The 125165-nt window shown below is 29.2% G+C and overlaps 1 protein-coding gene across 3 annotated transcripts; it reads right to left on the bottom strand.

Moving 5' to 3' along the window:
* Positions 1 to 3886: 3886 nt before the first annotated feature.
* LOC142329871 (angiotensin-converting enzyme-like) lies at positions 3887 to 115189 on the bottom strand. 3 transcript variants are annotated; one of them, XM_075374752.1, is made up of 15 exons: positions 115067 to 115189; positions 74011 to 74148; positions 65360 to 65518; positions 61740 to 61839; positions 55852 to 55995; positions 53616 to 53807; positions 52585 to 52699; positions 51017 to 51169; positions 49352 to 49476; positions 45677 to 45775; positions 41846 to 41922; positions 40410 to 40570; positions 37170 to 37292; positions 31082 to 31266; positions 3888 to 4178 (listed from the first exon to the last, which is right to left on the bottom strand). In XM_075374752.1, exons 1-15 carry the CDS (start codon positions 115157 to 115159, stop codon positions 4045 to 4047), a joined length of 1998 nt encoding a protein of 665 aa, XP_075230867.1. In that variant the 5' UTR covers positions 115160 to 115189; the 3' UTR covers positions 3888 to 4044. The 3 variants fall into 3 exon arrangements, with proteins under 3 accessions (XP_075230869.1, XP_075230867.1, XP_075230868.1); XM_075374753.1 differs by lacking the exon at positions 3888 to 4178 and adding an exon at positions 26545 to 26747; XM_075374754.1 differs by lacking the exon at positions 45677 to 45775 and having other exon boundaries at positions 3887 to 4178.
* Between the last annotated feature and the right edge of the window lie 9976 nt (positions 115190 to 125165).

Genomic DNA, 125165 nt, shown 5'->3' with positions numbered 1-125165 from the left:
TCGCCCAGTTGACAATGTACCTGGTACATTAAGCCTCACAGCCATACCAGTCTGCCGACCATACAAGCAAAATTTGTTCTATGTAAATTGTGAAATTACATTAGTTTAGTTAGTGACCGACCTTTGCTGCTAGTACCGCCACACCTGCACAAATTAAATATAGTATGCACATGCACTTTAGATAGAATCATTGAATTAGATAAACGAAAAAAAATTATATTTAAATATATTTATAAATATTTTTAATTAATTTAGGAGTGAAAGCCGTGCAACAGAAACAACTCACAGTTTCAGTTTTTTTTTGTGTAAAGTGCCTCATTGGTATATGTTATAGCATGGATTCGGTATTGGGAAAAAAATTTGATTTGAAATAAATAAGTGTAAAAAAAAAAAATGTTGTCAGAAAGGAGAATAATGAAGGAGATTTCAGAAGGCCAGAGAAGTTTGCTTTATTGGAAGTAAAATAAGATTAAAAGGATGGTTGAAATAAAGGAGAAATCAAATAAAACTAGCATATTTATTGAGAGTTTGTAGTCAGAAAAGGAATCTACAAGTATTTATAAGATTTTCTTAAAAATGTTTGTGTGGATTATAACACTGCATTATAATAAAATGTGAATTGCAAGAAAAGAGAAAAGGCCTTTGAAATAAGTATCATATACTTATAGATTTAGTTGATGTAAACAAAGATTTAAAACTGACAATATATTCTTTTAGTACATTTTAACTAAAATTTACTATTGTGGTAATTAGTTATTAATACCAACAGCATACAGTAATTATACCCAACATCATTTAACTTCAGAAATCTTTGGAAACCAGTCTATGAATGTGGCATCTATCTTTCACACTTTTGCCCTTATCTCCACCCTCCTCATTTTTTAGGTAAGTGAAATTTATTTATTTCCATTTGTTGCAAAACCATAAGATTGTGGTGCAGTTTACTTGATTTTTAACTAAAAGCTATGATGATAATTATTTTTAATTTTTAATCCCAAAAAAATATCCTATACAAGGATAAAATCAACAAAAATGTTATTGAAGTTACATTATCAAAGTAATTGGTGTGGTAAACTTTAAGATAGAATACCATAAAATTAAAAAGAAAAAAATTCTGGGTAAAAGTTGAAATTAACTGAAAATTCTTAACATGATTATTGAATAAATTAATAAATTTTTATCAATAAAATGTGTAAAGTTGTATGACTTGGAAGGGGAGATTCTATAGAGCAAAAATATGCATAAATTTAGATTCTGTAGGCACATTACATATTTCAAATTGGCATACATAAAATGTCACTCAAAACGATTAGATAATGATTTTGAACCTTTTTATGTTTAATTTAAAACTTTCCGGTTTTAAAAACTTTTTTCGAAACAATATTTATCTGTATTTAACCTTTTTAAAAGGTAGGAAGTTCTCAATGCAACATATATATTTTTATGTATATGAGATCTGTATATAAAGTAATGAGACTAGTTTTTTTGGCAGCCAAAGTGGCAACACTGTAAAGTTACTAGTAAACATATGGTTATATGAACAGCTGATTTGTATTAGGTGTTAATATTTTTAGTCTATTGTTGCCATATGAGATGTAAACACTTTTCGTGAAACTAATTTTTGTTGTGCATTACAAAAATGAGTGATACTGATTATGAGCAATGTTGTGCAATCAAGTTTTGTGTTAAAACTCAGTGAGAATGATACTGAAACTTTTTCAAAATTGAAAAAGATGTATGGAGATGATGCTCTGTCATGAGCCCAAGTTTTTTGGTGGTTTAAAGCATTTTCAGATGGCTGGGAATCATTTGCGAACGATCCACACTCCAGAAGACCGTTAACATCAAAAAGTGACAATAATGTTGAGAGAATCGGAGACTTTTGGAGTTTTTGTCTATAGGACAGACTGTAAATCAATATGTTTACCAAGAAATTCTTGAAAGACAATGGAAAAGAGTTGCCTGCGTGAGACCAGCCATCAAAGACAACTGGATACTGCATCATGACAATGCACTTTGTCACACTGCACTCTCAGTTAATGAGTTTTTGGCAAACAAAAACATTCCTGTAGTTCCTCAACCACCTTATTCACCTGACTTGAGAGTGCTTGCAACTTTTTCCTGTTCCTGACTTTAAAAACACCTCAAAGGACACCATTTTGGAACAGTAGAAAACATTAAAAAAAAATTTAACCTGACCATTTGAAGGATATTCCGATTTCTGTGTTCCAACACTGCTATGAAGAGTGGGAAAACCATTTGCCAAAGGAATTATTTTGAAGGTGATAGAGTCCATGTATAATTGAATTGTAAATAAAAGGTTTTTCTGAATCAGTCTCATTACTTTATTTACAGACCTCATGTATTATGTTGAAAATAAGTACAACAATTTTTTTTTATTGAATTCACCATAAAAACTCCCAACTAAATGTTTGGGAACATGCTGTTGGCAATATTTTAATATATAAAATATGTTAAGCCAGATTAGGATTCAATCCAGGACATTTTAGATGAATAGTTGTGACACTGTCACTCCATTAATTATTATTATTTTTTTTTATGGAAGAATTTTCTCTGGTATTCCTAAAATAAGTTTATTCAAGATAAGTAAAATGGAAGATATTTTTTGTTTTGTCATTATACCTTCGTTCTGGATTGTTACCTCTTAATGATTTCCATCCGATATGATTCTTATATTCATAGTATTTTCTTATAAAATATCAGAAAAATTGTTTAAAAACTTTTTGTTTACATGTCCTAAATATGTAATTTTAAAAACTAATATAAATAAACCTCTTTAAGTTTCTTTGAATGAAAATGAATAAAGTCAAGATACAGTTCTCAACATTTTAGAGCCTGAGCTTAACTGTAGTTTACTATTCTCATAATTTCTTTAAATTCCTTTTATTAAATTTGGAGGTTCATATTTTGAGTTGATTGTAAATTACCTTCTTTTTGTATGGGTTAATTTTTTGTATGCTTATCCATATTTTATGATTAAATAACAATAAATCTAAAAAGTATTTAAATATGATCAAATTTTTAAAAAAACTTAATGAACTGAACTTCAAAAAACTTCTCTTAGAGATTAAAAAATATTGCTTTTTTCATTCTTTAAATCTGATGTTTTGAAGCCGACTTTAAACTGAAATTTTCTGTAGTTACTTTTGCGTTTAGTGTGCCAAGTGCAAAGTGTTGATGTTTAAAATAGAATGGATAATAATTATTTTTTGCTTTTAAAGTAAGATTTTTTAAGTTTTTTTTTTAATTTAAAGATTAATTAAAGAATTACTTCAGAATGACTGAAAGTATTTTATATTTTAGTTTTAAAAACATTCAAATCTTTATTCAGAGTAGTTAATTTGAATACAAAACCCAACAATATACTATATTTTTTTTTTAATTTCCAACAGATTTACCCAATGTTCTACTTGACGAGTTTTGAAAAAATGTAATCTTTGGTTTTGAAAAAAAATGGCATCATTTGACCAAGATTAATTGTTTTATATCTATTTAATGAAAATTTGTGCAATTGTTCTGGAATTGTAGGGTCATAAACTTACCATCAACAACTAATATAGTTAATATTAATATAGTTAATATTTTACTGTTTATTACAATTTTGTTTTTTTAATTTTTTTTCTGGAAATTGGGATTTATAATAAAAATATTTTATGAAGTCATTATTATAACAATAATAATAATAATAGTGTATTAAATTATAAATTGATACAAAATTAAACTTGATATTGTTTTTCTTTAATTTATTCAAAAAGATTTTTTTTAAGCTTGTATGGAAATTAAACAGAAAAAGGTTGCAAAATTATGTAGTTAGATATTCTTTTGTTATATGATTTATATATGGGATACATGAAAATGTTTCACATTAGGAAATAAGACATTTTTGATTGCATCCATAATTCTGTAGTTTTAATCGTATATTTATATTGAATTAAAATAAAGTGATAAAAATAATAATAAAAGTTAACTTAAAATAAGCTGCTGAGCTAGGCATTAAATTATTATCATAAATGCTTTAAAATATTATTTAGTATTTCCGTGCGGATCGAGAAGATGTCGTAAATAATTAAAAGGGTATTGTTTTTTCGATTTTAAAACTAAAGGTGTCCAGTGGCTTCCTGCTTCATTTATCCACATCTGTGTTTCATGCTTTGTTCCTTTATAAAACAAAACAAAAAAAAAAAAATATATTTTATAAATTGCATTATTATATTGGGTAATATAACTACAAATAATAATAATGGAAACATGCAGAAAGGTATGAAAGTTAAATGGATACATAAAATACCAGATCAAGAATTTACAAAGGATGATGAATGATGAAAGACAGATTACTGACACAAATTCTGATTATCATTAAAAGAAAGAAAAATTGGATCAGTCATGCAATTAGTAGTCAAGGTTGTCTGTCCTTAGTTCAAGAAAAGGGAAATGTAAAGCACCAAATCTAGTTCATACTCAAGATTAAGGAGGAGTTAAAAGGAAGAGCACTGAATGGAGAATACCTATTCATAGTGAGTAGTCAAGAGTACGGAATGGATATGCTACAGACCTGAGCAAAACAATACTTTATGGATGAATAGTGTTCAGTATTATAATCATATTGTAGAATATGTTTTATGAGAATGCTGTTTAAAAAAAAAATGGATTCAGATAACCCAGATCAACCCTCTCTGCGGGTTGTCAATTTTTCTTTTTTTCCCTTTGCATATGTTTCTTTCCTTCTCCTACAAATGGATGCCATGGGAAAAGGAACTGCTGCCTGGTTGTATATCTTGCTCCAACACATAGCAGCCAACAAGATAGATAATTTTTTATTACATATTAGCCCAATTCTTTTGTGTATGTTTATTGTTTTGTTAAGTTATTTAAAATCAAAATCCAATGGTAAACAACTTTTATGTTATTGGTGTGAACAAGTTTTATATTAACAGAGCTTATGTAGAGCCAGGCTTAGCTCCAAATCAATTTAATATTTTCATTTTGTTGTGTGCAGTCAAGAAACTGGTATACCATGCCAGCCAATGTACGAGCTTGTGATGTCATGAGCAGACTGTGTATTACTACTCAGCCTGAAAACATTAATTCTGCTTATTAAATCGAAGTATTACTTATTATCATATTGTTCACGGTAATAACTATCATATTTACTAATTACAAACAATACGTAATTAATTCTATTTTAACTTACTTATTTTAAGAGCTTACTTGAATTTTCTTCATGCATCTAATTCAAACTTTTAGCAAGTTTACCATCCTCGCTAAATGAATACTATCATTATCAGAGTCTGCAAGTATAATATAATGTTCTGTCATTTCATTATCAGTGGTTCCATGGAATTAATTTTCTCCCTTGTTAATTTTTCTACATTTGTGAAAGAAAATGTGTTGTGACTCGTCACCTAACCATACCATCTCTATCAGATTCAAATCAGGATGGTAAGGTGGGAGTCTAAGAACACAAAGCTCATGTTTTTACAAAGGTTCATCCACCTATTTTTGTAAAACTGTAAGTCTCTTTTTGAAAAGATATTTGGAAAATGTATTAATGAGAAAAGATAGAAATTAAAAGAATAAAATAACATTCTGCTAATTTTTGAGTATGAATTTTGGTAAAAATGGTATTCTAAATTCAAAAATATGAGATATTTTCATCTCCACTGTTTTATTGCCCTCACCCTATAACTATAACTTTTTCATTTTATTGTTCTTTCTTGCACAGGCAGACACCACAATTTACGATCAGCCACCTTATCCGTCCTACTTATTTAATCATACTGAGATCGTTTTTTATTCAGTTGAGCAACTCTTCTGTCTGTGGGCTTATCTGTTAACACCACACAAAAATTGTGCAAAACCTAATTGGTTAGTGAATTGCCTATTGAGGTAACCTCCTACTTCTCAGACAATAAATTAGTCAGTGGAATTTTTGTTACTGCTATGTTCTTATATTACACCTGATATAAGTTGACGTCTGATAACCAAACCAGCCACTCAGCTAATTACTGAAATAATAGTGGTTATTTACAGAAAAATAGAAATATTTGGTTTCACGTACTATTTTGGTTAAAACACATATTTTTAACCAAATAATTTTTTTAATCATCTTTTTTTGGATGTTCAGGTGGCTGTTAAATAACCATTTCCATGATAAACATAAAATGTGAGATTTACTAGGGGTTAATTGAGATTGAAGTGATTTATTATTAGTTTTTTCAATTGAATATAATACTTTATTTGCATATGCTTGTATGCTAGGTCCTATAACTAAAAAGAGTAGAACAAGTGAAAAGAAATACAAATCATTCCTTCAACAGTGATAGCCTTCTCAAGAAAACAAATATTACATGCCTGTCACAGCCATTAGAAAGAGAGGCAGCTAGTGTAAAACAGCAAATTAATTAGATATTAATACACCTTTTCTGATGAGAAACAATCATTATGAAGATTGTCTGTAATCAGTCAGGTATATCAATAGCGGGTTTGTACCAGTTAATCATGTTTTATATATAATCTAATTTTAAATAATTTTATGTGTAATAGGTTATAGTGGGCAAAATATTTTTGCTATATCTATGTACGAGGGTAACTCAATTATTATCTGCAATGTAGTTATCAATTTTATTGCAATTCAAATAGGAAACTTACATGTACATCATTTTTCAACATAGACCCCTTGCATTTCAACACATTTCATCCATCATTGCACAAGCTTCCTGATACCCTCATAAAGAAGTTTTTCGGTTGAGCTGTGAGCCAGGAATGCACCGCTTCTTTCACTGTTTCGTCCGAGGTAAATCGACGGTCCCTTAATGCCTCAAACAAGTAGTAATCAGAAGGGGCAAGATCAGGACTATACGGAGGATGAGTCAGTACTTCAAAGTTGAGTCTGGAGCGTTTCAACCGTGTGGGCAGCAGTATGTGGACGAGCATTGTCGTGCAACAACACAACACCTTTCGATAGCAGTTCTCGTCGTTTGCTTCGAATTTCAGGCTTCAGCTTGGCAGTAAGCATCTCACTGTAACGCGCACTGTTTGTTGTTGTGCCCCTTTTCTCATAATGTTGCAGTACTGGGCCTTGTGAATCCCAAAAATACCGTAAGCATCAAATTTCCTGCGTTTAGTTGGGTCTTGAATTTTTTTTGCGGGGCGAATTTGGATGTTTCCCAGACATACTCTGCCGTTTACTCTCCGGCTCATAATGATGGATCCGTGTTTCGTCACCAGTGATGATTCTGTCTAAGAAGTTGTCTCGTTCGTTATCATAGCGATCCAAATGTTTTTGGCAGATGTCCAAGCGCGTTTGTTTATGCGACTGTGTGAGTTGTTTTGGGACCCATCTTGCACAGACTTTATGAAATCAAAGTCTGTTGTGGATGATTTCGTAGGCAGAACCGTGACTAATTTGCAGACGATGTGCTACTTCAATATTTACTCGTCTGTCTAAGAAAACCACGTCACGTGCACGCTCAAAGTATTTCTCATTTGTGGCGGTAAACGGTCGTCCGGCTCTTTCGTCGTGCGTAACACTTGTGCGACCATTTTTTAATTTTTCAATCCATTCGTAGATACTCCGATGCGGCAACACACTGTTGCCGAAAGTCTTCTGAATTTCGGCCCCTGATACATCTTCCGACCACAAAAAACGGATCGCTGAACGTTGCTCTTCTTTGATGCAAACAAAAAGCGGAGCCATGTTTAACGGCAGGGCAGCGATAATGGAACTACCCTAGCAGCATCAAACTTAAACAGACATAACAACAATTAAACCACGCATGCGTTATCTACCCAAAACGACAGTACTACCAAAATAAACAAAAATATAACTAAATTGCGGATAATAATTGACTTGACACACATTAATTTCATATTTATTTACGAGGGTAAGTCTATTATATTTGTTTTCAGATTTTGTTGGAAGATTTTACAAATTAACAAAAAAAATACCATTCATGCTGTTCTAATGGCTAATTATTATTCATTATTTTCGGAAATATATATATTATAATGTCTAGTATGTAAATTCATCTTCCAAATTTACTGAGTATTGTTTGTGAATAAGGTTAGTTATTGCTTTGTGTGCGCGAGCGAGCGAGCGCAAGCAACACACACTAAATTAATTGTTATTAACTTGGTACTCGGTAGTTTTTGGCCCTCCTATTTCTTTTTCTTATCAGAATGTATTTTTAGATTAATTAAATTACTGTTAATCAATGATTCTCATATTGTTTGTAAGGCTCTTTCTGGGTATATTTGTGAACCTTTGTATAAAGTAGATAAATATACTACCATATAAAAAAAACCATTGAATTTGAATATTATTGAGATCTCTGATTTTAGATAAATTTTTAGGGATTTATCAGATGGTGAATTAGATGAAAAAAAATTTATTTTTCAAACCTTGTTATGAGATAATTAAATGAAAACTTTTTATCCAACTATGGCAAAGCCATAAGGAGATTAATGTTTTTTTTGCGTGTCTTTATTGGTATTGATTAGTCCCATTCTAGAGTCCAAACAGTTATATTGATTTGACAAATGAGTTATTGCTGGATTCATCTTGATACAAAGTGATATAGGATAGGTGAAATCACAAAATTAGCAATGTGATGAAAACTACCTTCCATAATGTTGAAAGTAAAAAAGTTGTTTTTCAAACCCCAGCAGTAAGGAATCAAATGGAAGTTTCTTTAAAAAAGGTTCCAAAAATATAATATAAAAGTTTATAGCAGTAGTAAATTTCTCTTTATATATTAAGAATTTCCATATGGTGAATTTTAACTGTCACAATGTTGTTAAGTACAACAAATGAAACTCTTCCAGTTGGTTTCAAAAATGACAAAATATAAATTAAAAATGATAATTAAGTAAATAATAATAGGATAACTATTAAATTAATTAAATAGCGACATATCTCTACTTGTTTATTTTTTGACATACTGAAACAGTTCTTTTACACAAATACTTATAAAAAATTATCGGGTAAAATGTTTTTTTAGAACTTTTTTGGTTTTATTAATTTTCTTTCTTTGCATTGGCTAAACTTAAGATTGATTCTTAAACTTGTTGATTCATTAAAACTTTCTTATTTGTTTATTAGTTAAGTAGGTTAAGCTTAGTAAAGTTGAGGTTGTAGGATTTGTCTAAATGCATAATAACTTTGATTCCTATTACACTTGCATTTCATAATTTATCCTGCTTTAGATATTCAATTCGCTTAATTTGAAATTTACTTTGTATAAATAAAAATGTTCCTTCTTTAATATTAAATATTTTAGTTGCTTGTTGACTATTCAGAATAAAAAAAAGAAATTAATGGTAAATTTGAATAGTTAGTATAGTTGTTTATTATAGTGTGACTGTGCAATCAAACTGCATTAAATTTCTTAGTTTAACTGTTAATTATAAGTTGTTAAGGAAGCAACATGTGACTTTTAATAGATCAGTCTTTGATTCCTTTTTTCTTATTTTTATGTTGCTTCAAAAATGTTTGGTTTACTGCACAAATATTGATGAGCTTACGTTGCATTTAGGACAAGTTCATAAACCTGAGGACTGGCCCTTTTCATAGATTCGTTCAAGTATAGTTTAAAAGTGGTTCTACTACACAACGGTAACAAATATCCTTCAATACCAATCGCTTATGGTATTAATTTGAAAGAGACAAAATGTGATGAAAAACATTCTTGAAAAATAAATTATAAAAAACATAGCTGGAACATATGTAGTGATTTGAAAGTTATAGCTATTTTGTTAAGCATGCAGAGTTAGGTTATACTAAATACATGTGTTTTCTTTACGAATGGGACAGCCAACCTAACGATAAACGTTTTGTTACCAGAGTGGAAAAAACAAGACAACTTAACTCCAAACGGGAAAAAATATTATTCATGAGCCATTAGTTGAACCAAAAAAAATATTTTTACCCCCTCTCCATATTAAGCTAGGACTGATGAAAAATGTTGTAAAAGCAATGAAGAAGGATAGTCCCGGATTTTTGCATATCAGGGAGAGATTTCAAAAAGAAAGTGAAGGAAAAATTAAAGAAGGAATATTTGTTGGTCCTCAAATAAGAGAGTTGGTCAAAGATGATGTATTTAACTCGATGTTAAATAATGCAGAAAGTGTAGCTTCGGCTTCATTTTAAAATGTTTGCAAAATCTTTCTCGGCAAACAAAAATCTGACAATTACTACGATATTGTTAATCAACTTCTTACTTCATATAGAGCTACGGGATGTAATATGTCTTTGGAAATACATTTCAGCCACTCACATCTGGATTTTTTCTAGACAACCTCGGAGACATAAGTGATGAACACGGTGAATGTTTCCATCAAGACATTTTGGTGATGGAAAGCCGCTATAAAGGAAAATGTAATACTAACATGCTAGCCGATTACTGTTGGACAGTAATTCAGGATGTGCCTGAGGCTATTTACAAAAGAAAAGCATCAGTGAAATCATTCTAACATGGGTATGGCCATGCAAAATTATAAATTTTAACTATATTTTCCCTTAATATTTTTTTAAGCATATTTATTTAAAACTAAGGTTGATAGAGAAATTGTATTTACAGACCTGTAATGTACGCATAAAAGCAATTCAAGAAATGGTACCATACATAGAGAAACATTTTTTTTTTTTAGCTATCAGTGTAATCATTCAGTTTCTTTAAGTATATTTAATTGGTGTTTTTTTTTTTTTATTTATCATTATGTAAATATTTATTATTCAAAAGTATCAATTTTATTACTAATTAGATTATTAGATTAATTATTAAGAGATATAATTATTAAGAAATAATTATTATCTCTAAGAGATATAATCAAAACGTTTTGTTTAAAAACTAATGACTAACTAGAAAAATAATGATAAATTATTATTACTAGTCAACAATTTTTTTTCAAGTATCATACTGATAGGAAACAAAAAAATTCCACCTCATTTCTTAATTACAGCTGTTATCTGTCTATTTATATTTTATAAATATTATATAGTTAAATTCTATTAAACAACAGCTGGTTTGATTATCATCAATATTTCATTTTCATTTGTTAAATGAAGTTAGAATGGGATAGTTTGTTGGGATAAACTAAGCTATGATGACTTATCAGTAATTGACTGTAGTTACTTCCTCTTCAGAATTAAATATTTACTTGTTTACATTGTTAGTGTTTGATATGTTAACTAAATAAACTGAACATAGCATAATTATTTCTCTTTTATTGTTACCTTTGACATTTATTTTTATATGCATTTTAATGAGGTGGAGTAGTAGTTGTAAAGATTTTAACCCTCGATTGGAATTATTCCAATGAATTACCAGTAATGATTAGCATTTTTATCAGTCACCCAGCAGTAAAGTGGCAGCATATTTTTTATACTGAGAACTTACAGTTATGTTAATTTCTACAGATGCAGAGTGTGTTTTTCTTTTCAAAATAAACTATGATACCATTGTTAGATTTTCAAGATTATATATTTTTTTTTAAAATCTAATTTGTATTAATTTATTGATGCGGTCTGGTATACCTTGAATAAAATCTATTTGATAAATTAGTTTATTAATTTCAAGTTAAAGTTCATTACTTAAATATTTGGCAACGGAGATGGAAATTAGTTTTTAAAAAAACATGGTAGGGATGACACTAACAAGTCAAGTAAAAAATTCTTCATAACAAAAAGAAATATTTAATTTTAATTACATTATGAAGAGTTACAAAAACCAAGAAAAAATGGATTAATAATGTTTGGAAGATTTGAAATAGGACAGAGATTGAGGAAAGTTTTAGAGAAATAATTGTGTATAGATTAAATTAAACAGATTAGACGTAAAAATGATTACATAAAAGGAAAGGATTTATGACTTTAAATTTAAATTGTAGTCATTAGTTCTATTAAACAGTAAATATTAGTTTTTAGCAGTAATAAACATTTGATTTTGCAATTGTCTTCAACCCTTTGAAAATTAGACAAACTCACTGAAATTATACTCCCAGATGAAAATTTCATGGACATTCGTTTTGTAAACAGGTTGAAGTTTTTTCTTTTAAATAAAAATTTTATCTATAGCATGTTATACAGTTTAAAATTAAGTTGTACAATTTTAATTTACGTTTTGTACTGAAAGTAATTTTGAAAGCAAAAAAATGTGCTAAAAGTTTTAGTGTTTAAAATATATTACTCTTAAGATTTTTCTCTGTGCAGTAGAAGAAATATAACATGTAACCTCTTGGTGCAAAAAGAAACTAACTTATTTGATAAAAATTTTCTTCAATTTTGTCTGGATTTTTGTATATATGTCACACTACTATCTGAGAAACTCCCTACCACTTAAGCTGAAATTTTAACTATAGGTTCTATTACCCATAGTGGTGTTAAATAGTTAGATCACAAATTTGGGTTTAGGTTTAGATCTAACGTATGAAATTTTTGTAATGGCCTACACTGTAGCTTTACTACCTTTCTCATCAAAAATCTTAATCAAAGATAAATGAATATAAATTTTCAGAATGTATGTTCGATTATTCGACTTAAAATACATGACGCTCTGACTATTTTTGACATAAGGGATAAATATTATATTGGCATGTTAAGAAAGCAGATTTATTCACTCTGGTAAATCAACATCTAGTCGAATCTAAAAAAACAGTGCCACAAATGCTAGGCACTTAGAAACAAGGGTGAATGAACAAAATTTCTTTTATTGATGAACTCTTCATCTGCAGAGGCACAGAAGATCAGAGTTTATGGATTATATAGAGTCTGATTTTTTCTTGTATTAACTGGTTTCATTTGGCTTGCTCATAGCCATTCGGTGTTTACAAGTGAATTAAATGTAAATAAGAATAAGTTTCAAAAAATCAGTAAACAAAAAAATTAATATAGAGCAACAAAAATGTTTGCTTAAAAAGTTTTATTGTAATCTAAAAATAATATAAATAAATAAAGAGCAGAAAAACTGCTCAAAAAAATTTTTATTGTGATCTAAAAAATATAAAAATCACAAAAACAGTATTTCACATGGTATACCAAAATTCTATTTTCTGAATAGAAAAGTGTTAAGAAATTTGAAAATGTTGATAATCCAGCAAAACATGTTTTTCCATGATATCTAAATTTTCCAGTTTCTTTACATTTGTACTTATTCTGCTTAGACATACATTTATTTTATTTTATCAATTTTTTAAAATTTATATCATACATTTATTTTCAGTATTCCATGTCTGAAATATTCATTAATTTTCCAATTTCTCACCACATATTAAAATCCTTTGTATTTCAGTATCACTAGAGTTAGTAATTTTTATTTTTATATTTTTTAGAGTAGAAGGAAATTTTTTTGCTGTTTATATTTTGAAACTATGCCAAATCTCTTGTGATAATTGGTTTTGTGTAAACCGGTTATGTGAGCAGAGAAACAAATATCAGTGAATGATTTTTGATACTGGAAAATTTTAATTTATCAGAATTATCAAGAACAATGTCTAGGTTTACCTTATTTGTATTTCTTTATTTAGTGTATAAACTTTAAGATTGCAGGCAGTAGTCAAAGACACTGACCAGATAAGAAGTGGCCAGTAACATTTTGCAACTTCTGCATAGAATGTAATATCAATTCTGCCAATATCAAAATGTTTATTTTTAAATAAAAAAACAGTATATGAAACTGTGTTGTATCATTTTTTTTTATGAATGTAACAAATTTAAAGAAAAGACTGTATAAAAACTATATTAGGATGCAAAAAATGAAGTTATACCAGTATCTGATCATTGACTGAATGAATAATAAATCAGTTCATATTATTTAATTACAAAAATAAACTTGAATATAAAATTTAAGAGTATTTGTCTGATATTTATGTTAAAGTGACTTTTTTTATTTTCTTTTTTTTTGTAAATTATTGTTGACATGATCAGGTAAAACCAGGCTATCTACCAATCCACTCTGAGTTCTGAGAGGTTGAAAGGCATAAGGGAATTATTAAGCACAGCATTAACTCACCTTGAAGAATTACATGTAGAAATTTTTTATCCAAAAACTAAGTAAGTAAGAATAGTTGAAGAATAATGTACAGAATGAAGTTTGAAATTGATATGTGATTTCGAATAATTATGGAAAAGTAGAAATGTGTGAAATTTAACAGGAATGAAAGGAAATTGAAAATGAGGGTAGATAGAAAGGACTTTAATCAGAGTGTAAGGATTACTGTAGAGTGAAAAGGTTACTAATGAGGGTGAAGTGATCATGCGTAAAAAAACCCTTGTCACAATTTTTTTTTAATTTTTGAAACACAATCATGTATGAAAACAAGAAAGAGAAAAGAAAACTGAAGTTTCTGGAGCAGAAGTGAAGAGTGTTGAGAAGAGAAGAATGAAGATTAAACTGTTTTGGTTATGTAAATGGTATGCTAAAGAAGTTAATGACAAGAAGAATGTTGGTATTGAAAGTAGTAGGAAACGATGATTGATAAAGTGAGAAAAGATATAAGCAGAAGGTGTTAATATGAAGACAATGATAGAAAAGGAATGTTTAGAGGATAAAATGGCAAGCTGTGATTTTTCACTTGAATTTTGGATATGAATAAAAGGTCATAGAGAAAGAACTTGTAGTAATTAACCTAAACACTTCATATTCTACTGCAGGTTTTAGCTTGATCTTAAAATAAAATATAATCCTGTGTCTTTCCTTATTTATAAAATCTAAATTTAGATATATGTATCAAGAACCCTGCCTAAGAGCTATTGAAACAAAATATATTCACCCAGAAAAAACTGAAACCTCATTCACATTGCTTACCATTACATATTTAGATTATGACTAATTGATAATGAGAGTGGCCATATAAATTTAAATTTTCAGTGAGATAACTGTGAACAGTATTTGAGCGTTATTGTTTTCTAGTTTAGATACAGCAAATTAAAATTTATTTTCTTTATTTTATCTTATATTGTATCTTATCTTATTTATTTTATTTGCATTACAATTTTTTAACTGTCTAAAACTTTCTTCAGTTATTGCTATCATTTACCCTTTTATTATTTCTAAATTGTTTTTCTTATTCCATACAATTAGCATTTAATTAATTCAAGTAGTCTTCCCTATTCAAAATTTTTTTCTTCTGTTTTCATTTTATATATATATACATATATGTGTAGTCCATGACATTCATGGTAACGTAATGATTCTAATGTGATTCATATATCTAAATCGGTTCAGCTGTTGTGCTGCCTAAATACATTACACTCCTTTTTGACCAGTCTTGTAAAAAAGACATTCAGTAGTATATATTTTTGAAATAAGAAATATAGTAAAATATTAATTTATTATAGAACATGTGTAGTTCATTACATTTTTTAGTTGTTTCACTTTCTTTATTGCTACATTAAAAATGATCTTAAAACTCATCAGATGAGTTTTATGTTATACTTCAGGAACTAGATTCAGATCTAGTTAAATGTATAATCAAGCATTTGCGTACACCAGGTTGTGCAAAACCATTCCTCAAAATTGATTGCAATAACAAGTTAATGACCAATTTTTGATAATTTATTGTCCTTATAATCATGAGTTTAAAAGTTACAGTAATATATGATTATAATTTAAAAATAATATCTTAATTTTTTGGGACAGTATAAATGATTTAAAAAAAACTAAGTGCTGAAAATTTGTGTTTTATTAGTAGTTCTTTATATATAATATGTTATAAAAATTGTATGTTGCTAATTTTTTATCTTTTTAAATACAAAAAAAAAAAGATGTAAAACAGTTTTTTGATTTATTCTTTAGGAATATTTTTACATGAATGCAACATTTTATAAGGAACTTTTGTTTCAATTTTTTTTTAATTGTACTTTTGCTATTTGAAAAATAATTGTGTTTGATGGTTAAGTTATTAATGTATGAAATCATATATGTGACCGAGTACTTCACAAAAGTATGCTTTCCACCTAAAAATGGAGCATGTAACACAGACAAATCCCTGTCACTGGTAGTTAGAAGATTCAACTGGGTTTGAATATATGTCGTTTAAGTTCTGTTAAATTTCAGCAACATCAGCTTGAGATTGGAAACTAATCTTTTGTAACACTATAATTTTTGGTAAGAATTATATCATTTTTGATAACAATCAAGAACATTTTTCAAAAAGTTTATAGCCATTATTAATTCTATGTAACTATTTTGCAATAAGTGCCATATATTTAATTTTGAAATGTTTTTTTAAAGAAAATGTTCATTGAAAAAAGTAGTTAGTGTGCAATAATTTAATACTCACTGAAATAAGTATTTGTATAAATGACCATGACATCTCATTTATGTGTTTTTATAGTCTCAAGCAGAAATGGTTTCATAAACAAAATTAAGTGATAATTTTAATAATTAAGTTGCCAATGACTCGTTTCTTACCTTCTGTTCAAATGATATGGCATTGAGTGTATGACAATAATAATAGCTATTTATGTAAATCTTATGATGGATGCAACCAATTACCAACATACATAAATTAGTTATTAACACTAAAAAAAAGTCCTATCATTTCCAATATATGATAATTCAGTTGTGATATACTGATTTGTTATTAGTATGAAATGAATATCTGTAGTCATCGTTTCATTTTCTTTGTTTCTCTTCTTTTACAATAACATGGAGCATTGGAGTATTGTCAAAAAAAACTCTTGAAAATACTTTCAAGAGACAACAGACATACAGTCAAGAGACAACTTTTATACATTATTGCGCATGTAAAATTAAGTTATTTAGCAGCTGCAAAAATATTCAGTTCCCGTAAAAAAAGTTCATAAGACATTCTAAGAAAATAAAAAAAAAAAGATTAGTATTTCTCATTTTAAAAGACACATCTTTCTATATTAAAAGAAATTTATAAAACTTTATAATCTAACATAAATGCTGAAATTTGCAAATAATGTAACTAAATAAATTCATAGATAAAGGTTTTAGAACTTCAGTAGAAAAAAGTCTAGGAAGTTGAGATTGATTACAATTTACCATAAACTTTAAAATATATTACCACATAAATCCTGATATGTTTACTGATACTGCGCCATTATGTCATTAAGAAAGAAAACTGAGAATTATGAACTTATAAAAATAGTTAACATGGGTCAAACTTGTATATCATTTAAGTACTTTTTCTATTTATGTAAATAAAAATGTAAATGTTTGTTTGTTCAAGATCTTAAATCTCTGAAAGTTCTTCATCGATTGCTTTGAAAATTTGACACAACGTTTTATTGAAATATACGTGTGTTTTTACATACCTACTATTTATATACCTAAGATGTCACAACTGTAAGAGGTAAAAACATAATTTTTTTGAAAAACAGCACTATCTGTTGGATGTAAAATTAACACACGCTATACTAAATATTTTACGATTCAATTTCAGTGTTTCCAATATGTGTGTCCACTGTAGATTAAAAAACTACTGGGTCAATTTACGCGCAGGAAAAAAGGGAGAAAGGGAAAAATTGAAAAGGGGAAAGATGGAAAAAGTTAAAAGGGAAGAAGGAGAAAATGGAAAAAATAAAAAAGGGGAAAACTGGGAAAAGGAAAAACAGGAAAAGGAAATAGAAACAGGAATGGAGAAAAAAGAAAAGTGGAAATGGAGAAAATGGGGAAAGGGAATACAGTAAAAATGAACATGGAAAAAAGAAAGGAAAAGGGGGAAAAGGAAAAGGGAAATGAAAAGAGGAGAAGAGAGAAAGGGTAAAAGGAAAAAAGGGAAAGATTAAAATTTGTGAAGTCCATAATGCTCATTTTGTTAATCTTTTATCAAACTTTCAGTTGTGTATTTAAGCTATATATATACTCAAATCTAACAATAGTGAAGCATTGCTGGGTCTGCTAGTAATTAATAAAAAAGAAAAGTTGGTTGCAGTTAGGTTAGGACAAAATGAAAACCCTTTGTGACTAGATGTATTTTACTGACCCAATTGTAATTTTCTAATGAAAAAATCTTCCTGAAGTTGACGAGAAAGGTTTAACTGTTAGAGTAGAAAAGGGTAAGGTAAAATTCAGCTTAGTTGAGAATGATGTGAATAAATTATATTAATTACTCATCAGTAAGTACTCCTCAGTTAAGAAAAGTAAATAAGAAATATCTACTGTCACTTATAATAAATTACTGACAGTCACAAAGATTTGTATGTATTGTACTTACAATACAACAATTTATTTTACTTAATTTTAAGTAATTACTGACTGTGTGTGCATTAATTCAATGAAAAGGAATGCTCTGCTGATATAAGAGCCCTACATGTTTAAAAATACTACTACATGTAAATCATCATTTTATCCCTATCATTAAAATATTTTTTCACGACTGTCAACATGTAAGTGAAGATTTTTTTAATTTATCGTATCGAGTAAGTTTGGTAAAAACCATGATTGTCCTAAATAAATTATGGTCAGCTAAATTTCTTGTAATTAATAAAAAGCTTAGCTAAGTATTTTAAAAGAATCTCAACAGTTCACTGGTTTAGTATTGTATAATATTAAGGTTTAGTATTGTAGCATGAAATTAAAAAAAGGACAAGAAAAAACAGAGAATAAGATCCTTATCTGTTGTGTTCCCTTAGATTTTTGTATTTTGAATGTTTATAAATGGAGCAATAACATGAAAACTAAAATGAAATACAAGTGTATTATTACAGTGAAAAGTAAAAGAGAATTTTTTAAAGTTGGTGTGAGGCTATCTTTAAAATGGACCAGTTTTATCTTATAAGTAAATATTGTCTTTTATTCAAACTATTTTAAGAAATAATGTTATAGATTAATACTTATGTGTATTTAAGTAAATACTGAGAAGTAAAAGAAATGCTGATTATGTTAAAAGTTACCAATTACTTATATTTTATTTACCTCATTACAAGAATTACTAAGCAACTAAATGTAATTACTTATTTTTATTCACATCAATCACCCATGGATTGCCACAAAGTGAGTTGATTGCACAGCCGAGTTGAATTATGAAGAAAAGTGTTATTTTCTTTACACAGTTTCTAAGGAAGAAAGAGAATGAAATTCTTTGAAGATAGTAATTTCTCTATAGAAATAGTACACTTCTTGAATGATGTCTACTCTTCTGCTGGATATTTGTTTAATCAGGCCTTTAAATGAATTTGAGAGAGATGTCTGGTAATTGGATGATAAATAACGAGAATGATTTAACACAAACTGGTAAAATTAAAAACTTTGTTTCATTTAAATTTATAACAGGATAAACATTCTCATAATATAGAATAAAATATTTGCAGTCAATCAATCATTAGAAATTTAAGAAGTGCAACTTATCAAATAATTTACATGGCACCAGAGAAGCCTGTTTGGAATTACTCTAAGGAAAATTAAGATTCAGATAACAGCGACTAAATCCAGTGAGATTAAACATTAGTGTATAAAAATTGCAAAACAGAAGACCTAATAGATTATTAAATATTAACTAACTTAAAAATTTGTTCAGATAAAAGTACCACGTTTACTATAAATTACACAAATAAATGTAGTAAAATTAAAAATTTAATTTAATTTAATTTTTTAGATATCTATAATAATTGTTAACTCAACCAAGAAAATAAAGTTGAAATATAAAGTGATAGAAATATATAATAGTTCTTTGAACATTTTATGAACGCAATTATTTTTCTTTGAAGTTCAAGAAAAATATAATTTTTAATTGTGCATAAAATTAAAGAAAACTGTGATACATTGATCATTAATTAATATTATATTGTTTTAAAAGGTTTAACTTAAGGAAAAGAGTATATTAATATTTTTCAGTTATATATTTTTTATTAAGTTTTAAAATAAAACAATTAAGTATTAACTATATATAAAATTATTGACTATATATAAGTAAAAGAAAAAGAAGATTCTTTAATCAGGTAACTCATTAAATTATACATTTAATTAAATGATTAACCAAAATTACAATTTTAGTTCAATTAATTACAAATTAAGATAGTAGTAAATTGGTTAATGTTTCTGCTGTTTAAAAAAATTATTTTTAAGACAATTTTTTTCAAATAATATTAGTGATATAACTAATATAATACTTTTAATTTTTAAATATTTTGAATTATGTCACCAACACAATTACTTTAACAGAGAATTATATTAAAAAAAAATTTATTTAAGATAGTACATCATACATGCATTATAATCTTACCATTTTAGTTTGTGAATTATTAATGGGCATAATTCATATCTATCAGCACAAAAGAAAGATATGACTAAGTGTTTTTGTTCTGACTCTGACATATCTGTAAGATATCTTAAATAATTAGAATTAAATTTAATTCTAAACCCATAACTTCAATTTATTAATTTCAGGGAAATTTTTTAATGGAGGTTAACAAGAGTTCTCTTTTGGGAAGGCTATCATAAGCTTTCTTAATATTTAACATATTCCCACAGTTTAACATCTTTCCCACAGTTCCAAAGCTTTTTAATCACCTTTTATTTGTTGGTATTTAAATTCAATGAAGATATTCCCTCTCCAGAATTTGTACTGTTCTTGCTTCAACTGATGTTCTACTTTCATATTTTTTTCTAATATCCTTTCAGAGGTTTACAATACTCAGATTATAATTGTTTTGAAGTATTCATAAGCTCTTATGTTATACTTTTTTTCTAGAAAATGAAATTGAATTCTGAAATCAAGTTTCTTTTCCTTTGTATAACTTTTTGAGTTATTTCAGTTAATTATTTATTAAAGGATTTTATTTTTCTTTTGGCTTTATTTAGAAAGGATTGTAATTTTTTTGTAAAAATAAATGAGAAAATTTATGGGTAATATTTAGAAAATCAAACATTCTTTGAAGCCTCTTTTTGTGGATTCTTGTTTCCTTTTTTTCATGAATCAGCCTTCTAAAGACCTTGACAATATGTCAATTTCCCTTTCTTCCTTCCATATTTCCTTCATTATTATACTATGATTTTTCTCTTCTCTCTTTGGACAACCAGTGTGTACTATCTTTAAATTTATTTTTATTAAGGGAGTCTTTTTCTGATATGTTATATTTTTTCAATTTTTTTAATAAATCTACTAAAACATAATATTATATCCTATGATCCTTTATAAAAATAATGATTATATATATATATATATATATATATATAGAGAGAGAGAGAGAGTTATCATTCCTTCAGCAGCTCTTAACTATGAAACAGGATGAGTGAAAGCAGGGATATTAGCAGAAGTAGAGAATATCATCGATGTTTAGAAAAATGTAATTACTTGGCACTAATATTTTTTAATCTTTACTTCATTATGTTATTGGTTTTTTTAATCGCTAATCAAACTATAAAAAAATATAAAATTAAGCTATTTATATTGGTTTCTTATTTTAAAAAAGGCAAAAATTCACCCATGTGATTACTTGGTCTAATCAGTCTGATGTTTTTTGATTTTTTTTAAAGTTGATCAGTAAAATAATTTTTAATATTATTATTTAGACATTTAATTTTTTATTATACTTTTTTGTAATAGTCAAATTCTAATTTAGAATCCTTCCATTACTTCTTTTTTGAGTATTGCATTTTACTTTTTCAGAAAAGTAATTTCTAATCTGCTTGAAATTTGAAGGATGTTTTATTACTTAAATCATTATTACAAGATTAAAATTTAATTTTTTTTTAAACAACACATATAGGTTCCAAATGTAAGTTAGGCTACATGTTTAATTGCAGACTTTACATCTCTTATGGTTTTTCATTAGTGCAGAAAATATGATTTTTCATTAGTGCAAAATATTGGAACATTATCTTAGTTTCAACAGCCTTATCTATTTATCAACAATTTTAATACCTAAGAAAAAACATGTGCAGTAAATAACTTTGTCTATAATTAAAAAAAGTGCTTTTATTTATTTATTATTAGTTTTTAATAATAATTTTAAAAACAAACTATACATGTCTAAAAAAAATTATAAATATAAAATTATAGATGTAATGAAATGAAATTAAAATCAACTCCTTCCATTATCAAATGATATCTTTATATATGACTGAAGATGACATTACAACCTCTCTGTTCATGCTTATAGATACTTCCACATGAAGCCTATCTCTATGTTGGAGGGGTAGTATCTCAGCCTTTCATTCAAAGGCCCTGGGTTCGAATACTGATCAGGCATGCCATTTTTCATACACTACAAAAAATTCCATTTCCTTATCCCACGCACAAGCTTCAACTTATCATTCTAATACTATATGTTTATAGTTTTTTAAAAAAGTAATACTCTTACTCAATCATCAAAATGTATTTTTTAGAAGACCTATTTGAATTTATTATGCAACTTCTTCATTTGTGATGTTGCATTTGGTGTTTCTGTTTATGGTACCTGTGTTAAAATACTTAGAAACTTCTTTAGTAAGCAGTTGAATAGCTCAAAAAACACATTTTAAGTTTATTTTAAATATACCACACATTTATTTTTGGGATAAGATAGCATATATGTACAACATATTTATTTATGACAACTATCAGTGTGCAGCAGTATTGCAGTCATTAGATTCTCTGAAGAAATCTCTTTTAATAGTGCAAAATTGTCTTATCAACTCTGAAGTTTGGGTTGCAATCTGACAATTCTGGAAAATTACCAAAAGATTTGCAAAATTTATGAGCTAAATATTGTAATTGGCCGTAAATTAATATAGTGGTGTCAATAGTTTTAAGAAGAATTAATCAGTATATATGATGAAGTAAGTTCATTGCAATTAGTCCTTAGTAATTAATATTAGATGTTTTGGTGGGAAAAAAAAATTGAAAATTATTGTTTTACAATTACAGAATTTTCTTTTGAATCTAAAAATATTTCATAGTAAGAGTTTATTGTTAAAACTCAACTGAAAAGCTGGATTACAAAAACTTCATGAAGATGAATGTAGAAAATGTTAATCAATTCACCTAAGCAGAAGGTTAACACCAAGTAAAACATTCTAACCACTATAAAAAAATTATATGGATTTTTTTCACTGTACTTTTATTATAGATGGATTAAAAATATTTTTTTAAACATTGAAACAAACTAGCAGTCAAAATATTGGCAGTTCTCAATAATACTGTGACCAAAGAAATTTGAAAAAAAAGAAACATTTCGTCAGAAAATGTATGACCTCTATATTTTAGATCTCAAAATGTTCTTATTGAACATTTTTTGAATGCCCAGTCATTGTCAATATAAATATAAATTTAATCAACATAATCAGACTATTCTGAACAAAGGATGGAGATTGTGCACTTTCACAATAGCTTTTAATGTCAGTTCATAAATGTAACAGTTTCAGAGTATCATTAATTTCATTTGGTTACCTTTTATTATTTTGCCTATATCTCTTAAGTTCCATTAGTTGACTATTAATGCCATTTTGTCTACATTTTCAAACAGTCATTTGTAACAGTACTTTGAAAATAAACTGAAACTAGCATTAATGAATTTTTGAAAACAATCCATTAATGCTAGAGAATTTTGTGAAGTCAGATTAAAAAAGTCACTGAAATGATGAAAAATGTGTTTAAATCACTGGTGATTATTTGAAACTTTTTTAGTTAAACATTTTTTAATTACTTTTGTAACCTGAAGATATTTGTCATAATTTTATTTTAAAATGCATTTCAGAAGGTATACATAAAAATTTACAGGTTTTGAAATAAGAATTATGAGAAAAATGTACCAAGCTAAGAATTTTGAGAAATATGTACCAAGCTGTTTATGTAAGTTTTATTTTTGATTCAGGACTGACATTAATTAAAAAAAAAAATTCTTTTATTTTTTTATCTATGTTGTGTTCATAAAATTCATATTATTTGATTGTGTGAAGTTTGTGACTTCACAAACTACTACTGTTTTTAACATTTGCGTATTATATTTGTACATGTTTACATTTTTATGAATATTTTTAAAAGTTCATTGTGTAAAATGTAATGTTTGTTTATGTTATTTGCATAGATGAATGACCATCCACTCAGTCCAATCCAATTGACATATTTAGTATAGTTATTAGTTTTCTTCTTGGTTATTGTAATCAAAATGCTTTATTAATATGTCATATTACATTTTGCAATCTTTGACTTTAAAAATAACATATTAACTTGTTTTGTTGAAGGTGTTGGCAACTTTGACAAAAAAATACAACACAACAAATACTCTGTTTGATTACACATTAAGAAAATTAATTAACTACTTCAAGTCGGACAAGACTAATAAATTAATGCTATCTGCATCACCGCTAGTGAAGGGAATGAATTGTAGCTTCAAAAAATTTTTTGGAAGCATTGATGTTTTCCAAAATTTTCATTCATATTTGTATCTTTTTTCATGTATATCTTTAATAATAATTAGTATAATAAAGTTTTTATAACACAAATTGCACAAAAAACTATGACTTAAACAACCATTATGATAGGTTAATTACAATTATATTGGGGTTGGGAAAAAATATTTCTTCATATTCTCCTAGTAATATGGCTTTATAATCACATAACTCTGATAATATTAATCAAATCCGTCAGTACTTGTGTGGCTCTGAAGATTTATATATCACTGAGTATTTTAGAAAGATTATGATTATATTAGTTTATTTATTTAAACATTATTGTGTTCAGAAAATGAAGAAGAAATTCAATAATTTTGAAATTTTATTATAAAAAAAGAAAGAATGCAACTCAGGCTGGTAAAAAAAATTGTGATGTTAATAGTTGTGATGCACTATCAGTATATGTGTGGCACAAAGCTGGTTCAACCGTTTTCAATTTTGATATCAATGATCCATCTGACTCTGATCAGCTAGCGATTGAAGAAGTTTATGAAATCATGGGAAAAAATAGAGCAAGACTATTTTTAATATTATTTTAATTTCTATTTTTATTAATTTAATATTATATTTGAATATTAACAGTCATGACATCAGTAATGAGCTAAATATCAACCACTAAACAGTTTTAAACTGTTTGAAGAAGGCTTGATAAAAAAAACCTTACTTTTGGATCTACATGATTTAACAATGAAAAATTTAATGTACTGGATTTCCTTCTGCAAATTTTTGCTAAAATGGAATGAAATTGAACATTTTTGAAACAATTCAATATGGGCGATGACAAATCAATCATGCACAACAATAATGTATGTAAAAGATTGTGTCAATGCAACGTGAACCTCCACAAACAGTGGAAAAACAAGGATTAAGCCCAGAAAAATGATGTTCTGTGTGTGGTGAGATTGGAAAGGAATTATTGACTATGAGCTGCTACCACCCAATCAAATAATTGATTCTAACCTCTGCTGTCAACAACTGGAAAGATTATTCTGACAGTCGAGATAACTGACCAGAATTGTTTGATAGGAAAGTTCTTAACCACACATTTTTGATGACCGATCAAAAATTTAAAGAGCTTGGCTGGAAAGTTTTTATGTATCCTCCATATTGTTCTGACCTTGCACCAGCAGACAACAATTTTTTTTCAGTCTCTACAGAACTCTCTTAACAATATATAGTTGCCTTCAAAAGAGGTCTTTGAAAATCACCTATCACAGTTTTTTCCCAAAAAACAAAGTAGTTCTGCAGTGTCATGATTATGATTTTACATTAAAAATGGCCAAAGGTAGTCAGTCAAAATGGTACATTTTTTTAATAAGCATCATTTGAATTAAAACAAGCATTGTTTTAATTTTTCATTAAAAAACATAAAAAAATTTTCCCAAACCCTTCATATATGCATACATGCTTTGTTCTTAAGTTTTGCTTTTAGATATCACAGTTCTCTATAATTTGTTACTAGATCACATGAAATCAACACGTTAATGAATGCCACACAGAATAGAAATTATTATTTTTTTGTTTTTATTGCTAACTGATTTTTAGTAAAATTTTTATAGATATTTTAATTCAAATAGGCTTTGTTTTAATGTTATATTGCTTTAGAAGTAATGTGACAAAATAAATATCCACTAGGTCCAAGATGTTGGTTATTTTTAAAAAACTATTTTTTATTATTACACTTATGGGCATCATTTTTTAAATTGTATATATCGTATTGAGGGGTTTATTTCATTGATGTATTGTGAATCTTAGGTTCATTTTCAGTCAGTCATTTGAGGTTAGCTTGTCATTCTTTTTCTTTATATCTTGAATTTTGATTTAAAAGTATATACAACTTAAAAGTATATCATTTCCAGTTTGTGCTCTCCTTGTAACTATTGTTTACATGAACAATCAAAATTGCACTTTTACATTTAAGAAAATGAATTTTCATTAAAATATTATTAAGTTAACTTTAAATATTATCTAGATTTATTATCTAGATTTATTTTTCATTTTCCATAGATGGATGTAAGAAAATGAGAAGTTAAATTAATTGTTTTTCTTTTCATGGCAATATGAATCAACTTTTTCTGTTGGTAGACAGAAAAAACTATATATTGTTTACTCTCATATAGAGTAAACAATTAATTAATTTATCTATTTATAAAATTAAAGTATTATTTTTATTTATGCCTAATTTAATTTATTACATTATTTTTGTTAAGATCACATAGTTCGTTGTTACTGAATTTTTTATTGTTAATAGCAGAATAATTTTTTATAGCACGTATGATTTGAAATAATGATGTATTATGCTATAAGCTATGTGAACCAGTATCACCATGATGCAGTCCGGCTTGATTTGTTGTGAATTGCTGTGAAACCAGTGTTGAAATAGTGCTGTCAAAACAAAAACAAAACTTGTGTAAAAAAATTGTGCATCATTGATTTTTGCAAGATTTTATTTAGTTAGCATAATATTTATTCAACTTCTTTTTTTATAAAGAATATATCGTAAATTAACCTATATATTTTAGGAATACTTTTACAATATGTGGCCTGAAAATTTGCCCCTCGCCAACTGCTATGTCTAGTGTACTACTGGTCATTGTTTTGTACTAGTTTGTTGTGTTTGCATTTGATATACAAATGTGTTATGTTATTAGTAATCAGATGATGTCATCTGGTTTAAAACAAACCCCACGTACCCATTCCGCCTAAGCTAGCTGACAATTTGGTTGACAAAGACAGGGGCAAACCTTCAGTTCACTTAATGTAATTATTGAAAATGAAGAAAAATCCATGAATATAAATGCAGAAATACTTTGTTTTTTGTTATATTCTAGAAGATTCAGTTCAAATTTTTGATGTAAAAATTTACTAATTTTTCCGATTTTACAATAGTAGACTCAAAAGTCTGGAGATAAATTTTAAAACCATAATTTGACTGTGTTATACATAAATAAATATAAAAAGGTTGATTCATGTATAAGTTTCTTAATAGGTAATATGGATTATGAATACCCCATTATAAAAATAATAATTCATTACAAAGAACTACAAAAGGGTTCTTACTTGCTACCTAAAAATGGCTTGTGTATGAATAAATTCTAAAAAGTTATGTACACCTGAAATTAAAATTTTATAAATATATATAAAATAATTTTGATGATAGATCTAGACTCTGTCAATATACCTTGATGGCTAATAAATTCACATGTAAATACCAATGAAGTTTTACATAGTTCTTCTTCATGATACTGTGATAACTTGTCAGATTGAATCAAAAGGTAAAACTACCTTACAATTTTTAATTACTTTAATCAATTAGAATTTGATGTTGTTTTTGTCAGTAAGGTACCATTAATTTTTTATGTAAAATTTGTTAATATTTGGAAAAATATTTCAAAAAATATAGCATTTCCAGATCTATATTTATTTCCTTTGACCTTACTTCTCTTTATTTTTACTTACGAATTTGTAAATCAAAATAAAGGTTTCAGAATTGTAGTTATATTCCTAAAATATTACCATTACTTGTGATACAGACAAGTAAAATTTATAATTGTTATTTATATACATTTTTTGTAAATCTGTACCTATAAAGGAACTTGCCTAAACTGACTGACTGATTCTTCAATAACCAAAAAAAATTGCTGATGATAAATGATGAAACTTTTATACATGTTCTTCATTTTTATACATTGTTCTACTCATGCTGTTATGGTTTAAATGCAAATTAAGATTATAATTATTTGAAATACCCAGTTTAAGGGGTTAAAATGGAGTAACAATGAAATTTATAATTTATTTTAATTTCTCACTAACAAATGAATATATCAACTGGATTTTTGGTGTATGTAATCTTCATCTGAATATCAAAAGATTAATTTTATATTTATTGAAGTTCCGAATTTAAAGTATTAAAATAAATTTTGAATTTTTTTTTAAATCCGGCTATTTTTTTTTTAATTTGTGTATGTGCTAATAGTCTATATATATATATATATATATATATTTTATTTTTCCCTTATAAAATATGCTGTGACTGATTCATAATTGACATCCAGCAAAAACTACTCAAGATAAATTTATAAAAATTTATATTCATGTTCTTCTTACGGTGTAAGTGTCCACTAAGAAAGGATTTTTTTTAAATCTTGAAAGGGATTTTTGAATTTCTATACAGAGTAATCAATTTAAAAGTACACCGCTACTTTCTTTGTGAATGTTTACATCAGAATTTGTTGTAGTAGTAATAATTCATTTGAACAAGGGAAACATAGCGTATTACAGTTGGTATGTGAGGGAAAGACCATTATTCTGGATCGTAACTGACTCAGTAGCTGGTTACATATATCGGTATATGATTAGTTGTTTGACCAGTATTGTGTCAATATACGTTTATCAACAGAAGAGTGTTCATTGTCGAACGGTATTTCGTCACATGTTCTTATTTTCAATGCGTGAATGAATTTACTAAAAAATTCAACAAGGTGGCGCCAATAAACAAAGCTATTGAGAAATTGATAAAAAAATTACATACGGATTCTGTTTGTGAAAAAACACGAATCAGGAAGAGGACAGTTTTAACAGAAGAGGTGATGAATACAATTTAAAAAAAATGGTTGCATCCCCACACAAATCTCTTAGGAAGTTAAGATAAGAAGTGAATATTTCATACAGTTTGGCTCATACAGCGGTCAGCAAAAGTTTAAGGTTTTACCCATATTGTTTTCCATGAACTCCATGAAGCTGATTACCAAAAAAGGACTACTGATTACCAAAAAACTTTATCTATGGTAACGTATCAATTTTGGATACATTTTTCTTTTCTGATGAGGCATGGTTTTACCTTTATGGATACATAAACAGCCAAAGCTATCATGTATGGCGTGCAGATAATCCACATGTTTTTTTTAGTTACTTCTTCATGTGCAAAAATTATGTGGGTGTGCTGTGTCAAGAAAGAGAGTAGTTAGACCAATATTTTTTTATCAAATTATACATTCGGAACACTACCAACAGATTGTTATGCAGTTTATCGCACTGTTAGAAGAGAAGGAGAGGTACTGTTGGTTACAACAGAATAATGCGACTAGCCATACTGCTCACTCTACAACAGAGTTTCTTCATGAGTTTTTCAAGGATAGACTGATTTCTAGAGGTCTGCGGCCACCACAATCTCCAGACACCTCTAGTTTGGATTTCTTTCTATGGGAGTTTTTTAAAGGAAAAGGTTATCAGAACAATCCTCATACTCTAGAAGAACTTAAGATGAAAATTACTGCTACAATACAAACAATTACACCTGGGATGTTAAGAAACGTATCTAGGTCAATGATTAAGCGTGTGGATAAGTGTCTGAAATAAAATGGTAACTACTTTCAGCATTTACTGTAGATGAGTTGGTATAAAGTCAGCCTGAATGTAACAAATATGAATAAAATTGATTCTGTTAAATAATGGTGCACTTTTAAACTGATTGTCTGTATTTTAAGAGGAAAAAAAAATTTTTACATTATTGCTATTTCATTCTACCCCTATTGAATCAATCGTTATGAGATTTGATAATAATGTGATGTAATTTATGTTTGTAATTCTGATTATGTATTTTGGGAGTGAAGCCGTGACAGGAAATCTATAAGTGGTTAAACTTGTCATTGCAAAATCAGCTAATTTTCAGTCAAGAGTTCTAAGTTGCAAGTCCTTGCAAAGGCAGTTGCTTTTATATGGATTTGAATACTAGACTGTGGATACCAGTGTTCTTTGGTGGTTGAGTTTCAATTAACCACATTAGGAAGGCAAAATGACAAACTATCCATAAAACCTGCCAGGAAAATTCCAAAGACAAAAATATTAATGCCTATGTAATTGCCAAGGGTTGAACACGACTGAATGGAAAAATTTGATTTGATACTGACCAAACTGTTGTTCTGAAGAAATTAGAATCTACTCCTAGTTTTTATAAATTGGACAGGTTTGAATTTTTATCTATCATAATTATTTTCACAAGCATGAGTTAATGAACACAGAGAGGTCCAGGGGGCAGAGTCCCCTAACTGTGACAGAAAACACAAGAAACCATATATTATGGGCAAAGCCGCGATGTGGATTCTAGTATATATATATATATATATTAAAAAAAATAAAAGCTGGTCTTCAACTGCAGAGCTAGGAAGTAGAAAATGAATTACATGGCTTAAGGAAGCCTATTTACAGTTTTTAAATACGCAGTAGGTTGGATAACAGATACATTATGAGCAGTGAGCTGCAGTAGATATTTAAACTGTTCAGTTAATTACAGTATAATTTTATACAGATAATAACAATTTGTTGCATCATTATCTCCAACTTACTCATATTGAAGGTGCAACCTTGAAGAAAGATAAAGAAAGTGCAGCTATCTGCTAATAGACCTGTTGCTGTACATGAATCTGAACATTTTAAATCTATTTAGATAGAAGTTTATTAAATAACTGTTTAAAATTTTGCAGCCCCATTTAATAATGGGAATCCTAATAACAAACTGAATGATTCTCAATGAAATTTATCATCAGTAATCTTTTAATTTACAAATACATTAAACTGTAAAAAAATGCATTTCATATTTGAAGCAAAAACTTGTTACTGAAGATAGATTAAGAGAAATAACCATCACCCGAATAAATAACATCCACAAACAAAAAACACTTAATGATGAAATAGAAACTATTTAGAACTTAATGTCATACCTTTATCCTCTTGTGAACTAGACCATCCAACAATTTGTTCATCTCTATTCTGTACACGAAGCCATAATAATAATGGTCCAAAATATTCTAACATTGGTCTAGCATCCAGTCGACTAGCTCGACCTCTAGTTATTATTTTCACTACTTCTGTCCATTTCCGTGATGAGCCCAATGCCATTGCTTCACTGTAAAATCAAATAAAATAAAAAAAAATTGCTTGTAAATATTCAGTAGAAACAAGATTATCTGGAGGTAATTCCACTTGGTTTAATCCCAAAAATTCTTCATCGACTAGAAGCTATTTTTATTATGCTAGTCTCTAAATATAGATACATTATCCAAATTTTACTCATTGTTTCTTTATTTAAATTTTTATAATTCAGTTTAAAATTTACTTGGTTTATTCCAACCCTCAATAATCTAATTCTATATAATTTGGTGAGTCGGTTGGTATAGTGCTTAGCATTCTGGTTTCTATATTAACTGATTTTGGATTTGATTCCTGACAAGGATATGACAACTTTCCGTATGTCATTTACTTCATCAGTTTCATTAAAATAACATCAAAGTATATCTAAGATTGTAATAAAAAAAATAAAATTTTAAACTGATGCAAATTGTTTGCATCAGTTTAAAATAGTTTGCATCAGTTTGAGGGAAATAGAGCAGTAATTTGTATTTCATTACACAAATTAATATATAGGGTGATGTAATAAGCATTTTGCTCAAGATATTTTTTTATATTCCATTTTATGAAACTGAATACAAGTATAATTGTATTACAATCATATGGTTGTATTGTAGAGCCCATACTCTGTTAATTTTTACAAACAGCTGATGAATTTCTCCATTGAATGCCAACACAAAATAGCAAGAAACTAGAATGAGATTTTTTTTTTAAAGAAAAGAAAACGATTTAACTTCATAATAGTCTGTATTTTTAATTTTGTAAGTATAATTCATAAAAATAATATTTTTAATCCTAATAACAATGTTTCGATGTAGTGGAAGACCTCTTTCAATATTTGATTGAATGAATAAATTCTGTAATATTTTTCACAATAATGAGAAATATTTTGTTTAATTTATATTACTTTACAGGTTCTGAAGAGTATAAATGTTTTTAATTTAAGTTTTTTATTGCTGTTGCTGGAATTTAGAGGATTAAGAAATTTAAAAAATGAAGCTTTAACTATTCCAATAATGGTGACTATTGTTCAAACCTTTACGATTTAAATTTGTACTATTACATAAACTTGAAAATGGCAAGTAGTGTTTTAATAAATATAGTGTAGGGATGGTGATAATGAAAAGAATTAATATTTAATAATCTTATTACTATGAATTAGGTAATAAAATATTATAGCTTTACTAATAAACTTTTATTTATTGGTTTTATTTTATGTGTAATTCAATTATATTAATAAAATATTATGTGTTTTTACTTTAGTTTTATGTAATCTATTTAATGCAGTTAAGTAAAATTATGGTTGATAAAATTTGCAGTGGAAGTTGAAGTACTGGATCCCAGTTTTCTTCTTGCTGCATAATGTCGAAAGGAGAAGGGGAATTGACTAAGGTAACTGGATAGAGTCTTTATTGAGCACATGATGTTAGAATGCCTGACTCTCCATTAGAATTGTAGAAATTTGTGCTCAATGTATCTTAAGTGTTTACTTTTGGTATATCAGGATAAATTTGTGATCATGGATTGTACTTTAATTATTAGTAAAATGAAATTTTTATTTAGCACATAAGAATCTACTATTATAAATTTTGTCCTGTCTATTGAATATATTCTTTAAGGAGAAGTGCATGTGCATAATCCCACAAATGGCATCTAATTTTCCAAAACTATTCTGAAGATTTCTAGTAATAAGATCTTAGATGTTGCAGGAAATTTCTTGAGGAGTTGGGGAACAGAATTGAGTGGGATGTAAATTAGCATATATAGATAGCATCATCTCTAGTCATGTTTCCTGCTTATGCACCAGGTTGTGTTGAACTTGAGCAAGCATTTGGTTGTATAGACTGCTAAGTATGCGTAATCTGCCAGTATATATATATGCGAGGGGGTGCTGAAAAGTTCCTGTCTTTGATGCATTGTGGTTGAAATAGAAAAACAACTTTGGGCTCATTTGAAAGTTTGAAATCTTATCAGGTGTCCAGGATTCATACAATTTTTTCTGTCATAGTAGCAAGTTTGTTGTCAGGGAGTTACGGGTCGTCATGAAGTTTTTTGTTTCTCCAGAGAAAGTCAACAAAGGACATTCACACTGAGATGTCACAAACACTGGGAGAGAAGTATGCTTCCACCCTTGGTTTCCAACTGGTCAACCATCCTTCCTATTCACCAGACCTAGCCCTTTCGGACTATTATCTGTTTTGGTACTTGAAGAAACACCTGACAGGATGTTTTTGTTTTGAGGACATTGAAGATGTCAAAGAGGCTGCTGAGAGCTGGTTTCACACCCAGTCACAGGATTTTTACTTGCATAGAAAAGCAACGATGAACCAAGTGTATCAGTCTCAGTGGAGAATATATTAAATAAATGGATAATTTCAAAACTCTGGCTCCTTTCTTTGTAGGCAAAGCTAGGAAATTTTCAGCAATCCCTTGTATACACACAAAGTGTTCCTAATATGGTGGGCTGGCTATACATTTTTGGATTCCACTTGTACAACTAAACGAAAATTATCGTATGGAAAAATGGCAATTTCTCCTATATTCTCCCCCTGTTGGCCAAACAAATAGCCAAGTTATGGCAGAAAATTTATGTAATTTTGTGTCTGTTTTCATGTCCTCCCATTTTACATTCAATTCAATTAAATATTAATTGTTTTTATTTATTGTTAATTCTAGTATTGTAAAATAGTATCAAATTATGTAATAATTTTCTTACATTAAAATTTAATACTAAATAATAATAAAACAATTGATATTTTTCACTTTTGAATAATTTTACATGACTATTACTGCTGATCATGTTAATATAAAATTGCAATGCATATTATTTTGAAATAAAACCATATGATTTTTAAGTAATTTCAACTCATTGTCATTGATTTATTTTTTAAGTTTTGTTGTTTTGTCATCATGGAGTTTGAATATTCTTTTGCGGAAATGTGTTAACATGCATTTAATACATGGTTTAGCAAAATGCAACACGGCAGCAGCAAAAAGACTTTATGAAAACAGGTTTCCTAATATATGTGTACAAATGAAAAAAACTTTTGAAAGACGTCACATATGGCTTAGAAAAACAGGCTCGTTTACACCAGGGAATCATGACCATGGTAGATCAAGGAGTACTAGTATGATTGATTTAGAAGAAAGTGTTCTAAATCGTGTGGAAGAATCCCCTGATAAAAGTACATGTTTTCTGGCAATACAAGAAAGTGTGAGCCATATGACCATGTGGCAGATTTTAAATGGTAACTGTCTTTACCCTTATCACTTGCAGCTCATACAAAGGCTGACTGCCGATGATTTTCCATGTAGATTGGCTTTCTGTAACTGGTTTCAAAGAACATTAATTGAAAACCATTTATTATCGGCAAGGATTCTGTTTGCAGATGAAGCTTTTTTCAACAGGATTGGTGTTCAAAACTATCACAACCAGCAAATCTGGAGCAATGAGATTCTTCATGGTATCTTCCATCAACAAAGATTTTCCCCAAACATATGGGTAGGTATTTTTAACTACTGTCTTTTGGGTTCTGTCATTCTACCAAATCATTTAAAAGGAGATGTGCTCATTTGATCGAAAATCTTCCACATTTGTTGGAAGACCTACCTCTACAATTAAGAGAAAATATGTGGTTTCACCATGATGGAGCTCCAGCACATTTCAGTCAGTTGGTATCAGAGTTCCTGCATGTAACTTTCTGTGAAAAATGGATAGCCACAGAGGGCCAGTGCCCTGGCCTGCCCAATAACCTGAACCCTCTTGACTTCTACCATTTGGAGCATGGCTCCATCTGGAGCCATGCTCCATATTTTTTATTCAACTCCAATACTCAACATTGAGGATCTTCAACAAACAATCAAAAATGGATTTCAAGAAATTAGGAATATTCTTGGAATTTTTGAATGGTTAAGACATTCTCTCAAAAAAATACTGGAGACTGGTATAATTTCTAATGGTAAACACTTTGAATATCTCATATAACTTATGACAATTGTTAACGGTTTTTTTTTTAAAAAAAAGATAAAGTGCACCTAACATTCTACAACAATTAACGTAAGATTATTACAGGTAATTGCTTTATTTACTTAATTATTACGTCTATTATTGTGAGAAAATTATTACTTAATTTAATACTAATTTACAATACTAGAATTAACAATAAATAAAGACAATTAATATTTAATCAAATTGAACCTAAAGGACATGAAAACAGACAAAATTAGATCAATTTTCTCCCATAACTTGGCTATTTGTTATCCGATTTTAAAAAATAAAGTGTCATTTTGTTCAAAATAAAAGGCTTAATATTTTAGCAATATCATACATCTTTCTAAACAAATATTTATGAAGATATAACAAATTGAAAATTAAACATGACCACCATTTTGTAATTTGTGAAGGTATTTATTTAAGCTCTGATTTTTTGCTAATTTTAAAACTTTATTACCAAGATTCTTACCAAATATTAATGTGATTCCTCTATCTGAACTTGAGATATACATTTTTATATAATAATAACAAAATGGTGTAAGAGGGAGAGCGAAAGAGAAATTGCCATTTTTCCTAAGGATATTCTTCTGTAGTTTTATAAGTAAAAAATGTATAACCAGCCCACCATTTTTGGAACACTGTATATATACATAATACAGGTCTATCATAAAGTTCTCCCAGGACATTCATAATCTATTCTACTTGTGAAAATAATGGAAAAAGTTAATATAAACATATGTCTCAAAATTCTTCGTTTGTAAGTTATACCTAATGAAAGATTTCGCTCAGTTTCAGCTACCCTGGTGATATGAGGTAATACTGAAATTTGTAGGATGTTAATTAAGGAGCAGAATTTGTAATTTTTTATGGTTTTTGATCTGAAAAATTGAATAAAATAAGTCTCTGAAACGTACCTGCTGTAGGTTTTCAGAAATCTAAAATGAAATAAATAAATTGAGGTAAAAAACCCTGTTTTTATGTTTGACATACAGTAACTTTGTTAAATGGGCAAGAAACACATAAAACTGTTAATTCTGAACAAACTGGCACAAGATAAGTTGAATAAAACCAAGAAAAGGAAGAAAGATTTGAATTTTATTTAGAAACGTTTTAGAAAATATAGAAATTTTATTTAGATGGCTATGATGTTATTGTGGTATATATTATTTGAATGTTTAACTTTCTGTCAATGTTTTATTTTCAATTTTTATTAATTAAAGTTTAAGGTTAAAAATGAATGATTTTCATGTACCCTACAATTTTCTATGCTACACGCAGTCAGACCAGGAACTTAAAGAAATCAGTAGCTCTTACAGTATCAGCTTTGTATAATCATTGAAATTTCCTACTTTTTTCTGTTTGTTAATGATTAGTGATGAACAGTTGAAAGAAGGGAACAGTTGTCACATACTTTTATACTCTATACTATGATTTTGGGTAATCTATACTATTTATAACAAAAAAAAATTATATTGGCTTTTTATAAACATTTTATCCCCATAAATTTTTATCACCATAATAATTTCTGTAAATAAAGCAGAAAAAAATGTCATTACATGAAAAAGTTTAATTGTTCTTTTAATTAAAACCATCTCATTACTAAATGTTAAGAAATTTTTATCTCTATCATATAAGAAAAAATGTTTATGGCTTTTGATGGTATGAACTGATTTATAAAACTATGTACTCGTAATTTATTTTTTATGCTAAAGAAAGTAAGTCTTTGTTTATGTTAATTGCCAATTTTCAAATTTGGCTTTGTATCATTTATAAAAAACAATGTGATGGTAGTATATTGAATAGTATTTAATTTATAAACAATTGAACGCTATTACTAATTTATAGATAATTATCTGACAAATTTTAAGATAAATATTTTACACTATAATCATCATACTCTAAATTACCTTAGAAGACGACCAGCTTCTCGTGATCTATATATATCGCAGTTGTGTATTGTACCAATATGCCCTGCCGCTTGACATAAAGATTCATGAATTTGGAACTGAAGCACCAGTGACACAAAGTAGCTGTTTAAAAAAAAAGCAAAATAATAATATTATAGTGTTTATACTGCTTACAATAAATATTTTGATTAATAAGTGATAGCTACAGCAAAAATACAAATTTCATTTGCTCAAATTTAGTATTTATGAAGTAGCAAACATAACATACTTTGAATATAGTATGGTACTTATTAATCTATTGCGTAGTTTGCCTATATAATGAAATCTAAAACAAATTAATTTTGTACATAATTAATATAGAACTTAACACCTGAATGATATACATTTAAAAAATTAAATCATAACTGGACTTCCATTATAGACCCCTTCTTTTTTTCTGTTTAGCTTCTGGAACCACCATAAGGTATTACTTCAGAGGATGATATGTATGAATGTAAATGAAGTCTAATCTTGTATAGTCTCAGGTTGACCATTCATGAGATGCGTGGTTAATTGAAACCCAACCACCAAAGAACACCGACATCCACAATCTAGTATTCAGATCCATATAAAAGTAACTGCCTTTACTAGAATTTGAACCTTAGAACTCTCAACTTCAAAATCAGCTGATTTGAAATGATGAGTTCACCACTAGACCAACCCAGTGGGTTCCATTATTGTACCCTAAATAAACAACAAGATAAAATACAAACTAGTATTAACAAAAAATAATTTACACTTTCCTTTAAAAATAAATAAATTACATTTCATTGAAAAAAGTCAGTAGTCAATAACTATAATCAAAACTGCTGCATGCTTCAGCAAAACAGAATAAACAATTTTTCATTTTTTCTAGACTTAGACAAGAAATCCTTGACAATATTTTTTACAGTTTGATACCCTTCTAATATTAACCTAACGTATTTAATGTAACAGTATTTACTTTTTTATGTCATTATAAAAATAACAGTATAGAGAGAAAAAAATTTACTTAGATTTTAGCTGTTGCCTATCTTGTTAAAGTAATTTATAGCCATTTAAAGTAGTATATGTAAAATTTTTTCTCATGTGCATATTCATCATTGATTTACACATTTTTCATTCTGTTGCTCATTGTTAAAAATAACATTGGGCAACACAGTGTTTGGAAGTGGAAAGAAAGCGGGTTTTAGGTAGTATTTTTTATCCTAAATCAGAATATGTATTCCAAAATACTGTGTCGCATCACATTTTCAATTCATTACCAATATATAAAGTAGTATCATTATAATTTTAGTACATTCAAGACAAGAAAACATGTTAATATTGTTAATTTATTAAACAATGAAATAAAATTTTAGTAATAAAAATAGAGACCAAATTTAATGAAATACTTTATTACGGATGGCTTAATTTGTTCCTGTTATAATGTTAATGGACTAATTTTTGTCCTGATTGTTATGTATGTGGTTGATGATTGGCATTTATTTATAATAAATTCATAAAAAACATTTAAAGGCATATTATTGCATATTTAAAATAAGTTTTTCCTTTATTGGTAGCTAATACTGTAGGAATGAAAGAAACTCATGAAATTATGTCACTTATTTTGAAATTTATTAGGTATTATGAACACTAAATATTTAATCTTTGACGATCTGAAAGTTATTGGACTTCATCTCGGTATACAGAGTGGCTTTACAAAATAGTGTTGTTTCTTATATTTATGAAACAGCTTTGGTACTGATCAACATTACTTAGTTAAGGATTAACCTTAGTTAAGGTTCAAATCCTAGTGAAGGCAGTTACTTTTATACAGATTTGAATACTAGATCATGGATACTGGTTTTCTTTGGTGGTTGGGTTTCAATTAACCACACATCTCAGGATTGGTCGATCTGAGATTCTACAAGACTACACTTCATTTACACTCATACATATCATCCTCATTTATTCTCTGAAGTAATACCTTATGGTGGTTCCAGAGGCTAAACAGAAAAAGAGAGTTAAGGATTGGCTAAAAACAGTATTTTTAGTAGTAATGAGACGATCTTACTACAGGACAAAAGATTTTAAGAATACTCCATTTACTGAGCCTCACTTAGTTATTTCGTCACCAATACTTATAAAAATAGGATAATGTAGGATTTTATGAAGCAGTTGGTAAAAATAGAGAAAGCTTTATATATTTAGCTCAAATTTTTCCATAATTGTTAGTATTGCTAAAGTGAAGAGAAAATAGTATTGGTCCTAAAATCAGAAAATTAATGTATGACCATATTTGATAGCATCTATGATCCTAAGGAACTAGTAGCATGGAAGTTATTTCAAAGATATTCAAACTTTTCTTGGAAATACAAAAGATGAAAATAGTGATCTATTACTAGGTAAACTCTTAGTGAATTACAAAAATTAAGGGTGCAGAATATCAATGAAACTTAATTTTTTACATTTTCATCTTGTTCTTGTTCCCTTGAAATTTGGTTGCTGTGAGCAACAACCTAGGAAAAAGGTTCCATCAGTATAACTTACAAATAGAAGACTTCTTGGTACATAAAAAAAAGTAATTTCAAAAAAGAAAACATTTCTTGTTTTTTTTTAAAAATCAACTAAAAATCCGAGATGATAGAAAAAAACTGATTTGATTTTAGAATTCACCATAAAAAATAAATTTATGTACATCTGCTTGAGTTCAATAATGAAATTCTTTCTTTAATTACTAGATGGTCTAACTGAAAATGCTAGAATTATAATACAATTTTTTTTTAACATTTAAAAATTTGTTTATATGTAAGAAAGAATTCCATGCAACTTTTGTTCGTCACACATATAGAGATAATTTATAATTCTGAGTTGCTCAAAATTTGTTTATTTGTAAAATTCAAATATTAGCTGCACTTCCAGGGTTGGTAAAACCTGTTATTTCTCATTATAATGAAACCTAATTCAGAGGAAGTAAAATTTTTTAAACTTTCAACTTTAGTGAAAGCAAATTTATTCTTGGATCCAAAATTCAAGCTTTTAATTTTTAAAGCTGAAGAGAGAAAAGTTCTTACCAAACAGAAAGTAATAATAATAATTATAATAAAGGTTCAAATCCACTACCTCATGTACTATTGGTAATACTGTATATACGTAATCCAACCAGTTGGATTAAACATGATGTCTATTGTTAAATTTAAATACTAATTATAAAACTTTAATAAATATATATATAATTACTTAATATAAGGTTGATCTGCAATAATATGATATTTTGAAGCAGGATCAAAATCACTTTCCCCTCTTGGTACTGGTGGTATGATTCCTTGATGTTGTAACCTAAGTTCCCACCATCTTATATTCATCAGTTCTATCCCTTCTGAGAACACTCCCCATCTCCACTAAAAAAAAATCAGAAAGAGAAGTTTTTATTCTATTAATACAAATTAATAAAAAATCATTTTTAATGAAATTATAAGTTGATTTTTTTAGTGGTGCAAAAGATAATTTTTTAATTTTTAATTACTTGCTTTTGTTTTCTCTGGTAATAATTGCATCATTTCAAAGACTAGCTACCAAATACTAAATATTATTATACCATAAAAGATTCATTACTAAAATAAGGTCAGTTTTATAATGTATGACTAACAAAATTAAAAAAAAAAAATTGTTTTATGTGCGTAAGATCTTTATTTCATGGCTCAATTATCTGAAAATATAATTTATATCTTATTATATAGCAATATTTTTGCATATAACTTTCTTTCTACAATTTGTTAATCTACTAAATGGGATTTATTAATACAGTTACATTCAGGGCCAAACTGTGCACATACCTGCATTTATTGCATTCAAAATTAACTCTTTAAAAGGTTATAGTTTCTTTATTTTTCTTTTTTATAAACTTCAATTAGAAATAAAAAAAAAACATATTAAAATAGACAATTTTCTAAATGTAACAAGCTTTATGGTTATTATTTTTTTTATTATACTTTTTCAGGGTATTTTAATACTGAGATAATTACATAATCAAGTTTATTACAGTTATTTTATTTTTTCATCTTCAAATTTAGAATAACAAAATTCTTCAACTTCTGTTTTCTGTCTTCTCTTAATTGTAAATTTCACTACTCATTGTAATACTTTTACTTTACTCTTGTTTACTTTTAAACTTCAACAATACTAAATTCATACTACCTACCTTAACTCTTTTTAGCTTTTTTAACACATTCTTTGTTTCAGCAATCATGGCTGTCTTAATATTATGGCCACACATAAATTATTATTTTAATTTCTTCACTGATTATTGCATAAAAAAATTAAAGCTAATATGAAATATAAGATTCTAGAAAGTATAGATCAGAAAAAAATTTAAAACTTTTAAATTTCATTTGAAAAAATTATTTAAAAAAAAAGAGTAGGTTAAAAGATATTTATCAAGAATGAATGTTAATACATTGACAAGACAATTAATTGGTGCAGTAATTAATGTCCTAGTTCTAGATCGGCTGGTGGTAGGTTCTATTCTCTTCTATGTTCAATTTTGACATTTGTAAAAAATATAATTTCATCCACTTCATCTTCCTCATTAAAACATATGTACAGAGTGTTCAAGGTCATAACAATAAAATTCAAACAAATTATTTTTAGAAAATTTAAGTTAAAAATGTATCTACCTGATCAACAAGATATGCAAATGGAAGATAAGCAACTTTTTGTAATGCCATTTCTAATAAGAAGTTTATGTTTGTCTCTGTAAAGAATCAAAACAAAAGTATTTAATTAGCATGACAAAAGAAATATCAGTAATACAATACAGTAGTAGTCCCATAAATTACTAAGGGTTACATAAAAGAAAACTCCAAAGATTGTGATATTAGCTAAGTATATAACTTGGGATTAGGTTCTGATCCTAACACATTAAAAGAATATACTTTAATCTCTTAACTCAAAATAAGAAAACAGACATTAAAGATAACTGTTATATTGTTTTTTTTTTTTATAATTATAATTATTATTTGTTTCAACAGTTATTGTTTTCTTTAGTTTTGTGAAAATCTTCTTCCTTTATGTGATGGTAAACCTTTAAAATATTTGATACAATAACTTTCCAGGCATTCACTTGAAATGATTTCCTTTAAAATTTTTAAAAACTTAAAAAATTTTAATGACTTTAAAGACAGTCATTAAGCTAAAATTCTTGGTATTTATTTTTTCTTGGTCCTTAGGCTGCCTACGGACCAACTTGAGAACTCTGTTTCCTGCCTGATGGCTGAAGTGCTTGTCAAATAAACCTAAGTGTTGCCTCCTCCCTGAAAAAAATATTCTAAAACAATTTCAGTAAATGAAATCAGTTTGGAATTCTTATTGCATATTAATGATGTTAAAGAACAATTTAGATCCGGAGAACAGTACAAGGTGAAAAGATAACGATGCTACGATTTGCTGATGATATAGTAATTCTAGCTGAGAGTAAAAAGGATTTAGAAGGAACAGTGAACGGCATGAATGAAGTCCTACGCAAGAACTACCGCATGAAAATAAACAAGAATAAAGTGAAAGTAATGAGATGTAGTAGAAATAATGAAGATGGACCACTGAATGTAAAAACAGGAAGAGAAAAGATTATGGAGGTAGAAGAATTTTGTTATTTGGGAAGTAGAATTACTAAAGATGGACAAAGTAGGAGAGATATAAAATGCCAAATAGCACAGGTGAAATGAGCCTTCAGTCAGAATTTACATCTGGAAAAGATTTTTGAAAGTATATGTAGCTTTATATGGAAGTGAAACTTGGATGATTGGAGTACCTGAGAAGAAAAGATTAGAAGCTTTTGAAATGTGGTGCTATAGGAAAATGTTAAAAATCAGATGGGTGGATAAAGTGACAAATAAAGAGGTGTTGTGGCAAATCGATGAAGAAAGAAACATTTGGAAAAATATAGTTAAAAGAAGAGACAGACTTACAGTCCATATATTAAGGCATCCTGGAATAGTCGCTTTAATATTCGAGGGACAGGTGGAAGGAAAAAATTGTAAAAGCAGGCAAACATTTGGAATACATAAAACAAATTGTTAGGGATGTAGAATGTAGGGGGTATACCAAAATGAAACGACTAGCCCTAGATAGAGAATCTTAGAGAGCTGCATCAAACCAGTCAAATGACTGAAAATAAAAACAAAACAAAAAAATTGCATAGCCTGTAGTCTGGGGTTTTTACTATGTGATTTACATCCCCTGATTATTAAAAGAAACTATGTTGAAGAATTTCCAAAGCAATTAATGGAATCTCAAAAATATGACAATATTATTCACTATAACTTAAAGTTGGTCAGAAAGCGTACCGATATCATGCTACTACTAAAAGTACTGAAAGCTAATTATTTCAGATGATACATTTATTCTGCATCTCAGTGGTTGTATTGTACAGAGTAAAATTATATTTTTATAATGTCATAGGTATTAATTTTTCGATTGTTTAGGTCTTCCAGATAGCAAATGGAACCTAGTATTTATCCTTAATAAAAACAATGTAAAGGAAATTAAGAAGAGTTTAAATTCATTTCATATTGATGGTAAAATATGAATAGAAGATTCCAGTGCAGTTTATTGTACTGCCCATTAAACAGAAAACTGAAGGCACATCACCTGAATAAGAATCTTTCCTACAGTACCTGGACATCAAACATTTTTAGATTTTTTGGGAAGTAGTCATTCTTCGCAATAATCACTGAGTAAAGTTTAGTATTGTAAACATTTATATGCTCAAAAATTTGTTTATTTCAAAGAAAAAAATGTAGTATTGTTTGTACAGTAATTTAAAATTATCAAGAATTAAATTATAATTTATTTTCTTTTAAGTTTGATAATGGAGTTGTTTATATTATTTTTAAAGTGATCACATTTTGTTATACTGTTCAGTATACTTATCTCTGTTTTACATCAGTGATACAGTGTCTGTTAATCAGAAATATTTTTTTATCTCCAATTACATATTTTCTTTTAGCAACCTATTCATTATAAAATTATAAATATAATCATTATCAGTTTTAGATCTTATTCAGATAATAATTACTTACTGGCCTATTTGTATTGCATTCTGATTGTAAAAAGAAGCCAAGAATTTTTATACTTAACCAAAAAAAATGATTAATGAATCTATGTATCACCAACAAACTGAAAAGTAGTCATAAATTAGTCAACATACCTAACATTAGAAATGAATCTAACATCTACATTAGTGAATAAAATTAACTAATACATTTACTTGCTTCTTTTTTCTCCGTTCATTACTTGCGAGTAATTGAATAAAGAGATAGTGATTACTTTCTTCAAAGTAATCTTTAGAAGTATTTACATTTGTTAAGATGCAGGAACTTGCATTCCATAACAGTTAGTTGTAAAGGAGATGAATAGAAGGCAGTAATTACTGGAAACAATAAATTATTACTCAAATTTTTTTGTACCTTTGAACCAACCTTAAAAATTATTTCTAACTCTAAAAAATGGTAAAATCCAGGTATTTATGAATGCACATGATCACAATATGTTTAAAGAGCAATAGTATATCAATCCTAGCAGATATGAAAAACTTTGTTGATTTCAAAAAGATTCAGTTTGATGTTATGTAATTTATTTTTGCCCGAGGTAAATGAAGAAAGAGGAGTTTTAAATTCATACCAGAATATAAAAATATTTCTCTGTTTCTGGAAAGTTTCACAGTGGCATCAGCAATCATTGTGATGTACACAAAACAACCCCCTGTTAAACAGTTGACTATGTTTTGCAAAAGATAACAGAAACGGCTTCCATCTGGATTTACTTCCCATAAATTGCTGCTGAAATTAATGTAGCAGAACCAAAATGAAATAAGCTGTTAAAAAAAAATAGATCTTACAGAAGTTATTTAAAAAAGGGGTATGCCAACATCAACTTACAAATAACTTGTGATGCAGAGAATATAATTATAAGTGCTGATGCTTCTTACCTGGGTGTCATATGTAATATTTGTTTGGTAGGATTAATGTCTCAGAGATTATGAAAGTATTTGATGGTTCTGTATCTCTTTTACGATATTCTATAAGTTTTACATAATAATACTCTTTTAGTTTACATAATAAGACCACAGTTATTAACACATTTCATGAATCCTAACAGTAACAAAGAATTATTTAATGACTATTCATGCAAAAGAGTGAACAGTTATCAAAAAAGTGTTCGGCAGACAGGAATGATTTCCAGTATTAGGAATCATTATTATAATGAAAACACCAAAAAAGATCTATTAGTACTTAAAAATATTAAAATTAAGGTAAGAACTGATGTTGGATGCAATAACATTTTCTTCACAGTAATTATTTATAAGCATTAGGAAATGCTTATTCATACAAAACTAAGTAAATTACTTTACTTAACTGATATAATTATTTCAAATAAGTACTTATTTTTTTCACTTAGCCAGTTTTCAAAGTTTTTAATAAATTTACGCATATATTTTATATAATTACCATAATCATCAGTGATGTTATTTAAAAGACCAATCCTATGCATATGTCGGGGAGTGTTTACTGATAGCAATATAGCATCACTAAATGCTTCATGAAATCCTATAAATTATGGAGAAAAAACTTAATTAATTTGTATCATAATATAAAATATTGGTTTAAATTATAAAACAACCCAAGATTAATTAACAAAGTGAAGGTCAGTAATACAGAATATGGATTATCTATTTGTATAAAAGAGATTAAATTTTTGAAAATCTATAAATCCAAGTATAATAACATGCATAAAGTATTGATGGTTAAAGGTATATAAATTGATCATGAAACAGTGATCAGAACAAGAACTGCAAAAGCACAATCCAATTTAACATTACAAGGTAATCGATAATAATGGATCTACCTTTACAGCTTAAGATCCACCTTATATAGTGCAGAAACCTGGACTCTGAATCAAGATAGTATAAACAAATTGAATACCTTTTATATATGGGTGTACCTAAGGTATTTGAGAATATCATCTATCGACTATGTAACTTACAACAAGTACTGAAAAGTGCAAAAACTATAAACAGAATAATAACACAGAAGCTACAATATTTAGGTCAAATTGTGGTTGGTGAGAAATACACTATATTTAGAGCTCATAATTTAGAGAAGAAATGTCAAGAAAAGAATAATATCTTGGTTGAGAAACTTAAAGGAACTGGCTTGGTTGCAGTTCCACTTGGTTATTTACAGCGACATTGCCGTAATTGCTCGTTTTTTAAGAAACAAAAGAATGTTTTAATTAAATCTCTATAAAAAAATTCTATCTCATTAACTATTAAAGGTAGAAAGCTGCAATTTTGAGAGAAAAAGGCTGTTTGGGCAACCTATATTCACAAATCCATGCCAGACAGTTAATCCATGTACAATCATGGTTCAGCAGAGTGGAGCAAATATTTGAAACCAAAGAAACAGCTACAGCAGCCAAAGAAATCAAATCGAAATGACTGGCACTAGATAGGGAATCTTGGAAAGCTGCACAAAACCAGTCAAATGACTGAAGACAAAAACAAGAAAAAAACAGCAGCAGATATAAATCATGTGAGTTTTCACATAAAAATGCAATACCAGAAGCAGTATGCAGGCTAACAAACCTATTTATCAAGACTTGCTGGTGAAGTGTCTACACAGAACATTGCAAAATGTAAATGAATTATTTAACTTTGTTATTTGGTCACGTATAGCGAAAAATGATTCTGTAGGCATGAAAACTTTACAATTATGAGTGCATGACACTAAAATAACTTATAACTGTGGTAATGTGGGTAGGGTAAAAGTGTTGAAACATCTTGGGTGTTCAAATTAGCTGAAATACTATTGAAATGTTACAGTGTATCAATGATGTACATATCAAGAAAGCAAAATTAGTGACTCAAGAAATGACTAAATTGGCAAGAACAAAAAAAAGAATAAACCAGTTAGCTTTAGCACCAGTAGAAGATAACCAGTACAAACTGATTATAATAATACAGTAAAAACTGTATTTTTTCTTACAAAAGACCCATTTTCTCAAAAACCTGAAAACATACAGAGCTGAATTTTTTCTGTCTTCAGTAGGTTATGGTAGTACTCAGAATCCTCTTTCAGTATTTTACATGTGACATAAAACATTACATGTAAAATACTGAATGATGATGAAATAAAAATTATCTTGTTTAAAACCAAAAATAAATTTGACCCGACAAAAACAAAGCGTTTTTAAAAATTGTTAAATTTTAATAAATGAGGATCAGTAGTCTCTTCTTGCATGTACAAATAACTTTTCAAAATTGCAGCTTTCTACATTTAATAGTCGCTGATATAATGGGTCTGAAAGTTTGTTAATCTAATATTGACTGGATACACGGTACAATTCCCCCTTAAGTAAAATTTTATAACTTTTATACTGGTCTAGTTTAGTTTAATGTGCAGCTACCCTATTGGGGTTTTTAAATACTGTTATATCTAATAATTCCATTGAGAAAAGAACAAGCATTTTATTAATAGACTTAACGTAATCTCTTGTCATAAGAGTGATATATGTTCCACTTTGGAAATAATATATTTCCAAATATATTATTGGAAATAATATTTTATTATTAAAATGCACAAGAGACAAGTTGCTTGCCTCTTGTGCATTTTTATAAAATTATTACTATATATAATTATTTATTGTGTTTGTCTACCCAGACAAGTACTTTGTACTTAATAACAAGTTTATACTTTTACTTAATAACAATGAGGTTGTATCCAACAATCATTTTTCTGATATAATTGTTTATATTTATTGATATTAAATATCATCACCAGATGAAGAAGATTATAACATTCTTACGAGGCGATATAAGATAATGAATATTGATTTGATGAGCTTTGTAAATTAACCCAGCGACAGGCACGTGTATCATTTTGATACACGCAAAATTATTTCCCGCCCACACCAAAGGGGGGTCGGGGGTAGATCATCCCATCTACCCTACTAATGTTTGTCTCTGAAGACGCCAGTGTCATTCTTGCCTTCGGTAAATGTTGTGTTTTCAAAGTAGAGCTTGTCTGTATCAAATTGATACTTGCGCCTGATGGTGTAATATTTCATAACTTCAATAATCAAACTTCTTTTCTCTTCAACTCTTTACTATTTTACTGGTAAGTAATATATAATAATATATGTCAAGTTTTCTTTTTGTATCCATTTCTAAAACAGGCAGTCAAGTATCAAATTGATACTTGCACCCTTTTGTGCTACTAAAGGTATTCTTATTTTTAGTTTTCCAGTTTTCAATGACTGGTAAGAAAAAGCATTCAATTTGATGAATCCTAATGACGTATAATTCCTGCATGCTCTTCTTTTCCGCGACTATACTGAAAACAATGCCATAGGTCCTTCATCTGTGAAGATAGTGATACAGGTGAGTGTGAAAAAATTGAAGAGCAGGAAGGAAATTCTCAAACTGAGTTGAGTGAAGATTCCTGTGAGGAAGAAGATGCTAGCAATAAAAAATTTTATATTGCTTATGAGAAGAAAAAAGGCAGGGTGATAAAGGAATGGAATAAAAAACCAATAAACAATAGAAAACATAAACGCTCTGATGTGAGACTGTAGGAGGCGTGCCTGTCACTAGGTTAAGAAAGTTGCATCATTGATAGATTACTGCTCTCTTGTTGCTATGGTCAGTGCTCACATTTAGCATTGCTAAAAAAGTTTTAATCTAAAAAATGAAAAAAACTTTGATCTTTACAGCTTTTAAATTAAGTATATTGCATACAGATGCATTTATATATATGGATATATAAATTGCACATACTTTTATATAATATATTGTTTAGATTTACATATACAAATGTATTTATGAGTGTATATATATATATATATATATATATATATATATAACTTTCTGAAAATTCAAACAATTCATTAACATACTCACCACTGTGCCAATTAAACTCAAAAACAATAACTTAACTACTAAACACAGTAACAGAAGAACCTAAAAAAACTAATACCAATAGTTGACTTCTGTGGGATCCCGCATCATCATCATCAGTACAAAACTCCAATACATATTTATATACATTTATTAATTATATATATTTGTAGTTTTTTAATTTAATATTAAAATAAGTGGAGCTGGAAATAATTCTTTGATATCTAACCTGGATTTGCACCATCACGAAATAATAATGGTAATTCTGAATACTGAAGATAATATTGCAGATGTGTCATCTCATGATGAGTAGTTAATAAATCGGTCATTGTAACTTCTGTGCACTGCTTCATTCTGAAAAATCTTTGGTTGTTATCATTAACAAAATTATGTTTACCAAATTTTTAAAATGGATTTCTTTTTCTAAAATTTAACAAAAGGACATGAGCGTTTTATTTATAATTATATATCAACTTTAAAAAAATTAATTTATCATTAATTACAGTAATTCTAGTTCTAATGATGCAGAGAGTATATGAAATTATTGTACTTCACTGGAAAGTATTTTGATAATTGTTTTTACTTCTATTTTTTTTTTTTTTTAATGATAGTGTATAATGTTTATCTTATTCTTCATATAAATAAAATACTTATAAATTTTTCTTTGATGATAAGTTGATTTGCATTAAAAAAACTGTTAAGAGTGGTGTCATTTAATGAAGGTTCTCTTTCTAATTGGATGAGAGAATAAAGCATTAGGTTTATGGAAAAAATGATTAAATATGATGGAATTTATTAAAATAAACTGTTCTTGAACAAAATAATTTAATAATAATTAAAAATGGAATTTTAATTTCTACTCTATCCTATCCTCTGAATTTAAAATTTTTGTTCTAATATTTCTGAAACTTATCATTTTCAATACAAATTGTATCACTTCTACTATCATCAATTTAAACTGCGAGTGACAAAATGTGATTGTACACGTGATTAAGTGTGATATTTAATGTTTTGTTTTTGCAAATCAGTTGCTCTAATAATCATCTGTTTTCTTCGTCCCCTTTTTCAATATCCTGCATCGACCAGTGGAAGAAATACCTCCATTTTGTTCTGTTTCTCTACCACTTATTCTCTATAAACATTTCTACCTTTACAGTCCTACACATAATATATTTCTCAAATATATCTAACATCTTTTCTTTGGTCTTCATCTTGGTCTCTTACCATTATTTTCTTATTTCAAAATTCTCAGTTTTTACATTTTTTTGAATTTTAAAGATTGACAATCAAAAATAAAAAATGAAGCTGTTAATACTACTTGTTTTGCAGTTTTTATAAAATTGTCTGATTAGTTCTTATAATAATGATTTATTTTAGTAATTTGAGGATACGATTCTACGTTTTGAGGATGAAACATTTTATTAGACTAAAAATGATTTTATTACACAACAATTATGACTTTTAGTTGTAATTTTCAGTATCTAAAACTAAAAGAAATGAAATTTTTAAGTTGAAAAGCTTTGATTGGTGTTTAGAGATTTAGGTAAGGGGAAGATATAATAGTGTTGTTTGTTAATACAACTCAAGAAAATATTAACAGAAAAACCTGCTACATTGTGAGAATTTTACTGTAATTTTCAGTAAAAATATATTGTGTTTTCACAAATAATTTAATGATTCTACAGATAAATTATTTTGTAATAAAATTGATAACTGATGATATTCTAGGACTATCTCCATTTACATACAAGCTATTAAATTAAAAAAAACTTATTTATTTGTATTGGTTCAAGGAGTTAATAAAGAAATAATTTTATGTTTTTATTACACTTTTATATAAATTGAAAAGAGAAATAGTATTTTAATTACATAAAAAATGAAATAATAATGATACCTGTAATCTTTATGATTGCAAAAGTCCCATGCCGATGCTGTGCAAGCTACTTTTCTATCAGCTGGACGTTCAAGCATTGACTTATGCCAAAACTCTACAGGCATCGGTTTCATACCCATTGATGTAAAAAATTCTTCAGCTGTTTGAAACATTCTACAAAGCAAAATCATTATAAGTTATTTGTATTTAAATGTTTCTTTCAAAACTGGATTCTCATCTCAAAATGTTAAATCGGAAAGAATATTTTTATCGCTCATAGATCATTCAGTAAAAATATTATCGATCAATGTCACATATGCAGAACGTAAAAATTTATGAACTTAAGAACAATTATTAATGTACATTGTTACATTATCAAAGTGCAAAATTAATTTTAATAACAACATAATTTGAACATACTTAATAGAAAATTCCTGTCATGTAGGATAAAGAATAATTCATAACTTAGGAATTATTTATTTATCGTGTCTTGTGTAATAGAAATTATTTATAATGGTATGGTATTTCGTGCATCAAAGACTTTATGTTTTTGATACATAATATTCTCTTATACATGATTCTCTCTCACCCTCTCTCTCTCTCTCTCTCTCTGTCTGTCTCTGTCTGTCTGTCTGTCTGTCTGTGTGTATGTGTGTGTGTGTGAGAGAGAGCACACATGCACGCGCATGCAAATCTCAATACGGCTAGTGAATTTTAATCTAGTTTTAATGTATAAGACTAGATTGAAATTTACTATGAAAGATGTAATATTATCTAAACTTTTTTGTTAAATGTACTCTTCTTTAGTATTATAGTTGCACTAAGAAATGTTACATGCACTATTGTTGATAGGATAGTGGAATTGATATGTATTGCCATATTACTCTTGAGTTTTACTAATTTTCTTAACATCTACTAATAGTTTTGAGTAAGACCTTTGTTAGACAAAGATCTTTATATCTTTGTATGAAGCAAAGGTCTTGAGAAGATCATAAACCATTTCACTTGTGTTTATATCAACCATAAACCATAAAGAGCTTGTAGTTTTCATCTCTGGTGACATAACCAATTGTGTTTAACAATTTTTTTTTTTTAGCGAGCAAGAGAAAAAGAGATATATTATACACTTTCTATTATGAGTGTGATAGGTGATATAGCCAGCGTGGTTATAAATGATCTGATATGAAATAATAGTCACTACTTAAACTGCATAGCCATTCTCAAGAGTACAACAATTCCATCTCAGGTCTATTAAAGAAAATATGTAAAGAGAAATGGTTTCCTATTCCTTCTTCACTTAGCCAAGTACACTGCTCCAAATTGGCCAAAATCACTGAAACACAGGACTCATTCAGTTCTGCACATGACACCAAAACACTGTTCATTACAGAGACTGCTGTATAGTGAACACCATTATTCTTAAATAAAACAACTCAGACTAATGTCTGTTATATTACAGTATTAATAAACAGAGATGATAGTATAAAGTATAAACAACACATTATTGTATTTAGTAGAGGACATTTTTACTGTCTTGATTTAAAATTTCAATTATTATTCTAATTTTTTTGTATAAAGATAGTAATTACCTCTGTGGTGTATAACCTTGACGTAACATTTCTGATGTAACATCTGCTCGTCTTTTCCCTGGAAAAGGGATTACTAAATCCAGTATATTTTCCCAGTTTTGTGCCCACATATTTCCTGTAATGGAAAAACAAAATATATTATCTATAATTAAAGGTATTATCCATTTTTTGTTTAAACTTTGATTTAAGCTTATTACACAAATGCCCAAAAATGAGTGTAATGTATTTAGAGTGTATGTATGTATGTTTATTTTACCGTAGCGAGTCAACGGCTGAACCAATTTAGATGTATGACCTTCAGTTTTCTTGTTTAGCCTCTGGAAATTACCATCAGGCTTTACTTCAGAGGATGAATAAGGATGATATGTATGACTGTAAGTGAAGCGTAGTCTTGTACAGTCTCAGATCAACCATTTCTGAGATGTGTGATTAATTGAAACCCAACCACCAAAGAACACCGGTATCCATGATCTAGTATTCAAATCTGTATAAAGATAACTTAGATGTTATGACCACACATTGGAATCCTTACATTATCAGGAGTGTCGTAAGCTACATAAATATGTATTCAAAAACAACTTATTTATCTGATAGATTATTTAAAATTTTTTAAATTTATTTAAACATATATATAAATTTTTAAATAAATTTGAAAACATCTATCACATAAATGAGTCGCTTTTGAATAATTTGCATCTCAAAACGCTTCATTATGAATGATTCGGAATCTTTGTATCTCATACTTGTGGAATTGTTGTCTTACTAGAGTTTTACACGACTGCCCAAAAAGGAGTGGAAATTTACATGAAGATTAAAAATAAATATTTGACTAGTAATCAGTTAAATGATTAGATCTTCCTTTTATCATCAATGTTTGCTTATATATATATTTTTTTTAAAATAATTTAATGTGCATACAACTTTTTTTTATTACTTTCTGTATGCATATCTTTTGATTGTTAGTTTTAACAAAATTTATAAATTCTTATTAATAAATAGTCCAATAATATATGAATGATAAAAAAACAAACCTAGTATGTGAGCAGGGATTGGACCATCAGGTCTCACTTTTCTTGGACCATAGTAATCAGCAAGTTTTCTCCGTACATAAGCATGTAGTTGTCTGTATAATGGTGATAAAAGTGACCATGTTTCACTAAGTTGCTGAGAAAATCCTTCATCTTCATATTGTGATTTTTGCTGATCTCCAGCGTCTCTAAAACCTTCAAAATTAATTGTTTTTTAGTTTCAATTAAATATTAAATTCTTTAGTTTAATTTTTGTAATTTTGTTTAGTATAAAAGAATACCCAATATATGAGTCAGTATTCCTAAAAACTAAAAAAAATCTTTTTTTTTTGTTTTCCCTATAATTTGTTAAACTGGAAAATGTAAATAATTTTACACTTACTTTAAAAAAAAAACAAGCTTGAAAAGTTTATAATTTTTTTTAATAATCCATATAAAACTGAAAGCCCATATATTTTTGTTAATGTATCATATCTGAATAACTGGTCTTACTAAAATCAAGTTTCCATAATGCTTTTTTTTATTACCCCTATTTCCAAACGTTTTTATGCAGCACTTCAAAAAAATATTCCTGGGGATCCCATCCCAATCTTTGAAAGAGTTTCTACTTTTTATTTCATAGATATGATTAAAATTGATAGGAATAAAATATATTATTTTTAATTCTAATCAGTCTATTGTTACAACTAATGAGTTAAGAGATTACTGAACAGTTTTAATTTGGAAATGAATAAGATGAAACTATTGCTAATGAAATATGACAAAATGGTAATGTAAAGAGATATTAGGAAACAAAATAAAAATAAAACAGAAGTTAAAGAATATTGCTATTTAAATTTATCAGTACGTTAAAGGACAGATGAAGAAAATTGATACATTTTGATAAATATCCATTAAATTTAGATTGGTTTGATAGTTAAAAAGTTGAGTATTTAATAATTCTTACTACTGGCCATAGAAAAAATGTAGTAGTTGTTTAGATAATACAAAGAATTGATGATGTAAGGAAGCCATTAAAATCAGTTCATGCATCCTGGATAAGATGGTAAAGAGATACTTGGAACATCTCAAGAGAGTAACATTTTTCAAAGTGAACAGTGTGAAAGAAGGAAAAAATATGCCATAGCCAAAACAATATTTAATATGACTGTAGAACTCAGTGTAATATAAAAGTAGGACAGATTATGATATGACGAGAAACTTTGTAAAGTAAATTTGCTTATATCAAACATAGGTTAAGGAATTAGAAATTGTTTTATACATTTGTATTAGTGTGTAAAATGATTTACTTAGGGCAACAAAATCTAGAATACAGGAACCTATTATGCATACTATAGAAGCTTTTGAGATGTGATCTTAAGGAATATGTTGAAAATTAGGTATGTTGTTTAAAACAAAATGAAGAAGTTTAAGAGCAAAGATGAAAGAAGGATGTGGCAATTGATTTTTTGATCGGTATGTCATACATTCACTCAAGTTAGTTAATTTAGAAATGAAAGAAAATGATAATAATCAGAATTAAGGAAGTTCAAAATGAGATAAAAATTAGAATATATTACTAAACAATTGACTAGGTTGTAAATATAAGGTTATAAATATGTTTATATTTATTTATTTTAGTTAATAATAGAATACCAGAAGTGAGAATATTCTGATTTCCAATTGTAGATACTCTCTCATTATTTTTTTTACGTTGATAAATGAATTTTGTTTGGTGAAAAATTCCACTTAAACTCAAGCCATGAAGATGAAAAACATGTAAAAATGATGAAACTTTGCTATGGAGATCACCAAAATTATAACTAAAAGATTAAAAATATTTTTTGGATTATTTGTGTAACATAATTTTTTCTCCAACTCTTGATTAACATCTCATTAACTAATAATTTCATCCTTAATCAATTTAGTTAACTGATTTGGGTTTTTCCTACTATCTCTCTCTGTTATGTTTATTTTATGAAATATTCAGAAAATTTTTGTTGATAATAATAATAATTAAAGATAATAATTACTATTATTCTTTTCTGCTAAGATCACTGCAAAGATCAGTACTGCTTACCTTTCTTAGCTTCATTCTTTTAAAAATAAAGAATAAAAGGCAAAAGAATGAAGCAAAGTAAGGTAAGCAGTACTGAAAATAGAAAATTCAGAAAATTTTTATATTTAAAAATGTTTTTGGAGAATATCTTGATTTAAAAATTGTTTTTCTATATAATCATTTATGATTTTAAAAATTTACCATTAAGACGAGCAGCTTCATTAACTAGTTCCACATATCGAATGTACTTATTTCTCACTAAAGGCCCGACTGCATCTCTCCATGCTCTCCATACATGAAGCAACTCATCATAATCTCTGGAAATAGCCAACTTACGAGTCATTGCTGAAAAATGATTAAAAGAAATATCAAATGATTAAATTAATTAAACAATTTATTTGAAATATTCCACATTATTTTAACTTATGTCCTTAGCAGAAAAAGTAGGTCTTTATTTATTTATGAATATAGGAATAAATGAAACTTTTATTTATAGCTATCCTTGTTGAGTTACATTTATATAATTTTAAATAAAAAATTAAAATGATCCCCACATGTACCTATTTGTTTCTTTTATCTGAATTTTCCTTTAAATTAGTTCAGATTTAGATTTCAAGAAGAATAAAAAATAAAATACCCAATAAACATCTTTGCCATTAGTTTGGAATTTTTTATCCAAACTCCAGTTAGGAAACAAACTCAGAGGTAGAATCTCAACACTGAACCCCAATAAAGAAACAGCTGCCCCACCAGCTTCTGGAAAGGTGCCAGAATGATACTATACATAGAGCTAGACTGGTGGCTGATACAATATCCATCCAAGGAATGGGAATAACATTCAATATAGGAAGAAAACATTGATTAATTTAGTAATTGCCAGGTCTTGGAAAATTCATCAGAACCAAATTAATGCAATATATTCAACAAAAAATTATAACAATAAGAAGATTGAAATTACATATAAATAAAATGAAAAACCTGAAGAAGATAAAAAATGTAATAAAATACTTTTGCCATAAGGTCCATGTAATTAATTATGAGTAATAATCCAAAAATAAAAAGTACATACATAAATACAAAGTGAGAATATTGATAGAACTAGTATAAAGAAAGATAATAAAACTACAAGAATAAAAATCCTACCAACACTATCAATAATTATTATGAAAAAAAAATCAGAATATATCAAAATTATTTAAGTTCAGAATTTAAAAATAGTTAAGAAAGGATTATATATGGTATTATTAGAGAACTAGGTCCACAATATGAAAGCCGAAACAAGAGAAGATGAATATAGAGGGTAGGATGTATGGGATTTTAAGTAAAAGGTATGTGAGAACATATAGATGTAATTAACACTGTAAATCTGTTGCAGATGTTATCAGGACCAGTACAGTTAAATTATAAACCAATATAGAAACAAAATATAATTTACAGTTTGATAGTTAAAGCCAATCAAGCAATGATTAGAAAGGTGGGGGTTACAGACTTAATTAACCCATTCAGGAATTGTTATTGATCAGGATAGTTGCTCTGTTGTGTAACTGCTGAATGAATATAATTTCAATACAGTATAACTACGTATTCATTTTTATTGATATGTAAATACTTACAAATTTTTATTTTCAAGAAAATAATTAAGTCCTACTATTTTAATTGTGTATTACTACAGTAATAAATGTAGTACTTAGTCCAGCCTGTCTTTTCTTAACATTTGGTTTTTTGCTCTTTTTTCCAATGCTGTTTTTTGGTACCACCAAAGTATTGAATAGCAATTGCTGATCTAAGGAACTGATTAATTATGCATAACATCAGCTACTGGAATTCTCTCTTAACTCAAATTTCTAGAAATTTGTTCCTTGAAATGTTCATTATTATGGTTATATCAAGCTGTAAGAGTTGCTAATTATTTTTTACCCTTTTTTTTTTTTCTTCAGTCATTTGACTGGTTTGATGCAGCTCTCCAAGATTCCCTATCTAGTGCTAGTCGTTTCATTTCAGTATACCCTCTACATCCTACATCCCTAACAATTTGTTTTACATATTCCAAACGTGGCCTGCCTACACAATTTTTTCCTTCTATCTGTCCTTCCAATATTAAAGCGACTATTCCAGGATGCCTTAGTATGTGGCCTATAAGTCTGTCTCTTATTTTAACTATATTTTTCCAAATGCTTCTTTCTTCATCTATTTGCCGCAATACCTCTTCATTTGTCACTTTATCCACCCATCTAATTTTTAACATTCTCCTATAGCACCACATTTCAAAAGCTTCTAATCTTTTCTTCTCAGATACTCCGATTGTCCAAGTTTCACTTGGAAAAAACCATATAAAGCGACACTCCAAACATACACTTTCAAAAATCTTTTCCTGACATTTAAATTAATTTTTGATGTAAACAAATTATATGTCTTACTGAAGGCTTGTTTCGCTTGTGCTATTCGGCATTTTATATCGCTCCTGCTTCGTCCATCTTTACTAATTCTACTTCCCAAATAACAAAATTCTTCTACCTCCATAATCTTTTCTCCTCCTATTTTCACATTCAGTGGTCCATCTTTGTTATTTCTACTACATTTCATTACTTTTGTTCTGTTCTTGTTTACTTTCATGTGATAGTTCTTGTGTAGGACTTTATCTATGCCGTTCATTGTTTCTTCTAAATCCTTTTTACTCTCGGCTAGAATTACTATATCATCAGCAAATCATAGCATCTTTATCTTTTCACCTTGTACTGTTACTCTGAATCTAAATTGTTCTTTAACATCATTAACTGCTAGTTCCATATAAAGATTAAAAAGTAACGGAGATAGGGAACATCCTTGTCACCCTTCTTATTTCGGCTTCTTTCTTATGTTCTTCAATTATTACTGTTGCTGTTTGGTTCCTGCACATGTTAGCAATTGTTCTTCTATTTCTATATTTCAACCCTAATTTTTTTAAAATGCTGATCATTTTATTCCAGTCTACGTTATCGAATGCCTTTTCTAGGTCTATAAACGCCAAGTATGTTGGTTTGTTTTTCTTTAATCTTCCTTCTACTATTAATCTGAGGCCTAAAATTGCTTCCCTTGTCCCTATACTTTTCCTGAAACCAAGTTGGTCTTCTCCTAACACTTCCTCCACTCTCCTCTCAATTCTTCTGTATAGAATTCTAGTTAAGATTTTTGATGCATGACTAGTTAAACTAATTGTTCTGTACTCTTCACATTTATCTGCCCCTGCTTTCTTTGGTATCATTACTATAACACTTTTTTTGAAGTCTGACGGAAATTCCCCTTTTTCATAAATATTACACACCAATTTGTATAATCTATCAATCGCTTCCTCACCTGCACTGCGCAGTAATTCTACAGGTATTCCATCTATTCCAGGAGTCTTTCTGCCATTTAAATCTTTTAATGCTCTCTTAAATTCAGATCTCAGTATTGTTTCTCCCATTTCATCCTCCTCAACTTCCTCTTCATCCTCAATAACACCATTTTCTATTTCATTTCCTCCGTATAACTCTTCAATATATTCCACCCATCTATCGACTTTACCTTTCGTATTATATATTGGTGTACCATCTTTGTTTAACACATTATTAGATTTTAATTTATGTACCCCAAAATTTTCCTTAACTTTCCTGTATGCTCCGTCTATTTTACCAATGTTCATTTCTCTTTCCACTTCTGAACACTTTTCTTTAATCCACTCTTCTTTCGCCAGTTTGCATTTCCTGTTTATAGCATTTCTTAATTGCCGATAGTTCCTTTTACTTTCTTCATCACTAGCATTCTTATATTTTCTACGTTCATCCATCAGCTGCAATATATCGTCTGAAACCCAAGGTTTTGTACCAGTTCTCTTTATTCCACCTAAGTTTGCTTCTGCTGATTTAAGAATTTCCTTTTTAACATTCTCCCATTCTTCTTCTACATTTTCTACCTTATCTTTTTTACTCAGACGTCTTGCGATGTCCTCCTCAAAAATCTTCTTTACCTCCTCTTCCTCAAGCTTCTCTAAATTCCACCGATTCATCTGACACCTTTTCTTCAGGTTTTTAAACCCCAATCTACAATTCATTATCACCAAATTATGGTCGCTATCAATGTCTGCTCTAGGGTAAGTTTTGCAGTCAATGAGTTGATTTCTCAATCTTTGCTTAACCATGATATAATCTATCTGATACCTTGCAGTATCGCCTGGCTTTTTCCAAGTGTATATTCTTCTATTATGATTTTTAAATTGGGTGTTGGCAATTACTAAATTATACTTCGTGGAAAACTCTATAAGTCGGTCCCCTCTTTCATTCCTTTTGCCCAGCCCGTATTCACCCACTATATTTCCTTCCTTGCCTTTTCCAATGCTTGCATTCCAATCTCCAACTATTATTAAATTTTCATCTTGTTTTACGTGTTTAATGGCTTCATCAATCTCTTCGTATACACACTCTACCTCATCATCCTCATGGGCGCTTGTAGGCATATAGACGTTAACAATCGTTGTCGGTTTAGGTTTTGATTTTATCCTTATTACAATGATTCTATCGCTATGCGTCTTGAAATACTCCACTCTTTTCCCTATCTTCTTGTTCATCACGAAACCTACTCCTGCCTGCCCATTATTTGACGCTGAGTTAATTACTCTAAAGTCCCCTGACCAAAAGTCGCCTTCCTCTTCCCACCGAACCTCACTAATTCCTACTATATCCACCTTTACCCTATCCATTTCCCTTTTTAAATTTTCTATCCTACCTACCTTTTTTAAGCTTTTTTACTCATGAATAAAAAATTAGTAGTTACTTTTATGTGTTAAGTGTAACAGTAGGCTGCCTTAAGGTTGTAGCCAGCCTGACATAAATCACAAGTCTATTATTTAACTATTCTCAAGAATTATGATCATTACATGTCAAGTTTACCAGGAGACATGATGAGCTTAAAGGTTTTATGTTTCCCTTTTTACTGAGCAGTTGATATTCAGTTCTACATGTGACACCTTCAATTTATTCAACATTGGGGTTTGCTGCATAGTGAACAAAATTTTTCTTGGAGGAAGCAGCCCTAATTGTGCCTCTCTTAAGTGTTTTACTTGGAAACTACACCCATTTGAAGATTGTATTGATAATGTCCAAATTATTAATAAACTATTCTACACTTTTCTATTGAGAAAAATTTTAGCTTATTACCGAATAGCTTTTGTACTGAATGAAGTTCAGCATTCTATACTTATTCAAGTACTATAAATGGCACTGTCTTAAGAATGATCAACATGAGACTGGAGAACAACAATAATTAAATTGTAACTGAGCTTATAGAATGTTGTGGGACAAGATAATATCTAAATGAACATAAGTAACATACCAGGGTCATTTGATAAGCTAAGGCTGACAGGGATCACACAATATGACTTGATAACTATGATATTTGTAAAGTTTGATTTTAGATGGCTTGCTTTGAAGTTTCAGACATGTGTATTAGTTGCTTGTTTGTCACTATCAAGTAAAACAAAAAAGTTTTAACATTTTCAGAAAAGTTGATAAAATTGAAGTTTGAACTTTTATAAAGAACTTTGTTTTAAAAGGTTTAATCATGAGAGACATACAAAAAGAGTTAGATTTCACTTAATGGATTCTTCCCAGCAATTACTTCCTCTTCCCAAACCTGAAGAAAAGGAGTTGCTGGATGACGATTCATTTCAAATGACGAGATCAATGATGAGGTAATATTTTGGAGATTTTGGAGAATCTCATTATACTGAGTATATTAAAAAGTTGGAAAGTTTTAACTTACCAATTCTAAGAAGGATTTCAGTTAAATCTAAGAGAAAATGTTTTAAAAAAGGTATAAAACGCCAGATAAGGTTGCTTTGTAGGGTACATATCTTTAATTTTGGTATATGGTAATATAAACAAATTAATTAAATTTAAAAGCATTATGATTTTTCAAGAATTTTTTATTACTTTGTAAAATTTTAAATTATGTTCTTATTTCTCAGATTTGTTTTATATATATATATATATATATATATATATTTATATAAAATTCTAATTAAATATATAAATGTACATTCACTAATAGAATGATTATAAGTATTAAAATGTTACCATCTAAATGTGCAGTACAATATGCTGGCGGTAATTCAGAATGCAAACATATCTTAGCTGATGAATAAATATCTTTCATTTCTTGAATCAGTTGTTGCAACTGAAATAGAAAACAAGAATTAGAATATAGAATATTTATTTCAATAATTAACTAGCTGCAGAGGTGTGTGCTGTAGGCATGCCCTCCGAGCAGGTTGCCCTATCAGGCAGCATCTTGGAATGGAATTATTAGATGCCCAAAATTAATTACCTCTTGTATAAAAATATTTGTTTTTGAATGATGAAAATTGATAAAATGAAAGTTAAATTATAAATTTAAATCTAGAAATTGATACTAACGAATCGGGATTTTCCACGATACATTCTGGTGCTAAACTAAGGGAGACGGATGGACACACACACACACATAGACCCATATACAAATGCCCTTTGGTAGGGTAGCATAATGAATAAAATAAGAAAATGGATGTTTTTTTAATTTTCTATTTTTGAGCTGTTTTAATCATGTTTCTATATTTTTAATATCTTACGTATCTTCTAAATATAAATCAAGTATCATTTTGAATTGTGACCTTAGTGATACAAATGTTTCTATACAAAAATTAATTCTTAGATATATATATATAAATATAATATTTTTTCAGCCTCTGCAAAGTACAGAATTAGAAAACACTCTTACCTTTACTTTACATGTTAAAAACGTTTTCGAGCCTAAGCCCACCTTCAGTGATATTTTTTAATAATTCTTCATCTGTTTACATTTACACATTAAATTTTATATTTTACTTTTATTTGTACTTTGCGAAGGCTGAAAAATTATTATATTGTATATTATATATAGTTATTTAACATACAGAGGAAAAAGAAAAAAAAAAAAGACTATAACAAATTTAATCTAAATAAATTAATATATGTATATATATATATATATATATATATATTATTGTATTTGTCCATATCCTCCTCCATATTAATTATACCAGACATAAGTATAACCCAACTTTCCACCAGCAGTACAGAATTCAATAATGTGTCTTATTTTATCTTACTGCTTTTTCATATTATGCGCTTTCGAGGGTTTCCCTCATCGTCAGTTAATAAAAACTTTATTATTTTAAAAATTATATATTAAAATTAAAAAAAGTACAGTACTGTATGTGTGGCTGGCCATAAGCAATATTTCACTTTAATTTTATTTATTTTATAAAACTTTTGACTCCATATTTTATAATATGCAACAAATTTATTTTTTATTTTAATGTGCAATTTTTTTTATTAACTGATGATGAGAGAAACCCTCGAAAGCACTCTTAATATGAAAAAGCAATAAGATAAGGTAAGACACATTATTGAATTCTGTGTTGGTGGAAAACTGGGTTATACTTTTATCTTCAATATATATATATATATTTTGACTCAGTTAAATACTTAAATACTTCATCATTTAAAAAAAGTAGTTGTGTTAATTTTATAATCTTTAAATCCTCTCTTTGATTGTTGTATGAGTGTTCCAGTTCAAAATTGAAGACACAAGTTTCATATAATCAAATTAAAATTATTGCAATTAATTCCAAAAACAGTTAAGTTTCATTCAGTTTGTTTTAAAAAATACATCTTCCTCTAGAGCACCCATACACTTACATTGCATTACTGTTTTTCTGTTTGTGGTAGTAGTTTTCATGGTTTGAGTCTGTCCTGTTATATTTTAATAGCTATATTTCCATTACTAGTAATGGAATTATATCCATCTTCATTTATTAGTAGGAAAGAATTTTGATTGAAAATAATCTACTGGAATCTATCATATCATCCTGATTAATGTTACTTTCAACTTAATCTATGTTTTTCTAAGATAAGGGCAATGTATTAGAACAAGGTGATTTTAAAAACAGAATGAAGTCTCCACCTTGATATGACTTCCTTTGAGTTAATGCAAATTGGAGTTAATATTGTTTTATTAAAGATTAATTATTATTTTTGTTAATGTTGCTGTTTTTGTTATTATTATTATTGTAATTTAAACACTTTGAAATAACTGGATATTTCTTTGGCCTCTATCATTTTACAAACGTTTTGTGCTATAAAAATGTTAAAGATGTAAAAATTTCTATCACCAGGTCAAAATAAACATATTTTGGCCCCGATCAATGCATGTCTAACAAGCTACAGAATATATCCATTTCATTAGCAAAGGATGCAGCTGTCCTACAGTCAAGAATTTTTTGTTATAAAATTCTTTTGGATGTGTGTGTGTGTGTGTGTGTGTGTATATATATATATATATATATATATATATATGTTTCAAATTATGATATTATAACTGACTATGCTAAATTTAAATAAAAAAATAATGCTGTACTCAAACATGCATGTTATCCTTTTTCTTACTGTTGTTTTTGTTATTCATTAATCTACTTGTACGATCTTTCTGTGTTTTATCTTTTACAAAATGTCTCACTTCTAAGAAAATCTTTGAAGTTCTTTTTATTTTAGTTTTTGCAAATATTTATGTATTTATGGCTTGCTTTTGCTACTAAATGTGTTTTTTTCAGACATACAAAGTATAACATTTTAATGTTTCTGAAGTTAACCTTTTTAAAATAAACATTATTATATATTTTACTTATTAAAATTTAGAAAACGTAATCATTCCTGTAATTCTACCTGGGGTGTCTGAAAAGTATTGGCACTGCTAATACTAAAGTGGAAGGGGTAGTGAATCATGATAGGATGAAATGGTAGCAAGAAACCAGTCGCTTTCTTGCATTTGTTTTAATTTAGAAAAACAGGCATGTTCGTCTTACACACACTTAGGGTGCATGCATGTAGTATGTATTTGTGTTGATATTATTTGTGTCGACCCATCCATCCTGCAATCCATTTCCATCTTGCATGTTAGTTGAGCTTTCTACACTTTCATAGTTGTTTTTATATCACCCAAACTCTGAATTTATGATGGCAATTTAAAAATTCAGACTTAATAGAACCACACTCAGTCCATATCATTGAAAATCTCAATTAACTATATAATTTATCTTAAATTTACCCATTATTATTATTTATCATATTTGTAAATATTGGTTTCTTTACTAAATCATTTAAATAAATTTCCAAGTAAAATATTATTTTATTCCAATTGTAGATTAATCTGACTCAAAAGTACAGATTGAATCTGACCAGAAGCCTCCTGTAGTATAGAATGTGAAGAGAATTTAAGTTATAACACTAATAAAATTGTCCAGGTATATAGAATTGCTTTTGATTTAGGCTGAAGCCTAAACTTATTGTGCTCATGAGATAAATTCTAAATCATTAAATGTTAATTAAATAATTAATTTTAAATGTTTAAACTGTTTTTTATATGGGAGGTAGTCTGTTATTAAATTCTATAATACAAAATATTTATAGTTACAAGACATCAGTTCAACCAGTAACTGTATTGTAGTAAAATGTTTTTAAGAAAAAAAAACATAATGAGTCATTTTCAGGAATTCATTATGCATTACCCATTTTGAGCGCTAATTTTTGCTTTTTTGTTTCTGAAATAATTAAGAAGTAGAATAAATAAAAAGACTTATCAATCATATAAATAGTAAAAATTTTATTAATGTAATGCTCACCTCTACGTATTTAGCATCTGATAAAGCTGCTCTTCCTCTTGTAGTTAATAATTTTAATTGCCTTCTTGCTACAGGATCAGGTAAACGTGACCATGAAAAGACACTTCCTTTTCTCCATGACACTCGATCAAATTTTGATTGTAAATTTATTACTTCAATCTAAAATTTGATAAATAAATTGTTATCATAAGAGTATTTAATTATTCTTTTAATATTATTATGATTAAGGGTCTATACATTGTAGTTATTAATAAAATGCTTGTTGTTATTATTATTTGGTTGTTTCATTGCATTTGTGTGAAGAATAATACCATTAAACATAAACACCATTAACAATCTCTGTGTATTCCCTTGTACAAGCTTTCAAGCTTCTGTGGAGAGCTAATTCATAAAAAAAAAGAACATTATTATCCCTCTGTACCTGTGCAGTTTTCTCTACTTAGAGACAACATATAAACCCACCGGGTTGGTCTAGTGGTGAACGCGTCTTCCCAAATCAGCTGATTTGGAAGTCGAGAGTTCCAGCGTTCAAGTCCTAGTAAAGCCAGATATTTTTACACGGATTTAAATACTAGATCGTGGATACCGGTGTTCTTTGGTGGTTGGGTTTCAATAAACCACACATCTCAGGAATGGTCGAACTGAGAATGTACAAGACTACACTTCATTTACACTCATACATATCATCCTCTGAAGAATTATCTTAACGGTAGTTACCGGAGGCTAAACAGGAAAAAAGAGAGAGAGACAACATATAGGTCTGCCTCTTACGTTTACTGGTACTGAGTAAACTTGATTTTTTATTAACAAATTCTCACGTAGTTCACATTTATGTTGAATGAAAACTGTCAAATGAAATTTAAATAAAAATAACAATTCTATTTTTTTTTTTTTTTGACTTGCTTGCAATGAAATTTATTGATAAATCGTATGTTTTTTAAATCAGTGTTTTATAACTTTTTTTTAAAAAACAGACTACATTTTAGGGTTTCTTTACTGTAATATATTAGTCTAAGGAAACTGACTTGAGTGATTTTTATCTAAATCAGGAGTCTCCAAACTATGGCCCATGAGCACTACCAATTCGACCCGAAGACAGGCCCAGTATCCGACCTGCCATAGTTTATTTTTAATACATTGTAAAATTTGCAACGTAAGTAAATCATACAAATTAATAATCAGTTGTTTTTATTTAATGACTGACTAACAAACATAATAACTGACGTACATAATGAAATTGAACATTTTAACTGTAATTAATGATAGGAGATTTATCCTAGAAACTTTCAATAAGTGACATACGTAAGTAATTCACATAATGAAATTAAACATTATAATTATGATTAATGAGATTTATGTAGCTGTAACTTTCTACTGACAGTTGTTTCAGTGTGGATCAAGTTTACTAGTGGAAATTGTCAGCAGCAGCCAGAGGCTGATTTACAAATGTACCGCCTTTAGGCTGAACGACCGGCCGGCGCTGCCGCCGAGCCGCCGCGTGCGGTCCATTACCGCCTTCGAAAATTTCCCGCCGTAGGTTATAGCCTAGCTACCCTATTTAGAAATCCATCACTGTCAACTTCAAATGCTTATCAGTTAATTTGGATCTGTAAATATTTTTTGAATATTTCATTTTGGACAAGGTTTTTTTCACATAGACAAGTAGTGCCGAAAGCGAAAAAACCACTAGCAAATCTATGTAACTGATCAAACTGAGTGACTGGAAGACTCTCATAAAATTCCAGCAATGATGAGTTTAAATATTTTTCTTTAAAAATATCGCTACACTGCAAATCAATCATTTCCATTTGAAGTTCTGGGACAAGGATTTCTGTATCGGCGTTAAAAGGATTTTGAATAATTTCGATGTTGTTTGCAGTTGCATCAAAATCTAAAAAACGAGACTCAACATTTATTTTTAAGGTAACCAAAGCTTAAATTGCGAAATCTATCGGAAATGAAGTCTCAGTTTGCTGACTGATTGTTTGGCATGTATTATTAAAAATGTTAATTGTTATTAACATTATTATGTTAAGTAATAACTTTTTTTTTTTTTTTTGTCTTCAGTCATTTGACTGGTTTGATGCGGCTCTCCAAGATTCCCTATCTAGTGCTAGTCGTTTCATTTCAGTATACCCTCTACATCCTACATCACTAACAATTTGTTTTACATATTCCAAACGTGGCCTGCCTACACAATTTTTCCGTTCTACCTGTCCTTCCAAAATTAAAGCGACTATTCCAGGATGCCTTAGTATGTGGCCTATAAGTCTGTCTCTTCTTTTAACTATATTTTTCCAAATGCTTCTTTCTTCATCTATTTGCCGCAATACCTCCTCATTTGTCACTTTATCCACCCATCTGATTTTTAACATTCTCCTATAGCACCACATTTCAAAAGCTTCTAACCTTTTCTTCTCAGATACTCCGATTGTCCAAGTTTCACTTCCATATAAAGCGACACTCCAAACATACACTTTCAAAAATCTTTTCCTGACATTTAAATTAATTTTTGATGTAAACAAATTATATGTCTTACTGAAGGCTTGTTTCGCTTGTGCTATTCGGCATTTTATATCGCTCCTGCTTCGTCCATCTTTACTAATTCTACTTCCCAAATAACAAAATTCTTCTACCTCCATAATCTTTTCTCCTCCTATTTTCACATTCAGTGGTCCATCTTTGTTATTTCTACTACATTTCATTACTTTTGTTTTCTTCTTGTTTATTTTCATGCGATAGTTCTTGCGTAGGACTTCATCTATGCCGTTCATTGTTTCTTCTAAATCCTTTTTATTCTCTGCTAGAATTACTATATCATCAGCAAATCGTAGCATCTTTATCTTTTCACCTTGTACTGTTACTCCGAATCTAAATTGTTCTTTAACATCATTAACTGCTAGTTCCATGTAAAGATTAAAAAGTAACGGAGATAGAGAACATCCTTGTCGGATTCCCTTTCTTATTATGGCTTCTTTCTTATGTTCTTCAATTGCTACTGTTGCTGTTTGGTTCCTGTACATGTTAGCAATTGTTCTTCTATCTCTGTATTTGAACCCTAATTTTTTTAAAATGCTGAACATTTTATTCCAGTCTACGTTATCGAATGCCTTTTCTAGGTCTATAAACGCCAAGTATGTTGGTTTGTTTTTCTTTAATCTTCCTTCTACTATTAATCTGACGCCTAAAATTGCTTCCCTTGTCCCTATACTTTTCCTGAAACCAAATTGGTCTTCTCCTAACACTTCCTCCACTCTCCTCTCAATTCTTCTGTATAGAATTCTAGTTAAGATTTTTGATGCATGACTAGTTAAACTAATTGTTCTGTACTCTTCACATTTATCTGCCCCTGGTTTCTTTGGTATCATTACGATAACACTTTTTTTGAAGTCTGACGGAAATTCCCCTTTTTCATAAATATTACACACCAGTTTGTATAATCTATCAATCGCCTCCTCCCCTGCACTGCGCAGTAATTCTACAGGTATTCCGTCTATTCCAGGAGCCTTTCTGCCATTTAAATCTTTTAATGCTCTCTTAAATTCAGATCTCAGTATTGTTTCTCCCATTTCATCCTCCTCAACTTCCTCTTCTTCCTCTATAAAACCATTTTCTAATTCATTTCCTCCGTATAACTCTTCAATATATTCCACCCATCTATCGACTTTATCTTTCGTATTATATATAGGTGTATCATCTTTGTTTAACACATTATTAGATTTTAATTTATGTACCCCAAAATTTTCCTTAACTTTCCTGTATGCTCCGTCTATTTTACCAATGTTCATTTCTCTTTCCACTTCTGAACACTTTTTTTTAATCCACTCTTCTTTCGCCAGTTTGCACTTCCTATTTATAGCATTTCTTAATTGCCGATAGTTCCTTTTACTTTCTTCATCACTAGCATTCTTATATTTTCTACGTTCATCCATCAGCTGCAATATATCGTCTGAAACCCAAGGTTTTCTACCAGTTCTCTTTATTCCGCCTAAGTTTGCTTCTGCTGATTTAAGAATTTCCTTTTTAACATTCTCCCATTCTTCTTCTACATTTTCTATCTTATCTTTTTTACTCAGACCTCTTGCGATGTCCTCCTCAAAAATCTTCTTTACCTCCTCTTCCTCAAGCTTCTCTAAATTCCACCGATTCATCTGACACCTTTTCTTCAGGTTTTTAAACCCCAATCTACATTTCATTATCACCAAATTATGGTCGCTATCAATGTCTGCTCCAGGGTAAGTTTTGCAGTCCACGAGTTGATTTCTAAATCTTTGCTTAACCATGGTATAATCTATCTGATACCTTGCAGTATCGCCTGGCTTTTTCCAAGTGTATATTCTTCTATTATGATTTTTAAATTGGGTGTTGGCAATTACTAAATTATACTTCGTGCAAAACTCTATAAGTCGGTCCCCTCTTTCATTCCTTTTGCCCAGCCCGTATTCACCCACTATATTTCCTTCCTTGCCTTTTCCAATGCTTGCATTCCAATCTCCAACTATTATTAAATTTTCATCTCCTTTTACGTGTTTAATTGCTTCATCAATCTCTTCGTATACCCATTCTACCTCATCACCATCATGGGCGTTTGTAGGCATATAGACGTTAACAATCGTTGTCGGTTTAGGTTTTGAATTTATCCTTATTACAATGACTCTATCGCTATGCGTCTTGAAATACTCCACTCTCCTCCCTATTTTCTTGTTCATCACGAAACCTACTCCTGCCTGCCCATTATTTGACGCTGAGTTAATTACTCTAAAGTCACCCGACCAAAAGTCGCCTTCCTCTTCCCACCGAACCTCACTAATTCCTACTATATCCACGTTTACCCTATCCATTTCCCTTTTTAAATTCTCTAGCCTACCAACCTTTTTTAAGCTTCTAACATTCCACGCTCCGACTCGTAGAATGTTATTTTTTACTTTTCTGGTGACCCCTTCCTTAGTAGTCCCCACCCGGAGATCCGAACGGGGGACTATTTTACCTCCGGAATATTTTACCAAGGAAGGCGCCTCCATTATTGCTTTTGAAAATGCAGAGCCACATTTTCTTGGAAAAAAAAACAGCTGTAGTTTTCCATTGCTTTCAGCTGCGCAGTACTCACAGGACTGAGTGATGTTGATATGGCCGTTTAAGTTATTGTGACTTACGCCCCTAACAACTACTGAAAGAGCTGCTGCCCTCTTTCAGGAATCATTCCTTAGTCTGGCTCTCAACAGATACCTCTCCGATATGGTTGCACCTTCGGTCCAGCTACTCTGTATCCCTGAGCACTCAAGCCCCCTCACCAACGGCAAGGTCTCATGATTCATAGAGGAGGAATAACAATGTTTTGAAACATTTTTTGTTGTAATTTTTTGTCGAAAGGACAATATGAGTGTACAAATCAGGCAGAAGTTGGTTTTCTCATTATAATTTTAAATTAAGGTCATTTATATGTTTAGTTAAATCTGTATGAAATGATAACTTCCATAACTACTTGTTTTTTAAGTCAGCCAGAGAACAGTTCCTTTAAGAAAATTTCGATTATTGTTCGAAGCTCAAAAAATCGCGTGAGAAATTTTCCGCAGCTAAACCAGCGTACTGTAGTACAGTATGGTAGGTCATTTTCTCCAATCTCTTCAATAAACTCGCAGAATTGACGATTATTGAGCAATTGTGATTTGATATAATTAACAGTTGACATGACGAGCTTTAAAACTTCTGACATATCCAAGCACTTTTCGTACAGACTGTTAATGAATGATGTAATGTACGATTAATGGTTTTGAATCAGCGTTATTTTCTATGGCCTATGATTCGAGAGCAATGACACCTTTATTTTTTCTACACATGTTTTTGCCACCATCAGTAGTGATACACTTCAAGTTTTGCCATTAAAGATTGTTTTTCTGAACAGCATTTTCAACTCCTCTAAAAATATCTTCTCCAGTGGTCGTGCCGTGAATGCTGTTAACGTCAAGAAGCTCATAAATACACTTCATAATTTTTATCTGCTCCTCGAATAAAAAGTAACGCCTAAGCAGTATCTGAAACATGTGTTGACTCCTCCAGGGCCAGAAAGAACCATTCTAAGTGTCGAGTTTTGTCAGACAATTGAGTTAATATATTTTCTGCAATATCATTTACTCTTGGAACCACAGTGTTAGTTGATGAACTGATGTTTTTAAATAAATTAGCTTTTCCTGGATACATTTCCTCTGTTGCTGCAATAATGCAATTCTTAATTAATTCCCCGTCTATAAATGGTTTCCCATGTTTCGCTATTGAATGGGCCACGTGGAAATTATCACGAGTTGCTGATTCTTTTTCAGCATTTACTTTCTTAAACAACAATTGCTGAGATTTCAACTCGCGTTTCAAAGACTCATTTTTTTCTAACCGTAGGTTTCCGGTAAATTTGGAGCAATTCTGAGAATGTAGAGTCTCATAATGACATTTCATATTGTATTCCTTGAAGACTGATATTATTTCATTGCAAATTATACACATCGCCTTATTACTCGACTCAATCACGATATACTGATATCCCCAATGCTCTTTAAATGTTCTGCACTCACTACCTATCTTTCTTTTCTTGCCCATATTTGTACAAATTAACACAAAAGGGATGTAACTTCAAATTAAAATATTGCCAATTAATACTAGTAAGAGCAGGGGTCTGAGTAAAAAAATTGCACTGGATTTATCTTTAAGATACTTTTAATAAAATTAAACACACTGTAATTTCCTGTTTAGCCTCCGGAAATTACCGTTCAGTTATTACTTTAAAGGATGAATGAGGATGATATATATGAGTGTAAGTGAAGTATAGTCTTGTACAGTCTCATTCCAACTATTCCTGAGATGTGTGGTTATTGAAACCTAACCACCAAAGAAAACCGGTATCCACAATCTAGTATTCAAATCCGTATAAAAATAACTGCCTTTCCTGGCACATGAACGCTGGAAATCTCGACTTCCACATCAGCTGATTTGGGAAGACGCGTACACAACTGGACCAATAATATATATCTCACTCGCCGGCTAGTTCCGAAACGAAAATTTACGTGAAAAATTCTAAACTGCAATATGTTGATATGATGAGCTAGTTAGGTCTTGGCCTTTGGAACTTAGTGGAGGAGTCAGTGTGGCCCTTAGGCTAAAACGTTTGGAGACCTTTGATCTCAATTAATCCTGCATTGTTCCCTACTTTGTAAGATTTAAATAGCTGCACCTAGTGAATGACAATTTTATTTTTATTTCTATAAAAAATTGTTTATTGTTGGATTTGAAGTAGGTCTGTTTGTATTACTTGCAATTATTCTTTGCATTTATCTTGTACATTGAATTTAAGTGGTAGGCCTAGTAAAAAAAAAAACTCAAGCATATTAAAATTAAATATCAGTATAGTTATGAATCTGAACGTTTGGATATTATTATAGTTTTGATTGAACAATTCTGTACAAAATGTGAGTTCTGGACTCAAGTCTTCATGTAAGGTTTTTATTAAACTATTACATGTTATAATTATTTTTAAGATAACATTTATTGTTACCCTTTTCTTAATTGATACACCTATACCTGTTTAATAAGATAACTGAGCAGAAAATTCTGCATTAGCAGATCAAAATATTATTTATTAGGTAGATTGAAACTCATTTCTGTCCTAAAGCAAATCCCTTATACAATGTCTATATCTATTCTCTTCTATTACTAGCTAAATTTTGAAGATCCTGATACAGCCCATTTCCTTATAAATAATCTATAATTTTTACTCTTTTCTGGGCTCTCTTGTTTGCATCTTCTATTGTCCTTTTACACCATTTTGATCGATCCTTTTAATATTATGATATTTGGAAAAGCTGTATCCTATTCCTTCTGTTCCTGTTCTTTACTATTTACTTTTCTATGTTCATTCATTCTCCTCATTATTTCTTCATTTTTAACTAGTGAAAAAGTAATGTTTTACTTATTACATATTTCTGTTAAGTTATACCTAATTTTCTATAATGGTATATCTGTATCATGAAAAATATTACAACTACTTTACTTGAAATATCCTGAAAGAAAATAAATATTAGTACAAGTTACCTTATACAGTATAAATGTAGTTCTAAAACTACTTTAATGATATTGTTTCTGTATTATATGCATTGTAAAACTAACAGTTTTACTATAGAATAAGCCTTAAGTTATCATGTTAAAAATTACTGGTACAGAATAAAAATTACTTCTTACTTGTCTAATGATTGATCTCACAAAGAAAAAAGATGGTAACATAACATTAATTGTTAATTTCTTGATGAATTTTTGACTGAGAGTTTTTATACCTACGGTGTTAGTCTGTTTGTTGAAGAGAGTACAGTGTGAAGTTATTAAATTTAAATTACTTTTATTATATAGAAAACTGTAAAACTATTTTGAATTTTACAGAAAGTAAGAATTTTGTGAACTTACAAATTAATTTAGGTAGAACTTGATGTTGAAACAAGGATAAATTATTAGAACCATTATTTCTAAGTTATTGCATTGTAGAATGGATATTGATGTCTTTCCAATTGAGTAAGATGTAATAAGGAGAGGTTAAGATGCTTCAAATTTTTCTTGAGAAGAGAAAAAACCCATTATAATATAATAAACAAAATGAAATATTATAATTCACTTACCATATGTTTTTTAGTGTGTTCTGTAATATTGGTGGTATAAACCCATTTCGCCTCATTAACTTCATTACACATTGACGATGCTTCTCGTTCATATTCCCAAAGAAATCGTGATGCTTCACGTAAATTAGTATCACTATCCTAATGAAATGAAAAATAATGACTTTTAAAAATCTATCATTTTAGTGAGATTTGTTTGAGAATATTGGTATGCACGTGTTGTTTCGTTTAAGATTGTGTGTTTCTAGTTCATTTAAAAGTGATTTAAGTATTTTAAATAAAGTTTTAGAGTACTTTTGTCTTAATTTAACAAAAATTCATGGCCATAACTTTCTTAAAATTTCCCTGGGAACTCCAAAATTTACTCCTCTGTAGAAAATGGATGGGTTTTTACTCAGTAAAGTTACATTTTAAAAGAAAATTTTAAAGAACAAAAATCCAAACTTTCATTATTTCTCATAACTTGTATAAATTTTTTTCCCAGCTATAGCTCTATTGCTTCTACTGCATAGTTATAAAGGAAAAGTATTCCTCCAAAATTCTGGATATTAGAGTTTTTACAATTGTCAACATTTCAAGACCCCTTTATCCAAAATATGCTAAAGAAGTTATAGAATTTTCGTAAGATATACTTATATGTGTTGGCCTGTAGTTTGATTAATATTTTCTTATTTTTTTTTTTTAGACTTGTTAAGTAAGATTGCACCAAACTGGGATGATTTATTGAAGTAGTCTTATAAATAAACTTTTAATCCCCAAAAAACAAGGGGGCTGAAGGGATCCATAGTTAAAATATCAATTTTTTATATTTTAATTTTTAAGATTGAAAATCCTACATTATCAAGTATCAATGTTAACAACATGGGAACTTTTTAAAAAAGATAGGGTCCCATGGAATCCATGTTAATAATTTAAAAAAAAAATTGTATAATTTCTAATACTTTATCTGTTTTTTTCAAGTTGTAACTGTTATAAAAAAATTTACATAATGTAGCTGTCAAGTAAGGGGTCAAACGGGACGAAAATTTTTTTATTGTAAAAAAATTTTGATTCTTTTTTTTGGCAAGTGCATTCCAAATACATTATAATTTTGATGATAAAAATATCATTTGGTCAAAGTAATCAACTAGGATCTAACATTTTTACTAAGAAGAATTTAGATTTTTTTTTCAGTTATACTTTTAGTACTGCATAATTTTTAAGGTAAAATCATTTGATGAAGGTGGTCAAATCAAAGCCAGATTATATTATTAAGCATTTTTATCTTTTTCATAACTGTCAGTCAAATTTTTTTCCTGTAACCATCTGCTATACTGATAAAAACACTGTTTTCACTATTATAATCATTAATAACTTATATTTAATAATAATATTTGTCATTTTTATTTTTGTTTATTTTAATAAAATTGTTAACTTCATAAGATATTGTAATTAAATATAACTAAATATTATTTGATTTTGCATTCATAAAAGTCAAGTAATAATATTTACTTAACTTAATTTTATTATTTTCATTAAAACGTTTTTGTGAACATGAGGGTCAGCACCGGGAAAGTTTTACAATCTTTTGCTTTTTTTTTCTTAAATCTGTAAATTTATTATTTATTTGAGTGAAACATAATTCTTTTTTATGTAGGAATTACACAAAATGAGTAGGTTAAAATTAGTGGTAAATGATAATGATAACAATGGAAAGAAGATAACATCTTCGTAGCTGGTGTGTCTCTATTAAGTTTACTTTACATTCTATTCTACTTTCTGTTTATCTATATTTTTGTTTGTATCTATATTTTATTTCTTGAACATTTATTAAATTCAGATTTTCATCTAATTTTCTTTTTGCTTATAATGTGAGTTTTTCTTGGAATGGAAATTCCATTAAAATAAAGTTTAAAAATAAAATTTTAAAGTTTTAGATAAGTTTTAACTATTTTTATAAGAATATGTTCTTCCTTAAATTGCTACCAAAAAGATGTTAATTTAAAAAAAAAAATTGTTGAAGAATAAAAAACTTTTTATTTAAAATAACAATAATACAATTATAATAACAATTCAACATTTTAGATAGCAATTTATGCTTATTTATATATATAGTATGTACAGTCACTGAAAAAGTGTAAATTGTGTAAAGACTACTCCATCTTTCAATGCCATAGAAAATATATTCAAAACATTTAGAGAGCAAATTATATTGTAATGTATATGTCTCAGCGATATCATATGAAATTTTATTTAATGAGGATGTTTTAAATACAACAAAGATGGTAATAATAGGACAGAACCAAAAAACTGTATGGACATCAAATTTATGGTTATCTAGAAAATATGTGATACTGAAATTATTTTTTTTATAAATATTCATTCATTCTTAAGTTTATATTATTTTGAAAAATTATAAAACTTACTATTCTCAAAAAAGAATATATTACATTGATAGTTTTATGTATTATACAGATTTCAGATTACTTTACAATCTGTCAATAATGAAAAAGGTTTTGTAGAGGAGAATTTTTTTAATGATTTATGAACTTAATTTACCACTATAAATTTTAAATTATTTTCTTCTGAATAAGTAGATGATTTATTTAGAACCTAACATTTATATAATTCATATTAGGTATGGTTAGATGTATTATACTAAATAATAAAAGAAACTGTGCCAGAAAATTTGTCTAGAAGGTTCCAGGGAACCATGGGCAAAAAGTGATCAGAAAAGTAACTAAACATATAAAATTAAATAAATATAAAAGAGGAGTGATAAGTTCATATCAATGAATAAAAATTTTAATGTAATATTTATTTATAACTTCACATATTTATGGAAATATGTGAAGTTATAAATAAATCAACTCATTATTCAATAAAATAAATATGAAGGCAAACAATATTGAAATTTATTTGAGGATATTATTTACATATGTTTGACGTGGATGAGAAAAGTAAAGCTTATAAAACTGGAATTATTTAAAAACTCATCAACATGGTTACATTTTCACAAAAAAAAATTAATTTTCAATAAATTCATTGAAAAATTATTAAATTAGGTTACCTTTATTAAAAATAGCAAGAGGTTTCTTCTAATAGGCTGAATTGCTGTGCTAAATCCTATATGTAGCACAGGAAAATAAAATGAAGTGTGGATATTATGTTTTATTAGGAATAAAAAAGTTTTTTTAATATAGCATGTTTACAAATATAAACCCAATAGACTTTTCTTCTTTTTTTTTTAAGAACAATATGAAAAAAATAATTTTTTTTGTAATTGTATCATTTTAAAAGTATCTGTGCTTTTTAAAGTATTTCACTTCATTGTTATGACATAACATAAGTTTGAGGCATTGTTCATGAACCAAGTCACTTGTCAGTTCAAAAATAGTTATATTTTTTTTATGAAATAAAAAAATTTCAGTAAATTAAACAAATTTATAAAAAGGTAGATAAATATATCATCATGGAAAACTTAAATACATCAATAATTACAAAAATACAGCCATTCAAGAAGTCCTCTTTGAAATAGAAGCAGACAGTTAAGAGATAATTCTTTTCTAAAACAAAAGTTTTTTTGTTTTTAATTTTTTTATTGCAAAAGATAAAAAAAAATACAATGTTTAAATTTGTTTGGATTATGTTTTTTATTGTATGTTATGTTTTGTTTTGTTTATTGATGTTAACTAGAAAAATAAGATATAATTGTAAAATGGAAACCTTTTCAAACATAAACTGTTTAACAAAATGTAATGAATAAAAAAAAAAAAAAATAGTAATAAGTTAGTGAAAATCATGGAATTGGTGGCAAATTTAATTTCTTAAAAAGTTGCTCTTCAGAAATGCATTTGAAAAATTCATTATGGCCAGTAATTATTTTTCTTCACATAAAAGATGAGGTGTGTCTCAAGTGAATTACCTAAGAACACACAGAGAAGAGAAAACAAAACTTCAATACACCATCAATGAAGTTAATCGACTTAAATGAAATAAAATAAAACTAATTTTATTTAAATTGCATCAAAGAAATATTCTGATCGTATATTATTGCATAATTGATCATTTTACTTAAAAAAATGAAAGATTTACTTTATTGTCAATCTGTTACAGTACTCATCATAAGCTCTTCTTCCCATCTATAATTAGAATGAAAATTAACTACTTGAACTTTGTTTGAATGTAATTAAGATTCAACCTCATTGATTCAAGTTGGAATTTTTCCATCTCATAGATGGAATTTTAAAAGCCCATTAGCAATAGATTAAAAATTCAAATATAGTTTAGTACACTGTCATTTAATCAGTTTGCTGTGATGTAGTAAAATTAAAAATAAATTTAGAAGCATAATTTTAAAATGTTTTCTATTATTGAAGTAATCAAATTTGACCTTTCTGTTTAAAAGTTCTTGCTGATATCCTGTCACACCTTATTTTCTTTAAAACATTAAAGATAAAAAAAGTAAACAAAATAAAATGGTTATAATAAATACTAATAAAAAATAAAATAAAATGGTCGAACAGTAAATCAACATCGGTAGTCACAGTTACAGTGTGTTTGGGTGTGCTTCCAGTACCATCACAGTTGAGTGCACTTCCTGCTATTATTTTATTGTGTACCTGTGCTTAGGTAGTGTACCTAGCTCATCTAACATAGTAATATGCAACACACTTTAATGACGTGACTAGCAACATAACATGACATGTGACATGTTGAATCACTCGTGTTTGCGCTTGGTTCTCTCATTATTACTTATCTCTACTTTTATTATTATAGTATTTACCTTCTAAATTAATATTACGTATAATTAAACTATATTCTTTATTTTAAGATAAACAAAATATGATAAGACTTCCGTAACATAAACTACATGTTTGCAATATATTCTTTATGTATGAAAAACCTTACATATGCAAAAAATACATTTTTAAAAGAGTTCTTAATTTGAAAATTAAATCTTTTGTAATTTCTTTTTTACCTTTTTGATATATTACTTTTCTGAAGAAATAAATGGAATAATAAATGGAATTTAGTTGCAGCATTACTAGTTTTTAATAACTTAATTCACCAGTGTTGGTTATATAACACCTTGGATTTGTTATAAACAGCATTACTACTTATCAGCTAAATCCCAATATTTTTAAATTTATTTATATGAAAAAAATTTATTTATCTAAAGTGTATACAAGAAATTTACTTTATTTTATATAAATGATATTTCTGGCATAAAAAGGATATCAAAAAGGCAACAAAAGGTTGTGTATTGGCAACGAACAGCTTCAGGCTACTTGAAATGATTTTTTTTTTATAGCCTATATTTTTAGAACCTCATGTTAAAGAGTATTAACTCTTTAACATGAGATTCTGTTAAATAACAATTGTTTCTGTTAGAAATTACATTTTCATTTTTTTTTTTAGAACATCAAATAGAGGAAGAAATTGAGCCAATTAAAATGATTGAATTTTAGATATGTAATATCTAATAATGTATTTTTTAGATTTAAAAAAAAGCCAACTTAAAATAAACATAATAAAAAAACAGAAAAGAGAACAAACAACTCGATGATAAATGAGCTGGTTATACAAAAGAGGTTGTCCACAATATGCTTCCAGTACATCCTCTGCTTTACGGCCATATAATCCATAGACAGACTCTACGAAGGGAGTGAGTTCTAGGAAATCTTGAGAGCTAGTCACAGAGAAAAATCAAGAGCAGCAGGTCATGTGAACAATCGGGTTGGTCTAGTGGTGAACTCACTATCGTAAATCAACTGATTTTGAAGGTTGAGAGTTCAAAGGTTCAAATCCTACTAAAAAGGCAGTTACTTTTATACAGAATTGAATACTAGATCGTGTATACTGGTGTTCTTTGGTGGGTGGGTTTCAATTAATCACAGGTCTCAGATCGACTACACTTCATACACATCATCCTCTGAAGTAATACCTTGCGGTGGTTTTGGGGGCTAAACAGAAAAAAAGAAAAGAGAAGGCCATGCAGAAGACTGGACCAAAAAGAAGAGGCTACAGGAAAACTGTTAGGCACATTGATTCGAATGACAGAGGACCATGAGCTATAGTGGGATATTGTCAGTGGGATATGAATCATACACCAGCTCTCAGACATGAGAAGAGGGATCACTGATGATATCTGCATGAGAAATTGGAAATCTGTCAAAATATCTATTTATAAGTGCTAATGAAAGCATTAAATTATTATATTTGATTCTGCTTTTCATTAAAAATTGTTTATATTCTTTTTTTTAATCTTTAATTAAAATTTTGTATAGTGTTCTTTATTTTTAATTTTACTTTTGCATTTATACTTACTTTTATCTTCACTTACTGTTGATTGTTTAACTTTATGAAAATGCATATCTGTTTTCTGTAAATATTTCTTGTATTCATCTTTTTCATTTTATTCTAATAACTGTTTAGTATAGTAAATGGTTATGGAAAAAACACAATGAGAAAAAATCAGCTAAAATTTTAAAATGCTCTTCTTATTGATTTTTTAAAACTGATAAATTTTACCTATCTAATCAATAAATTTAATTTAATTAGCCATGACATATTGTATTATCTAATGTCTACTACATATTATAGGTTTTCTTCCAATACATTAAAACTCTTAACAATGCATGAAGAAAATAGTTAAAAAACTAAAATTTTTCTAATGAAGTAGTTTATATGGTTGAGATAATTAACAATAACTAATTGAGTTATAATGATAATTAAATCTTTAAAGAAACAATTTATAATCTATAAATTAAATTTATTGATTTGATTAAATAAAATTTATCAGTTTTAAAAAATAATTTAAAAATATTAGTTTTTTTACAGTGTATTTTCTGTAATAAACTGTTTTGTGATTTTCTAATCTGTAATAACATGAATGTCTTGATGGACTGTGAAAAATTTATATTCTTTTACTATCTCTCTTTCTCTTTGTCTCTCTCTCTCTCACTCTCTCTCTCTCTCTCTATGTAAGATTTCATTTAAATAAAAACTTGGCAATGAATAGATGAGTGGCATAATTTTCCTGCTATTCATAATAACTTTCCTGACTATGCAATCTGTAATATTTCATTATATTTAAATTAAAATTTAAAGATTTGAAGCCAAGATGTTCAACAAAATAAACCAAAAACCAAAATTTTTAATATTAGAATATTAGTAGCACAATTTTGAAAAATATGTTTTCAACTTTCTGAAAATGTGGGAGCTCATGCGTCATGAGGCTTTTTTAATGATTAAAATAATCACTAAAATTGATTTTAAACAAATTAAAATCAAAATTATAAAGTTTTTTGATTTTTTTAAAATCTGCAAGTACTCCCCTTACGGGAGGGGTATAAGTTATTTAGTGTTCATTTAACAAAATTCATTTTGAGCAGTAAAAGTTTGAAATTGAAAAAAAATTTTAATTTGGGGGCTCCCATAATCAAGGAGAAGCATTCAGGTAAAAGTATTTTTTAAGAAAACAATTCTTAAGGTCTGAAAATAAATTTTTAAAAGTGTTTAAATTTCTATAAAGTGTAAAATGCTGATAAAATAAATTTATTCTTTATTATAATCTAAAAAACATAAATGTTTTGTGTTCTTAATATTCAAACCAAGAATAGGAAAGTAATTTTTTTTATTAGATGTAGTATAAATATGTCATAGGGTTATATGTTTATTTACATTTGTATTTAAATTACTGCTGTTGCTTACCGTTGTAAACCAATTAAAGATTCTTTACTTCAGTAACTTAGCTAATTATGGGTGCATGTGCTCAGCAACTAGAGCATGATGTAGTTCTAGAAAGAAAATATATGTTACTGTTTTCTTTTTTACCTTTATCACTTAGTTTCACCAGAAATAAATAGTGATATTATTACTGTAAGTTTAATTATATTTTTTTAGTGTTTCTTGTGTTCATCACATATATCCTCTGTATAAATAAATAATTATTACTGCATTCAAATAAATTTTTTTGTAGATCAGTACATAATAATAAATTATAAGAGATCAGATTAGTCTACCTTGAAAATATTCATCACTAACTGGTGGAAAGTTCATCTATTAACTCAAGTGAAATAACTGTGTGTCTTAAACACTAATTCAGTCATACCCATATATTTTCTGAACCATTTTATGCATCAATAAATATCCTTTAATGCTTCCAGCATCATACGTTTTTAGTTTTTTATGATTTGAATGTTTTCCTATATTTTTTCTATTTTTAATTGCATCTTTTTGTATATTAGGTAAATAAAAATTTATCATCTTGTATTTATTTAGGTAATTGTTATTATGAGTGACACACCATCAATCTTATTACCTTACGTAAGTTTTGTTTTTTCTTTAAAAGAATCAAGAAATGCGTTTGATAATTTGAGTATAATTATGCATTTAACTATCTCCACCCTATAATTTTCAAGTCTCAATTTTTTGAAGTGACCTTGTAATTATTTAAATATTTCATCACCTTTGAAATAGAACCTTCCACAAATTTCAGGAAACTGTATGATTTATTCAAACATTACCCAATTAATATCAATTTTTAAGTATAATTATTTTCCATAGATTTAGTTTATCCTTATAATCACAATATTTTAAATCTATCCTTGCTAATGGACCAAGAGCACTAATACTCCTAATGTCTACTGTTAAATTTAGCATTTAAAAAAGATTTAAATTTGTATACAGTAAGCATTGTCAGTATACTTAATTTTTATAATAAATTTTTAAAATAATTTATGATGGTTAATTGATATTACTCTTATAGTTTTAAATGAACCATTAACAGGTGGTCTAGAGACACCAGAGATTTATATATTGATTTAGAATCTTCTTCATGAATAGAGATTACATAAGTGGTAAAGGTTATGAAAAAGAATTATAAGCTTTGTTGTATAATCATAATTTGTACAGATTTTTTATCTTTTAAACATGTTTTTCTGTCTATTACTATAAAAATTAGAACTATAGATTCAATGAGGAAAAGTTGATAAGCTGAAAGAATGATAGATTGAATAACATTTTGAAAATATCCTTGGGGTTGGTGCTCTCGTGATAAAAAATATTATCTTCTATTTCCAAACTTATTTTGCAAACTATTTTATGTTGTATTAACATAATACAATTTGACCTGATATGAGTCTTAAGTTATATCTGAAAATAACATTGCCATTCTCTGGAACACCGAACACCCATAACTAGCTACTAAGGAGTAAGAAATGGTTTCCTGTTGTTTTCACAGAGTTGAAGAAAATTGTTATCAACATATCAAGTTCGCCAAAATATCATTATACATATCTAAATTATCATATTCATTTTGCTCACCAAAGAGACAGGCTGTTTAACAAACATAATTATTTTCAGAAACACTATGTTAAAAAACTTTCAAAAAATATATCACAGCCGTAAGAGTAGGACAAAAGTTAAAAATTAATTCACCCCTTTCTAAAATATGTAATGTGGTCTCTCTACTTCACAATAGGGAAAATAAAAAAGCTTAAAAGGGCAAAATTAAATCCCATAAAGTTAATAACTTTTGTTTCAACAATATTTTGAAATCTTGCATTTTTACTTTCCCATCTAGCACTATAGCAAAGCTATAGTTGTAGAAGGGAAAGTATCAGTCCAATTTGGGTATATACAGTTTTCACTGGATCTTGATGTGTGTGTGTGCGCGCATGCGTGTGTTCATTTTCACACTATAAATTACCTTTGATCTGTTGGACCGATTTTGACCAAACTTGGTCAGATTACTTCTATGTATGGGACATTGATACCATTAAATTTTCAACTTAAAAAATTAAGGGGGTGAGGTTGTAGAGCAAGGTATTCTGAGATTTTGCCTAATCAAGGTCTTTTTTCTTAGGAACATTTGTTAAAAAAAATAACAATATTTACAAAAAATGTTTTTGAAAAATTGCACCCCTCCCCTAAAAAAATGCTCTAAAAGCATTTGCGAGTATACTGCATCAATAGTACCCCCTATCACCACAAAGAGCCCTAGTGCAGCAGTGAGGTGTTTTAAATTAATTTGTGAGTGTATGTGTGTGTAAGCCGTGTATCAGAGAAAAAATGCATGATGGGAAAGTCCTACAACTCTGTTGTCAGCTTTTTTTATTTGTTTTATATTCTATGATAAAGCTTCAGAAGAATTAAAATTAAAGCTTATATATTTTTCAGCACATTTTGTCTTAACATATTTTTATAATGTTTATAAAAACTTTTTTTATGTTTTTTAAACATATTTTGAATTTTATCAACCAAATTAAATACCATACAATTTGAAACAATTTCATTTTCATCCTTTCTTTGGAATCATAATGCCTCTTATAACCCAGCCACCAATTCCACTCATAATGTGGTCTATTTTATTTTTAATTCTTTAATAAAAGTTGACTTCTCCTCTACATCATTCAAAAAGTGTCTGCTCTCTTAAATGATATTTACATGTACAATGTCACAATAAGTTTACATCTAAATGTAGTTCAGTTCATCAGATACTTTATTTTTCATTATTTTCCTAGTTATTTAACATTACACCTTTCTAATAACGAATTTTATCTTTAATTTACATAAAAATGTTTAGTTTATTGATTTACTTTTCTTACTATAGTATACAAACTTACTACAAAGACAGCAATCTTTTTTATTATTGTGTTTGTATGTAAAGTTGAATACCTAATATAAATTTAAATGATTAAACTATTAATTTAACTATTAAAATTAAATAGTTCTATATTTTAATCTTTTTATAAAGTTAAAAAAAAACATTTCAAATTCCATTGGTAGTCTCTTCTAATCCATAGTGAAAGTTAAGAATCATGTATTGCTTTACTTTCTCATCCACAAAACATGTAAGAGAAAGTATTGTAATGTTTTCTAGTTTTCTATGCATCTTGACACAAGCCAGCAAAATAATTTTTTTTTTAAATTTACTTTGTATCATTTTCTTATATTCATGAGCTGTACAATTAATTCATATATGTATTTAAATTTAATTTGCTGTAGATCATTTTTTAATACCGTATAATAATTTCTGTAATAAAAACTTTTTCTTTTTTTTGTTTTACTCGTGTATTAAAAAGTAAAGTGGTTTTAGTGTTTTAATCAACACTGTTATTCTTAATTTGAATCTGTAAAACAGTTAACAGTTTTACTTCTTAGTTATAAGCAGCTGATTTTAAAATTTAAATTATTGTTACTTTGTTCATTGTAGCATACAATTGTTACATTGTGTAACTAGTGAGTAATCTTTCTTTCTTTTGTTTTGACTTCCTTCTGCTTCATAAAAGATTTCTATAGAATTTTTTTCTTAAAAGCTATCAATAAATATAATTTTATGTTCTTTATTGCATTTTGTTATTTTAATTTAACTTAACTTTATTATGATTTTGTTTTATTACTTGTAATGTATAAGTAATTGTTTTCTGCACGGAGTTAAGTCTATGTTTATAACTCATTATTTCACATCATTTAGAATTACATTAAAATGTTACTTTATTTATCTGCTCCAGTTTTTTTAATGTTTATAAAAGATGTAAAACCATGTGTGGTACACATACGAGTAATAATAGTCAGAGTTTTTTTTCTATAAAAGTTGTGATATTCATTAAACTGCTAGTTCCTGCAGTGAACAGAATAAGGTGTCAACTATGGAAATCAATGGCATCTGCATTTTGATTGGCTTTACATACTAATATTCAACAATATGTTTGACTTATTAAAGAAGGCAGCATAGAACCAATTTATTACTCATTTTCCTTAGCCTGATCATAATATTCTCATTATTCATAATCGTATTCGAACCTTGTTCCAGTTTACTGGATTGAAATGATGACTAAGTCTTGTTGATGCTCTCTGTCCATCCACAATTTCTCTCTGCCTATTTCCTCCCAATTAACACCTCTCTCCTTACACTGGTATTGGTTGTGACTGGTTGTGATTCATATCAGGTCACCCACTAACCATTATGGTTGTGGCAACTGACAAACAAACTGTTTAATTTATATAAAATTTAGTAATTTATGGAAGCAAAATGTGGATTTGGCGAACTTCTTGAAATGTTGTCTTAAAGAAGACTGTTTAAAATTAAGCAGATTGAGAGATTTCAAAATGAAGAGTTTTAAGATACTAGAACTAGAAAAATAATGAAACTAGTGACAAATTCGTACAAGAAAAAGAAATAAACTTGTAGATGTATATTAAAACACCCAGGGTTTGTTGTTCTAATATTGTAAGGATATGTATAAATAAAAATTATTAAAGAAATAAAAGTTAAAATACATTAAATAAATAATTAAAAAGCTGAGTTATAAAACCTTTGTTTAAATTTAAATATTATTGCACAATGTAAAGGATTGGAGAAATGCACTTAAGCAGTTCAGTGTTTACTAATGAGGAAAATAAATTAAATTCTTTTCCATTATGGCTTACAGTAATGTACTGTCTACTTTTATAAAAAAATTATAACGATAAATAGTAAAATTAATTAATGAAAAATACCTTTCTGCAACTGAATAGAAAGACTATAGAATAGAATTGATTTTGAATATAACATAATGACTACTTAACACACTAATGATTAAATTTACTTTTACTGTGTAACAAGGCAGCATACATAAAAAAAATGTTTAATACTAGTATACCTGTAAACCCAGGAACTAAATATTCTCCTTTACTTTAGTAGCGGTTACTAACAAAATGTAAAAAAAGAAATTCTATCATATAAAAGTATAATGCTTTTTATCAGTAGCGCATTTGGATTTATAAAAGGTTAAAATAATTTTTTTTATTGATCCTAAATCAAAAACAATTACCTAAAATTTACTACCCTGATATTTGGCGCCAACCTCAAAAGATTAAAATTAAAGTAGTATTGAAAAAATATTTTATTTTTTTTATGGATATGTTTTATTAATTTTATTTTATTGTATGTTTTTATCTAATTTTTATTTAAAATGTAGATAGGTAAAAAAATGCTGTCCGTGTGAAACTATGAAATTCTCAAATAACAAGAAAGGAGAGAATCTGCATTTTAAAAACTGAAAACAGTATTGCAAAGTAAATTAAAAATACTAATACTTATACGCATCTTAAATTTTTCTTCCATATGTATCTGATATTTATGAATGTACAAAATTTGTTTAAAAAAAAAAAAAAATATATATATATATATATGTGTGTGTGTGTGTGTGTGTGTGTGTGTGTGTGTGTGTGTGTGTGTGTGTGTGTGTGTGTGTGTGTGTGTGTGTGTGTGTGTGTGTACAGATTGTTCTAAGAGTGTTGGCCAAGCTTAATGGACTAATCAGAACATCAAAATAAAGAAGAAAGTTCACATGAACAAATTCTCTACTCTTCAGTTCATTTTCCCTCTGTCTGTCATTTCAAAATTTTTCAATTAACATTTTTATTTTAAGAACAGATGAAGATATTTAATGAAATCTAGTGTAAATTTTATCCAACAACATCTAAAATTAAAAAAAAGGTTTAAAAATTTTACCTTTGAAAATTACAAAATGGTTCCCATTTAAATTTTGTAATCATTGATTAGTTTTGTATTAGTTTTATTGAAATATGTTTTATTAGATAAAATTCAAAACAGTTTATTGTGAACTAAATAACGTCTCATTTGTTCAAATCAGATTATAAATAGCTAGCTGATAATATGGATGAAATTATTGGATCACAAAAATGATCCAATCTAACAATTTTTCTGTTTTTCAATTCATTCACAAATTATATTAAAAATAATTTCTATTATATATCCTGACCCTTGTTGGGAGAGAAACCCGCCTTGCAATGATCCCAGCTGTCACATCACCCCCTTCAGTCCTAGCCCTGATGGGCTTTACTGGATTTCATCTTTTAGACTCTGTAAACCTGATAACACATGTCATCAATTTGGCCTGTGTTAGAATGTCACTGATGCAAATGCCTCTACAGACATTTCTGTGAGTGAATTTACAAAACCTACTAATGCCTTTGTATGGTCTCTATCTATAATTACCTACCATAACTTACAACCTTCAACTATCAGATTTGCGGAAGTGTGATCCCCGCACCTTCCTCTAACACCAAAAGTTTTGCACAAAAACTCTTCCTATGATTAACTATTTTTTATTTATTTATTAATTTACTACCTTCATGTATCTTAATTATTTTTTAAAACAATTATTTTTGTGAATTATGTAAACTATAATAATTTTTATTTTGAATTAAATTATATACTTTGAAAAAAAGCATTTATTTATTTAATTAACACAATAAGGAGCGTAACCAAGATCTCTCCAGAATGTGAGAATACATTCTATATTTTACCTTACGTTTTCATTCTAACTTTCTTAATTTTTTGCACGAAAATACTTTAAATGTTAGTTCAAAATGTAGTATATATCATTACATTATCTTTAACATGAAGCAATGTTGATGGAAATTTAAAAAAAAAATACCTTCACATTATTTTAGTAGATAATGAAATTTTTCATATTAAAAAAAATACTTCATAAGTTGTTTTGATAAAATTGAAAACCATTAGAACTTTGTTACAGGAAAAAACCACCAAAATCTACTAAAAAATAAGGCTGAACAAAAAAAAGATTGGGTTTAATTTGAATTTATTTTCTTCTTTATACTCTATAAAAGATGAATTTCATTTTCAAATAGCAAAATATAAATTATGCATGGTTTCAGAAATCGTTAAATCGATATACTTTAGTATCATTTATTTACAGGTATTTATGGTGGCTTCAAAATAAAATGTGTTCAGTTATCTTTTTCAAAACATTTTATTACATAACTTTTAATAATCTAGTAAAATTTTGATACTTTCATATGGATGTGAGTACTAGATAATGGATATCAGTCTACACTGGTGGTTGGGGTTCAATTAACCGCACACCTCAGGAATGGTTGGCCTGATATCCTTATCTCATTGGGCCATGGGGGTAACTTATTGTTTACTAGTTCACATATTTATTGTTATCGTTAACATTAGGAATAAAAAAAAGAAAAAAATATTAATCTAAATTTAACTGGTGTAACTAAATTTAAAATAAAACTGTGATTTTTCATTTTAACCTTGATTACTACAGAATTGATCATCAGAAAATGGTAAAAAATTCCTAAGCATATTCCTTATTATGAATTAAAGATAGGAGAAAATAAAAAAGCAAACAAATGGTTTCATATCTTTTCCAGCTTTGTTCTTGGCAGAATTTTATTTCAAATAAAAATCCGTAGGTTTTGTAATATAATGCCTTAATTTTGCAATATTTAGTAAAATTGCAAAAAAATTTGAAAATGCTCTGTAAAAATATTTGAATCAAATTTCACCTCCTTCTTGATCACGTGAATTTTTACTTTAAAACTTAAGCACAGTAAAAGTATAATTGAAAAATAAAATAAAAATTCGTAGTAAAACATTTTTGGATCCCAATTGTTCTTCTGGTGAAATGATTTTATCATTAAAATTATATTATATTTAATGTATAATTGCCAAAAAAATAAAAATTTGTATTAAAAAAACTTTCATCTCCCTTGCTTGATGGCTACCTTAAGTAACACTTTTAATAACACCCAAATTTATTTGAAAAACAAATAAAGTATCAGAAATTATAAAAAAATTAAAATTCTTTAGTTGAATACTTTATACAGTTCGATTTTCAGTCTAGAAAATTAGTTTAAAAGAATTGATATTTTAAGTACAGTTTCATTTGTTTTGTATTAAAAAAGTTCTATCATTTAGTTAAAATATTAGTAGAGGAATAAAATATTTAATATTTAATATTCAGTATATAGGAATCAAATATTTAACGGTGTATTTTGTTGTGTTTGAGAAATTGAAGTAGAAAATATATAACAATTATTATCGCCTTTCATACATGTCTGTACTTTTTTGATTCGGACAATGTCTTTTTGAAGAACTATAAATAAATAAATTGTTGAATTCTGATTTTCGATGTTTTCAATTGACTGCAAACTGTCACCGAAACCTTAACAATTTTATTGTTCTGGGCGTTTAGATATCATCTGTTTTTGTTTTCTGTTCATTCGTTAAATTAAAACTGTTTTTATTTTTATATTTATAAAAATTCTGATATCTGTCATGTGTCTGCTAATAACGTTTCGTCGATTGTATTCACTTATCTAATTAAAAATCAAATTTGCTCTGAATCTAAAAAAAAAAAGTTTTTGGAATTTCGTGCCAACATTTTTCGCAATTAATAAATCATTAGCTTCAATCGAACTTTTCCCAATTTTGATCGTGCTACTATAATGTCCTTCTTTCATTGACTGCTCGTGATGAAATATTGCACTCCGAAATAGTTCCGAAATAATTTTTCCGAAATAGTTTGCAAACATCCATTAGATGTTTTTTTATTCCTTTACTTTCAGTTATTTTGGGTAAATATACTGCGTCGTTTTCGAATAATTTTATTTAAATGATCAAAATTTTTCCTAAAGAATGAATTTCCATTCTATGTACGAAATCTGTGTTTCCACATTCAGCACATCAACCTTCGACATGAGTGTTTTCACTAAAATTATGAATTAAATCTTGGAGACTTAAACTGTTATTTTTCTCTAAACTATCCGTTTTAATATCTATGTGTAAAACAAAATTATTTTTTTCGTGCTCTGAAGCATACTTACATTTATCATTTGCACAAATAATCGTGTATTGGATAGTGTATTCAATAATGTTCTTGAAAGGTTCAACTTTGTCAATTAAATACGTGAAAAATTCAACAGCATCTTGTTGTCGTTAAACATTGAATTTCTCATGTACAAATTTCTTATTTCTATCATGTCTATCTTTGTTCTATTGATATGATTTTTAAGTGACGTATGTAATATATGATTTTTCGGTAATTTCAGGATCTCATTATTTAATAATGCACAATTAAACAAACATTGAATAACTGAATTAGTATAACACGAAACTGAATCACCATTAGATAATCCGTGCAATTCTCTATCTTTTGTGTGGTTTATATCACTTGCATCATTCGATTTTTGGCACTCATTGTTATGTTTAGGCATAACCCAAATATCATCCTTGACCCTTTTTTAAATTCATTTTTCCCCTCTTCAAGAACTAGAAGATCAGGTCTACATTTACTATATAATCTGTTGTATTGCTTCAGAATTCGCCTTGATCATGGATGGTTCAAAATTGATCAAATGCAATCCCTCAGTAGACGTTGTTCTTGAAAAAGCGACGTATGCTTGACCAACTGTAAAAATATTGTTACCAGCATCTACGAAGGCATTTTTTATATTCATTCCTTGTGATTTATATAAGATGATCTTGTGATTAGCGATGACCTTAGGAAGACCTCCAGTCTTAGAACAATTTTCATCGTCTGATTTTAAAGCTTTATTGATTTTTCCTCAAATAGGTTGCACAGTCTAATGAATCATAAGTAACTAATTCAATTTCTACAGAAGAGATGCGTCTTAACATTTCAGTATTTAATGTTTCACCCATGTAACTGGTTGCTAGAAGAGATAACCTATCTATTTGTAGTTCATCGATGTAATTTCACAATTCGAGCAAATTTTCATAGTAGTCACTATTTGCAAAAACAAATTTTCTAGAATTAAATTGTTTTAGATCGTCATTCTTCAAGTAACCGATTCTAATTCGAGATAGCACTTTTGAATATTCTAAATAGTTTTTGTCGCACATTGATAATCAATTCATCGTAATGAAAAAGAATCTTCCATAAATCAAAAGAACCAAATGATCCTAAATATGAGTTGATTTTATCTGAAGTAATTTTGATGCAAGTTGGATTTCACACACTGGTTGAAGTTGCAACAAATCTCCAATTAATAAAATGTGTCCTTTTCCAAACCAACCATCTTGTTCATTAGAAGTGTAAAATATTTCAAATTTGGTCGCTTTAATATTTGATTATACCTGACTATCGGGTTTTATACCATATTTAAGTGAAACCGCAAAGGTTATAGAAAAGACTTCACAATCAACACAATTATTTTGATTTTGAACTCTTGGGAATTTTATCGTTTTATACTCGTAATTAATGTATAGAAAGAGGTGTCGTTAACAAAATTCCAATTCTTTATTCAGTTTACCAGCATTTATCGAATCATAAAAATAAAGAAATTGTGTATCGTAGTATCTTTTTTTTTTTTTTTTTTTTTGTCTTCAGTCATTTGACTGGTTTGATGCAGCTCTCCAAGATTCCCTATCTAGTGCTAGTCGTTTCATTTCAGTATACCCTCTACATCCTACATCCCCAACAATTTGTTTTACATACTCCAAACGTGGCCTGCCTACACAATTTTTCCCTTCTACCTGTCCTTCCAATATTAAAGCGACTATTCCAGGATGCCTTAGTATGTGGCCTATAAGTCTGTCTCTTCTTTTAACTATATTCTTCCAAATGCTTCTTTCTTCATCTATTTGCCGCAATACCTCTTCATTTGTCACTTTATCCACCCATCTGATTTTTAACATTCTCCTATAGCACCACATTTCAAAAGCTTCTAATCTTTTCTTCTCAGATACTCCGATTGTCCAAGTTTCACTTCCATATAAAGCGACACTCCAAACATACACTTTCAAAAATCTTTTCCTGAGATTTAAATTAATTTTTGATGTAAACAAATTATATTTCTTACTGAAGGCTCGTTTAGCTTGTGCTATTCGGCATTTTATATCGCTCCTGCTTCGTCCATCTTTAGTAATTTTACTTCCCAAATAACAAAATTCTTCTACCTCCATAATCTTTTCTCCTCCTATTTTCACATTCAGTGGTCCATCTTTGTTATTTCTACTACATTTCATTACTTTTGTTTTGTTCTTGTTTATTTTCATGCGATAGTTCTTGTGTAGGACTTCATCTATGCCGTTCATTGTTTCTTCTAAATCCTTTTTACTCTCGGCTAGAATTACTATATCATCAGCAAATCGTAGCATCTTTATCTTTTCACCTTGTACTGTTACTCCGAATCTAAATTGTTCTTTAACATCATTAACTGCTAGTTCCATGTAAAGATTAAAAAGTAACGGAGATAGGGAACATCCTTGTCGGACTCCCTTTCTTATTAGGGCTTCTTTCTTATGTTCTTCAATTGTTATTGTTGCTGTTTGGTTCCTGTACATGTTAGCAATTGTTCTTCTATCTCTGTATTTGAACCCTAATTTTTTTAAAATGCTGAACATTTTATTCCAATCTACGTTATCGAAAGCCTTTTCTAGGTCTATAAACGCCAAGTATGTTGGTTTGTTTTTCTTTAATCTTCCTTCTACTATTAATCTGAGGCCTAAAATTGCTTCCCTTGTCCCCATACTTTTCCTGAAACCAAATTGGTCTTCTCCTAACACTTCTTCCACTCTCCTCTCAATTCTTCTGTATAAAATTCTAGTTAAGATTTTTGATGCATGACTAGTTAAACTAATTGTTCTGTATTCTTCACATTTATCTGCCCCTGCTTTCTTTGGTATCATAACTATAACACTTTTTTTGAAGTCTGACGGAAATTCCCCTTTTTCATAAATATTACACACCAGTTTGTATAATCTATCAATCGCTTCCTCACCTGCACTGCGCAGTAATTCTACAGGTATTCCGTCTATTCCAGGAGCCTTTCTGCCATTTAAATCTTTTAATGCTCTCTTAAATTCAGATCTCAGTATTGTTTCTCCCATTTCATCCTCCTCAACTTCTTCTTCTTCCTCTATAACACCATTTTCTAATTCATTTCCTCCGTATAACTCTTCAATATATTCCACCCATCTATCGACTTTACCTTTCGTATTATATATTGGTATACCATCTTTGTTTAACACATTATTAGATTTTAATTTATGTACCCCAAAATTTTCCTTAACTTTCCTGTATGCTCCGTCAATTTTACCAATGTTCATTTCTCTTTCCACTTCTGAACACTTTTCTTTAATCCACTCTTCTTTCGCCAGTTTGCATTTCCTATTTATAGCATTTCTTAATTGCCGATAGTTCTTTTTACTTTCTTCATCATTAGCATTCTTATATTTTCTACGTTCATCCATCAGCTGCAATATATCGTCTGAAACCCAAGGTTTTCTACCAGTTCTCTTTATTCCGCCTAAGTTTGCTTCTGCTGATTTAAGAATTTCCTTTTTAACATTCTCCCATTCTTCTTCTACATTTTCTACCATATCTTTTTTACTCAGACCTCTTGCGATGTCCTCCTCAAAAATCTTCTTTACCTCCTCTTCCTCAAGCTTCTCTAAATTCCACCGATTCATCTGACAACTTTTCTTCAGGTTTTTAAACCCCAATCTACATTTCATTATCACCAAATTATGGTCGCTATCAATGTCTGCTCCAGGGTAAGTTTTGCAGTCAACGAGTTGATTTCTAAATCTTTGCTTAACCATGATATAATCTATCTGATACCTTCCAGTATCGCCTGGCTTTTTCCAAGTGTATATTCTTCTATTATGATTTTTAAATTGGGTGTTGGCAATTACTAAATTATACTTCGTGCAAAACTCTATAAGTCGGTCCCCTCTTTCATTCCTTTTGCCCAGCCCGTATTCACCCACTATATTTCCTTCCTTGCCTTTTCCAATGCTTGCATTCCAATCTCCAACTATTATTAAATTTTCATCTCCTTTTACGTGTTTAATTGCTTCATCAATCTCTTCGTATACACACTCTACCTCATCATCATCATGGGCGCTTGTAGGCATATAAACGTAAACAATCGTTGTCGGTTTAGGTTTTGATTTTATCCTTATTACAATGATTCTATCGCTATGCGTTTTGAAATACTCCACTCTCCTCCCTATCTTCTTGTTCATCACAAAACCTACTCCTGCCTGCCCATTATTTGACGCTGAGTTAATTACTCTAAAATCACCTGACCAAAAGTCGCCTTCCTCTTCCCACCGAACCTCACTAATTCCTACTATATCCACATTCACCCTATCCATTTCCCTTTTTAAATTTTCTAGCCTACCAACCTTTTTTAAGCTTCTAACATTCCACGCTCCGACTCGTAGAATGTTATTTTTTAATTTTCTGGTGACCCCTTCCTTAGTAGTCCCCACCCGGAGATCCGAACGGGGGACTATTTTACCTCCGGAATATTTTACCAAGGAAGGCGCCTCCATTGTTGCTATGTGAAAATGCAGAGAGCCACATTTTCTTGGAAAAAAGCAGCTGTAGTTTTCCATTGCTTTCAGCTGCGCAGTACTCAGAGGACTGAGTGATGTTGATAACGGCCGTTTAAGTCATTGTGACTCACGCCCCTAACAACTACTGAAAGAGCTGCTGCCCTCTTTCAGGAATCATTCCTTAGTCTGGCTCTCAACAGATACCTCTCCGATATGGTTGCACCTTCGGTCCAGCTACTCTGTATCCCTGAGCACTCAAGCCCCCTCACCAACGGCAAGGTCTCATGATTCATAGAGGAGGATCGTAGTATCAACAAATGTAATATCCAGCTGTGTACAAAATCTGAATATATTCAGTATCTTTCGATACAGGAATAATTCTTGAAGGGTCGGTCATCCATACAGATACATTCCGACTGAAAAGAAAAATTAATTTTATTTTTCATCAAACACCTGAACAGATTGGATATGCATTTCCGTTAGTCCTAGATTATTGAGAATTTCTTTCACCTAATCATGGTGTAATGCAGTAGTGAGGAAATCGTTCTCTATTTTCAAAATAGATTATTATTCGCTCAAATTCCTTATCAATATATCAAAAATAAAAGTAACTGGTAAATAAACTAAGAATGCTTCAACAAGATCTCTTGAAACCTGGACCAAGTATAATTTGATTGCTTCAATTAGAATCAATTTTGAAGATTCTGAGGTAAAATATCAATGCTTCAACGAGAATCTGCTGAACATCTCTGAGCATTGATTATTATGCTTACAAGAAATGTTAAACAAGAATTCATATACGAAAGTTATCAAACGTTATCCAACTTAATTTATTCAAAATAAAACCATTACAATTGTAAAATTTACAATCATATTCAGACGTTTTTTAACCACGATATATATATATATATATAATATCTATTGATGATTAAAAAAATGTTAAAATTATGTTATTTGCTAAATTGTATTTCATTTTATAATTATGTTATTTTGAGAATGTGTTTTAATTTTAGTCTTATATCACTAAATTAATTTCGAAAATTATTATAACGTTTTTACTTGGAAAAATATGACTGTACGTATACTATGTACAATACCAACCTAGTAAAGACCTAATTAAAATACATTAAATATTACTCATTGTTAATATTTATTTACTTATTCAAAGGTAAAAACTTCAAATGTTAGGTTATGTTGCAGTGAAGCTATTATTAAAAACGTTTTTTTTTGTTTTTTGTTAATATTGTTAAGAATGAGAGCATCAGAACTATAATTCAAATTACCTATGAAACTAGTACTACGTGGTTGAAGATCAAGTTGAAAAGATTTTACCAAATGCACTGAAAAAAATTTAACCTAAGTTAAAGAGAATGATTCCACTCACGTAGAACAGCAAAAATATACTAAATCTAAAATCATGTGATGGTTAATTGGACGATTATCAAGTCTAGTCAAAAACTATTCATCTGTTAATAATAAGATTCTTCTTATTTTTATGAAAAAACAACTTCAAAATTCTCATCAAATAAAGCACTCGATCTTCATGAATGAAAATCTTTTTTCATTTTTTACAAAAATATGTTTTTTCAAGTAACTAATATATATTCCGGATATGAGCTAAATCTGACCATAAATAAAATTTTTCGAAATACGACGACCCCAGCGCCACCAAATAGTTCTAATTGTAGAATAAAAATTTTACCAGTTTATTTATGTTTTATTTATTTTTTTTTAATAAAACTAGTATAATCTCTTTTAAATTTTATTATTTTAAGTATACGCTACCTAGTACTATCAAGTACTGCTGTCTAGCAACGCGATTCGTAAACGGGTTAGGAAAAAACTCAGGGTTAGAAGAACAAAAATTTCACATTTTCAGATTAAAAAAAACGTGAAATTACAAAGATTATCAAATATTTATCGAAAAAAAACCTATATTCATTAAGAAAATCTATTTCGGCGATGATATGTAGCTTTATTTTATCAAAATTATTATTTTTTTTTTTTATAGTTTTAATAATTTTGAAAAATCGGTTAGCGAGTTGGTCAGAGTAAATAAGTCTTTGGTGTTTCCGCCGTCGGACAAACTCTTGCCGGCGTCATTCTACCGACGACTTGATATAGTGATATATATCGAAGTTTTAGGAAAATTTAGAATTTTTTAACTGGATCCAAATTTTCGGACGAAAATCGCAAATATCTCGAGAACGGTCGGTCCTAGCGTTTTGGAAAATTTTTTCGACCCCGCCGATACATCATCCGCGCACCCAGTGTTACCTGGCGGAGGATAATATTTTTAAGTTTCCCTGGGCAACGTTCGGCAAATTGGTGAAGGGGTGCGATGGAGTGCCACTGTAATATCTCGGCAACCGCTCGTCTGATTTTCACGATTCAAACGGCGTATGTATCAGCAAGTCGAGCGCTAACTGTTTAACGCATCGGGTACACTCTTGATCGACCGGATCTTGGCTATCCGGAAATTAGATCGTTTAGCCTAAGGTTTTGATTGCACTCACCCACCGTAAAACGTATCAATCCGATCTTTCGCTAAAACCTGTGCGCTAGCGCAGCTGTAAAGTATAAACTTATGAAGACTAAAAAGTATAAAATAAAAAAATATATAAAAAAAACTTTTTAAAACCTACTCTTCTTATATTAAATGCACTAAAAAGTAGAAAATAAAAAATATGTAAAAAGTTTTTAAAACACCATTCTTCAATTAAATGCACTAAAAGGTGAAAAATAATTTTAGAATGGTAACTCAGAATGGATTTCACAACAAAATTTGATGGTGAAATGTAAGATTATGTGAAAGTCATGGCTTCAAATTAAAAATTTGATGTTTTTGCCAATTTTTTCTTATATGTGATGAATGGTCTAAAGAATGGGGTGGAAGCACGTATAAGAAAAAATTGGCAAAAACATTAAATTTTTATGAAGCTATGACTTTCACATAATCTTTCATATCACCATCAAAGGTTGTTGTCAAATCCATTCTGAGATACCGTCCTAAAATTATTTTTTACCTCTTTGTGTTTAATTTTAGAGTAGTGTTTTAAACATATTTTTTATTTATTTATGTGACTGTTTTTCTTCATAAAATAATGAACTATAATTAAAAAGTAGGCACTGGAATGTAACGATCACTAGCGGAAAATCCCGATTCGTTAGTATCAATTTCAAGAGTTAAATTTCTAATTTAACTTTATTTTTATCAGTTTTCATTATTAAAAAAAAAATATTTTTACACAAGAGGTAATCAATTTTGGATACCTAATAATCCCATTTCGAGACGCAGCCGCCAGGGCAACTGGACCGGAGGGCCTAGCTGCGAAATCGTGTAGGCACTCCTTAAGTTCTAACAAAATATGATAAAATATAATAATATCCCTTTATATTATAATCTATAAATATCTACTTGTAAATTTTTTTTAAAAATTCAAATTTTAAGTGATCTTAAAAAATTGTTTTTTCTATGCTATAAGACAATTGTTTTCAAAATAAATGAACTAAAAAAAGGAAGTAATAAAGGTCAAAGGAATCTTTCTTTATTCAGAAGTCTGCTCTTATTTTCTACGCATTTATAATCTACTATATTTTGTTACATGTTAAAAAGAATATAATAAGTAAAATAAACTTCCATCTTTACTGTTTAGAATCCGGAAAAAATATTGACTACAAGGATTATTTTATAAAGACCACCTTCAGCCATCATTTATTAGAGTTAATAACTATACAATAATAGCCTACTATAATAAGAATGCTGGAACCGAACTTTTAAAATTATCACTTTTATGATGAAATGTGAAAAGGGAATATTTCCACTAATAAATTCATTTGTTCAAAAGTACATTACAGTAAAATCCTCTTTTCCCCAGCAACCAGCTCGTACGTAAAATATCATGTTAATGTAATTTGTGAAATAAAATATTTTTAAAATCTCATGGGAATTTGTATTTTAATAAGTTGTATTTACTATTTTCATTTATCTTATAAAGGAATTCGTTATTTTGTGCCATTGATGTCTGCTAGTTCTTATAGTAATGATTTTTTTCAATGTGGTCTTCGTACGTATTAGAGACAGACTCATGTCTCTAATATGCATACGTTGAGTAGTCTGTGAATCATATTTTTACATGCAGTTAGTTTACCTGAAGTTGGGTGGTTTGAGGTGTTTGTAGATGAAAATTTATATCATTTATGATTTTCTATGTACTTAGAAAGTGTGATTTTAGTGATGAACTGGTCAAATCTGTCTTTTACTACGCTTGTATTCAATCACAAAATTTAATTTTGGTGCATTGTATTTGTATTGTAAATAGTTCATGTGTAAAGTGAAATGAAACTCAATCTGCAGAGTATATGTATAAATGTGAAACAGATTTCTGTTTATAAATAATTACAATTTTTATACCAGTCACATGCAATTTTTATAGCAGTGGCATGTGTATCCTGGCTCACTCAAACGTCTTTCTAAATAACGTCTTATTTGTAACTTTAACTGTATATTTAAGGAATATATATTAAAAGTTTTAATTTAAGAGAACTGTAATTTTTCTTATAAATATTTCTATATAAGAAGGTTATTCTTTATCTTACACATGATGTTTAACAATTGTTAGCAAGTTTATTTAATTGCATTTTTCTATTTACTTGAGCAATTTTGTTTGAAATATAGTTTTATATGTTGATTTTAAAAATTAAAATTTTAGTACACACCTAGCATCCAAGCTGCGTCTGCACTAAAAAGTGCATAACTCTGTTTCCTTATCTCAATAAAAAGCTCGATTTCAAAGAAAACTGATCTTTTTTCAATGAAAACAGTAAAACAATCATGCGGCTAGGATTAATTTGTGATTATAATTTATTTTCTGTTAGTATTAGTTTTTGAAAACCTTTGTCTATAGTAAAACGAGGCCGAAAAGGTTTGCTGTATGTCAATCAGCTCGTATTTTAAAACAATATTTTTTTATAAATAAGCTATTGTTTATCTTTTACGAGTATTCTCATACGATAGAATAACGATTAACAATTTTAATAAATTATCAGGTTTATGAGAAAATAGTAAATTTCTTTTTAAGATGATAAAATTATCTGGTATCTGGTTTCTCTAACTTTTCTCAGACTAAGTGAAAGTAGAGCGATTTAAAAATTACGTAAAATTATATTTTTTTCCGTTCTGAAAATATATCACGAACTTAATCGCAAAAACAAATTTGGACATTAAAGTTTCTTTAGCAAATAATTAAATATAATACTAATTGGAAAAAATACTATAATACAAAAAACAGTTTACTTTTATTTTAATTATGATATTGTATTAAAGAAAATAAACATTTTCTTCCAAATATTACAATAAAGTACTGCATTTAGTGTTCGTCCTGGCTATAAGCAGGACAGTTTATTAATAAATATATCGTCGTAAAATGTAACTAATATGAATTTCAGTAATTTTATTTAAATATTACTATTTAGAGATTTATGCTCAAAAATTAAAATTATTTTTAGTGTTTAATACCTATTTCTTAATTTATTACTTTTCTAATGCAATTATCTTATTTTTTACGTTTATTATTGTGCGTAATTTTGAAACATCTCAAAAGTGACGTAATTGTACTTCAAATGAAGTGCGGTTGTAAATTGACGTAACAAAACTAGATATTTATTTTCCATTAAGGAGAATAATTTTTGTTAGTGCTTGCTATGGTGCGCTCCGATATGGCATGCGTAAATGTTTTGAAATATATTGGTTATAAAATCCACGTTATGTGCAGTGACGGATTTACCATAAAGTAAAACAATCAGCTGCTTGAGGCCTCACTTTGACAGGGGCCTCGCAGTAAAAACATTTTGAAAAATAAAAGTAAAATTAACAAAAAATAAAGAATATATTTATAATACTTTACGTATTACTTTTATAACTTATGTATAATTGTAATTGCTATCTTCAATTATGTAAAAGCTTCATTTATATTTATAGCATAGATTATAACGACAGTATATTTTAAAATCGGTTTGTCATGCAAACCATTTTTTCCCGCGCGTTATTTCCATGTGTAACAAAAAGATATGGGGCCTTGGTCAAACGTTTTGTTCATCTTTGTCTAAACCAGCAGAGATTCTTGAAGCATCTTGTTTCGTTGCTTGAGTCAAAGATACAAGGTATGTATTCAAATCATACTATTTAAAAATTCAAACGAAAAATTAAGGTCAATAAAATTCATTAAAAAATGTATCAGGTTGTGTCTGATTATTTCTGTTATTATAACCTATATGTTTATCAAATGAAATTTTGTAGGATAATAGGCAATTGTAACTTCCGGGAGGGGCCTCATAGTAGGGGGGGGGGAAGGGGGCCTCAAAAATATCGATTTGTTTGGGGCCTCGTCCAAGGTAAATCCGGCACTGGTTATGTGTATGATAATAGATATCACCGGCTCGGTTGTCAGGGTAAAGGGTATCTTACTCGTATTTAAACTCGATTCTGCCGAGTTTTACTAATACATAATAATACTTCGAGATGTTGTTTTATGACAGCAGTATGATGAAACGTTAATTTTGAACGCCAGACAGCAACAGAGAAGGTGTAGGTAAAAGTATATTACCCACCGCGTTGCCATATTGGTGTGAACACGCGTCTTCCTAAATCAGCTGTTTGGAACGAGAGTTTCCAGCGTTCACATCCTAGTAAAGTCGGTTATTTTTGTATGGATTTGAATACAGATCGCGTGGATACTGGTGTTCTTTGATAGTTGGGTTTCAATTAACCACACATCGCAGAATGGTCGAACTGAACTGTACAAGACTACACTTCATTTACATTCATACATTTCATCCTCTGAAATAATATCAGAACAGTAATCTCCGAAGGCTAAACAAGAAAAAAAGAAAGTAAAAACGATATTTCTTTTATAAGAAGAATTAATAGCTACGGTTTTTTTTTGGGGGAGGGGGGTGGATTTTCTTAGTGTATGGTGCTTATAAACTACCTGAAAAAGGATGGACCAACTACCGGGAAATTATTAATTACACTTCACTAATGGACCGATTTTATGGTGCTATTAAGGCTAAATGTCGACATCATCTGATCGAAAAGAAGTCCTCTTTTACCATATGCTCCTGTACAAGTCTGGGGTTACTGCTGCAAAACTTCATGACCTATTAAAGCTTCTAAGCGCTTCTACAAGTGTCGTATTTGTTGGTTCCCAGTGATTCTCTTTCATTACCTGAGGAGAATAATTGTTCGCTGAAGGAAAATTTACTTCAAATGATGAGTTCAAAGGTGAGACAACAGCTTATTTTGTAGAATTTGACAAATCATATTATATTGATAAAATTAAAATTAGTTACTGGAATTTTATTTTTCCTGATCAATTTTAATTATCGTAACTCCTAAAACCGCTGACTACTTTAAATTATGGTAAAACTTTAAATGTATACTTTCAGCCATTTCCTAATTGTTTATCAACCGATTTTAAGAAATAAGATTCCATTTTGTTTTCAATAAAAGCCTTAACGTTTTATATTATAAAACATTATTCGATGAAACTAATATTTTCAGAGCTACTTTTAGAATTTTTAAACGTATTTAATTTGTAGAAATTCTGCTTGAGAATACGCACACTAAATTTCATTAAAATACCTCAATCCGTTTTTAAAATGTAAATTTTTTTTGAAAAAACAGAAATTGGTGGACAGAGAAAAAATGAAGCGTGATGAGGGATTGTCCATAAGAATTTGTTTGTTTAATTTGATGTCCTGATAAATCTTTATTAAAGCAATTATTAACATTTAGATGTTTCTAATTTAAAACTAGATTTATTAGAAAGTTTCTGATTATCTCTTAAGTCGTATATGTTTCCAGATTTAAGTGCCAAAAGAATTCTCTTTTAACATCCACTCTGCCGATCTCGTGGTAAAGTGGTAGCGTCTCAGCCTTTCATCCGAAGGTCCCGGGTTCGAATCCCGGTCAGTCATGGTATTTTTCATACGCTAAAAAATTTCATTTCCATAATTCATGCACACACTTTAAGCTTATGTGGCGATACCATCAAACGAAACAAACAAACAGAAAACATTGGAGCGTAGAAATTTGAATACCTTTCATTAATCATCCTGTATGTTTTTTTAAGCTCTCAATCGCTGTCACTACAGTTTTCTATTTACTGTTTAAAAGTATTTATTTATCGTACAAAATAAACTGACATGCCTTTGTTGTCCAGCTATAACATAATTGAATGTAATAGAAAGTATTTAATGCAACTAAAAACTAATGATTTTTGCTTTTTAGAGAATGAACGTGGTAAGTTGTTCACCAAATAGTTCTGACCGTCACTACAAGCTCATCCAGTCTGTGTCCTTAAAGGTAGAGATGAGACCAGAGGCTGAAAAGTCTTTTGTGACCTTTCACAACGAATGGTCATCTCTACTCGAAGAGGAAAACTTTCCTCGTGGTGTCTGAACGTCTCGTTCTTGATAGTCTTCAGCTTGTTTAACGTACGAGCGCACGATACCACAGATCACCTACGAGTACACATATCCATACCTGCCCTAGCCTAGGTTTCCAGTATAATTTCCATCTTATCCGAATTTAAGAAAGAAATAATCGTACAAGTAAAATAAAAAATACTTGTACAATTATTTCTTTACTTTTAGGACGGTAATTTTTAAACTGTTTTATTTTAATATTAATTTAGTTGACCGACCGAAGTGAGGTCCTGCTTTTTCGACTTTTTGACATTTGTTCTATGAAAAAATAAAGTGTGTATGTCACGCAATTACGATTTTTCCTAAACCTTTAAGTCTCAAAATAACAGCTTCTAGTCCTTATAATTTGAATGATGACTCTGTAAAGAGTGATCTGATTACGTTTTGAATCCCATTTAAAAACAAAATTAAATATCCACTTCAAACTAGAGAATCTTTTTTTTCAGAACTGTTTCTTAAGTGATAATTCTATATTTCTCATGGTTAACTATTTGTTAGGGAAAATGAGTTAACCACTGCAGGAATGAACGACGGACTTAAAAGCTTACTAATCGTTTAATTGCTACTTTCTTAGACATGGAAAATAAATTAACGATGGAGAGGAAATTTCCGTCGCTAAAAGCCACCGCTGCTTGCATCGATCGCCTCCTGATGCATCTATGGGTACTACGTAACCTTTTTTTTTAATCCCTACATCCCCAGGCCGGACATCCAGTTAAGTATACTCGGCCCGGGGGCGTGTTCTTTAACTCAAAGGAGGCCTTCCCATCCACCGGCTAAAAATCCGGCACGGCAGGTCGGCCCCCTCCCGATTCGACTTCTGTTGCCTGCCTCAAATTCCCAGCGGACCAGGTAACGTAACCTACTTGTTTAAACGTTCCACAAACAATCACCAACAAAAAATCCCCTTTGCATTTTATTTTCGATAAACAACTCGATTTTTTATATTCAATAAAAATTGTTATTTTCATAGAAATACCAATTTCATTTAAAATATGTGTAGATCTATAAAACTCGGTGTCCTGTATGGAAACACTGTTTGCAAAAATCCCAAAATAAGAAACCAATTTCTTGATAAAATTAAAACAGAGGGAATAAGAGAAACAATAATACGGAAGAAATATCTCCAAATTGTTTATATAGAAATTGTAACCTTTCGTTTAAAAAATCTTCCATCATTTTAATTGCCTGGAAATAAATATGAAACGGGACCACGAGAGGAACTTCTACAAAATAAAAATTAAAAAAAAGACCGAACTGAGAAATATTTTTTGTGAAATCGGTTAAAAAAGTAATAAGTAGTTTTTATGAAATAATGTTACAAATGTATTTATTAATTTATTTATAATATTTGGTAAATTATTAAAATTAATAAAGTAAAATAATTATTTTATGTAAAGTAAATCCAAAAAAAATTACAATGAAATTGTAAACCGTACGGTAAGAGTTTTGCAGATATCATTTCTTCTGCTAAAAAAAAAAAATGTTTCTGTAATATAAATAAAACGACTGGTATCAAAACAGGTAAAGACACAATTTATTAAACAACGAATAATCATAAGAATTGTATTATTTTTGTAAATGTAATATGTATTACATATAAATGAAATCGGGCCGGTAAGAGTTTTGTAACAAATTTTTCTTTTTTTGCTTATTATATGTAACGCTTAAACATTGTTTATTATCTATTATTGTATATCTATTGTCTATTATGTATATTTAACATATATTTATTTTAAAACAAAATTCTAAATTAATAACAAATTTTGCTAATAGAAATGTAGTGTCTTCTTACCTTCTTTGATATCAGTACCATTTTGTTAAAAACAATTTTACTTGTATTACAGAAATTTATGTTTTTTGATCGGAAGGAATGTTATCTGCGAAACTTACCGTACGGTTTACAATTTCATTGTAATTGTTTTTGGATATCACTGCGTTTTGTTAGATTATTCTTTTATTTATTTATTATGAATTACTGATTGTTATCTTATGGATTTATTATTAAAATCCATCAAAATCATTATTTTGATGAAATTTTGTATAGAGAACTCGTGTGTTTGGGGCAATTTGTTGGTAAAAGTTTGAAATCAATATCTTCAGGAGGTTTTGGCCCCCAAAAACCAATCCCCACCAAAGTTTTTATACCCCACCCCAAATTTTTAAAGCTTTTGTAGCATAACCCTACTTTATATTAAGCTCGGTACATGCACGCTTGCTTACTTTACCATTTTTAAAAAATTTTGCTTCAAGATTTCCCCTTCACCAAAAATCGAAATATGCTATCTTTTTATTTATTGCATATTTTTTAACCGAATTTTTTTTTAATGTCTTCCTAAGCATAGTAGTATTTCAATTCATAAAAAAAATAATAATTGCTTTGGGGGCAATATTGTGGGTGGGAGAGCCAATCAAAGTTTAAAAATATCGATTTTTTTTTTTTTAATTTTTCCAAACTTTTTTTTGTTTATTTTATTAAACTTTAAATAATAAACTTTTAGTAATAATAACAATAAAATTTGATCGTAATTCACCCCTTCCACCACCACCGCCAAAAATGAAAACCAGTAAAAAGGTAACTTTATACGGTTGTACATTTAATTAGAAGCTTTTGAAATGTGGTGCTGTAGGAGAATGTTAAAATTCAGATGGGTGGATAAAGTGACAAATTAAGAGGTATTGCGGCAAATAGATGAAGAAAGAAGCATTTGGAAAAGTGTAGTTAAATGAAGAGACAGACTTATAGGCCACATATTAAGGCATCCTGGAATAGTCGCTTTAATATTGGAAGGACTGGTAGAAAGAAAAAATTGTGTAGGCAGGCCACGTTTGGAATATGTAAAACAAATTTTTAGGGATGTAGGATGTAGGGGGTGTACCGACATGAAACGACTGGCACTAGATAGGGAATTTTGGAGAGCTGCATCAAACCAGTCGAATGATTGAAGACAAAAAAAAAATTATTTAGTGGTTTCTTTAAAAATTTCTTTCATTTAACAGATTAACGCAGAAAAATAAAAAAATTAAAAATTTGGAATATTATTTGACGGGGGGAGAGCAAAAGAAAAATAAAAAAATCCTGACTTTTCGAATTTAAAAATTTTTTTTGGTTTATTTAAACCTACAATAATAATTTTACAATAAAACTTCATCATAAATCCCCCCTCCCCCAAAAGAAGAAATCTTAAGTAAAATTTTCATATATTTTTCCAGTATATAAGAATAAATAACCAACCAATGCCAAAAAAGTATAACAACTTTGTTCCCAGCTTTTTTCTCAAGTCAATCAGGTAATAACTATGTGGCGACTTCATTTTTTTTCCTGTTTAGCCTCCGGAAATCACCATCAGGTATTACTTCAGAGGATGAATGAGAATGATATGCATGAGCGTAATTGAAGTCTAGTTTTGTACTGTCTCAAGTCAACCATTTCTGAGATGTGTGGTGAATTGAAACCCAACCACCAACGAACACCGGTATCCACGATCTAGTATTCAAATCCGTATAAAAATAACTGTGTTTTGTAGATGACTAACATTGTTATTGTTTTACTCCGATGAAACACTGATTTCTTATCGTATTTTCATATCACATAGGCCGGCAGTTAGGATGACATTAAGAATTATTTTAAATGTGAATTATAATTTTAAATTCAGTGTATTTTATTTTCTTTTAGTTTACGCTTTTCCGGAGTATTTTTGTGTTCTGTTTATTACATTACATGAATCTCGTTTGCCCTCAATAAAACTTTGCAAATTTAGATATTGTTTGTACTTTAAGCATGAATATATGTTCATAATGGTTTCTTCCTCATTATTAAAGCGATTTTATTTATTTTCTGAGCCTTTTTTTATTTTTTTGTAACTGATTACTGAGTTCCAAAGAAAAGCATTTATAGCTACCCGAATGGCAAGTTTTTTTAAATAAGTATTTTTTAAAATATTTAATTATTATTGAAAAAATTTAATCTCTTATATATCACATTCCAGAAATTGTTTTAATTTTAAATTAACACTTAACCGTTTAATATCGTCTTAAACTAGAATTATTTCTGCCATACACGCATTAGCCTATTAATTTATAAAAGTTAAGCGAGATTTGATGTTCATAGAAAAAACTGCTGATCTAAGTTTTGATCAAAATTTATTATCTTAACTATCTTTCAGGACAATTAAATTATTTAATTGACTCAGGATTTATGCCGTTAGACAACCTACAATTCAAAATAGCAGGATCTTAGAAATAAAGTTTTTTTTTTCCAATTATTTTTGTTTAAAATAAACTTAAGTTTATTAGTTGTTAAAAAACACATATAATTCCTATTTTTTGTACAGAAATAAAACTTCAAAATTGCTTAGATAAAAGATCGCCTCAAAAAAATACCGTGAAATATTCAATTAGCGGAAGGATTATTTTCCTTTAATCCTTATTAATATTTTAATCTTTGTTGTGTAAGAAAAATATAAATATTTAGAAAAATTTTTTTAAATTATTTTTCGAAATTTTTACTTTCCCGTCTACATTTAGAGCTATAGCTCTAAAAGAGAAAATATTGTAATCGTCATATGCGATTTTCACCGATCTTGACATTTTAATACCTAAGAAACAAAAAAAAAAACAGATGGAAATTTTTAGGATGTTAATGTTTGTATGTACGTGTGTGTGTTCTGTGTTGACCTCTAAATCACCTTATATCTCCAGAACTACTAGACCAATTTTGGCCAAACTTAGTCAGATTAGATATGTGGCGCATTGATTGATGCCATTCAATTTTCAACTTAAAAGGTCAAAGAGATGAGGTTGTAGAGTAAGCATACCCTTAGTATCTCGAGATTTTTCCTAATTAAGGTAATTTTTTTTTAGACGCATTGTTTAACTGTTAAAAAATAACAATATTTCCAAAAAATGTTTTGCAAAATTGCTCCTCTCCAACCCAAAAAATTATCTAAACTACTGCTGTTGTGACGTCACAGGTGAACGGTAGAATTAAATAAATGAATAATATTTAAAGTGTAAAAAATTAACTCGGTTTGGCCGGGTCTCAAACTCGATCACCCTGTTGACTTGGTATCTGATGCGTTAAGCCTCGCGGCTACACCAGTTTGCTAACCGTATAAGCGAAATCTTTTCTATGTAAGTTATGAAATTACATTATTTTAGTTAGTGCTGACTGTCATCACTAGTGACAGTCAGACTGACTGTCGCCACCATACTCGCACGGGCTTTAGTTAGAATCATTAAATTAAATAAACGAAAAAATATTATACATTTAAATAAAATGAAAAATATTTTAAATTAAGTTGTGTGTATAAGCTGTGTATCAGAAACAATCCACCCCTGGAACGTGGCTTTAGTCACGTGACGGGAAAATCCTACAACTGTGTTGTCAGCTTTTTTGTGTTAAAAATGCTATTGTGTTTCAATTTTATATGAAACTTAATTAATATAAGTAAATATTTTTTTTGGGATCGGTACATAATAACATACGACATGTATTACGTCAGGAATTGATACGAGTAGATAAATATGATATTCTACGTACAGAGTAGCGCATGAAATGATCCAACATTTGTTTTGGCAATAATTATTTAGGTTAATAATTATTATTATGTTTTATGCTAGCAGAAGTGACACCAGTTCATCAATATTAGTTTCTACTCTTTCCGAGTGCGCTGTTTTTTAATCGTTCCAAGATTGCTGAGAAAAGAAAGACTGTTGAACAGCGCTTAAGCAATATATTGTTTTTTAATGAAACGGAAAGTGTGGTACTTACACAAAGTAGGTTTCGTACACATTTTCAAACTCGGTGGTCGCCCTCATTTAAATCAGTACGTCTACTTTTTAGGAAAAATTAAATAGTGATGGTTAAGTATTTGAGAGTAAGCGCGAACGGCCTGCCGATGTTCGTTCTCTAAAGAATGTTGAAGCTGTCAGAGCAGCGTTGCTGAGAAGCCCGGACAAATCAACAAGAAAAACAACAGCACAACTTGGGATTAATAGACCATCTGTGCAGAGAATTTTAAAAACCTATTTGCATTTGTATCAGTACGAAATAACAGTGTTGCCTAAATTAACGGTTGTCAACAAATATCAAAAGATGGCATTCGCTGAACGGGCTGCAAATTAAGACGTATTAATGAACAATGTTTGGCATTCAGGTAAGGCACATTTTTACCTATACGGAATGTTAATAAACAAAAAATATTTTTGGATTTCAAAATCTGTCACGCTTCAAGAATTACGTTACGGGCCGCTATATCAAGTCACGGGGTAATAAGGCCATTTTTTTTTTAACAGAATATGAATTGTGACGTTATCTAAGGATGCTGCGTAATAATTTTGTTCCTTAGCTTTTTGCAAAAGGATTTCAATTAGAAAACGATCGGTTCATGTAGGATACAGCCAGACCATATACAGCTAATGTTTTAGATTTTTTGCATGAAACGCAAATGTTATTTCAAACCGATTTTTTAATCGTTTTTCGTGTGGGTAGAACTGGCCCCCAAACAGTCCTGATTTGAATCCGTGTGATTAATTTCTGTGGCAATTTCTAAAAGAAAAAAAAATCCCTAAACTTCCTCGTTCAGCGTTGTAACTGATTATTGAGGCGTGCAACAAGAAACCCGAGGATATGTGTCATTGAGTAATTAACAACATAGGAGTTCGTGTTAAAAGAAGTTGCTAGACGAGATGTAAGTCATATTGTACATGATAAGCAGAACATAATCTTCAGGTATAGTAAACACGTTGTATTTTACTTTTCTATACTGCGTTTCATATAAATATTTTTTTAAATTCAAATGTTGGATAATTTTGTGCGCCATTCTATAGAGATCACTTAAAACTCCTTCGTACGTTTTAAGTACGTTTCTTCTTTCGTAAAAAGTGAACTGCTTAAGATTTTCCTGGATGGATCAAGGGAAACCGTGGTAAAATCTTGATCAGAACAGCATAAAAAAATCCATAGTTAATTATAAAATAAAAAATACTTATTAGTGAGGTCCGTATTAATTATTTAATAGATAAACACAAAATAATATTAAGGTGAATAATATTAAGATGAAGATAAAAATAACTACAAAACAACGCATATTTATGTTGACGTTGAATGAGATGAAGATAGTTCAGGACTGTATTTAACATTTTTTTAATTAGGCCATTTTTCTTAAGCAATCTTTTCCTTAAAAAATATTGTGTTAAATTATACGAAAGAGTTCTGTTTTCTACTTTGAAAGGGGTGTACAGGTAGATATGTATGTAGAGGTTCAGCAAAAATATACATTTTTAATAATTTAATTGTGATTTACCTTTACATTAGAAGAAAAGTACGTTATTATTTTCAGTCGCATAGCGAGAGAAGACGTTAAAAGTAAATTTTCTTTACTTTTGAGGTATGAGAAGTACGAAAATACCATTCACTTAAATTGGGATTTCCTTATATATTTGTAGATCTATTTTGTGACTGGAAAATCTTCAAAACTACTTCATCAATTTCATTGAAATTTAGATATAATGTATTAAGAATTTGAAGTTTTGCATGTAAATGTTTGATAAAGATTGGTTGAGTCTTTCTTGAGTTACGTTCAATTTAAGGTAAAAATAATTTGAGCGGGGCATGTTAGAAGCGTGGTTAGTTTTGATGCTGCAAGTTGGAATGTTGACGTTTCTTTATCTGCGGTATATGTTAGTAATATTAAACCAACTTAAAAATAATATTAAAACGAAATATATATAAAATTGATCTTTATGCGTTAAAATAGCTCTACAACAAAATCTGCTTTTCAAAATAAATAAAAAATAAACTTTGTTTCACAGATTTAGAGAAAATTTAATTTTTTCCATCATTTGTTTATAGTCGCGTCAACGATAATAGTCATTAGCGACTTAAATATAAACTACATGATGATAAATAATTAAACAATAAACACCAAACATTGGAACATCATCACTACATTATTTTCACTATGCACTCAGTACTCGATAAGGGATCTCACGTAAGCAAAACCGCTAAATTAAGTTCTTCATCCCACTATCACAGAGAAACCACAACATTCTTTTAATGTATTTCTTCCGGTTGAGTAAGCCCTTCACATCTGAACCCAGGTTTAATTGTTGTTGAATAGACCCGAACATTTTTTTTTTTCAACCTCCGGGTCCACCGTTAGGTATTGCTTCAGAGGATGAGATGAATGATTTGATGATTTGTAGCGTGTGTGAGAATTCCATCCCGGTCAGGCATGGCATTCTCACACACGCTACAAATCATTCATATCATCCTCTGAAGCAGTACCTAACGGTGGACCTAGAGATTAAACAAAATAAAAAAAAGACCCAAACATTGGGTAATCTATGAGTAAGTGATTTACGGACCATTTTACATTGCACGTCTAACAGTTCTGCTGATGGAAGAGCCAATTAAATGGGCGTAGGTTAAATTGGGCACACAAAGCTGCTTTGCGTGCTCAATCCTCAGCCGAGATAGGAACACTTGGTGTCTTCTGTTGTATGGGATTAAAGGTTTCTCGAAGACGTTCTCTCGGATACCATGTAAGGCCATTGAAGGACTCAGCAGCCAGAACTTATTCCACTGAGTACATAGTTTGACTTCTTGAAGTCGATTCACATATAATTCCAATCGTAGGCCATTTGTTGCCACTCTCTTGGCAGCCTTATCAGCTCGTTTGTTCCCGAGGATGCCTCAACGGCCCGAGACCCATAAGAATATCTTGTTTATTCTTGAGAGAATGTCATAGATTATTTGAACGATGGGTTCAGATCGTCTGCAGCTCAAACTCTCAAGTACACTCACAGTGTCAGTTATTATCAGGAAGCTGTCGTCACTATGAGTCACAATAATGTCGAAATTTGCAAAAAATCGATACCCAAAATTTTAATCGATCGCTATATTTTCCCGTTAAAGATATACTACTGCAGTATTGATATAGTTGGGAAAGTAATAATAAAATATAACTTTATTTGTAAGGATTATTCATTCGCCGATAGTTGTTTGTTTTTAATTTGGTAATGATTTTGAATTTAATCAAAATGTAAATAATCCATTTTACTTCCTTGTACGAAATAAAGGAAATATTGTGATCGCGAAAAATTTCTGTTTTCAGATTTCAACGGTAATATCCATTTTGGCCATCCCTGAATCCATTTTGACTAGTTTCGGCGAGACGTCAGTGCGTACGTATGTATCTCTCATAACTCAAAAAAGATTAGCCGTAGTATGTTGAAATTTTTGGATTTAGAGCTGTTGTAACATCTAGTTGTGCACCTCCTCTTTAGATTACAATAGATAGGACTATAAGTGTTCAAAAAAGCCCAAAATCCAACAAATTTGGATGTTAGACTTTTTCGTAACTGCAATAATAAGCCCTAATCAAGAGCTTTTCAATGATTTATCATAAGTGGTACTTATTTTCATTGGTTCCGGAGTTATAGCCAAATAGAATTTTAATTAATGAAATATTTGGAACTTACAAGGGGAAGGCACAAGGGGAAGGTTTGAATCCGACTTCATCTCCTTTTTTTTTAATTTAAATATATTGATTTATTAATAATTAGTAACCTCTGATTGTAAAAAAATTGTTCAATAAATAAATAATAATTCAACAATAATAATAAAAAAAAAATATCAGAAGTTTTAATGAAATAAAATTTTATGTACTTTTCATTTAAAAAAAAAAAAATGTGTATATGTAGTTTAATAGATATACAAGGAAGTTATGTGATGTCCACATCAGATTTTTAATTTGTTTTTTGAAGTCGACCTTTTTTAATTTTTTTTTATTCTTGTTTACCCATAAATTTTGATTAATCTTTCAAAAATCATTACCAGTATGAATAATAAGCCATTCTGTACAGAAACCAGTAATATAAATAAAATGAATATATCTGCATCTTGATAAACAAAAGAAAAAGGAACACAATGAAAATTGTAAATACGTTTTTACCGAGCCTAACAGGGATCATTATTAAGTGCAGAAATGCGTTGTATAGCTTCCCCTTAATTTTTCAATTAATTTTCGCGAAAACTTACTTTCAAATATCAGTTTGACAGCAGGTTATTTATTACTGCGCTATAATAATTGTACACTAAAAAATAATAATACATTTTTACGTAACGTATATTTGATGTATGAATTTTTGTTTAAAATATTTTCTTAAGTTAACGGGATGAAATATTTTTGAAAATCACCAAAGGAAATTCCTGTATAAAGTAAACAAGAATTGACGAAATAGGTATATTCGGTTGAAATAAATCTTGAATATACGATTAAAAAAAATAATATTCACCTCTAATTTGAAGTGATTTAAAATTTTTAAATGATTGTAAAATTTTGTGAAATGTTAATAGTTATGTCTGTCCTTAAATATAAGTAAATCTTGTTTGTAAAGAACATGTCAAGAATGGTTTGAATTGTTTTTACTCATCTAAATATTAATCGAAGATTGTTTTTTTTTAATATTCAATTAATTTTTCATTTATCAGGAATCAATTTGTAACAATAATATATAATTTTTGTTTATAATAACAGAAGTAATTGGTCCATTATTTATCTGGTGGGATTAAGGAAAACTGTGGGATAAACTAAATCAAAGAAGAGAAAAAAAAATTAATTAATTTGACTGAAGTGATTTTAGTTTAAATTAGTTTTAATATTTTAATCTAGGGTTCGTTAATTTATTATTCATATTTTTAGCTATATTTCTTAAGTTAATCTAAAGTATAATTATTAAAAGTAATTATGTAATAAGCTATATTAATAATTATTTGCTACTAATTATACATTTTATTAGTTAATAACAATTTAAGTTTTATCGTAAATTAAAAAAATTATTTATAATGTATGTTATGTTTAAGAAAATTAATAAAATAATTTCGAGCAAATATAAAATTAATTTTTTTTGTAAACAATTTTTTAATGATTATTTTATATATTTCAATAAATAATTCTGTGTTTATCTATTTAATATATAAATGCGAACGTTTGTGGTGGTTCTGTCCGTTTGTAACAGCATCACGCAAGAAATAACCGACCGATTGCTTTCAAATTTTCAAGATAAATTCGTGTTACCTCAGGGAGGGTTTTAAGCCATATTTCGAGGCCTTAGCCCTTTTGAGAGTTAAGATATTAAAGAAACGAAAATTAATCCTTTTACATCATTATTATATTTCTGTCACCATGGCAACAGAAATATAATGAAATAAGAGTATCTTTTTTTTTAATGAATATGTGTAAAATATTTAATATTCTCACAACCATGAGGATAACGAACGTGTCAGGATTCCAGGGGGCGGAGCCCTGACAGGCTAGTATAGTTATAAATTTATTTAATAATATAAAAAATACTTACCTTAATTAAATATAACTGAAAAATTTATTTTTAAAAAATCCTTTAAAATTATTTAATTATATTTATAAAAAATAAAATATTTTTATTTACCCTTTGCAATGAATAATCTTGTCCTAAACATGATGTAATACAGCATAAAAGCTTAACTGATATTGTTAAACAAATAATGAGGATAGGTGCCATAACTATGCATTCTGAATAAAGACCAAAACAGAACTGTTAGGGTGGTATAGTAGAGTCATGCATGGGAGCATCTCCCAACAGAGCATGGAAATATGTTTGTATTACCAACTTTAAGGAAGGAAAATACACTGAATTATTCAGTATTATTTTATTTTTATTTTTTTAAATATTTATTTCATATTCTTTTATGGATATGTGTTGTGAAATCATACTGAAGTGATTTTTTTTTAATCGCTTTGTGGTAAATTTTAGTGGGAAAAATTTAATTTAGATCTAAAATTTTATTAAATTATATAATTCAAAAAAAATCATTCTTGAAAAATTTTATATTCGCTGATAAATTTTGTTAAATTGGAAACATTGTTAGATTGGCCAGGGGTCAAGTTAGGTTTTCATAAAAAAATGTGGTACAACACGAGCAGAAAAAAACGCCTTATTATAAAATCGTATCATTCCATTCTATTCGAATTTAAATTTGTTCATTGAAAAAATTAGACTATATAATATTAACTAATGTGGTATTTTAATTCTCTAGCAATTTACCCTTTTATGCTTTAAAATAAAATACATTTGTCAGGTTGGGTCTATTTATTGAGTATTTTTTTGCCTTACAAAATTCCGGTGTACAAAAAAATAATATTGGGGTTTTAATTTGTTATAATATCTTTTGGACAAAGTGTACAGTATTGATTTAAAACTAGAATATAAGAGCAGAAAGGACAGATTCAGTTGGGTGAATGAATGACCGTAAATTGATTTTCTAACTTTCCGCTAAACAGCGCCACTAGCAAAGATGTGAAGCTTGAACAGAAAGCATTCTGTGTTTCGTACTTTGATAAATATGAATATGTAATTACAGTACAACGGGAGTTCCACAGAAAGTTTAATTTTATCCTTAAAGTGATAACACTCATCGATGGCTTAATCAATTTAAAAAACGACCAATGTCTGTGTAAAGAGAAGATACGCGATGACCAATGGTATCTAAAGAACATGTTGAACGTCCCAGGAATTTTTTCTTGTGTAGTCCTAAATATCTGTTTCGAAAGCCAGGCGCGATCTAGCAATGCCCGTAATGACAGTGTGAATTGTTTTAATAAAATAATTACATGTGCGTTTGTACTATTCACAGCTTTTATAGACTTTAAAGCCTACTGATTATGCTGTGCATGTACTTCACAATCGAAATTTTGTAATAAATTTGTGAAGATGCCGACTTTGTTGATCGTATTGTGTTCAGTAATGTGTCAATATTTCATCTTAGTGGAAATTTTAAGACACATAATGTCGATATTTGATGAGTAGAAAATCCCCACGAACTCTTATAATGGGAAAGGAACTCCGAAGAAATAATTTTTTTCTGTGCGATATCCCGACGGGAAGTTTACGGATCGTTCTTTTTGCTGACGGAAGCGTAACAGGAGTTGCTTATATTTGGATAAGCTGCGAACATGGCTCTTTCCTCAACTTTGGGATGGACCAGAGAGGTTTATTTGGCAACAAGATGATACGTCTCCTTACTATAACGAAGGAATGTGAGTAGCTAGGTAATTTTTGTACATCAGAAACTAGTAAAGCGAATATTAAGAATGACCCTCGTAATGATCGACCAGTTTCTGTGGCTGATGAGAAGCGAAAAAAGGAGATGCATGAATCAATTCAAAATAACCATCACACAACACCATTGCCATTTAGACAGGCTTATCGAAATAATCAGTAGTACACATTATTGCGAAACTGGAGTAACATCTGATCACGATTAGTGCTACGCAAACTCGTAGAAAAGAACAAACAGTTTGGATTATTATGAACAGCTTCTACAAAGTTATCGTGATGTGGGAGATGATTTACTTTTCAATATTATGGAGGAGACGAAACTCGGGTGCATATTTACGATCAAAAGTGTGAATAGAGTACTATGGTTCACCACAGTCAAAAAATTCAAGTCGCGCAAACATCTTCAAAATAATCTTTTTGACAGTGTTCTAGGATTTTAAAAATGTGAACGTAATTGAATAGCTGAAAGCCGGTTCGACTGTAAATTCTGGCGATACTTAACCATGTAAAACAATTTAGGAGATGTGTAGTTAGTTTTCAACAATCTACAGAGCTGATTATTTTGCAACACGATAGTACTCGGCCACACACATCGCTTGCAACCACTTGGGCTCTTTGAATTTTGAACATATTACTCACCGGATTTGGCGCTCAGAAATTCTTACTTTTTTCTGCAATTAAAGATGAGTAAGGGATTTGCGGAAAAGTTATCATTTAAATATTCATACGGAAGGTTACGTAAAACTTGACATAATGTTCACCAATCGGAAAATTATTAAGGGTATTCATTTCACCATGGGTAATGAACTGAAGGTCGCAGTGACTCGAGAGTCTAGGAAATATTACCAGCATTCTTCATTAATGGAATGAGAAAACTGGAAAAAATATATAGCGTTGAGAATAAATAGTGAATACTTTTAAAATTAAATGCATGTATTTTCTGTATATGAAATGTATTTTTATGCCATATTTGTTTGATTTTTGAGTTATGAACGATTGCGCATTTCACGTAAGCCATCCCTCGGTAAATAAATAAGTAATGAATTTCTTCGTTTGTATGTTGAGTATTGTTTACCTTTCTTAGCTTCATTCATTTATTATATATTGACGATTTCGGACCACTCCATTGTCAAAACTTATTGTACTAGTACTTTTAAATTTACGTTAATCTTTATATATTATTTACTCAACGCCCCTTCCTTTATTTGATGTCATGCCTTAAAGGTCGTCATGTCAAATAAAGGGAAGGGCATTGAGTAAACGTTACATAAAGATTAACATAAATTTAAAAGTATCAGTACAATAAGATTTAATAATAGAGTGGTTCCGAAACGCGTCAATATATAGTAAAAGAATGAAGCTAAGAAAGGTAAACAGTACTCAACATAGAAACTATAGCAGAAAATCTTAGCAGTAAAGATAATAGTTTTACTATTAGTAATTATCTTAACAACAATTTTAATTTTTTCGTTATATGATATGGAGTTACTTCATTGGGAGGAAATATGAGTGACTTCATGAACTTTATGTGGAGATCATAAAGATTATCCATACGCGCTATTTTGTTTTATCGTCGGGTAAAGGATTTGCGGAAAAGTTTTCATTTAAATATTCATAGGGAAGGTTACGTAAAACTTGAGATAGTGTTCACCAATCGGAAAATATCCAAAATCTGGGAATTTGATAAAATGAGTTTTAAAAGCGGTATATAGTTAATTTAATGGTTTTCGCAGAATGTACCACGACTGTGATTCAGTGGATTTGAATTATAGTTAAAAAAGAAGGGTCAACCTATAATAGTCACCAAGGGTTAAGATTGCAAGGAAGAAAAGTAATTACCAATACGGCTAACAAGCTAGATACTTTCGGAGCACGATTGGAGTAGGTTGGACTACCCCTATATTACGTCTCCCTCCGTTGGGTCATAGGTAGATATAATTCCAATTATTATTATTATTATTGCCTTGAGGTAGATAATCCTCACGTCTGGAACACAACATCTATGTTCCACGTCCAGGGCGGCAACAGCTGTACTTACGTACATTACATATAGCTGGCTAACGGGATTCCGAGTAAATTCCTCGGTTATGCTTTTTTACGTTTGACCTGTTTCCAACTTCAGGTCACTAAACGGACTGGATTTTTCGGCTACCTGCAGGAAATGGAATAATAAACGATTTTGGAAATGGACTCATACCACTTTTAGAACTGGCGATGTTGCGGGCAGGGTCAATGTTATTGTAGGTGTAACGGAGACCCTTCCGTTGTCCGCATGCCTCCTGCGATGGCAAGCATGTAGCAATGGTGCCCATGTATGTCGGTGCATGGGAGCTCTGAAAGCTTCGGTGAGTAGGAGCCTGGAGTCAATGCAGAGATTGCGCATCCGCTCTCTGCCAGGACATATGCCGGTTCCACCGGAGTACCGGATCGGACCTCCAAGGTTAGTAGCCCTGGAGTGGGGATGTACCCCGGCGGCTAGCCTTGCTACAGAAGGGATAAATGTTCATGAATATTGAACAAACTAACGTGGCAGAGGGCGCACTTAAACACCCTCGTTTAGAAACCTCCGATTCGCCACAAGCGAAGAGGAAAAAGAGCAAGGAGTCAGATAAAATCAAGAGAGATGCTGACAAAATCAGTAGGGAATTGAGAAAGTCGTTGATTGGAAACATTGCTCCCAAACCAAGATTTTTAATTATTACAAAGGAGAATGGAAACTTTCAAAAAGTTAGCCCATTTTTAATCGCAAGAAAAATAACAAATTGTGCTGGTGGTCCTGTTAAAGAAATTCGTAAAACTTTTAATGGATTAAATGTCGAAACCATCAATGACATGCAAAGCCAGAAAGTTCAGGCGTTGAAGAAGACCGGTGAATTTGCGGTTTCTGTCCAACCGCATAGCACACTTAACTCATCCAGAGGAGTTGTTGTTTGTCGCGATCTTCTTAATTGTACAGAAGAAGAAATTGTACAAGAAATGTCGAGTCAGGGAGTGACTCAGTGTCGCAGACTAACCATGCGAAGAAATGGTGAAGTTGTTCCTTCGGCCTCGCATGTTTTAACATTTAATAGGCCGAACCTTCCTGAAAAGGTACGAGCTGGCATCCATCGGCTTGATGTACGGGCATTCATTCCCCAGCCGATGAGATGTTTTAAGTGTCAACGACTCGGACATACAGCAGCTAGATGTGAAGCGCAGGAAATATGTATATGTGGAGAGAAAACACACGAGGGTGACCCATGTAAAGACCCTCCAATCTGCGTTAACTGTAAAGGGCATCACAACTGTCGTTCAAGGAACTGCCCTACATATAAATTAGAAACAGCCATTCAGGAAGTTAAAACGCTTCAGAAAGTCAGTTATCCTGAAGCGAAGAAAATTGTTAATCAGCGTACACCCACGACCATTGACTTCTTATGCAGAAGCAGCGGGTGCCCCTTCTACATCTAAAATTAATGTGGAGCAGTTGCTTAACACGATGGCACCAAGTCTTGCGACAATGAAAGAATCATTGATTCAAAGATTGAGTCGACTCATCAGAGAAAACAAAGTAAAGATGAGACGGCTCATCCCCGGACTGACGCCGTTGACATGAGATACGCACCAGCGCCGTTAAAAAAACCAGCCAAATCTGCGATCGTAAAGCCACCAACTAGCGTAAAAATTAAAAATCTTGACTTATCTGACAAAGAGAAACAGATCACTCCGTCGACTAGTCACAATCCTAAAGAAATTGTGACAAGAAAATCCGAGTCTACCGAAATGGAGGTGCAAGTTACTATCGAGAAAGTACCAGGTAAAGATGATATAAACACTGCAACAATAGAACTTCCAAAAGCTCAAAGAACAGCTTCAGTGAGAGCATCTATTTCAGCTGGACCCAGCACTGCAATAGAGATAGAATCCAGCTCATCAGCCGCGGAAAGTGCATCGCTTGCTAGTTTAGATTCAATAGCAACGATGCTAACTGCACCAACGAAGTTTTTGTTTCCTGACGTCAGCCGCAGAACGTCACTGGCATCGGAAAGAAAGGAAGAAGATGCCATGTCTGAGGCCTCAGATACGCTGTCATCAGAGGTTGAGGCCGTTAGAAGAATGGAGAAACGGTGCAAGAAAGGATGGCCGAAAGAAAGCCTAGGAAGTAATTTTTTTGGATTCGAAGTTATAGAAAAATGTAATTTTTACCTTTTTTGATTCATGAGAATGTGAATCACTGAACCTTTTTTTATTTTTTTTTTTTGAAGTGGGATGGGGCTAATGACCAAAGTAGTCGATGCCCCTAAAAACCTCAAAAAAAAAAAAATTATTATATTATTATTAAACATTTTTTTGTTGAATAATTTTATGTTGATAAATCATTTTTAAATCGTTCATGTATTATTGTAATTACGTAACTGGAGACATAAAAGAATTAACAGGTTAACTATATTTGTTTTTGGGGGGGATTTTGTTGTAGATGTGGAATTATTTTAAAGGTTTCTCAAGTTATTTATTTGTAAAAATTATTAGTATTTTTTTATTAAATTATTTCTTTCTGTTTAAGTTACTTCAGAATTTTCTTTTCAAAAAAAAATTTTGGTTTGGAAAAATCATAGAAAATTTAAAGTAATCAAAGAACATTAGTTTAGGCTACATTTTCATTTTTACGTTTTGATGAATTATTTAATTAAAAAGAAGCGGTTGACCTAATTTTAATGGATTTATTGTTTTGATTCTATATGACAGAAATCGGTTATTAGATTGGTCCGTCAGGACGCCTACGGGTATAATCGTGTTTATGCATTAGGCCAATAAATTTTAAGTGTCTGGTGATTGGTTGAAAGGGTATCTAATGTCACTTTATTAATATTACCGAATCAATTACATTTTTATTTATTTATTAAGTTATGTTATTACAGTCATTTAGTATTATCAATATTTATTAACATTTTTAATTATTATTGGACGATTTGAAAATTGTATTATATAATTTCTTATCTTTAATAATATAGATTAAAACTAATTTAATTAAATAAAAACTAAAAAAATATATAATATTAATAACCCGTTTAAAATGGCAATTAGTTTAAATTTATAGTTTCAAACGCGCAGTTGTTGGGATTCAGGATAAATAAATGATACATACTTCAATGTTAGTATATTAAAAAAAAATTGATTTTTAAGTTTTATCTGTAATCCAGTGGTTTCCAAACGTTTTTGTTTCTTGATGTTACTATTGAATTCAGATTTTCCCTAGGAGTATGTAAAATTCTAAAAAGTACACTTTACGAAATAACCAAAAATTGTTTGCAAGGGTTTGATAAAAAATAATTAAATACATTTTAGATTACAAAAAAAAAATGTATAATTGAGCCAACATTGAATTAAAATTGAGTAATATTTTCTGTAAGAAAATTGCGGATTAGATACATTTTTAAAACTAAGGAAATTGTGTTTAAACTTTTTTATGACTTGATATTAATAAATTGGGAGTACATTGTATATATTTTTATTTTTTAAAACAGAATGTCGATGAATATTTCGAGGAGATTAAATAAGTATTCGTATCTTGTTTTTATACACGGCCTTCAGTCACAAAATTAACTAAACCTGGTTTTCTTCGGTACATGGTACGCCGACCTCTTTTTAGCATTTTGCTGCAAAGTGTTCTTCTCTCTTATCTTTAAAATATCTTCATTTTTAATCTTTTTATTTACCTACATAATTTTCAGCATCATAATGTTAGATTGTTTTTCACCTTTTCATTTATGCGTGCTTTATTGTAGCAAAGCGCTGCATTCGTACAAATATTTTCAAAAATTTATTTCTTAATTCTTAGATCTATATTTGGTGTTAGCAAATTTTGATACTGTTTAAAAACACTGTTTTTTCTAATCAGCTCTTGATGTCTGCAATACTTTGTCAGATTTTGTTTTGTAGTAACTTTACTCCCTAAATAAGAAAATTCTAATGTATAATGTTCTTAATTATTTTTTCACATTTCATTATCTTTGTTTTACTCTTATTTATTTTAAAATTTATTTTTTTCCAGTAATAATCTATGCCATCCAGAATTTCTTTTTTAACTCTAAATGAAATTCATTTTTTAGTTATTCTATTTTTTTTTCTTTCTCCTTGTGTAGTTTACTTCTCTCTCAAATTTGTCTTTCAATTCCTGATTTGGTTCTTTTTTATACAGTTGAAAAGCAGTGGAGATAAACTACTGTACACTCTTAGTCTTTCTGAATCAGTTTGCCTTTCTTCATATTTTCTCTTATCACTGCTACATGATTTTTTGTACAGATTTTCTATAGCCTTCTTTTCTTAGATTTCAGTCAACATATTTTTAAAAACGTTAAACATTTTTTTTTTTTGTACTATGTTATCAAATGCCTTTTTTTATTTAAAAATTCCACGTACAAAACTTTATTCTCTTATTAATTCTGCCTTCTAAAATTGCCATTACTTAATAAAATTTACTTTTTGTTTGTTGGCTTTTCTACCCAGCGTTCAATTATTAGTACCACAGATAAGACTCAACTTGTCTGTGTCTTTTTTAAAAATAAAACTGAAGTTACATGCCAAGCAAGATTTTTAGCCCACCGGGTTGGTCTAGTAGTGAACGCGTCTTCGCAAATCAGCTGATTTCAAAGTCGAGAGTTCCAACGTTCGAATCCTAGTAAACTTTTATACCGTTTTGAATACTAGATCGTGGATACCGATGTTCTTTGGTGGTTGGTTTCAATTAACCACACATCTCAGAAATGGTCGATCTGAGACTGTACAAGACTACACTTCACTTACAATCATACATATCATCCTCATTCATCCTCTAATGTAATACCTGACGGTGATTCCCGGAGGCTAAACAGGGAAAAAATTAAGATTGTTATATTATTTGCTGATAGAATTAATAATATTATAGCTCTTTCACAACTCATTTAAAGAGTATATTGTTTTCTGAAACTCATCTTCAAGATCCTTAACGAAGTATTATTCACATTTAATGAAAATAGGAAAGTATTTGAATAATTTTATTATTATTCAAGAACAATGCGTAATGAAGTTTAAGGCATATTATAAAAATATCGAGTGACCAACCTAAAACCGAACCGAACTGACTCGATCTGCACTTATATGAGGTCATCTTTAACGCTGCTACCGCTGCTCCTGCTATTAGTTATACATGTTAATATTCTCGTCTGTTGTTTTCAGTTGTAAACTGTGCATACATGTTCAGTTTAGTTTCGTTCTTTCCAGTTCTGTTTTTTTAAAGTGCCTTATTCGATTTAAGATTCTATAGTAGACACTATCTGCTCTTGGATCCTTTCAAGAAGCGCGTCAAATACTTGCGAAGAAATTTCATAAAGCCAGTATCCCAGCAAAGAGTAGCATATACGATTTGGGTAAAATATGAAAATATGGCGTTCAACAAGACGGTTTGAAACACGAAACTAAATAGAAAACCTTCCGTTAGAACTCCAGAAGCCGTAGCCGATAACTAAACAAGAATTTCTCCCAGTCTAAAAAATCTATACACAAGTTACAAAAAAAAAAAAAAAATAGTGTAAAATATATAGCTTGCTGTAAGATTTTTCACGATTTAATTTTGAAATCAGGTCGATTAATAACTGTGCCACAACCTAAAAAAATAAATAAACAGAAATTTAATTCTTGGGAATGGCTTCTTAAAAACTTTGTCGATGGACAGATAGACCCGATCCTGCATTTCAAGTCAGGTGAGCCCAGTTTCATTTATTTGGGCACGTTAATTCGAACACCATCACCATGGATCGCTGAAAATCTTCACCGGATATTTGAGGATCCACTTCACGATGAGAAAATGGGGTATGGTGGTGTACTGTTTTTGGTAATCATACGGTTAGCCCATATTTTTTGCCGGACTGACGGTATAATTTTAGAAGAATTCGCTCAGTTAACAAATGGGTGAAAAAGAAGTACGGCTTCTTCCAAGAAGACTGTTCAATGTGTTAAACATCAAACCGCCTACTAGCACGGATTTTACAGTTCATCCGATTTTTACAGAACGAAGTGTCGCAGAGGTCGATGACTTCTACGTTCCTTAGATTTGGCTATTTGCGATTTTTTCCTTTAGGGTTATTTGAAGGATAGTTTTTGAATCAAATCGTTACACTATTTGTGATCTGATTCAACATGAAATTGACGGCAGTGACAACGTTTTCACTCAGATGACAATCAGTATGATCACTCCAATACAAAAGTTCATCGCTGAGCAAAACATCAAATATCTTTTATAAAAATATGTAAACTTTTGCTAATATAATTACAGAACTTAAGAAAAGATAGAACTTAAGATTACAGAACTTAATTACAGATTTAACAAAAAGGCGGGAAAAGAATAAAAATGGTAAATGATTTAAAAGAAAATTGGAGTTATCAGAATCAAAAAGTTTAGCTTGGAATAAAGATAAATGGAAACGTAATTGGT

The sequence above is a fragment of the Lycorma delicatula genome, chromosome 9, assembly GCF_047948215.1.
Source record: "Lycorma delicatula isolate Av1 chromosome 9, ASM4794821v1, whole genome shotgun sequence".
Classification (NCBI taxonomy): Eukaryota; Metazoa; Arthropoda; class Insecta; order Hemiptera; family Fulgoridae; genus Lycorma; species Lycorma delicatula.
Note: the sequence above shows the minus strand (reverse complement) of the source record. Positions and strands in the feature narration are given on the sequence as shown.

Bases quoted from the DNA above. Each gene is read 5' to 3' on its own strand.
- LOC142329871 (XM_075374752.1), bottom strand. From the start codon at position 115,159: ATGGCACCTATCCTCATTATTTGTTTAACAATATCAGTTAAGCTTTTA. The intron at 51,170-52,584 runs GTAATTACTATC...TTTGCTTTGTAG, and splicing joins CAAGGTTATACACCACAGAG to AATGTTTCAAACAGCTGAAG. The intron at 4,179-31,081 runs GTATGACATTAA...TGTTTTATAAAG, and splicing joins TAGTTCACAAGAGGATAAAG to GAACAAAGCATGAAACACAG.